Here is a 141,023-nt window from a genome sequence, read left to right as displayed (position 1 = left end):
GGCCCGTTGACGGGAACAGGTTTCCACTGGGGCCCGGGCGCGGCGGGGGCCACGCGGCGGCTGCCCTGCGCGGGAGGGGCCGGCTGCTGGGCGGCGACTGGCCAGCCGTGGAGAAGGGGCCGGCTGCCCTCCCCAGCACCCGGGACGGGCTTGTCCTCGCGGGCCACGCACTTCAGGAAAAGACGCCGGCCTCTTGCACACCGACTGCCTTCCCCTTCTTCCCCTTCCCCCCAATCTGAAAGAAGGGCAAAGACCCAGGCCCGCCGAGGCCACCAGTGTTCCGTGTCCTTTCCAGTCCTTTACACCCGGAATAGAATCGTCAACTTCATTGTTTGCCTCAGAGGCAGCCCAAGAGCTTGACTTTGAATCCTAGCTCTGCCCCTTGCTAGCGGTGTGCTCTTGTGAAAGTTATTTAACTACGCTCTCAATTTCTTCTGTAGAAGGAGGTTAGGTCAGTCAGCTTTGCACATAGTATGTACAATATACGTATTTGTTAAATGACTGGGGTTTTTGTAGAATTATTATGTATCTCAGGCACACTAACTTCTTGACAAGCTTTTTTTTTTCTTTCGTTTAACTCTCGAGACAGGTTAATTGTTCACTAACAAATATTAATCAAGCAATTTTATGTAGTAGGCACTCTTAGAGCACCATGAACAAATCAGGCAAAGGTACCTGTCCTCCAAGTGCTCATATTTTGAAAAGAAAAAGGCACTAAACCAATAAGCGAATAAAATAATTTCGGGTGTCATGATAAGTTATGAATAAAACAAAGTTGTGATAGAAAAGGGATGAGCGGGGTCATTTCAGATAAAATGGTCAGGAGAAGCCACTTTAAGGATGTGATGATGGAGCTGAGTCTTCCCCGCCCCCCATGATGAGAACCACAGGAAAACACTTTTATTGTACTTATTTTAAAAGATGAGAAGACAAAGGTGCGGGAAGTTAAAGGAGTTGCCCAAGGTACTACAATTAGTAACTAACAAATCAGCATTCAAAACTGGCTCTCTTTGATTCTGTTTGATTTTTCACCATAAACTAGAGGCAAAGAATCCCTCCTGCCTCCCTGCTACAATTAGAATGACCTTTCTCTAATAATTCTTTGACTCCTTGCTAGTTCCTTAAAGAATTTCAGACACACAAAAGGAAACCCCAACACCTACATCAACAGGGTAAAGGAAAGTACCAAAGTGTTTTTCCAGAAATTTCCAATCTGGTCCCAAACACTAACAAATCATTTGCATATGGCTTGATGCTCAGTCTGAGGCCTTTACCTTCTAAATTTTACTTGACCTTTAGAACTCTAAGGTTTCTGGGCAGGAAGTAATCACCCAGTTCCTAGACAAGTTGAAGCACAAACTGGTGAGGTATTGGTCTTGCCTAAATGGAAATGATCAAATTATTTGCACTAGTTGGTTCTCATTTTCCCAATGTTTCCATAAAGAACAGGGAAAGATACTGAAATGATTATTGTTAAAAGTTTTATTCAGGGGGCTGGGGAAGTGGCTCAAGCGATGGCGTGCTTGCCTGGCGTGCATGCGACCCGGGTTCGATCCTCAGCACCACATACAAACAAGGATGTTGTGTCCGCCGAAAACTAGAAAATAAATATTGAAGGATTCTCTCTCCCTCTCTCTCACACTCTCCCTTAAAAAAAAAAAAAAAAAAAAAAAGTTTTATTCAGGACAAAAAATTGGGGACAAGGATTTGTCATTAGGCAAAATCTTAAAATGTTTCCCTCTTAATCTAATTAAAAATAATAATAATACTGTTCAAATCAGTATACCTGGTTCATTTCAGCTCCTTCACTGCCAAACGTGGGGGCAGGTTTGCTTGAGTTTTTTTTCTTTGCAGCTTTGAGATATGACTCTGTAACAGAGAGCTCAGTTTCTCTCCTTAGAGTCTTCTGTAACAGTGGCCCCTTCGCCTTGTGAATATAGCCTTCAATGCTCTAAGGTTTACTTTTTTAAAAAAATATTTCTTTCTCTCTTCTCCCCTCTCCCCAACAAGACTAGGGAGACAGTGTTATCTTTTCTTCCCCTTGAACAAGCCCACTACAGGAAGGAGAAGCCTGCTGAAGATCTGGGAAATGAACATCTCCCAAATTAACAAATGAATTCTAACAAGCTAACTGGGTGACCTAGGACCCCCCTACTAGAATGTAACTCTTGAAAAGTTCCTTTAAAACCCCCCTGTCCCTCTTGATCAGGAGTGTCACAGCCTTTGGGACAGGATTCCCTTGTGTTTCTCCTTTGCTAGTAAAGCAATAAACCTTCTTTTACCTTTTTTCTCAAAATTGTGTCCTCATTATTAAATTGGTATTGGTTGGCATTGGGGACAGGGACCAAGCTTTTGGTTACACTTCCACCATAATTTACCAATTCAAAACACTCAACCTAACATAGGCAGGAAAGCAGTTACTGAGGAGAAACCCCTGTAACAGCAGCTTGGATAACTGAGAAGCCAAATCAAATGCAAAGTAGCCATTCAAATAACACAAAAATAAGTCTTCATCCTTGTTTCACAAATGTGGAAGTTATTATTTGGATAAGGAAAAACTTAGACTTACTAAATAGAACTAAATTAATAGAGGCTATCTGTACTTAACATATAAAGAGAAATTACTGTTTCCTTGTTTATGTTTGTTAACAAAATCTTGTTCGGAAATACTCAACTAAAGTTTAAAAGGAGGGGTGAAACCATCTAAAAGAGTAGCATATTTGTTTGATACTTTGGAAAAAAAAAATCATAGAAACACGGTGGGTTTTCATGTGTTTCAATTCCCACTCGGAAAATACTACCCAAACACAGACACAATGAAGATCTACTCAGCAATAATAAATACCTAAGCAGGAAGATGATGTTTACTTGCTGTGTGCCTTCTGGAAAATTAAATACAGGCACAAAGGGTTCTTCAGGGACATGTTGGATCTTGCCCTTCACAATACATGTCTACAGCGACGTATTAATCACCACTAAATACGAATTGCCCAATAAAACCACCTCATCCTGAAGACTTCAGTTAAAAAGAAAGAAAGAAAAAGAAAAAAAAAGTTCTCATTTAGTAATTTCTACTTACTGATTCTTTTGTAAAGTTAATTTGTTTCTGGGCAAACTTAAAAGTAGAATGTTTTGAGTAATATTCTGCTAGCACATTCTCAACTGTGCCTAGGTTCAGATAATACGTGCTTTGTTTTTCTCCTAATTTGCAACAGGAAATAGCGAGCAGCTGGCAGTTTTAGAAATCACCACGTTGGCCTGATGAGTCTTTAAAAAAAAAAAAAATCACATCAAGTGAAAAATCGTGAGGTGCCACTGAAAAAACACACCCACAGCATGTTTATCCAGCTAAAACAAAAAAGTGCTGTTAGTTTCACAAAGCTTTTGTAACTGTAGGGTCTCCTTTTTTGTCCACTGTCAATGGAAACGTTGTATTCATTTGTAACGAGCTCTGGATCAGGGCTTTTAAAAACACGATTTTTTAACTGAGGTCGCCACGGCCCTCTTTAATTGTTGGTGACAGTATCCAGCGTTAAGTCTTTGCACGCGCTTTATCTGTGCCAGCTGGGTCGAAACTGCTAGAAAGCAACCGAGGACTTCGCAGGGAGCCCGGGCGGCAGGTTTTCTCCTCCTCTCGCCACTAGGCTGCACTAGTCGTAATTAAGGACGCTGTGAAACATGCGCCATTTAATTTTTAAAAATAAGTAGGACTGTCACGTGGCCAGGCGGGCGGGGGACGGAAAGCCGAAGGGACCGAGTCTTTCAATGAAATCCCGTGCACATCGCTTGGCCCCCAAAACAGCTTAATTCTATTAAATCCCGTTCGGCAGGTTTTTCCTCGGTTCTGCCCCACAAGCTCCCCCAATTCTCCGCTTTGAGGTCCCAACCGCCTCCACAACCTCAGGGTAGGGGAGAGGCCTTCTTAAACTGGGGGTTTCTGCGGAGAAATCCCGGGCAGCCCCCCGGGAAGGTCCCTATTTAGGGGTTTATCGGGAGGGGACTGAGCCTGACGAGGCTGCAGGGCCGCGAGGCCCCGCCCCCCCCGGGGGTTCCCAGCGTGCCCCGCGCGGCGAGGACGCGGCGGCGGGGGCGGGGCGAGCGGCAGAGAAGGGCGTCGGTTTTGCGACAGGGGCGGTGCGGTGCGGAAGCGGAAGTGGAGGGTGCGCTTGGCGGCGGCGGCGGGAGCTGCGGAGTCGGGATCAAACAAGGGCCTGGGGGGCGGGGGGAAGGCGGCGGGGCCGGAATGTGAGCGGAGGTGGAGCCGGCGGCCGAGGTGAGTTTGCTGTCGGCGCTGGGACTGGACCCTGACAGGCCCACTGCTCTGGGGCCGCCGGAGCTGGACGAGAGGCAATGCCCCTCTCCTTCCCCCACCTATTGCTGGTGGGGTGAGAGGAGAGGTGGCTAGTCCGAAGGGAAGGAGTGGGACCCGCGGCACGGGCTGCTTCCAATCAGTCGGCTGGTCTCCCCTTCAAGTTCCTTCACTACTGTCACTGTTATGCAGACGTTCCCCTTTGGGGTATTTGGCTCCCCGCCCGCACCTGTCTCCCTGCTCCCTATTGGGCCCTCCAGGTGAGAGGAGCAACCTTCCCAGAGGGGTATGCAAAGTTGGAAAGTGAAAAGAAAACGTTAGGAATGGGTGTTTTGCAATCCTCCCGAGCATTTTGCATTCAGCTGGGTCTTTCAACAACCGGTAGGGTGGTCGCCTTGGGGTTTAAACCACTCCCCCTATAATTGTATGCGACCTCCTGATACCCTTTTTAGAGTTTCCCAAGCACCTTTTCTGATTTTACCAAGAGATTTTCAGCTATGTTTTTATTTTTTGCACTTCCCAGCATCTCTGAGCGATAGTCTTCTGCTTTGCATGCAAAAAAATTGAAAATTAAACGTTCTTATTTGACGTTTATTGAGCTCATCATTTGTTCAACAGTTATTTCTTGCTATATGCCAGGCACTGTGCTAGATGCCGGAGATAATAATGAATAAGAAAACATCCCTGGAATGTTGTCCTAGAGTTTACATTCTAATGGGACTAAAAGAGAATAAAATAGCAGGTAAAAAATAAGAATAAAGTAGCAAGGAGAGATGTGAAAAAGAAAAAAAATGGTGATGGAGTGGTGTGGGAGCCCAGGACAAGATAGGGTGATGAGGGAAGGCCATTTGCTAAGTGTTCCAAATGGATTAGCAACTCCTGTAATCAAACAATCCTCTGAGCAGGTTACTTTTTTTTTCCTTTGTTTTCCCCTCCCCCCCTCTTTCTTTTGTATGAAAGGTAAGAGAAGGGACTGTGAAGGTAAGAGAAGTTGTGAGTTGCTCAAAGCTGGACAGCTAGGAAGAGGTGGAATTGGGGACAAATATATAGCGTGACATCACATCCTGTACTCTCAGGCCACTATCTGAATTGTTCAAAGGCCATGAGAGAGAGAGACTGAAGGGAGATTCCAACTTAAACAGCCCTTCTTTGGCTACCTAAGTTGCTTAGTAGCATTCCTAGAAATATTGGAAAAATTTCAGGGTGCAGGCCATCAGCAAGTTTTTACTTTTATTTGCTTGTATTAAGCAGTATTAGAGGCAGCTTGGTGTGGTGGTAAGAGTTGGGCAAATCTAATTTTGCCCCTTTCTGCAGTAATTGTGTGATTTCTGACTAGCTACAGAATCTTAAATTTCAATTTCTCCCTTTATGAAATAAGACCAATCATTCCCTTTCTGCCTCACAGAATTACTGAGGGGGGAAAAAGTTTATATAAGTGGATCCATTCCTTATTTTTCATCATTATATTTCTTGTGCTTTAGTAAAATATAAGCAAATATTTGCTGAATGAGAAAATAAGGTTAAGTGAAAATGCTTTATAAATTCTAGTTCAATTTGGGGTTTTTGCTTTGAAGAGTTTTGAGAGAGCATATTAAAATTGTTTATACCAGGAACATCACAAATTGTTAGGGCACATAAGACCTGTATGTAGTGGTAAAAACCAAGTATCATTATTTGATATTAGTATTGGCATTTCCATCTCTCGCTCGCTCTCTCTGATTAACCACTTCCAACTCTAGTGGGTAAATTTTGTGATTTCTTAATTCCTTCGTTCAACAGATATTTACTTTGTATCTACTGTGTAACAGGCCTGTTTGTGCTTAGTACAAGATACAATGATGAAAATGGGTATTGAGTGATTTGCTATTTTATATGCAATGCTTTGGGGGTAGACCAGGGAAAAATTAGCCACATTTTACAGAGGAGGAAACAATGTGTGTGTGTGTGTGTGTGTGTGTGTCTTGCATGTGCCCTGGGGATTAGACTCAAGGCCTTGTTAAGCATGTACTCTAACACCACACCCAAGCCCAGAAAGAGAAACTTAATGAAAATTTGAAGCTTTGCTAAATAGGCCAAATAATTAATATTTTAGGCTTTGTGGCCCGTCCCTGTCACAACTCAACTCCGCAATTGTGCAAGCAACAGACAGCATTTAAATGAATGAGTATGGCTGTGTCTCAATAAGTTAACTTAATGGCCACTGAAATTTGAATCTCATTTAATTTTTTTTTTTTTCAGGAATTAAAAAATGTAAAATACATTCTCAGTTCACAGGCCATTTAAATTACAGGCAGTGTGCTGGCTTGGGCACACAGGCCAGACTTCTGCTTTATGTGGTCAGTTCTCATGTACCTTAGACACAGTATTTATATAATTTCTCAGCTCCTCCTACCATGTAGATGTTAATATCTCTTGGAAAGAACATCTTATTAGAGATAGAACTAAGAAGTTGTTTACTGTATGCTTAAATAGAATTTCTGATAATGAAATTAATCCCCTGAAAATGGCCAGTATAGGTAAGAAAGGTGGTTGTTGGGACATTGTGGTAAGGACTTAGAAATGAAATTTAGTCTTCCTCACCATTGGCCAGCTTCCTCCATGAATGGTGGGTATGGATTGATTTGATCTGTCTTTATTGTACTGTTTAAGACTTGTAAAAGTGTTGTTACAGTGGAGCAAATACAGCACACCTGTGACTTGTGGTTGCTTTAATTGTTAGATTTTTTTTTTTTTTTTTGTGGTGTGTCATATTGGACTTTCATCATAAGTAAACTGAGAAATTGGTTGGATTTATTCTGTGCAGAATAGAATTCAAAGTTCACAGTGCTCATATCAGAGACATAGTGGTAGAGTCTGATATCGTGTTATTTCTTTTAATACAGTTAGATTCTCTATTCCATCATCTTCTTTACTCTTCTAGGCAGAATCTTGTGAGGGGAGAGAGAAAAAGAGAGAGTTAAAAATAACTTTTAAAAAGTCCGCTTAGGGCAGAGGAAGTTGACTCTAGCCAGGTGAAGAGAAGTCTCATTCAGGAACATGAGAATGTCTAAGATTAGGCTATTTTTTCAAGCATGTCAGTGTTTAAAGAAAAAATAGGACTCAATCAAAACTCATTCCTATTTGAAGAGCTATCAAACACAAGGAATAGCAGTTTATAGATTTTATAAAAATCAGATTGATGCTTTTAGATTTTAAGCATAAGCAGTCAATCAAGTTTAACACATTTTAGTAGCTTGTAAGATGCTATGATATGCATTCTTTTGTTCTTTCAGATTTGAATCATTGACAGCCATTGCGTGGTACATGTTGCAGTCATATTTAATATAAAATTTGTTCTTATATGAAGAAATAACAAGGAAATGTCACTTGCTCTTAACAGGGTGGAAGAATGAAAGAAAAGAAAGATGAAAGAATGTTGAACCACTTTGCATGGCTGTATGATGGAAGGAAACGGAACTGAGAACCCCTGCAGTAGAACACTTGGATGGCTTCAACAAGATAATGATGCTAAGCCATGGCTTTGGAAATTCTCTAATTGCTTTTCTCGTCCTGAGCAGACGTTGCCACTTAGTCCCCAAACGGTAACTATGTGCAAGGACTTAGCAAACTCCTTGTGTGACTAGATGAGAGGTCCATTTGGTCTGGCATCAGTCTCTTTCCCTGGAGTCTGTGCCAGGTGTTCCTGTATTGCCCATTATAGAACGTTGTTATTCCTGATGCAATGAGGGTGTAGTTTTTTTTTTTTTCATTCCTGTATTCCACTCTGAGTGATAGTAGAAACTTTAAACGTTAAAGTTAAAATTTCAGGAAGATTTGTTTCTTAATATAGTCTTAAATTCCAAAGACTGTGTAGTAAAATCAGAGGAAAGTGCAAAATAAATTGTATTATACTGGAGCCTTCTGAGGTTTTGAGTCTCATGACTTAGGAAACATTGACAAGACCGTATTGGCATTCTTTTTTATTCAGGATTTCTCCTGAATGTGTCTTATGAATTTTCTGTGGTGGTGGTAGTGCTCAGCATCAAACCCAGGGACTCACATGTGTGGAGCACATAGCTTACTCTGAGCTGCGTCCCCAGCCCTGTGCTTGCTTTATTTTTTCATAGTGATTTTGACATTTTCTGATTTCATGCACTCCTGTTACCACTTATTTTCCTTTTTTCTATTGTACTTGGGATTCAAATGAGACTTTAAAAAAATCAATTTGGTTTTCTGTCTTCTCTAGGTTTTCACTATATGTTTTTGTTGTTGTTAATGATGCTTTTTACTATATAGTTGTCTTTGTTGCAAGGCATCAAGTAATTTGGGTCATTTCCAGAGTGCATCGGTTTAGGGACAGTTGACAAGGAGTGTTGGCATCTCAACAGGGATTCCTGGGTTATGATCTGGATCTGGTCCTTGTAGAGTCACCCAGTTCAGAATTGCATTCTCAGCATTACCTCAAACCCTGGGTTTTGTTGGTCCCAGGGATGCTTCACCACTGAGCCACATCTCGGCTCCTTTTTATATTTTATTTAGAGACAGAGTCTTGCTAAATTGCTTAGGGCCTCACTAAGTTGCTGAAGCTGGCTTTGAACTTGTGACCCTCCTACCTCAGCCTCCTGAGCCACTGAGATTATGGACATGCGCCAACTGTGCCTGGTTCAAAAGTTGTTTTTGATAGTGGCATGCAGAATGGAGTAGGTTTTAGGCAACCAGTTCATCATAATATTGCACATAAGAGCCTGATATATAAAAATTGAAATGCCAGTGTATTCATAATTTCTAGTCTGAACTATAATTATCAAGACACACTGCTTGTTGCCTGGTCAGCCCATTGCTGTTATCCCCCTTTAAGGAAAAGTCTAACTGAAAATTCAGATTCCTTCCGAATGAGTGTAGAATGATAGTCAAAAGGGCCTTTCCATGCTCTGATGGATCAGCATGTTTCAGTCACTACGTGAGGGCCTCCTCTTTGGGTTAGGGGTTCTGCATTCACTCCATAAAGTTGATTAATTAGTTAGATCCCCTTTCAGGGACCCAGTATTGTGCTAAGTACTTTATATGCTCAATCCCATTTCATCCTTCAGTAACTGTGGAAGGTGCTTTTTATGATTCCCAGTTTATAGATGGGGAAACCAAAGTTTAGAGAGGTTAAGTAACTAACCCAAAGTCATGCAGCTTTGGAACATCAGATTCAGCTCCAGGTCTCTTGACAGGAATGCCCTGCTTGTAACTTTTGTTATATACTGTCCTCCCCTGTATTGAAGTTAGATGACAGAACTGTCTCTTTTTCCCAGATGGTTTTCTAAGTACTAATTCTTTTGCCGGTTTGATATAATGGTTGTCATTCTGGCTTTAGGTCATGACACCCTATCATTTCTTAAGTGTCCTTGACAACAGAGCTGGACCCTTGGGAATCTTACTCCTCTTCTTTAGGGGACCCTACTAAAACCCCTGACGCACTAAATGCAGGAACTATTTGGTGAACCACTTTGCTTGCAAGCTATCTTTATTGAATACAGTTTGTGACATTATTGTTTTCATGCCACCTGTCATCTTTCGAAAGTCCTGTGAGGCAGAGGAGGTTATAAAAGGGAAGTCACTGAGGCACAGATGATTAACTTGCTTTGCCGACCACCCCCTCTTTGTTTTGGTACTGGGGATTGAACAACCCGGGAGTGCTTAACCACTGAGCTATACCCCCAGCCCTTTTTGATTTTTTTGAGACAGGGTTTTGCTAAGATCTTAGGACCTCACTAAGTTGCTGAGGCTGGCTTTGAACTTGTGATCCTTCCTCTTGCCTCAGCCTCCTGAGTCAGTGGGATTACAGGCTCATGCTGCCACACCAGCAACAGTCTTTATATTAGTTGTGTTTTTTAATCCACATCCTGGAGACCTTTCCAAAGAACACCCCTGGTCTTAGCCGATATTCCATTTTGTTGGGATATGACTGAGAGATGGAAACAGAATTAAACACTATTTCTGTTTTTTAATGGAGTAGTATATGAGTTGACAAAAGTCACTGACCTCATAAAATTGACTTATGTTCAATTTTCTTTTCTCAGAAAGAGTACATGGAGAACAAGAAAGTTGCTGTGGAATTAAAGGATGTACCATCTCCCCTTCATGCTGGCTCTAAGCTCTTTCCAGCAGTCCCACTTCCTGATATTCATTCTCTTCAGCAACCTAAAATACAGATTTCAACTGTCCCCAAAGTAAGCTGCTGTGCTCATTGCCCCAATGACTCCTCCACTTCGCCAATGCATTTTGGTGGTGGTGGTGGTGGCAGCAGTGGTGGAGGTACTGGTAGCTTGATTCACACGGGCACACTCTTAGACTCACAGAGCACCAGGACGGTCACATGTCAGGTAGGGTCAGGGTTTGCTTTCCAGTCTGCGTCTTCACTTCAGAATGCCTCAGCTAGGAGCAACTTGGCAGGCATTGCGAGTGACTTTCCCAGCACGTGTCTAGAGAGTAATTTGTCCTCCTGCAAACACCTCCCCTGTTGTGGAAAGCTCCATTTCCAGTCATGTCACAGTAGCATGCACAAGCTGCATCAGTTTCCGACTCTCCAGGGCTGCACCTCTGCTGGCTATTTTCCCTGTTCTGATTTCACAAGTGGGGCTCCAGGGCGTTTGGAAGAGCACATTTCACAGTCGGAGCTAACGCCTCATTTGTGCACCAACTCTTTACACCTAAATGTGGTACCTCCGGTTTGTTTAAAGGGCTCACTTTACTGCGAAGACTGTCTAAACAAGGTTTGTATCTTTTTATTTTCTATATTGGGTGCAGCTGAGGTTTGAAGAATGACTTTTCTGTAGTGTATTATTGTGCACAGGGTGGATCTCCCCATGAGCATGACCTCTGCTGGTCCTGAAAGATGCAAGGGTAAAATGGGAGAGCCTTTAAAAAAGTGCAGTGTTTTTTTGTTGTTGTTGTTGGGGTTTTTTTTTTTTTTTTGTAATTTATGCCTTTAGAGTCCCTAATTGAAATAAGTCTGTATCCAACTTAAGAACCTAGTTCTGCAAAAGCTCTGGGTTGTTGTATTTTTAATGGCTAGGGCACAGCTGATTTCTTGTAACTTTATCTGTAGTTGTGAGTTTCAGATAACATAAGTTACCCCATATTGTCTTTGTAATAACATGGAGGACTTTGCCTCAGTCACAGAGTTCAAGGGAAAACTACATTGCCCTTAGTCAAGTGTGTGAGGTGAGGTTTCCACTGCAGCAGACATGTGCACCAGAAAGCAGAGGCATAGATGGTTAACCTGTGCTGTCTGCCCCGATCATTTCAAGTCACTTGTTGAAATGAGGCTACGAATTAATAGTTAATCATTCTGGGAAAGATTATTTGAAAATACATTTTATCAGAGTTTAGGTGGAAAGGTGAAACACTTAGAATGTGTTTTCAGATGTGTGTAACTCTAGGTTCTGAAATGATGTATCTGAAACCTCCTCCTTTTTTAAAAAAATTTTAAAACAGCCGGCAAGAAATAGTATAATTGATGCTGCTAAAGTCTGGCCAAATATACCACCTCCAAATACTCAACCTGCACCTTTTGCTATCCCTCTGTGTAATGGCTGTGGAACCAAAGGAACAGGGAAGGAGACCACGTTGTTATTGACGACCAGTCTAGGCAAAGCTGCTTCGAAATTTGGTAAATGACAGTATGGCGTAAAATGTGCATTTTTAAGTAGTTTTCAGTAGCTGGTACTAACATTGCATCTAATCACCTTTAAAAGATCCCTTGTGGTTCTAAAACTGTGTTTGATTTTAAAGTCTATGTGAGTCTCCCCTTCCATCTCTTGGTAAAAATCTTATTATTATTACTATAAACCAGTAAAGTCATTTGCCCTTGATGTTGGGTGGAGGCTGTTTGAGATCAGAAGTTATTTATAGAAAAATGGGAAGTCATTAGGAGATGTGGGGTTAATGGGTTCATAATTGAGCCTACTGCTGTATATATCCTAAAAGTTATAAAGTCAGTATTTACAACAATTTAGTAATGGCTGATATTAAACGGAATTCGAAAATCTAAGAGTTCTCAGTTAAAATCATTTCCCTCAAAAGTAGTTTATATGATATTTTTCAAAGACATTTTTAAGTGTTAGATGGGATGTTAAGCATTAAAGGTAATTTAAATTCAACAGTAGTGACAGCTTCACCTTGGTCATCTCTTCAGTGTTCTTCCTCACTGAGTAGGTAGTGAGGCATGGGTGCCCATGGGAATCCAGGCCTGGAGCAGCAGTATCCAACCCGTTAGGTGGCTCGTGTTCAGAGAAGCATCACTGGTCAGCGTGAGAATGGCTCATACTTCAAGATAGATTTACTGTGAGCTTAAAGTCACTTGACCTATAGATTTGTTCTCTCTTGGAAAACGGGAATGATCTTGGAGAAGTACTGTGGCACCTTGGTTGCTTTTTAGGTCAGTCAGTCTAGTTGGCATTGTAAACTTAACATCCATCAGTAATTTAGCTTTTCTGCCACTAAGAATGTTAGGTAATGACCTATTAATGTATTTTAATTTGCCATTTTATTTTTCACAACATGTAATTAAAGTGTCAACATTTCTTAAGGGTCACCGGAAGTCACAGTACCCGGACAGGTGCTGGAAAACTTGCCCCCCATTGGAGTTTTTTGGGATATTGAAAACTGCTCAGTTCCTTCTGGCCGGTCAGCTACCACTGTTGTACAGAGAATCCGTGAAAGATTTTTTAAAGGTCACAGAGAAGCAGAGTTCATCTGTGTGTGTGACATCAGTAAAGAAAACAAAGAAGTTATTCAAGAACTGAATAATTGCCAGGTAAAAAAAAAATTTTTTTTTTTTTTTTAGTATTTTAATCTAGCAGCCAAGTATGGTAGTGCATGCCTATAATCCTAGTAACTCAGCTAAGGTAGCAGAATCACTAGTCCAACTTAATGAGATCCCGTCTCAAAATTAAAAATAAAAAAGGACTGGGAATGCACCACCACCACCAAACAAACATCTCATTATTCCTACTCAAGTTTTCAAATAAAATAAATTAGCAAGAGATTATTCCTAAAGTGCTAGAAATCACTTAATCATGTTTAATCTTTCAATAATGTTATTTATGGTTACATTTCGATGGTTTCTTTAGGTTTTCTTTTCTTTTTTTTTTAGTCCCAGAGGTGCTTAACAACACTGAGCAACATCCCCAGCCCATTTTATTTTATTTTTGAGACAGGGTCTCGATAAGTTGCTTAGGGCCTTGCTTAGTTGCTGAGGCTGGTCTTGAATTTGAGATCCTTCTTCCTCAGCTCTCTAAGTCACTGGGATTATAGGTCTATGCCACCGCACTTGGTTTTCTTGGTTTTTTGAAACTGCTATGGAATCAGACACATAAGATTTGTTACTTGAAAATTTACAGACAAAACTAAGGCCCTGAGTAGGAAAGCAACTTTTTAAGACTGAGATTTAATCCAGATTGTCTGATCCTGAGCTATACCCCAGTTTTCCATTCCTGGCAATAATAGTTTCTTTCCTCAAGAATTATCTACTAAAATATGGGCAGATGTGTAACAGGTTTCTTAACCTCACCTCATGCTCATCTGCCCTCATTATGGATCAATGCAGGTAACCGTTGCTCACATCAATGCTACTGCAAAGAATGCTGCAGATGATAAGCTCCGGCAGAGTCTCCGAAGGTTTGCAAATACTCACACTGCTCCGGCCACTGTGGTTCTTGTGTCAAGTAAGTGTAAAGATAACTGCGGACTTGCGTTAAATTCACTGAGGGAGTTAGAGAACCAGATACAGGAAAGTAAAGTGAGGCTGAAACACGTAGGACATGATAATGCTTATTGTTGTGAATCGTTTGAAAAAAAATTGAGCCTGAATTTTTTATTGTCTCCTTGGAACTTGAGTTCTTTTTTTCCCGGGGAGGGGGAGTGGGCGGGGAACCACTGGGGATTGAACCCGGGGCACTTAACCACTGAGCAACATCCCTGGCCCTTTTTAAATACTTTATTTTATTTAAAAATAGGGTCTCGCTAAGTTGCTTAGGGCCTTGCTAAGTTGCTGAGGCTGGCTTTGACCTTGTGATCCTCCTGCCTCAGTCTCCCAAGTGGCAGAACTTGACTTCTTTCTTTTTTTTTTTTTTTTTTAATATTTTTTTAGTTATACATGGACACAATATCTTTATTTTGTTTATTTATTTTTATGTGGTGCTGAGGATCGAACCCAGGGTCTCACATGTGTGAGGCAAGCACTCTACCACTGAGCCACAACCCTAGCACTGAGAACTTGAGTTCTTAATGGGACCAGTTTTATATAAGTGTGATTTGGTCTGTTCAGGTATTTTTAACCTGGGCCCAGGATTATTAACTTAAAAAAATCCAAAATGAATGATTTCCAAATTTGAGTCTCCCCAACATATTGATGTTTGCTTCCTATTAATGCTAAAAGAAACAAATGTCTTAGAACTGCATGTAGGTATGTGGTAAAATTGTCCTACTGTGTTAATTTTCTGGTAGGAATTGTGCTTGTGTTCTTTAAAAGGGGAAACAATTTTGAATAGAAGCCAGCCAGTCCTTTCTTCTAAATGGGTGTCACTGGAGTTGTTTTTGTCACACATTTATAACGTTTGAGGATGAGTTTGGTCTGTAACTTTTCTTTCAGCTGATGTCAACTTTGCATTGGAACTTAGTGACCTGAGACACAGGCACGGTTTCCACATAATTTTGGTTCATAAAAACCAGGCGTCAGAAGCACTGCTGCATCATGCCAATGAGCTAATCAGATTTGAAGAATTCATTTCTGACTTGCCCCCCAGGTTACCACTAAAAATGCCGGTAAGTAAGTTTGTTATTTTTACCATTTTCCAAGATTGAATTATTGAGGCTGAAAGGCAACCTTTACCAAAGCATGTTCATATCCAGGTAGGGCTGTTCTTTGCATGAGACCGATCAGATTTTGAAATAAGGCTAGGAAATCTTCCACTTATTCTTTACAAAGAATGGATATGTATGAATTTTCCTTTTATTTTTTCAACTGTCATAGGGAATTATTTGTAGATTTACCTTACCAATAGTCATTTGCACCGTCTCCAAAGTTAGCAGTGTTTTATATCAAATGGATGGAAATAATGGAGTATTATGGTAGAGAATATGGTGAGAGCTCACCCATACTTGTGGGTTTGGCATCCCATAAACATGGTTATTATACATTTTGTAGGCCTGTGATTCCCTAGGCTCCAGCAGGCTTTTAAGCCTGTGCTTTCTGTACTGTGTGCCTGTGGTGCCTGGGCAGTAGGGGTGGCGGCAACTGCTGCACCTGTGATCCAGCTAAGGTGCCTGCTGGGAGAGTGGGCGCATGTTTCTGGGAGGAGCAGCACCTCTGCAGACTTGATAGGGACAGGACTGGGTACTGCAGAGCTGAGCTGTGTTTAAGTGTTTGGAGAATGTCTGTGTAACTTTTAGAGAAATAGTAAGAATGATGGAGAAGAGCTGTATGTAGGTGACCCAGGCAAGCAGGCAATCCCATACGTAAATGTACTCGAAATGCAGCTTCCACACAATTCAATGACTGTGCCTTAGAAAAGATCTTACCCAACATCCTCACTTCAGGGAAGAAGAGTAAGCACTTAGAAAATATGATCTAGTCATTTAAATAAACTTAAAAATAATAGTTTCACATTTATAGTGTTCTAATGACTTTTTTTTAACAAAAAAAATGTTATATTGGATGTCTTCCCATGTCAATATATGTTGATATAATCACACATTCCAAAAACCAGCAGAATGTCTTTTAGCAACATACTTTAAGCATTCTACCTCTTACTGGACATTTTGTTTATACCCAGTTTTTCACCATCTCCAGCAAGTTCATCCATGTCATCTTTGAGTTCCTGGGCTGTAGTTTTATAGGGTAAATTGTAAGGTGTGACTGTTGTGAGTCAGAATTTCACTGTCAGGATCCACAGTGCCCTCCAGGAAGGTGACTGAGCTACATTCTTACCAAGAAGTGGTACAAAAATGTCTTTACCAGTCTTATAGGTGAAAGAAATCATCTGCCTGTAGTTGGCCTTTTGATAATCAACAGCAAGGTGCAATTTATTTTTCCTTTTATTTTTGTTTTCCTTTTATTATTGTTGTTGGTTCTTGTTATCTTTCCTGTAGATTGTTCACATATGCCCATTTTTAATGATTTCTTTTATGGCTTTTGGATTTAATCTCCATAATTAAGTTTCTTCTTGCATTTTTGTGGTTTTGTTTGATTCTTTTTTTATGCTTGGGATTGAACCCATGGCCTTGTGCATGAGAGGCAAGCACTCAATCAACTGAGCTAGATCCCCAGCCCAGGTTTTGTTTCTTAATATATACATTGCAGTTCTCTAGAAGGGTCATGGTCACACAGTATCTGGTAGAACTTACAGGCTAGTCACTGGCTACCTGCTATTGTGACTTGACAGGCTCTAACTTTGTACTATATCATTCAACAGTTCTGTTTAACAAATAAAACAACTTTTAAAAAGGGTTTTATTGCACTATTATTTACATAGCACAAAATTCAATATATACAGTTCAATGATTTTTTTTAAAATAAATTTCCTGAGCTATACAGCCAGTTTTAGAATATTTCCATTATTTCAGTAAGATCCCTCATGCCAGTTTGTAGTTAATCCCCATTCCCACCCGAGGCAGCTACTAATTTTTTTTTTTTCTGGACATTTTCTTTTTTGTTCTCCCTTTATTTTTTTTCTTTTTTTATTTAAAAAAATAATATATATATGACTGCAGAATACATAACAATTCATATTCACATATAGAGCACAATTTTTCAAACCTCTAGTTGTACACTTCTGAACATTTTTATAGAAATGAAATCATGCAGTAGCCTTCTACCCAGCATCTTTTTTTTCAATACTTATTTTTTAGTTGTAGTTGGACACAATACCTTTATTTTATTTGTTTATTTTTATGTGGTGCTGAGGATTAAACCCAGGGCCTCGCACATGCTAGATGAGCGCTCTTCCACTGAGCTGCAATCCCAGCCCTGTACCCAGCATCTTTTTAAAACAATATTCGGCCACCTTGTCGGCACTTGTTAGCTGAAGTTTGGAAGTTGCACATTCTTTTTTTGAAACAGAACTCGGGCCCTGGAGCTGACCTGAGGTGACACTGTTTCCTCTGTATTAGCAGTGCCACACTCTGCTCTATGTTTATAACCTGCCTGCAAACAAAGACGGCAAGAGCATCAGCAACAGGCTCAGACGCCTGTCCGACAACTGCGGTGGGAAAGTGCTGAGCATCACGGGCTGCAGTGCGATTCTGCGCTTCATAAACCAAGACAGTGCGGAGCGGGCTCAGAAGCGGATGGAAAACGAAGACGTCTTTGGTAATAGGATCATTGTGTCATTTACTCCAAAACATAGAGAACTCTGTGAAGCAAAGAGTTCAAATGCAATTGCTGATAAAGTGAAGTCTCCCAAAAAACTTAAGAATCCAAAATTGTGCCTCATCAAAGATGCAAGTGAACAATCTTCCAGTGCCAAAGCCACGCCTGGAAAAGGCTCGCAGGCGAATTCTGGATCTGCAACAAGAAGTACAAACGTTAAAAGTTTACAGGTGACTTGGATCTCTCTTGCTTTCTTAAGCTTATGGTAGTTTGGCTTCTTTATTTTCATGCTCTATGTGCCTGCTGGCTCTTGGTGTGTCCTCTTATTTTAGTTTTGATAAAACTCAAAGTCAGTTATTTTCTGTGCAAGATCTAACACATCTTGGGGACTTAAAACCCACTGTCCTTGTGTCTCTGAAGGAGCTGTGCCGCTTGGAGTCAAAGACCGGCAACAGAAGCTGTGAGCCGCAGCCCGGTCATGTGAGACTGGCAGCGACCCCGCACTGTAACCCCAGCGCCGTGGTGCCGACGCCCAAAAACTCCGGGATGGCCGAATTGCTCTACAAAGGCAATCAGAAGTGTGTGGAATTACTCTTTCTCAGAATTGCGTCTTTAATGTGAAGGGAGACATGTGACCTTTCCTTTCAATTTTTCCCTTTTATTAGAAAAGAGAACCTCAGTGCTCGAAGTGTCACCAGTTCTCCCGTAGAGAAAAAAGACAAAGAGGAGACTGTCTTCCGAGTGAGCTACCCATCCGCTTTTAGTGAGTTGATGGCGTCAAGGCGAGTTAGTCCTCTGCTCACGTCTCCGTCCTGGACTCCTAGGTGAGTCCAACTTCCTGACCAACACAGGTGGTCACGTGCAGGAGGAAGGATCAGGCACTAGTGCGTGTGTTGAAGAAGTGCCGGAAGCAAAAAGATAAGTCTTCCAGCACCCCCTGCCAGCCCCATTTCCTTAGGTCGTGGCTAACATTCTGGGGCAGTACTTCGCCTTTCCCTCTCCCGGTAGAAATCTTGGTGAGCAGAGATCGGAGAGCAGCCTGCCTGGAGACCCTGGCTAGGGAGGGGAGGCAGCGAAGATGTCCCTGCATTTGTTGTGTTGAGGAGAGAGCTCAAACGAGGCATATGTTAGGTCTTCTTATTTTTATTTTTTTGGTACTAGAGATTGAACTCAGGGCACTTTACCACTGAGCCACTTTTTACTTTGTGTCTTGGGACAGGGTCTCACTAAATTGCTAAGGCTGGTTTGAATTTGCAATCCTCCTGCCTCAACCTCCCAAGTTGCTGGGATTACAGGCTTATTACTGTGTCACTTTATAGAAAGCTGCTTGAAAAATAAGAGTCTCTGTAGACCACTGTTATTGTCTACCACCTCCCTTATCTAAGTTTACAAACCCTTACCAAGTAGTTCTTGAGACTTGAGACACAGGGAACCATGAAGTGTGTCGTATTCTCCTGGGCTCCTTGTGACAGTACATTTGCTCTCCTGAGGTGGTGAAGAATCACTGTAGAAAATGACTGTGAACTTATAAAATTACACATAAAAATTCACATGAACGTTTTCCAAAGTGCAGAAGTACTGCAACATCTGAGTCAGAGTATTTAGATTTTTCACAGCCACAGAGGAGGTTAAAGACTGAAGTTGGTAACACAGGTTAGTTTCCTAAGGGTAAATGCCCAAAGTAGGACTTTAGTTCATCAAGGTTACCTGTAATTCCTGCCTTTAGCTTTAAATAACACATGAAAGAATATTTGAAATTGAATAATTTATTGGTTGTTTAAAAGAGTTCAACAGATAGTACCTCAGACAATAGTTCTAAATCCATGTATGTTTAAGATAAAAGCACAAATGGGAAAGTTCTTTTCTATGTGTAGCTTCTTACAAAGCCTGAATTTTAAAACCCAAATACATTTTTTTTTAAACTAACCTCACTGTGTGTTTCCAGCAGGAGTATGTCTCCAAACTTCTTAAACAGAGCATCCCCACTTGCTTTCAGCGTTGCTGACTCCAGCAGCGGAGCCGACCGCCCAGACCCCTTTGCAAATGGTGCTGACATCCAGGTCAGCAATGTGGACTACAGGTTGTCCCGGAAGGAGCTGCAGCAGCTCCTCCAAGAGGCCTTTTCTAGGCACGGCAAGGTAACCTGCTCCCTCTTGCTCCTTTACCCTTTGGTAAGTCCAGAGAACTTAATTTGGCACACATAACCACAGGCAGGATGTGAATGTGACTGGATGGATTTGAACTTCTTCCTTTCTCTGAAGTCTGCTCGGGTTGTGCTGTATGCCCAGTTTCTAGGTCACGGCCCCAGAGAGCAGGAGCCCTGGCCGTGAGAAGCACTTGTCATAGACAGGCTCTCAATGGCACTCTAGAAGACAAAACATTGATGGGTCTTAGTCAGCTCTGCCTACAAAAAAACAGAGAAAGCCTTCTTAAGAAATGTTGGCTATTTTTCTTTATTTCTTATTGTCCCTGACTCAGCTTTTAGATGCAGTTTGCTAAAAATCCACCTTTTCTAGTCTGGGGTTTTTCAGAGTTCAGACTACCTGGAAGACCCCTTCTGTGCACTGGCCTCTGAGTCTGCCTCAGACAGCTGTGTGTGCCAGAGCACATGGGCAGACTAGCCTGGTGTGCACCTCTGAAGTCACCCCATCCTGCCTGTCTTCTGGCCAGCAGAAGTGCAGTGTTCACACTGGTTCCCTCATGTCTGCCCTGAAGTCCACAGATGTGTTTCTAAATGGCAGGACCTGGGTAGACGTGGTTCCATTTTCCTTTTCTCCTGGTAGGTGAAGAGTGTCGAGCTCAGCCCCCACACGGATTACCAGCTCAAGGCTGTTGTGCAGATGGAAAACCTGCAAGACGCCATTAGTGCAGTGAATAGCCTCCACAGGTGTAAAATTGGCAGCAAGAAGATCCTGGTCTCACTTGCCACAGGAGCTGCTAATAAATCACTCTCTTTACTGAGGTAAGAAACAAGGCAAACAACCGACCGTTTATTTCAGGAAGTAACATTTGACCCAGAAACTGTTTTGGAAATAATAAAAATAGATCTTATCCGTTCTCAGTTGTGTTGTGATGAATATGTATGCAGTAATGCTTATTCTTAATGTATATAGTTAGAAATAAGCCATCGTGTCTTGTTCAGTCATTAATCATAGGTGAAGTTCAACTTAAACTTGACAGGCAATTGGGAGTAAAATAGTATGCCACATATCCAGAACAGGTTCTAAAAGTAGAATTCTAAAAGCTTATAAGCCTGCAACATGTAAGATGTTTCCTTCAACTCTTGGTAGAAGGTCCATTCACTTTGCAGACTAGATCTACACAGCTCTAAATTCTCAACTTGGCATATGTCCTTAATATCACACAAGCACCCTGCCCCAGTCAGTGCACTTTACAACTGTGTCGATCTGGGGAATCCTGTGGCTTTATTTATTCTAATGTTTGATTCTCCTTTGACTGTCCGTGTTTTAAAACAGGAAGCTCTCCAGAGTGTCTGTTTGGATCTTTTAACTTGTATTTCACCATTATTTTAAGTAATTTGTTTTCCTTAGAATAAAAATAATTCTCATTTGAAGAAAATTTGGAAAGTTCAGAAACAAAAGCAACAGGAGAGAGAGTCCTATAATCCTGTGGCTCTAAGCCAGTCACACTTAACATTTGAGCATTTTCCAATCACAGTTAATGTTTGGGCATTTGGGATTTTTGTTGTTGTTTTTAACTTCCCTTTGAGTGGTTTGATCTATTTATTTTTGTACCTTTTGATTTTTAAACAATAGTTGAGATACTGTTGTATTGAGTTATGTTATATTCACATATATAGGAATTCTGATCCTGTGTATATAATGTATAAACACCATGGCAGGAGATAATTCAAGCTCTGAATCAGCAGCCAGGTGCTTGTCCTACTGTGAGCAGTCTGTCTTTCTGCTCCATAGGTGGGAAAAGCCTGATAAAAACCCTAGGGTATAATTCAATCTCTCATTGGCTTATCCCTGAAATTTTTTCTTTAGATTTTTCTAGAAAATGAACCAATATATCAAAACTGGTAAAATTACTTTGCATACACTATACATTGTGTTAATTTTATGAACTTTTTTTTAAAAATATGCTTTGTAATGTAGAAGACGTGGTATACTTTCTAATTAATTAAAATTTTGTCTTACAGTGCAGAAACCATAGCTATTCTTCAGGATGCTCCGGCCTGTTGTTTGCCTCTTTTTAAATTTACAGATATCTATGAAAAAAAGTAAGTTGGTTATTGTTTACCTACCCAGTCAGTACTGACGGGTGACTTGCATGCAGAAACCATGGTAGCAATTCAGGGAACTGCCAGCCTCTTGGAGGAAAGGAAACAGTGTTGTTCTGATTTAAATTTTGAATTTAACATTCATTTTAAAAACTTATTTTTATCAAAATTAGTCTTTAATCCCCAAACCCTATTCTTTTTTTTTTTTTTTCCCCTAATCTAGTCCTTTTAGGTTTTTTTAAAATTAGTTTTATTCTCAGCAGCAGATAAGACAGAGGTGGGGGTGTTGTTCCAAGGATGTGTGGAGAGAGCACTGCAGGGAATGCAGGGGTCTGAGGCTACATGTGGTCTGAGGGTGAAGTAGAGATTGCTGGTGGCTGCAGAGCCATCACTGTGGAGTCCTGTGGGTGACATCTGGGAGGGAAGGGGCAAGAGTCTAGAGGACGAAATAGCAGGTGCAGCTGTGGCTAACCTGGCTGTTTTCCTCATGGAGGAGCTGGGACCACATGGGGCACCTGTTCGGGGAGAGGGGCGCTGGTAGAGGGCAGTCAGTGCAGATGGGATGGTAGGGCACTGGGAAGGAAGCACTGGATAGACGGGTAGCGTGGTTAGTGTGGTTGAACTCACCTCCAGCCAAGCCCCGCCGTGCTTAATCACCTAGTGCTCACATCAGCCCTGGGGGGTACACATTGGCATCACTCCACAGGTGAGAACACCAAGGCCTGGGTTGGGTTTATGTCTTGCAAGGGTCACGTGATGTCAGCTTAGCTCTGTCTGCCTCCAGAGCCTGGACCCAAGTATGCAAGTTGCAAGTTAGAGGGTGACTGAGTTGTCCAGTCTCAGAGAATGTAGGCATGTAGTTGGGGCACAGGAGAGTGACAGTCTCTGGAAAGGAGCATGCTTGTGACGGCAGAGAGCAGGTGGTGGCAAGAGGTAACAGGGATTTGGAAGTGAGGAGGGCCACGTTGAGAGAGGTCATGTTCGATAACTTTCCTTCTGACAGATAAGGCAAGGGTGTTTACACAAACTAGGCAGGCATAGTGGAGAGGCTACCAAATGATATGGTCCTTGTGCTGGGCACTGAGCCAGAGAGGAATGACTCCAAGGATACCAGGCATCACTCGGTTGGTAGTAAATAAATTCACAGTGATAATATAGGTAGACTTTTTTTTTTTTCGTACCAGGGATTGAACCCTGGTACAAAAGGTTAAGTGTGGCTCTTAAACTCCAAGCCACATCCCCAGCATCCCCAACCTTTTTTATTTTTTATTTTGAGACAGGGTCTCTAAGTTGTTCAGGGCCTCACTAAGCTGCCTAAACTAACCTTGAACTTGGGATCCTCCTGCCTCAGCCTCACAAACCACTGGGATTATAGGCTTGTGCCTCCATACCCAGCTAAGTTGATCTTTGATGAGAGGAAGAAGCAAATTATTTTTAACCCCTGCTGTCCTGGAGATTGAACCCAGGGGCAGTCTACCACTGAGCTGCATCCTTAGCCCCTTCTCTTCTTTATTTTGGATGGTGTCTCACTGAATTGCCAACGTGAGCCTGGAACCTGGCAGTCCTCTTGCCTTGGCCTCCCAGTAGCTGGCATTGCAGGCGTGCCACTGCCTGGCCAGGAAACACTCTTGGTTATAGTCCTTTGTTTAAATGGGACAGGTGTTTCTGTACAAAGAGCAACATTCTAAGTTAGCATCTCTCTCGTTTTTTTTAGGTTTGGACACAAGCTGAATGTGTCAGATTTATATAAGTTAACGGACATAGTCGCAATCCGTGAACAAGGAAACGGGCGGCTGGTGTGTCTCTTACCCAGCAGTCAGGCCCGCCAGAGCCCCCTGGGGTCTTCCCAGTCACATGATGGCTCCTCCACGAATTGCAGCCCAATTATATTTGAAGAATTAGAGTACCATGAGCCTGTCTGCCGACAGCATTGTTCAAATAAAGACTTCAGGTATGCACATGTTTCCCTTAAATAATCCTTTTATATGAGACTGTGGAACTTCTCAAGTTAATTACCCTGTGAATGTTTTAGAACTACAAGGATTCTTAACCGTTTTGTTTTCTCTTCTGCAGTGAACATGAATTTGATCCAGACTCCTATAGGATTCCTTTTGTGATTCTCTCTCTGAAGACGTTTGCACCCCAGGTCCACAGTCTTCTCCAGACCCATGAGGGCACCGTGCCTTTATTAAGGTGAACTGCGTCATCCCGCTGTGGGTGTGATGCCTGAGCTCTCTGTGTCAAAGAAAGTCTGGCCTTTCTGACCACACCACACACTGTGGAGTGCTTTGCCCTAATGTTTTTAGCCTTTCAGTTGAATTGTATCTGAAGTGGGATCTACTCACTCAGTATTTCAGCAACAAAATTTGTGGTTGTGCTGACGTTTACAAACAAACAGGACAGTTTATTCTCTGGAGGAAAGAGATGTATGTAAGTGCAGTAATAGAAATCTGCACAGTGGCTAGGAAAGTGCACACATCCTCAACTACTTGGAAATTTTAAGACCTGAAAGAGAAAGGTGATCTTCAGGAGTCCATTCAACCACTGCATAGAGGGCTTACTACAAAAGCTAGTGCAGGACCCAGCAGCCCTGATGCCCCTGCTGCTGAAGCAGAGTAACTGACCAGGAACTCTGGAGCCTTAGAGCTAAGACCTGCTCCTGGAAAACTGCCCAGGAACTTCCAGTACCATCAGAATGCATCATGAGGCCAGTGTCACCGCAGTTGCCTCCTTGGGACCTAACTTTAGCATTCAAATCCAGACGTGGGCTTTTAAACAGAAGTTACTTAGTGACCAACAACTTAACCTGAAGCCTCCTATTTAGAGGGTGCTTTGCTTTTCTGTTATTTTATTTCACCCTCTTCCCCTCCCACTTCAGCTTTCCAGATTGCTATGCTGCAGAGTTTGGTGACCTAGAAGTAGTGCAGGAGAACGAAGGGGGCGTCCCCTTGGAGCACTTCATCACCTGCATCCCAGGTGTGAACATCGCCACCGCGCAGAACGGCGTCAAGGTGGTGAAGTGGATCCACAACAAGCCCCCACCTCCGAACACCGGTAGGTGTCCACGACCCCAACTCATAGACCCTAGCCTTTTAAAAACAGGCTCAGGTGTTTGAGGAAAATATCTCTTGATGTGGGTTTATCTTTGAAACTCATTTTGGTTGACGTTTCTTTCTTTGATAAAGGTGAAAATGACTTTGAACAACAAGGACTTAGGACCTCGATTTGGGCAAGTTTTTGAATTATGGGCATGCCCTGTGTTGCTACTGTCAAATGCCACTACCTGTGGGTGGCACTTTAAATTGTCCCTTCATGTGTATGTGCACTTCCTTCTTTAGGGCCACCAACATGTCCTCCCTTCTCCTCCCACTTCCCCCAGCCAACAGGGGACAAGGCAGGTCAGTCAGGGAATTCTGCCCAGGCGGGCAGCTCTTGGAGGAGAAGGTGTGTGCCGCAGTCCCTTACTGAGTCCCTTCTCTTCCCCCTAGTCTGAAGCTTGCTCAGGGCTGTGGACTATCTGCCTCTCCTTTCTCTTTCCTATGCTGTGAGTCCACAGCTTCTTCCACCTTCCTGTAAAGATTTCCATAGAATTATTATTATTTTTATAATGTTTTTAGTTTTCAATGGACTTTTACTTTACTTATTTAGCAGTGCTGAGAATCGAACCTAGTGCCTTACACATGCTAGACAAATGCTCTACCACTGAGCTACAACCCCAGCCCTGTGGTTTTTTTTTTTTTTTTTTTTTAATTAAAAACTTTTTCACTCAAGGTAGTATGACCTGTTCCTTACTCAGTTTTATGTCTTGATAGTTTTGTAACATTACTGCTTTCCATGGTTCTTTGGTTAACATTTTCAGCTCCACTCTGGGTTAGTTACCACCCTCTTTGGGGGCTCCTTACCGAGTGTTATGACATTGTGGGAAAGTGTGTTCCACATGACCAAGGTACAAATGGGTCTTTGAAATGCACCCTGTGTGTGAACTGGAAAATCTCTCTGCTTTCACTTCTACTGTAAATAACCTTAGTGAACTGTGCTTTACTCCGGCTACTAAACTTTATGAGAATTAGTAGAAAAGGTTTGCCAGCCTTAAATCAGCTGGACTCGCCAGATGGCTGTGTGGGACTGCGGACAGAAGCAGGCGTGAAGTGGTTCTTCGGGTTCCTCCGCCTGCTCATGGTTGAACTTATGCTGGAAACTGGAAAGTTCATTACCTTCTTTTCAACTGATGAAATGCATCCTGCCTCAGGCATGTCATTTCTTTCTCTAGACCCGTGGCTTCTGCGTTCAAAAAGTCCCGTGGGGAACCCGCAGCTGATCCAGTTCAGTAGAGAAGTGATCGACCTGCTGAAGAGCCAGCCGTCCTGCGTCATCCCCATGAGTAGCTTCATCCCGTCCTACCACCATCACTTTGCAAAGCAGTGCCGGGTGTCCGACTACGGCTACGCCAAGCTGATCGAGCTGTTGGAGGCCGTGCCTCATGTGCTGCAGGTAAAAGTGCTCAGGGGTCGTTTGCAGACAGGAATGTTCCCTCATGGATTTGGCTACTCCAGGCAAAGAAACAATATAGATAGTAAGCTGATGTCTAAAAAAATCAATTCTGATCAAAATAGCCTGTAAAAGTGTTGTCCAAAGTGCAGGAAGCATACACCAGCTGGCTCCTCAGGTGTTGAGGACCGTGGACACCTTCCCTCTAGTCTCTGTAGACTGACGCCATCCCTACAGAGTTCTCTCCACAGTTGTTCACTGCTGCAAGGGAGCTGCTGTGGACATCCCAGTACTTATCTGTGGGTGCCTCTGTGAAAGTCGAGGGCTTAGCCTTTCTTGTGAGTGAGTTGGAGACTGGTTATGGGGCGGGAGCGAGGCATTGCACCCTGTGAAGACTTTGCCCATTAACTTACAGCGTCAGAGTAGTTTCCCATTTTTAAAAATGACTTGAAAAGCTTTTGCTGTCTTTTAAAGTCAAAATTAGCTGTTCAGATTGACAATATACTTTTCATTCTGTGCTCCTGACTTTGGGATGTGCAGAACCAACACAGTCCAAGGCAGGCGGTTTTCTTGTGACTGTTGATGCTTTGTTGATTACTTGAGTGTTTCACATGGTGGACATTATATATGAAGGGAGTTACTCTCTGAGGGTAGCGGCAGGAATGTGCAGCAATGAAGCCAGTATCTCCTGTGATGTAAGTAATCGAAATATTTGATTTGCAGATTCTTGGAATGGGCTCCAAACGTTTGCTGACCCTCACCCACAGGGCTCAAGTGAAGCGCTTTACTCAGGATTTACTAAAACTCCTCAAATCCCAGGCCAGCAAGCAGGTCATTGTGAGAGAATTCTCGCAGGCTTATCATTGGTGAGTTGAGGAGAAGTAAAAATTGAAGGCAAACATTTCAAATTACTTTTTCTTCCCCCAGAGTCTAAGTGGTTATCTAGCTTTCCTATTAATCACTCTTGGAAAACTTGTAGTTACTGTCATGATGATTTTACTCATTCTTTACCATTTCTGGTGTTGTACCTAGGTGTTTCTCAAAGAACTGGGATGTTACTGAATACGGTGTTTGTGAGTTGATTGATATCGTATCAGAGATTCCAGACACAACCATCTGCTTGTCCCAACAAGATCAAGATATGGTGATTTGTATCCCCAAAAGAGGTACATGGCTCACATTCCCTGAACACACTATCCTTCTCAGTAGGGATTTTAAAGTGGAATCGTTTAGGTTTCCCCTCTCTTTCATGGTTTCTGAGGATTCCATGGAAAGTGCAGTTTGAAAATTGCCATGTACCTGGCTGTCCCCGTGTTCCTCAAAGTAGGTTCTTGTCACAAGGGAAAGCACACTGGTTTGTTGTTTTTTTTTTTTGGAATTCACTCCAAGGGGAAAAAGAGTGTAGCTGACACTTTCTTAAAATGCAACCCTCTCCCAGCTGTGGCTGTGTAAGCTGCAGTGACCCAGCTCAGGGTCTGTCACGCAGCTGTTGCTTGTGTCTTCTTAACTCTGAGCACTTTACCATGCATAGCTGAGCAGAGAAGAAAACTTGAGTGTTATGTTTTGTCTCCTCAATTTGGATGATTCCAGTTGAGGTCTGGGAGGTGGGATAGTTAAATCTACATATCATCACGCTCTCCCACTGTTACGGATCCGTGATGCTTAAACTGGGCTTCTGCAGAACACTGATGTCCATGAATTCTAGAGCTGAGTAATGTCAGTCTTTCTCCAATTCTAATTTAAAAATTAGTAGAAATAGCCAGGCACAGTGGCATATGCCTATAGTCCCAGCCATTTGGAAGGCTCTAGATTACCTTTTTATGCAGAGATCTTTTGGAGTATCATGTTCACACAGGGTGGAGGAGGCAGTGACATGCCCAGAGGCAACGCTGTTTCTACTGTCAGGTGCATACGCGTGTATTCATGGCAGACCATAATAGTGTCATGCCTTCCCAGTGTTCTGCCCTTGAACTCATGTGAGAACCACTGGCAAAGAGGAAAGAGTCCATGTATTTAAGTTGTGTGTGTTTGGAAGGCAAAGATGTCTGTCTTGTAGACTCAAAATAGGACTTACTGCAGCGTGGGTGTTAAACCCAAATGGATACAAAAAGACTGTGACCTACATTTTGTTTTGTTTTTAAAGAACGTACTCAGGATGAAATAGAAAGGACAAAACAGTTCTCCAAGGATGTTGTTGATTTGCTGCGTCACCAGCCCCACTTTCGGATGCCCTTCAATAAGTTTATTCCTTCCTACCACCACCACTTTGGCCGGCAGTGCAAGCTCGCATACTATGGGTTTACCAAACTACTTGAACTTTTTGAAGCCATACCTGATATTTTGCAAGTGAGTGAAGACATTCTATTTTCCTGAACAGTGTATAGGGAATTGTTTTTTTATTTTCAGGATCCATTTTCCTGGGAAGTGAGGATTTATGAAACAGTATGACAATCTGAAATATTCCCATCAGATAAGCTGTATTGTCAGCTCATTGGTATTTTTGGTTAATGTGGTTTTCTTCTTAATAAAGAATTATGTTTCAAACTCTCTAGGATAATTATTGAGAAAAGGATCAGGTAATTTGGTTTCTTAGGCTGGATATTCTCTCATGAGCTCCATCCAAAACCCCGTGATGGGGGCTGGGGATATGGCTCAGTTGACAGAGTGCTTTCCTTGCATGCACAAGGCCCTGGGTTCAGTCCCCAGCACTGTGTGTGTGCACGCGCGCACACACACACACACCAAAAAAAAAAAAAAAAAAACTGTGCTGGAGGTGGGGTAAGCGTAGGAAATGACAGCGATGCTAAGCTGCGGAGTTGATTTCTGTGGTTGATTTCATTAATACTGTTGGACTCCTAAAGTGCTTTTAAAAATTTTATTTTCATAAAATGTACATGACAGAATCCACTTTCATAACCTTGTTTTGGTATACATTTTAGTACTAAGTACATTCCTCTTGTGAACCAACTTCCGGAATTTTTTCATATTGCAAAACCGAGCCTCTGTCCCCCTTAAACAACACTAACATTCTTTTTAATTCCTAATTGTATATATTTTTTGTGCCGTTTAGTTTCAGAATTTTACTTTGTTCAGTCTTCTTCCTCTTCTCTTCCCTATTTGTTTCCCAAGGTATTAGAATGTGGAGAAGAAAAAATCCTTACTTTGACAGAAGTAGAACGATTCAAAGCTCTAGCTGCCCAGTTTGTAAAACTTCTGCGGTCCCAGAAAGATAACTGCCTAATGATGACAGATCTGCTTACAGAATATGCCAAGACTTTTGGTTACACGTTTCGTCTCCAAGACTATGACGTCAGTTCAATTTCAGCTCTGACGCAGAAACTGTGCCATGTTGTAAAGGTAAAGAGGGGATTCTTCATGGAATAGCCCTTGTGGCATAGTCCTCATTGGCATGTTTAGCGTTTGCGTTTTTACCTTGTACCACTTGCTGTTGCTACACAGTTGTTTTGTGTGTTATTAGTACCTTATTAGGCTTGCCACTGTAGGTTTCTGGTCTTCCTTTTATGTGTTTATTAATGGCCTTGTCAAGGTAGTTCCTCTTTGAGTTGATGGGGTCACTTTTTATCCCATGGTGTGCATTCTCAGCAAGGCAGACCTAAAGTTGAATCCTTCCAGACAGATTTTTGTCTCCAAGGTTTATGGGAAGCTATAATCATGTATCTCTTCTCTCCTCTAAATCCCCACTCATTTGGGAGTAGATCTGGGCAAGCCGAGGCTCAGAATTGCCTTCATTGCTGCTGCAATTATATCCCAGGGCAACTTCCTCCCCTTGCCTGCCCTGAACTGCCCCTCCCAGGTCGAGGCGGAGCAGCTGTGCAGTTTCCAGGCCACCTCCAGCACAGGACCAGGAAAGTCACCACCAGGGGGAAGAACTAGGAAGGAACCAGGAAGTAGGGGCACCCCAGGCACAGGTCCAGGAGGGGTCTGGTTGCATTCAGTGAGTTGGAGGAGGTAGACCAGCACAGGAGTGGGAAGGAGTGACCAGAGGGCAGGACACAGTGGGAGAGCGGATGTGGCAGAGCCAAGGAAGAGGAATAGTCAGCAGTGTCCCGTGCTTCTGGTGTTGCTGGGGAAGGCAGTGACAGTGTCGCTGAGATGTGGGGACAGAAGCCACATTGAGCAGGTTGAGGAATGAGGAGGGGAGGCCATGGCGGTGGTCTCCACACTTCCTGGTGGTGGCTTGTGAAGGAGGAGGCAGGGAGGAGCAGCTGGGACTGTGGAATGGTGAGGCCAGCTGAGGGCGGGCTGGCTTTTGATTGGGGGTTTTGAGTCTTGAGCATGTTTGAGAGCCGCTCAGCAGGATTCACTTGAGAGGAGAAGATGAATACCAGGGCAAGAGAGAAAGGTCCACCGGGTGGCATCCTCAGCAGGAAGGATGGCTCTGACCTTCATAATTGACGAGACGGAGGAGTGACGGGGGTGCTGATGTAAGTGCATGTTTGTTGTCAGGGAAAGGATGGCATTTTCCCATCCCATGGCTACTGTCTAATCAAGTGGAAGGTACGATGAGTGCTTAGCAGCGGAGGAGAGACCAGCTCGTGATGGAAAGGTGTGCAAAAGGCCTGAGTCGTGGAGAGGGAGGGCGGCATGACCCTGAGGTCAGGTGGGGCCTGGGAGTGCTGCGAGTTCCCTGGAGTTGGACTCTAGACTGACTGCGGAGACGAGCATGGGGTGCAGTCGCCTGGGTGTAGGCCCAGGGGTGCTCAGCAGACCATTGACAGGAATGTGGATGAAGGAATGGGCTGCAGTGCCAAGGTGGCTGGGAGAGGAAGGTGAGGAAAGGACAAGGACATGACACAGGAGGTTCCGGGAGTCGGTGGGGAGGTTGAGGAGAGGTGCTGAAGGCAGAACAGTAGGACCTGCTGGGGCCCGCCCATCGTTGGTGCCCTGGAGGGCTCTGGAGGGCTGAATGGCCTTGGGGATGGGTCTGCAGTAGAATTGGGTACCGAAGGTGGCCCTGGAGATGAGAAAGTTAAGGGCTGGAAGGCCCTGGTGTGGGCCCAGGGTGCTCAATGGCCTGCACAGTGGGAGGTGTAGGCTCAGCTGGCTAGGGAGACTCCAAGCCGTGGCTGCAGACTCATGAACGAGGTCAGCTGGTGGGAAGGGTGCAGCCCTGCTGCCCACCGTCACCTGTAGACAGCTGCTGGGGGTACTGCATCACAGACTCCCCAAGTGGCCTGAGATCTTCAGATGAGCCTGTGAGTGTGTTCTGAACCTTGGTGCTTTCCAAAGCTCCTGTGCTGATTCTCATGCATACACGAGAATCAAGACAGAATCTTGGGCTGGGGATGTGGCTCAAGCGGTAGCGCGCTCGCCTGGCATGCGTGCGGCCCGGGTTCGATCCTCAGCACCACATACAAACAAAGATGTTGTGTCCGCCTAAAACTAAAATAAATAAATATTTAAAAAAAAAAAAAAAAGACAGAATCTAAATAGCTTCAAAGGAGCAGGGTTGGGTGTGGTTTGGTTTCTTAAAAGGAAGCAGTGATATAATGGTGCAGGCACCCAAGAAGATGACTCCCAGGCCCTTGAATTTGTATCTGCAGATTGATTCTGTCCTGTCTCTGAGCAGACAGTCTGTTTGGTTCCATACTGTGGAATGGGAGTCTCCTGTTCAGCTCTGAGTGCACCCAGAACCAGACTGAGATGCACGGTTGTGAGGCTGGTTCCTCACTGCCACCCACCTCTCTCTGCCCTTCAGACTCCAAAGTCCCAGAGTGGACTATCTTCTTATTACTTGTCCCTCATTGTGGGCATGGAGTTCTTTGACACTTACAGGGAAGCCAAGTACATGGAGACCAGCTGTAAGAGTAAATGCTGCTCAGCCTTAAGGGTGCCTAAGCAGCGGGACCTTCACGTGAACACTGACTGCTCTGCTTACAGTAAAGGCCTGTGGGCAGACTCACCCCCACCCAGGGCCTGCTCATCTCAGACTCCAGGTGCCTGTTTCTGTACATGGCGTTTTGTTTTGTTTAAGTATTTTTTTAGTTGTTGATGGACCTTTATTTACTTATTTATTTATTTATATGTGGTGCTGAGAATCTAACCCAGTGCCTCACACATGCTGGGCAAGCGCTGTGCCACTGAGCCACCACCCCAGCCCTCTGTACTCGTTTTGGTCTCCAAATGATAATGGGTATCTTTTCCACAAAGTTTTCCTCCCAATGCACTTCATCACTTTAACCTTTCTTTTTCTTGAAAATCTAAAATAATTGAGTAATAGACACGTGAGATGAAAATGCCAGCTTTTCAATTAGAACTGACTAGAAAAACAGCTTGCCTTCTGGTCAGAGGGGCCCTCTGCCACTCCTCGGTCTAACTTACTCCTCCCATCTCTCCTGTGAGCATAGCAACCCTTTACCCACAAGCCTGAGCCAAGGCTGTTAGCTGCAGTCTTGCCATGGGGACAGGGGAGTGGGAGGAAAGGCGGGAGGGAGTAGGGTGGATGGACACCAGCTTCTCTGTTATCACTCTGAGAGAAGTGGTGGTGTATGTGCAAGGTTTTGGTTAGGGTCCAGCAGAGAGGAAGAGAGTAACTTCTGCTGTGCTCTCATCCACAGAGTTGGACTGATATCCCAAAGAGGCTCAAGCAAACCTACTCACTTTATTTTAGTTTGAGAGAAAAAAAAAAAAAGTTTGTTCCTCTGTTGCTTTCATTAACCAAAATGGAATCAGCTGAACTGGGTAATTCAGCTAGGTCATGTCTCCTAAGTTCAAGTCTGGTTCTTGGTTTTTCCCCAGGTTGCTGATATGGAATCTGGCAAACAGATTCAGCTGATCAACCGAAAGTCTCTGCGGTCCCTCACTGCCCAGTTGCTGGTGTTGTTGATGTCTTGGGAAGGAACCACCTCTCTTTCTGTCGATGAGCTCAAGAGACATTATGAAACTACCCACAGTACTCCTCTCAACCCCTGTGAATATGGATTCATGACCTTGACCGAACTTCTGAAGAGTTTGCCTTACTTAGTTGAGGTATGTGTGTGAGTGGTTTTGAGAGCTAATGATCTGCATCTTTCTGGATGATCTGTTGGTCTAGATTAATGCAGTGCATAGAGTAGAAAGGGACTCCAGAGATCTTCGAGACTGATGCTCATTTTATACATGAACACACTGAGGCCTGGGGGGGGCAAGGAACCCTGCTGGGGGGGAGGGGTAAAGTCAGTGCAAAGGCCCTGCACTCCCGGTGTTTTCCCCAGTTGGATCTTGCTGGTGCTGCCTTCCTGAATCAGGTGGCATGTGTCAGAGTGTCAGGGGCTTAGCAGTGGAGGTAAGGGTTAGAAAGAAGGTTGGCTGGGCAGCCTTCCAGCAGTGGCACTTCAGGGTTGGAAGAATTTTAAGATAATATTTTATTTAGTCAATTTTATTCTCTGTAGAATTTTAAGACAGTATTTTATCTAGTTGGGCAACAAATACAAAAACCTAGATGTGGTCAGAGGGGCCCTCTGCCACTCCTCGAGCAAGTAGGTGAGATCCTAGGAAAAAAAATCATCCAGTTCAACTCTAAAGGAAGTTAAAAATCAGGCTAATCGCTATAAAAGAGACTATAAAGATCCTTCAACTTTCACCACTGAATAAGGTGCCAAGCTCTGTTAATTGTGTATTCTACCAACATTGGTTCTGGATAACACTAATGATGCTTCAGGACACAGACTTTGATGACCAGTTAAGTTTGGGAAGTATCCCTTCTCTTGGAGATTCCAGTGCATATTGAAGATTCTGAAAAGGTTTATGATTTTTTTTAAAAAATCTGCAACTCAATAGGAGAGAAATGGTTTTGTGTGTATGCGCACGCTGCTTCTTGTCTTTGTTACGTTTTTAAAGAACGCTGACACCCTCCTGCATCCCCATTTCTTGTAAAGCCAACATGGAAGGTGAGGCTTAGTGCTTCCGCCCCGCAGCCTGTGCAGCGCCCTCCGAGGCTGCGCCCCTCCTCGTGGCCTCTTGGTTGGAGACTGCAGTTCCTGGGCTTCCCTCCCCACTCGCTCGCTTGCTCTTCTGGGCCTGTCCTGTTGGACGTGCAGAAAGCTGAGTTCAGGCTCCAGCCTCCTCCTAGAGGAGCTCCTGGAATGACTCCCCACGGCCACCTCCTGCTCCTTTGCAGATTATTGCCCATCTTTCAAATTGACTTTTTTTTTTTATTCTCACTTGGAGTCTTCACCCCCAGGGGACAGAGCCAGTCGCTCATGAAGTTTCTAATCCTGTCTTTTCTTTTGGACCAGGTTTTTACTAATGATAAGACAGAAGAGTGTGTGAAGCTCACAAGTCTCTATTTGTTTGCAAAGAATGTGCGGTCTTTACTTCACACTTACCACTACCAGCAGATTTTCCTTCACGAATTCTCCATGGCCTATACCAAGTATGTTGGAGAAACACTGCAGCCCAAGGCATATGGCTACAATAGTGTGGAGGAGCTCTTGGGAGCGATCCCACAGGTAGGTGTCTTCTTGGTTTCTTGGAGAGCCTCTTCCTGAGGAGCCACAGGTGTAACTGAACCCAGGGCCCTGGGTTCAGTCCTCAGCATCTTGAAACGGTTGTCTCAAAACATCCTGTTAGTGTGAGATTAGTGATGCAGTGTTTTTCATTGATTCTTCAAACCTTAAAGCTCCTGTGTGCCAGGTACGTAGCCCCAGATCCTCCCCTTGGAAAGTGCTGGTAATGGGTGTAGATGCCTGGCAGGAAAGGAGTTGGTGTAGGCACTGCAGCGACAGCCTTGAGCAGAGGGCCTGTGCCCCAGGTGCCCAAGGAGGGACATGGCGGCACCCACTTGCTGGATGTGGGGGTCCCAGGGCAGCAATACCAAGGATATGAGCCAGTTACTATGTGAGGAGGAGGGGAGAGGGCAGTCCAGACGGGTAGCACCAGCTGATGGAGCAACAAGCAGCAGCACAAGATGCCAGGACACTAACACCACGTTGGAGGGCTGGGAGCAGCCCAGTGGTAGTGCTCATTGGCCTAGCATGGGCAGGGCCCTGGGTTCAGTCCTCAGCTCTGCAACAAATAGAAATGGAACAAACCTGTGCCGGAGTCTGCCCGTGAAGTAAAGCTCAGCTTGGAGGGTTTTGCTCCTCTAGGTAAGGAGCTGGATTGCATGGGGGCTAGGAGGAGCCAGGCTGTGTTCAGAAAGCAGCTCAGTGGCTACTGTCAGTGGTGGGATTGAGTGGAACAGTACCGTAGGAGGGAGTTGGCCATCACAGAGGTCCTGGGAACTGCTAGACAAAGGTGAGTCAGGGTGAAAATGCAGGTTGAGCATCCCTAATCGGAAAACCTAAAATCCAAAATACTCCAAAATTCCAAGCAAAATTGAGTGCCAACATGAGGCTGCAAGTGGAAAATCCCACACCTGACCTCACGTGACAGGTGACACATTAAAAATATTATATAAAATAATTTCTGGAGCCAGGCATAGCGGCACATGCCTGTGATCCCAGCAAATCAGGAGGCTAAGGCAAGAGGATATCAAGTCAAGCCAGGGCAATTTAGACTCTCAAAGTAAAACAAAAAGGGCTGGGGCTGTAGCTCAGTGATAGAGTGCTTGCCTAGCATGCTGAGGGCCCTGGATTCAATCCTCAGTGATGCAGAGAAACAAAAACAGAAAAATCCTTTAGGCTATGGGTATAAAGCATATAGAAACATAAATAAATTTGTTTTACTTAAAATTTTTTATTGGTGCACTATAATTTTACATAATAGTGGAACTCCTTATGCCATATTCATGTGTGCACATAGTTTATTAGTACCATTCTTCAGTAGCACCCTCTCCCTCTTCTCCCCTCCTCCTCCTCCTCCTTGATCTGCTTACTCTACCGATCTCTCTTCTGTTATTATTTCAGTTAATACACTATAATTAAATATGTAAATAGAATCCACTGTGGTATATTTATACAAGGACATGGCATAATTGGGATTTTGTTCCCAGTCCTTCCCATACCCTCCCTCCCTCGCCATCCCCTTTCTCTACTCTGTTGGTCTCCCTTCTACATAAGCAAACTGTATGCTTAGCTTCGAGTCCCATCCCCAAGATGCCTCGTTACGTACACACAGATATTCCAAAATCCAAAGCCCTTCTGGTCTCAGACATTTCAGATAAGGGACACTCAGCCTGTAAGGAAGCAGAGGAAGTAGTAAAGACAGATGAAGACTGCTTAGGAGTCGAGACCAGGGACTTGGTGCAATCACACATGGGCCTGCAGCCAAGGGTCCCACCCCCACCCTGAGCTGACCAAGGAGGTGAACAGCACCATTAGGTGGGGTACTTTGCTTTAGGATTAGGATCAGAAACTTAGCTTAAAGGTTCTGGGAAAATCTTTATTTATTTATTTTTTATTGTGTTTAGTTTTTTGAAAAAATGGTAAGAGCTCTCATGTGAGACCTTTCTTAATCTCTGTGCCCAAACTGGTGTTTGAAAGGCATTCTTTTCAAGAGTCATAAAGAATATTTTTAAAGCTGACTTGATTTTCTGACTGCTCCACTTTTTCTCAAGGGGCATGTCTGTTTCTTTCTGTTGCTTTAGAAGCTAAAGAAAGTTTATAAAAATAGTTCTGGGCATTAATTTGGTTTCTCAGTTCTAGAATGTTAAAAGCAGGCACAAGAGGCCCACCCTTCCTGAATGCTAGGGCGTGTTCCCTCCTTTTCCACTGCTTAACCAGGAGTATGTCTTGTGTGCAGGTGGTCTGGATAAAAGGACATGGTCATAAGAGAATTGTAGTGTTAAAAAATGACATGAAAAGTAAGTAAGCACCCGTCCCCTGCCCTACGCAATCGTGGTTCTCTCACTGACCTTTCTCTGACGGGTGCTCCTTGTCCTCTAGGCCGGCTCAGTTCACTCAGTCTCTCCCCTGCCAATCCTGAACATCAGCCTGCAGACAGTGAGCGAATCCTGGAGGTGCCTGAACTGTGCGCAGCCTCGGAAACCCGGCTTGGAGCAAGTAGCACTGGTATGAGAGGAAAGGTGGATAAAACAGAGCTGTGGGGTCTAGGAGAAGGTGCAGGTGGGCGGAGTGGAGGAGGGGCAGCAGCTGCCATCCCATTAAGTAGCCACTCGTTCTCCAGAGCAGTCTTGGTGTTGCTGACAGACAGCCTGCATTCCATAGCTTTGGCACCCCCATGATAATTGTCCCCGTTCAGGTGTTTAAGTTATACTGATGTTTGCTAAAATGAAAAGTCGAGACTATCGGGATAGAGGGAAAGAGCTCCACTGGGATACAGCAGGGACAGTAAGGGGTCAGAGCTGAGGAGCAAAGTGGGGGTCAGCACATTTACTAAGAGGAGACATCGAGGCTGGGACCCTTGCTGAGCTGCCTAGCGGGATTCCTTCCCTGGGGCTTGGGCCTGTTTTGACAGTGACGGAGTGTCACTGAACTCTGCTCACAGGGAAGCTGGGTTGCACAGCTCCTCACAGGGCCAGACACCTGGCTGCAAGTCATCTGCTAACGTCCCCGCCTCTCTTCAGCAAGGAGTCACCTCCCTTCTCCAGAGAAGAGCTGAAATTGCAGGTGGAATTAGCCAGGAAGTGACGGGAGCAGGCCCAGGTCTTCTGAGTCTGAGCTTGTGCTCATGTCCCTCCTCAGAAGCTACTTCAAAGCTCTTTTTCCCAGTGGGGCCTCTTGAGGGGCCAGTGTTCCTAAGAGTACAACTCTCCAGGAGGTGACTGGCTGTGGCATTTCATTTACCAAGGGTCTTACTGCTGATGGCTTTTTAAAAAAAAGTTGATTGAGTACTTGAGCGCTTCCTAACTTGCTTCATCTTAAGGCTCAGCAACCCTCACGCACAGACTGGGCATTGGCCTGTGGTACACCACCACCTGCTCTCTCTGTACAGGGCCTGGTCAGACGGAGCAAGAGCTTCTCCGCCTGGCCAGCAGCTCCCCTGTCGACCTCCTGTGTGCACCTGTCCCGTCTTGCCTGCCGTCCCCTCAGCTGAGACCAGATCCTGTCATCCTGCAGTCTGCTGACCTCATTCAGTTTGAGGAACACCCTCAAGAGCCTTCTGGTAGGTCATAGTGTGTCTGGGCTGCGTTTCAGAAGCAGAGCCACGATGCCCGTGTGTGAAATGGCTGATGAAGACGGGGAGAGGCTACCACTTCAGGTGTAACAGTACCTGGCTACTTGGAACTTGCTTTCTTTGTTGGGGTTTCCCCAGAATAGGCCTCATACCCCAAAGCTGCTCAGGGAACATGAAGCTAGGGAACAGAGGTGGGCTGGAGGGGTGATGTCTCTGGCTGTGGAAGCCCCCGTGGAGGAGGATGGCAGGTCCCATCAGGGAACCTCCAGGCTTTTCAGAGGTTCAGCTGCTTGAGCACACCTTGCACCAGCTGCCTACGTTGCCTGTGGCTGGGACCCAGGGGGTGCTGGGGCCTTTTTTTTTGGTACCAGGGCCTGAACTCACTCGACCACTGAGCCACATCCCCAGCCCTCTTTTGTATTTTATTTAGAGACAGAGTCTCAGTGAGTTGCTTAGCACCTCGGAGTTGCTGAGGATGGCTTTCAACTAGAGATCCTCCTGTCTCAGCCTCCAGAGACACTGGGATTACAGGAGGGCACCACTGCCCAGCCAGTGCTGGGGCTTTTTGAGGTGTGAAGAAGCGAGGCATCTGCTTGCTTCAGCCCTGGAGTCTGTCCAGCAACCTGAGGATAGAGGGGAAGCTGACCTGGTCGGGTCCTGACTGACAGCCGGCCTCACGATGTGCAGTGGGGTTCTGCCTTGTGCCAGCCTGTGCTGGGAGCTGACGGTCACTGCTGACCCTTAACAGACACTCAGGGAGCCACTGCTCCCACTTCACAGCTTAGGTGACCTGTGGCCCAACTAGAAATGCAGCTAGACAATGGCCAGGACACTGTAGAGCCAGGATTGAACCAAGGCCTCCTCAGTGTCACCAGGCTCAGAGTTCCCGTGTGGCTGATGGGTCCTTACTCCCCTGACAGAGAGAATGGATAGGCAGGGGCATCCTAGCAGGAAAACGTGGCCCATCAAGGTGCAGCCAAAACCGACGTCTCTAACACTTGGTGGTCCACGAGGAGGGGAGGGCAGTTAGACACGTTTGAGTGTGTGACATGTAGCTAATATGTAAATTATGGCCTAGGTGTGACATTTGGTGGATTAGTTTTTAAATACCTTTTGAGAAAATACAAGCCAGAAACTGAAAACCAATACTTCTGTATGTCCTAGAATTAAAAGTGTTTTTTTTGTGTGTTTATAGAAATTATGAATTTAAGCCAAGAAGAAAGCATTGCAATTCCAGTACCAGGAAGGAAGGAAATGAAGGAAATGCTGCCCTGTTACTCCAGCCCCTCCTGCGTCCCAGTCGCTGCCCCAGAGCCGCCTCGCCCCTCAGGAGCCCCGGAGCCACCACTCAGCAAGGACCCTGTGGAAAGCCCCGCCAAAAAGCAACCCAAAAACAGAGTGAAATTGGCAGCCAACTTCTCCTTCGCACCTGTAACCAAGCTTTAATTCCCACTGTGAACATAGAGTTAGGATGGGGAAAAACTGTCTGATTCTGCACACAAAAATGGGCTCAAAAAACAGCCTTTTATGTTTTAATGAAACCCCCCAGAAGCCACTTAACTGCTTCTTTAGAAGTATTCCATGATATTTTTGTCCTTTTAAATTGAACACAGCTTTCAGCTGAAGTTTCTCTCTTTTTTTTTTCCCCTCAATTATTTGAAAGAACTTCTGGCATTTGTTAAAGAATCTTTAATATATTTTCCCAAATTTTTCTCAACTATTAGGCAACACAGTGTGTTGCGGAAGAAGTAAGCAGTGGAAACCCAACTAGCAGGAAGTGGTCTTGCTTCCATTGAGCCGCTTCAGGGGTGTGACCCCACAGTAGCATACAGAGCCGCCGTCCTCGCTCCCCGAGGTCCCTGACAGTGTCAGCCCAGTGTGTGTTGTGTCTGTGAAGCAAATTCTGTGCGGAGCCTGCACATGCACACGCGGAAGGAGGGTGGGCAGGGCGTTGAGCTGCGTTCTCAGGTTAGACTCTGAAGGTTCCTGGCTTCCATGTGACTTGTAAGCATGCCCAGTTTTTATTTAACTATGTCTGTAGTTGACAAATATGGCTTCATCACAAATTTTTTAAAATGTTTCCAATGTAGGATTCCCTTTAGGAGCTTTCTAGAAAGTTGAGGTGCTTTAAGCTTCCCTTCTATTTTAAGTTCCAGTTTGGCGTGGATCAGGTGAAGGGTAAGGAGATGGTCTTGGCGTCATGAGTTGAGGTCAGCGTTTGAATTACAGCACACATTACTGTGTGTCGAGAGGCAGTGTTGGAAAGAGTCTGATTTTCTAAAATATGCATCAGATGCATAAATTATAAATCAGAGCTGAGTGGTGAGGTACTTTAACAGGAAAGGGATCAATACTATTTCCACTAGGAAGAGACAGTAATTCGATCTGTACATGTGAAGGCCAAGGTTGATCAACTTAACCTTGTTTTTGTAATTTTAAAGCTGGTGTTGGTAGCTGGGAAGCTGTACATGTGGAGAGGTGTGTGTCTACGTGTTAACTCAGCCTCTTTTAAGTGTCTGTTTTTACTCTTGTCACTTCTCGCCGTTGGAAGCATGTTTGGGTTTTTTTGTGGTGTCTGATGTTGGCATTTGAGAAAAGCCAGCCTTCGGGGGCACTGCCTGTGGAATGGCCTTCCTCTCCAGTGCCTGAGGTCTCTGCTCATGGGTGACCTCTCACCCCTGCTGGAGAAACCTGACATTTACAATGGATTGTATTTGTTGGGCAAAAAGGGCGGATTCATTCATAGAGCAGAAAGAACCTGTTTGGCAAGTGGCAAGGTCTTCCACTAGTTAGTTGGTTTCTTTTGGGGAAATGTTTATATTTTGTAATTTCTAGAAAGCCAGAAAAATGGGCTCTGATGTCATAGCCAGCATTTGATAAAATGCCACAAAATAAGGGCTATCGAGAGATTTTTACAAGTTGGATTTTTGTTCCCCAAATCTTTTAAATGAAGCCACTGGTGCCTGGTTCTCGGCACAGGGCCCCAGTCGAGATGGAACAACGCTGGGAAACCTTCTGCGTGCTGTGGCAGTCTGCACGTTCTCCTGAAGGCCTTTCCTCTGCAGGCATAGTGTTACAGGAAGTACAGGGCAAAACGCAGCTTTTTATAAAACGCTGTAAACCATGTAATAAAGCGGGTGTCTAGAACATCAGCGCCTTACTCTGAGACTTCATAAGGCTGAGTTTGCACACTTGGGCTTCAGTTTTGCTAGCATGTAAAGAACTGTGGACTTCAGAAACGTAAGAGGTATCATTACAAGTCACGTGGAAATGTCTCAAGGAGCAGGTTCTTTGGGCAGCAGAGAAAGAAGGTCTGCGCTGTCGTGTGAATGTGTCTTTGCGCCATTTGCTGGGATTGCCGGTTAGTCTGGGACACTCTTGTGACTAACAATTGCTGTTTAAAGATGTGCGCTACAGGGGCACGGGCCCTGTCCTGACGTGCTCCACAGCGGACAGTTCAACTGCTGTCTATTTTTTTATCCAGAGGCTTAATTAAGTGAATGACAAAATGATGTATGCACATTGAGACGAAGTTCTTTATTTCTAGGTGGCAAGATGTACCGGCTTAGAGTTATCTGTTTTTAAAAAAAAAAAAAAAAAAAAAAAAAGACAAAAGTTATCACCAAGACCCCCTTCCCCATCTTGCACTGTTGGTTTTGGATCGGGCGTGGGGGAGGAAATGTTTTTCTTAACTGTCTACTTTGTTTGAACACTTTTTTTTTGTGGTTCAAGTGCTATTTTGTGTGTTGGGACCAAACAGTTGTCAATAAACTTTACAAGCAAGCATCCAGCCTGGGGTTTCCGAGTGAGTGCTTCGTCTCTCTGTGGGAGGGATGATGATCCTAAGTCTGACTTCTTCATCTCGACTTCCCTGACTTCTCACCCCTCCTGAGCATCAGGTCAGTGTGGGATGGAGAGCCCCCGAGGCTGGTGTGACATTTGAACTTTTCCAGTTTTGGTTCCAGTTTTATATCAGGATGGAGAAACCCGATAGCCACACAGACCTTCCAGCTAGAACACTGGGGCAGTTCCTAGGCTCTCGCTCCCAGAAGGAAGTCCGCCTTCTGACTGCCTCAGCTTTTGGTCACTGCTGAACCTGCCGTGGGAATCAGCCAGTTGGGAAGAGGCTTCTTCCTCAGATTCAGCAGGACAGCCTGCGTCCCCCTGCCACCCCCACCCCTGGTGACACTATGGAAGGACCTGGGGGAGGCTTGAGTAAATTACTTCTTGATAAGGTGCGATTTCTTTTTAAGTTCAATACTGAAATCTCCTGAAGACCGTAGGCAGTCTTTCCCACTACCACCCCTGAGACCGTCCCTTCCCTCCACCCGAGGCAGTTCATGTAAGGCCTCTTCCCCTTGCACCTCTAGATGCTGGATTTGAGCACAGAGGGACCCCCCACCCCTGCCACCCACCTCTCCTGCCCTCTCAAGAGTTTCTAGAGCTGCAGCTGTGTAGATGGGGACTGCAGGGCCCTTGCCTTTTGTGGGTTAGAGCCCCTGCATCTGCGTGTCAGCCAGACGTGGACTCGGGAAGGAAACGTCGGGGAGGAAGCTCCTGTTCTGCTTCCGTGCAGGGGGTGCTGGTGAGGTATCGCTCGTGGGCTCCGAGGCCTGAGCCCTGCAGCGCACCCCGCTCTCCTCTCTGACCTGGCCTCCTCTCAGCCTCCTGGCTGTGCATTGCCTTCCTGCTGGGGAGCCTCCTGCTGCTGCCCCTGGGCCCAAGTCCAGGCAGTGGCTAAGAGTTGGCCTGTTTTGAATCTCCACTTACCTCTTCCACGCCTCCCTCCCCACCTTCAAATGAGGCCAACAGGAACACTTCAGAGAGTCCTTTCCCGTCGTGAATGAGCTACTAGAAGTGAAGCACCCGAAGGACCACAGGACCTGTGACCCGTGCCCATCTGTACCCCTGGTGCTCCCCGGGCACTCGGGTCTGAGCACACACCTGGTTTTCTCAGGGAGATTCCTCTGAGCTGCTGTTCTCTCCGCGGACCAGGCAAGTTCGCCCGCTTCTCAGCGCCAGCCCTGTCGAGCGCCACTCTCTGGAGTCTCCGAGACTGCCCTTGTCTTTAATAGCACATGAGAAGCAGTAACGCTCACAGTGTGCCACGGAATATGTCTTCTTGTTCCCCTTGACCAGGCCAGGAGGTTGGCGAGGGTCGGAACGGTCTGGTTTTTATTCACTTGCCTCTCCCCAGGACCTGGGGTCTGGCTCACAGTACTAACAGGCCATGTTAGTTTTCTGCAGCTACGTGACAAATCACCACCAGTGTGTGGCTACTGTCTCGTGGTTGGTGTGGGTCCAGGGGCAGGCACAGCTTAACTGCCGTCAGGATGCCGCGAGCTGGTTTCTCATCTGGAGGCTTGACTGGGACAGAACGCTCCGTACTCCTTGAGGATTCGACCAGATTCACTTTCTTGAGGCTCTGTGTGGCTCTGGGCTCCAGCTCGTTGCTGGCCTCTGCCGGAGGCCATCCACAGTTCCCGCAGCATGGACATCCTCAGAATGGCCGCTTGATTCACCAGGCCAGTGAGGAGAGCCTCCCCGCGGCGGCATAAAGCAACCTCGTCAGGGTGGTGACTTCTTCTGTCTTTGCCATGTCCCACTGGCTAGAAGAAAATCCCACATCCTGCCTCACAGACAGTCCTTAAGCATTTGAGGAATGAGCAACTGGCTGAATTTACAGGCCCAAGACATCCAATCCAGGTCCAGGAATGGGGCAGAAGGGTCCTGGCTACACCCAGGCTGACAGCCAAGATGCAAAGCTGCAGGGCTCTGGATCAGCCGCTTTCCGCCCCACACAGGTTTACAGAGGGAGAAGGAGACAAGGAGGTTAAGCCTTGGCCCAAGTCCAGGTTCAGTTGAGCTCCCTCTGGGTGCCAGGCATGAGCCAGATGTGGGGCCCGGATGAGCAAGGTGGGCCCAGCTGTACGGTTCTGGTTCCCTGATGGCAGCTGCACACCAGGGCCCTTTGCAGACGGGAAGACGCCTCCAGGTGATGGTGGTGGCGAAGTTGAAGAGGGGCCACCAGCATCACCAGGGCACTGTGATTAACACAGAGGTTCTGTGGGCAAGGCCACAGGGCAGAGGTCTTCAAAACCGCCAGGGTCATGAGAGACAGGACCGCCTGGGGGGTGGGGGGTCCGTCAGACTGAAGGAGACTTTGGAAAAAGACTTAGCAACTCCACACTAGATCACATCCTGGACTTGGGAGGGCAGAATTGTCATGATGGAAAATCCAGGGGCGACTGACCAAGTCTGAGTCCTGGGCAATTCTACCAATGAAATTTGATGATTATGAAAGAGAACAAGAACACCTGCGTTCTTTGGCACACACTGAAGGATCTAAAGGTACGGTGACATTATGTTTGCAATTAAGTCAGGTCATTCTGGAAAAGCAAAAGCAAGTGGGTATACAGAGAGGGAGGGAGGTGATCAAATATGAAACACCAAAACCAGCGCTCAGTGAGTCAGGCGGCCACGTGAGAAGTCCTGTACTCTTTAAACACAGTCACACGTCACTAAAGGATGAGCCACATTCCGAGAAGTGTGTCATCAGTGGATTTTGTCATCGTGCAAACATAAAAGTATTGACACCAAATACAGTGGCTACAGCATAGGCATCCTGTGTGTGTGGTCCCCAAGGGAAGCCAGGAGGAGTGGTCAAGAGACACAGGGTCCAGATGATAGCTCCTGAACCCAGTGCTATCCCTAATTTGGGGACATCCCAGGCCAGGAGCTAGAAAACACCCTTCTTTATTTTTTCCTGTTAGACATTTTTTTCTTTTTGACTGTTCTTATTTGTGTGTGTGTGTGTGTGTGTGTGTGTGCGCGCGCGCGCGCGCGCTGGGAAAGGAACCCAGGACCGTGCATGCGAGGCAAGCTCTCTTCCAACTGAGCTGTGTCTCCAGCCCGACTGTTCTTATTTTTTATTTTAATTTTTTAAATCATTTGTTTCATTTTTAATTAATTTTATTTCAGACTGTTTTTAGTCTTTGCCTGTTCGGCAGTTCTCTGCATGAAGGTCCAGAAGGGATCCCACCGCCCCCATGCTGAGGCTCAGGTGGGCAGCCCTGCCTCCATGGAGGCCCTGGTGGCCTTCCTGCCTCCTCACAGCCCCCAGCTTCCCCTTCCCACGTCCCAATCCTGCAGGGTCTCATTCCCCAGAGGAGGAAGGGGGATGAGCCCCGTCGTCTTCCCTGCAGAGCCTGCGAGCCCTGGAGCTGGCAGCAGAAGAGCTGGGGCCTCTCCCCACCCTGTGTGGAGGCTGGGGTGGAGGTCTGGAGGGGTGCTGGGGTGGAGGTCTGGAGGGGTGCTGGGGTGGAGGTCTGGAGGGCGCTGGGGTGGAGGTCTGGAGGGCGCTGGAGTTCCCAACAAAGCAGAAGGAAATGGGTTCCTCGTCACCTGGGTGGGTGGCCATGCTGGAAGTCCTCGCCACCCTCACAGACATCCTGGGAGAGTGGCCTCGTTGTGGGCGTGGTGCAGCTTGGTTTCTGGGGTGCACGGAGCAGAGGGGCCTAAGCACCATGTCAGGCTTTGCAAGAGTAGAGGAAGGGACGTGTGGGGACAGAACAGTGAGGGATATGGGAGTCTCACGGGGCAGGTGTCGAGAGTCACATGTGACAGTGGGACCAGAAAGAGTAGAAATCTTGGGGAAGCTCGGGGACTGGGGCCTCAGCTGGCTTTGGGGTTCACCCGGTCCCTGAGCGTCTGCCCCGTGGGGACAGCCGTGCGCCTCACCTTTTCCCACCCAGCCCCAGGCCCTCCAGGAAGCACAGCGAGGCCCGGCCCCTGCCCATCTCGCGTCTCCTGTTTCTGACTTGACCAGGAGTGACTCTCCTGCGCCCTCTCTCCGAGGCCCCTCTGGTTCTCTGTCTTACAGGCCTGGACACTGAGGCCTCCGGGAGGGGAGTCGACGGCGCGTCCACACCCAGAGGACGGCGTTGGGCTGTCGGCCTGAGCCGTCCAGCTCCAGCTGAAGCCCTCGGTCCCTTTCTAGATGGCGGCCCCTATTGCCACTGCTGCTGCTCAGGGCTGCAGTGGTTCAGATTTGACACCCTGTGACCTCCATGTCCCTCGCTGGAAGGCAGGTAGTGCCTAGGCCAGAGTCTCCACGCGCCCCAGCGCCTGCCACCCCTGCGTTAACCAGGGACTTAGCCGCTCAAGAAAGGGAAGGTGACCTGAGCCTCGCTCCTCAAGGCAGCTGTCCTGAGTGCTCTGCCTTCCCATGATGCCCGTCCTGTGACCCTGTTGGTGGCAGGCCTCCAAGTCCTGGCCGGCAGCCTCCTTGTGGGAGGTGACACTGCGGCTTCTCAAGCTGCAGATGGCCAGCCACGTCCCCACAGCTCAGGGCTCAGGGCCATCCAGCCACCACCATGGAGCTGAGGTTCCTGTGGCTTCCACACCAATCACAGCACAGTCCTGAGGTCACCTGGCTCCTGGGTGATGGTGGCCTCAAGGACACGCCCCCCCACACACACACACTTCACTCTGCGTGAATTTCCTTCTTCCCCGGCTGCTCCTGCTCAGTTTGTTTGTCCCCTTGAGTGCTGGCCCGAGCCAAGGGCGGTGGGAGAGGCAGACGGGCGCCTGGGGCTGACGCCAGGCCCTGGGCCCCCAACCTGGCCGCTGGCCCCGTGGGAAACAGCGGATGGCTTCAAACGGGGAAGCAACACACCTGTCACACGAACCGTTCAGAAGGATCATCTGGCTCCCGAGGGCAGCACGTGGGTGGTTCAGGGCGAGCCCCGTGGAAAGAAGGGCCGGTGGGAAGCTGAGTAGTTCTCGGCCGCGAGAACGATGTGGGGAAATCTGGGAGAGGTGCCGTCGGGGAGCATGGCAGGAAGAGCCAGAGAACCCAGAAGAGAGTGGGTGTCCCAGCATCAAGAGGGGTGGAGGGGAGGGGGACAGAGGAGACTGACGTGTGGAAGAGCAGACCGGAGGGGACTTTTAACCACACAAAAGAGGCTGTGAGAATGACTTGGAGGAGGGACCAGAGGTTGGCATCATTCAGAGAATCCCGGGCAGCTGCAGAGAGCATGAACCCGGGAGACCAGCGCTGGGGGCCACTCAGGACACTGCTGCTGCCGCTGACCGAGAAAAGCTGAGAGTGGCCACCCCAGAGCAGCCAGGTCCTAGGGAAACGTAGGAGGTGGGCACTTCAGACCTGCAAATTGAAGGGGCACCACGTGGAACAGAAGGGCCAAGGACTCGTCTTAGGACAACCTTGGGGCTGGGTGGTGCCCTTTCCTGAAATGGAAAAAAATAAATAAAACGTGGCAGCTGAGGGCAGTTTAGGAGAGGAGTTGACTAACTTCATCTTCAAGCTCCAGAGAGGAAATATTCTAGAATCCACGGGCCACATATTCTCTACACTCCACTCTGCTGTCCTAGCACCAAATACGCCACAGACAATAGGTAAGAGAATGCGCGTGACTTTTCCAATGAACCTTTATTTACAAAAGCAGAAGGCAGGTGGGATTTGGCCCCTGTTGCTGGTCCTTGAGTTAAGACAGGTTACATTGCAGGTGCCTGTTCTAGATTCAAGTGGAGAGCCTCCAGAAGCAGTCAGAGAAATGCATCTGAGCTTCAGAGAGAGGTTTAGGCTGCAGAAACTGTCCTGGGTGCATCCGCATATTGATGGCTCTCCAAGGTGTGCAGGAGATCCCGGGAGAGGAGAGAGCAGGAGGCCAAGGGTCAGGCTTTGAGGACAAGGAAGCCTTAAAGGGGTCTGGAGAGGGATCTTCCTGAGCAGGAGGAAGCACACCTAGAGAGTGGAGCCCCCGGGGGTCAAGTCGAGCACCCGTCTGGGTCACCCGCCACAGAGAGCCCCCATGGTGCAAGGGCCAATGTGCACCAGCTGCACCTAAACAAATGGCTGCTTCCTGGCACGAGGGGTCCGGTGCAGGAGAGGGACAAAATCCAGGTTAACATAGATCCTGGAGGGCTCTGGGCATTGGGGAGGTGCAGATCGCAAATCTGTGGTCAACTCTAAGAGGACTGTGAAGGAAAATGGAATGAAGGGTGTTTTTGTTTTTGTTTTTTAAGTGAGAGGTTTGTTTAAACACTAGTAAGGAGAGAGAAACCTGTCAGGGCCCCAGGAAAGAGAGGCATGGGTGATAGATGTCTCGACCACTAACTGCCACATTCCCTGGGCCTTGGATTTACTGCCACATCCTAATCCATACAGTGGAAATAATATTAGGAGCCACCACATCAGGCCGGCATGAGACAAACGAGCTGACGTGTGTACATTGCTCAGTGCACAGCGATAAACTGCAATAAATATCAGCATCCTTCCCCATGGCTCCCCACGGGAGCACGTCTGAAGGGGTGGGAACCCCAGCTGAAGGATTCCCAGCTTCTCAGGCAGCCCTGGTGACCCAGGAGCATCATAAACTTTACTTTATCCTGCTCTTCTGTGAAGATCTAAATAAATGTTTGTTTGTTTTAAATCAGTGGAAAAGCAGGAAAATAAGGTCAGTCTACCCAGGGCTTAGTGGAAGCTCGAGAGGCAGGATTTTTATGAGAGTTCAACCCCCCTGGGTCTCTCCATCAGTGAGTGACTGTCCTATGAGTGGCCTAAGGTCTCCCTGACCCACATTTTCCACAGGGGAGAGGAACAAACCCTTTGTAGCCTAATTAATTTTTTAGGGGGTACTAGGATGGAACTTAGGGTTGTTTAAACCCTGACCAACATCCTCATCCTCCCACTTTTTAAAAAATTTAAGATAGGGTCTCACTGAGTTGCTTAGAGCCTTGCTAATTTGCTGAGGCTGGCTTCAAACTTGTAATCCTCCTGCCTCAGCCTCCTGAGCCACTGGGATTACAGGCATGCGTCACTGTGCCTGGCTGCACCCTGAATTTTCATTGGGGGTTAGAGTGGGAAGGATCTACGGTGGTTTAATAGTATCCCCCACACCACTCCACCATATTCATGTCTCCCCGGGATCTTTAGAATGTGACCTTACTTGGAAATAAGGGTTAACAGAAGTGAGGATCAAGGAAAGGTCATATTGCATCAGAACAGGTCCTAAATATGATGAATGTGTGTTCATAAGACCAGGAGAGGACCCACAGAGAGAGACATCCAGTAGAGGAAGCCATGTGAAGACAAGAGGTAGAGATTGGAGCAAAGTAGCCAAGGAAAGCCAAGGATTGCCAGGAGCTCTAGGGAGCCAGAGAAAGGAAGGAAGGACTCTTCCCCACAGCCTTGGGAGGGAACACGGCAGACACCTCAGTTACAGACTTCTGGCCTCCAGAAATGGGAGAGGATGGGTTTATCGTATAAGCCACCCAGTTAGAGGTAATTTTGTTACAGCAGCTGGAGAATACTCATACGTTCTATCTCCATGCTTAGTATAGGGCACCAAAGAAGGACATGGCGTCCTCTGATTCTGGTGACATTGGTTGGAGCCTCTTCAGCATCAGAATGTCAGGAAGAAGTGTGTGAGCAAAGCCTGGACTGAGGTAGAAACACATCTGAGACAGATTGGGAGGCCCAAGGTGGGAGGCCTGCAGGAGGGTCCATCAAACCAAAGACTGGAGGTCACCTCCAACGCTGCTGTGACTAGAAACCCGCAGATTTATTGTGAGTCCCAAATACTTTGAAAATGGTACCCATTCGTGGTCCAAGAATGTTACTTCTAAGTGTCCCCTTAAGGAAAAACCCCAAATTCAGATGATTTGTCTCCTCAGGATATTTATCGTTACATCATTTTACAACATCGAAAAAGCTGGAAACAGTCTAAATGCCCAAGGGTGAGGAAATGGTGAGATAAATGACGGTATATCCACGAGATGGATTACTAAGCGGCCAGTATAAATATGTATGAAGAGCATTTAATGTTTACAAAGAGCTTTCAATGAAGCGGGGGATCCGTCGCCACATAATGACCTGTGGCAAAAACACTGGTTCTAAAATGGTAGAATACGGTGCCGAGCATGAGAAAAAAAGAAATATATAAAAAAGACAAGGAAACATGCCAAAATACTAGATGTCTCCATGGAGGGATCATGGATGCTTAAAACAAACAAACAAACAAACAAAAAAAGTCTTTATATTTTCTGTACTTTTAAAATGATTTACTACGTACATCAATCACTTCCATAATCAAGGGGAAAAAATTAAAGCATTTAAAAAGCGGTGTACGTGGTTTCCATTTTATTTTCTCTGATGGATGACGGAACATCAGCGAACCTTGAGTTACACTAACTACTAAGGCCGGTCACGACACACATACACGGACAGAGAGGTCACACGGGCTGTGCCGGGCTGGCTATAGCAAATGTACATCAAGTTGGACAGGTGGAATTGTTAGGCTGGTTCAAATACGCCACCAGAGGATGGGACACGGCTGGGTCACGCTGTCTCTCCCGCCTGTCAGCGTTCTTGATGGAGGTCTGGGTGTTGGGCTGGTGTGGTGACATCCCACTGGCACTCCTGCAGTGGCCCCCCCGGTGGGTAACGAGCGTCTGGGTCAACGTCTGTTCTGGGTCCCCTTCCGTCTGTCCTGGCCTTGGCCTTGGATTCCCCTCTTTCTTCCAAGCACTGGATCAGCTGCTGCCCAGACCTGTCCCCACTCAGCTCCATGCCCCTGGGCCACACATGGCAAGTAAAAGAAGAGCCAAGAGCACGGTGGACACCCTCCCGATGTGAACTGGGCCCGGACACAGGATGGGAGGAAGCAGGAGATGTGACCACAGCGTGGCACACAAGCTCAAGTCTTTAACAGACAGGCCATCGGCCTCCAAGAACGTGACACTGATGGTGCCTGAGAGATGCATGGGCTACGTGTAGGGCCCTCCAGTGGGGGGCACGGTCCCTGGGAGAGGACAGACGGGGGATGGGACCTGTGCCTATTTGGGGCAGGCCTGACAGCAGAGCTAGGAGGGTGGAAGGGGAGGTGTCCAATACGGTGCTAGATTGTTGAGAAGTCACAACTATACACACCTGGGGACCGATGCCCCTCTCCCAGATGATTTGCACAGTGGGTTAGATACAGCTAAATAGAAGTGGAGATAAACTTTTCTGAGGGAGGACCTTCCTGGTGGTTGGATAATTGGTGAGGCAGACTCCTGGGTTCGGCATGCTCTGGGGAGGGCCATGCGACGGTGAGGGACTCCCTATTGCTACACTCTGTACAGGGCGGCCGGCCCGCCTGCCGCGCCCATGGCCCCTGGCGGCAGTCACAGGCTTGCCTTCAACCCCTTCCGGAAGCCTTGGAGAGCTCTTAGGCCCCGGTGAAATGGGGGCTATGACGACAAGAGGGTGGGAGGGGGGTCCCCGTGGCCCCGGGGCACCCTGTGTGGGGGCTACATGATGTTGCACTGGGTGGCCCCGCAGCAATCCTTGATGAGTGCCAGCCCAGTCTTGGCCACCGTGGGCTTGCTAGGTGGGGGCTCTGCTTTCTTCTCTGCCCGGGAGCCTGCAGCAAAGTAGAAGCACAGAGGGAGAGAGGGAGAGGTGAGGCAAGGAGAGCCCTGAGCACCGGCAGCCCCAGCCCACCCCAAGCCCAGGCCAGGCCTTGCTCAGGTGATATGGAGAGCTGCTGTGCATTATATATGGGCCAGTGTCTGGTCCCACTTCCCTCTGGGCCCACTGGCTTCCAGCTCTCAGCTTCCAACCACAGCCCTCTCCTAGCCACCATTGTAAATGCCAAGCCTCACCCATGACCTGGCATTCAATCTGAGGGGTCACATCTTTCAAATCTGGAAAATGATCCTGTATTTTCAGATACCCACCCCCACGTTGGCTGCTTCCTCTCCATCTGGATTGCCTACTAGATAGAATCGGACCTTCTCATTCTATCCTCTCTGATTCATGGCCTCTCATATTTTACAACTTTTTCTGTTTATGCTGGGTAATTTCCTCAGGTCTGCTTTCCAGTTTATGAGCTGTACCTTCAACTGTGTCTCTATATTTAGTCCATTGAGTTTTTACTTTGACAATTTTTTTTAAAGGGTAATTTTTTGAAAATCAATCAATTCTTTTTTCATAGCATCCTGCTTTTTAGCTTTGGTTTCATTCCTTATCTCTAATCATTTAAATGTATGTATTGTCTCTTTAAAATAGTTGCTATATCTGGTTCTTGGGAGAGCATTCTCTTTGTTGCATCCACTGATTTTCCTCACAGTGGTAGAGTTTTATTTTATTTTGTGTGTGTATTTGTGTGTGTGTGTGTGTGTTTTGTACTGGAGATTGACCCCAGAGCAGTTAGCCATTGACTCATATCTCACCTTTCTTTATTTTTTCATTTTGAGACCAGATCTTTCTAAGTTACATAGGGCCTCACTAAATTGCTGAGGCTGACTTTGAACTTGTGATCCTCCAGCCTCAGCCTCCCAAACCCCTGGGATTACAGGCGTGCACCACCACACCCAGCTTCACGGTGGTACAATTCATGTTGGGTTTTGATATTTACTGAGAGCTCCTCTTGGTGGGAGTCGTTTTTCTCCAGGGTAGTGCTGTGTGTCAGGGGATGCAGAAGACTCACTGATCAGTTCTGCATTTGCTCTTGCTAGGGCCCCAGAGATTTCACTGGTTTTCAATTCGCTTTTATTTTTCAATCTGGGATTTCAGCACCAGATGAGTATTGTGGGCCCACACTTCACCCCTTGCTTATGGTGTGGGCTGGGTGTTTTGATTTCTTACTGAGACCATTTCTTTGTTCTATCCCTAACCTCACACAGAAGGAAGGTTTTCTTGCTCCTTCTCCATATTGTTGAGTGGAATTTTTCTATTTTGCCTTTTTTAGAAGAGTCCGTCCCTCGAGGATGCCGGCTTCAGGCAGGGATCACGTACCTTGTGGTCTTAGGAATCAATAGAAGAGAAGACAGATTCCCTCCCTTCCTCTGCCTTTTTTTCTTATGTGCTTGGAATTGAACCCACTGAGCTCTTTTCATTTTTATTTTTTTGAGACGGGGTCTTGCTAAGTCACCCAAGCTGGCCTCCAACTTGTGATCCTCCTGCCTCAGCTTCCCAAGTAGCTGAGATTATAGGTGTGAGCCACCACAGCCAGGAGGTAACAGATGTTCTCCCAGGAGGTAACAGATGGCAAAGTAAACTGGGTTTGTGTCTCTAAACATGGTGCAGCTTTTGGTTTTTGTATTCCCAACATGATTCCAGCCCTGACCCTGGTAACAGCTCCTGTCTCTGTGGCTGCTGGAGGGGGAGGGCACGTGACACAGACCTGGCCAATCAGGGTACCCCAACCTCTCCATAACAGTCACGGGTCTCAGAGATGGGAACCGAATCTAAGGGAGACCAGAGTCTTCCCCTGAGATTTGTGTATTAAAATACCAGGAGAACAGACCTGGCATCGCCTTGGAGCTGCCAACCCATGGTTCTGGGATTCTGACCCATGGAGAAGGGGTGTGTACTAGGGGGACATGAAGTTAGCATGCCAAGAAGGGCAGAGATGAGAAATGGAAGGAGAGTGGGGGAATGCTGACAGTGTCCTCTCTCTGACACCCTGTTTCTTGTCACTCTTCCTCCAACAAGTCCTCTTTTTTGCTTAGACCAGATCGAGCTGAGCATCGTTTCTTATAACTGAAGGAGGCCCTTGAATTCAGCAGTGGGACGCCTCTGAGAAACACAGAGCCAACAAAGAAAGAGAAGACAGCTCCTCGACAGGAGGAGCCAGCATCACTTTAATTTCCTGGTGGACACTGGTTCCCCCAAATCGAGGGTCCACCTTGCGGCATTTCCCAGACTTATTTCACAAAAACCCTTTTGCTCTAGGTCTTTCGTTAAGGCTCGTATTCTGAGAAGTGCTTCTGGCCCTCCTGAGATCCCAGCCCTGACAGGGGCCAGAGTTCCCGGGGCCTCACCAAACCATGTGACCAGGGAAGGACCACTGCTGGGGTAGAACGTGGGCCTGGGGAATTGGATTGCAAGAAAGCTTTTTTGCTGTGCCCTCTGGTCCCAGATCTCTCTGAAATATCCTTCCCTCTCTCTGGTGGGGGAAGAGGAGGAATGGTGAATGCACTCACTGGCTGGAGATTTGGCTACTTTGTCTAGAGGTTTTAACTTGATTCTCAGGAAATCGGCCATTTCCTTGTCTTCTTCTTGCTCCCTGGGAAGGCAGATGTGCAAAAGAGAGAACAGAGTGAGCGAGGAAACATCTAGGCGCCAAGGGAAGGGGGCGCGAGGTGCTAAACGCGTGGGGCCGGGGGTAGGGCTTTGCGGACGGTACCCACGGGTTGTGTGCTCTGTGTGTGGCGCGTGGGGATCGTGCGCGTTGAACTGCTCTGAACCAGAGACGTGTGGACAGTGGGTGAATACAGATGCAGAGCTAGGGGTGAGAGCCCAGAGCAGAGATGGACATGACCGGACCCAGCTACCCGGCTGGGGGTTCAGTGAGCTGGGCAACATCTCTCCTGACCCTGTACCTTCAAGCCACCCCTGTCACCTGTGCTCCCACAGGTGTGTGGCAGGTCTTAGAGAAAGTCGCCTCAGCTCATCAAGGTCACCAGGAATAAAGTCGATGGTCCCAGCCCAGCTGAGCAAGGCAAGGCCTATCCTAGGGGCCTTATAGAGAGACCTCAGGGGACACAGAATAAAGAGTTGCCCTCCTCAAAGAGAGAGACTCCAAAGGCTTTGTTTGGAGACAAAAAATTTTTAAGAATCAACATTCTCAGCGTTTTCTATGCCCAGACTCCTCAGGAACCTTCCAGACCCCTGGGCCTGTGGTCGTCCGGGTCAAACTGGCCAGGAGGAATGGGTATAAAAGGGCCTTGGAGCCACTGAGGAGAAGGGACGGAAACAAGGCAATATAGGGGCAGAGTTTCTGTGGATACTGACAGGAGAAGTTTCTAGAAGTTGCCTTGATGAGTTGGGAAACTATGTAGGGAGCTCTGTCATTTGTTATGTGATGTCATCTCCCCGCCCCAGGGCACCTCCTGAAATGACGTTCACCTAAGACACACAGGACTTTGCAAGACTTTGGGGGGCTGGCTTGGAGTTCTATTAAGTGGGAAGCGGGTCCTCAGGCCCGAAGGCTGGGATTCATTTGGGGTCAGTGACTGGGGAGCCTGGTGGAGGCCGTGTGGGTGTTGGGCCAGGCAGGGCCTCTCGGGAGCAGAGCATGGGTTTTGAGGGGAAGGAGGAGGCTGGGGTCTGGTGGCCGCAGGCTTGAGGATGTGTCCCCACTCACCTTAGCCGCTCCACCTCCGCGTCGTCCACGAGGAAGTCTCTCTTCTGCACGAGTCTGTGGATCTTCTGGATTAGCTCATCCTCTCTCTGCTTCTGCAGCTTGGTTTTTTCTTCTTCTGGGAAGAACAAAGCATCAGTAAAGAAACAGCTGAGGACAACCCCTCGAAGCACTTGAGTCCGAGGGGCTGGGTCAGGGTCCTGGCTCTGCCAGTTCACTCGCTGTGTGAACCTGAAGAAGCAACGTGGCCTCTTCAAGTCTCGGTTTCCTCATCTGTAAAATACACACAGAATCAGGCTCAAAAAGGCAGCAGATATCAGTGTGTGACTTGGAGAGCACTCAGAACATGGTGGTGACACCGCAAGGGGGATCTGTAGAAGACAGAGGGGGACAAAGCGCTGGCCGGGGTTTGGGTGGGGGGCTGTTCAGGAGGGACCTGCTGTGTGGTGTGGGTGAACCAGTTTCTCAGGGAAAAAAAAAAAAAAGATTGTCCATGCTGATAACATTAGCCTGTCCCAAATACCCAGGGCCAGGAGGACAAGGAAAGACGGGCTGAAGGTCAAAACAGAAGGAAGCTCAGAGGCAAAAATCCTAAACCCACTTCCAGCTCTTTCTGCTCAAATCCATTCAGAATGAAAAAAAAAAAAAATGCAGGCAGCTTGTCCATCTGCCCACTTAGGGGCACTAACGGCCTTCAGATCTGGAAGCAGAACTGGAGGTGAGAATAGAGTCATCCTTTGGAATCTATGCAGGGTTGGTATCAGTTACCCCCCTGCAGATACCAAAACCCAAGGATGCACAGGTCCTTTGTATGCAATGGCACCCTCTGCACACCCTCCCGTAGACTTTAAGCCATCTCTAGGTCACTTATAATGCCTGATCCAATGTCAGTGCTATGGAAATAGTTTTGTTACACTATTGTTTAGGAAATAACACCAAGAAAGAAGGTCTGTACAATGTTCAGTACAGAGACAATGTTTCCCCCCCGCCCCCGCCCCCTGCAGTTTTAAAAATCTATGGTTGGTTGAATCCATGGATCTGGAACCCACAGATCCATACGTCTGAATGGTTGGTTTGTCTCATTAACCAAAAGGCCACCAGCTCATGAAGAAGCACAGTGGAATTTTGAGCAGTCCCCAGTTCCTGATGACCAGGGCATTGCTCTGACCAAGGTGGGGCTTGTGAGTCTGATTCCCCAAATCACTTCTTAGCACCACAACGTCCTCCCTGCTACCTCTAAGCCAGGGCCAGTGGCTGCCCTCTCCCAGAAGTCATAGCATCTAAAAATGTCTCCAGACCTTGCCAAACATCCATTGGGGAGCAAACCCTCCCCCCAGTTGAGAACCACTTCCAACAACCCTGTGAAGGTGACACTATTTTCACGTCCACTGCCACACCTCAGCATGCCCCGCTCTCAGGACGCAGGGGTGGCAGCGGAGGTGGTGTGAGACTTTGGACCTGGGCTGTTGTCCAATCAGACTTCCTCGACTATCAACACACTGGCAAATTATTTTCTGACCTTGGCTCAAAAAAAGCATGATTTTATTGGCTGTTTACTCTCCACTGAATACTTTATGGTCACTGTGTTGCTAGGAACATTCATTTTTCTTCTCCTAAATGCAGCTACATCCATCTAGCAACCTGTCAGTGGCCCAGGGAATCAGAGAAAGACACCCAGCAAGGAGGATGGAGGGGAAGGGGGTGGGGGGATGGAGGCCTGGGAAAGCAGGAGAGGAGGAGGCTCCGGATTTCTGCACAGAAGTCACAGGAAGAAGCAGTTTGCAGGGGAAATCAGTGGGGCTGGGGTAGGGCCCGGGGCTCTGTGGCTCTTGAGCCCTGGACCTGGTTTGAGTTGTGTTCTCAGCGGGGACATGGGTGGCGTGTCACTCCAGCAGGATGCATTTTCCAGTGGGCCTATGGCATCCAGGTCCCGGGCTGCAGCCTCCCTGGCCTCTGCCCGTGGGATGTCACCACCAATCCTGTCTATACTTTTGATATTTGGCTCATCATGAATTTTCCTTGGCATGCATTTAAAATATTTATCATGCCTGCTGAGTTTGGGGAGCTCCTTTGAAGTATCTTGTTCTCCTTGCCCTCCATCTGGCCCTGGTCACCAACTGCCCCAGTCACTGTCAACCAAAAAGTGCCAGATCCATGCCTGCTCTGGAGGCCACCACAGCCCCCGGTAGCCTTGGTGGACTCCATGATCACACACTCATGCCTCCTTGGCCTTGGTGGGATCCCATGTGTCCTGCTGAGCTAACAATGGGCCCTGTGAGGACACGGTCACCCAAATGCATCTCCAAGGAGGTGGAAATTGGAACCCAGAAGCCCCGAGAGTAGGGTGGTTACATAGGGAGGTCAGGAAAGGGAGGTGGAGGGGCCTTGCCTGGCTCGGGTGCTACAGGGGGAAAACAGGATTTGTACCCAAAATTGAATTTTGTACCCAAAATGGGAGTTGGTGGCCAAGAACGTTCCACTGGCTTCCGGGTTTCAGGCCCTTGTGAGGCTGGAGTTAGTAGAATATGCCCCCACCCCTATGGATAAGTTCATGTCTACTCTAATGGGAAATAGGTCCTCTCAAATATTCATATCCACCTTATGCAGAAATAGCCTATTTCCAAAGTAATTTGAAAATCACTTGGCAGATGGGATTAGTGAAGCTAAAATTAAGTTATACTCATTAGAGTGGACTCTGTCGTCTAGTGACCAGTGTCCTCGGGAAGAGCAGACATCAGAGGCAGGCTGGGATGATGCAGCTGTGAGCCAAGGACTGAGAGGGACCATCAGATGGTGGAAGAGACGGAGACTCTCCTCTAAGCCTCTGGAGAGAGCGCGGCCTGTCGGCACCTCTGGCCTCCAGAAGTCTAAGAAAATTCACCTCTGGTTGTTGTAAGTCACCAGAGTAGTGGGGATTTGTTCTGGGAACCACACAAAATTAATTCAGCGTGTGAGGGCTCTAGGAGACGTCCTCGTCCTCATAGTGACTGAGGGCTTTGTGTTCACATAACCCCGGATGGGTCTCTGCACCTTTCCACCAAATTCCACCTGGAAGAGCTAGAAGAGTGGTTGTCACCCCTGGCTGGCCATCACGATCATGTGGAAGGTAACCCCACTACCCCCTAGTCCTTGGGGTTGAACCCAGGGGTGCTCTGCCACTGAGCCACATCCCCAGCCCTTTTCATTTTATTTCAAGACGGGGTCTCACGAGGTTACTCAGGCTGGCTTAGAAACTTGTGACCCTCCTGCCTCAGCCTCCCCAGCCACCAGGATTACTGGCATGTGCCCCCTTGCCTGACTAGAAAGCTTTTCAAAATTACCAGGTCCCGCACCTGACCAAATGAGTCAGAATTTCTAGTGGTGACTGGACTATAGTATTTTTTTCCCATTTATTTATGGTTTAATTTTAATGCTTAACTGGTTTTGGTGATTTTTATTGGGATATAATTCACACACCATGGAGTTGGCCCCTTTCAATTAGGACAGTGGGCTCAGTGGTTTATCCCCAGAGCCCCACACATGCTAGGCAAGTGCTCTACCCCTGAGCCACAACCCCATCCCATAACCACTATCTTCTACTTGTTCCCAAGCAGAATAATGATGATAGTAATTGCTAATATTTATTGGACGGTTTGGGCCACATATCAAGCTAAGCGTTTGGTCTGCAACGTACCTTTGTCACGGTGACATTTACAGTTAGTGAATCAGGTACTATTACTGTTGTTATATTCTATTTTCAGAGAGACACTGAGTCTCAGAGAGGTGACTTTCCCAGGGTCCAAACGTGGCCAGGCCTGGCCGACTTGAACTTGTACTTGGACCCCGTGTTCAGGGTGCTTCACTGCAAGAGTGAAGCCAAGGCTCGGAGGAGAGATGAACTTGTCTCCCAGACCTCGGGGTGCAGATGGAGCCGCCCGGGGGGCCCCCAAGCAGCTGCTAGCAGGGAGTGAGGCCGCGCGTGGTTACCTGGGATGGCGACCAAGTTCTGCAGCTCCTGCTTGAGGTCCATGATGTCCTTGCAGAGCTGAATGTCATCCATCCTGGGGAAACAAGGCCACATCAACAGAACATGCCCCCAGCGTCACCCCGCTTGAGCAAAGAGGGCCTGTGGGAGGGGGCCCTCCCGCACAGCCCGTGGGTGCTTGGTGGTCACTTTGGGTGTCGACTTGACTGGATTGAGGATGCCTCAGGGGCTGGTGAAGCGCAGTTTCTGGATGAGTCCAGGAGGGCTCTCCAGAGGAGCCTGGCCTGTCCGTCCCTGGACTGTGTGGGAGGAACCAGCCTCAGTGTGGCCGGGAGCCCGGATGGAGAAGGCAAGGAGAAGGTCCTGGGGGGGGGGGTGTTCTCCCTGCTTTTCTGTCGCCCTCCCTCCCTCCTTCCCAGCCCCCCTCTTGGAGCAGGGAGCCCTTCTCCTCTTGCCCTCGGACATCAGTCTCCACCTTTGGATTCTGGGACTTGTACTAACATCGTCAGGCCTGCACTGAGCCACACCACCAGGGTCTCTGGTTCCCCAGCTGGCCGACAGCCCACAGGGGACTCTGCAGCCTCTGCCGTCCTGTGAGCCAACTCCCCCAACAAGTCCTCTGTCCTGTGTCCTCTTGGTTCTGTCTCTCTGGAGAACCCAGACTGATACACACGGCCATGGTAGAAGTTGGCCCTCACGAGGAGCCTTCCAACCACTGCCCGTTATCCCACCGCTCAGCAACGATCTGTCCCTGTGAATGACGCCGGGATCCTGTGCTTTTGGTCTCCTTGTGCCTGTTATGCTGTTGGGCAGGAGCTCCTCTGTTGCAGGCTCAGGTGGTTTTACACTTTTATTTTTTTTTTCTGTTGATTTACGTTCAGCAATTCTAAGCAGGCCAGGTGTGGTGGTGCAGGCCTGTAATCCCAGCAACTCGGGAGGCTGAGGCAGGAGGATCACAAGTTCAAGGCCAGTGAGAGCAACTTATCAAGAAACCTATCTCAAAATAATAATAATAATAATAATAATAATAATAATAATAATAATAATGGGCTGGGGGTATAGCTCAGTGATAAAGGGCCCCTAGATTCAATCCCTCATACCAAAGGGGAAAAAAAAAAACTTGAGCATTACAAAAATTCACAGCACAGAGAAAATCTCGCTAATCCTTTAGCGAAAGTATTGCTAACAGTTTGATGTATATCTCTTGTGATTTTTTTTTCTCTTTTTTTTTTTGGCAGGGGGGCGGACCATGGATTGAACTCAGGGGCACTCTACCACTGAGCCACATCCGGGTCTCCCTGAGTTGCTTAGCGCCTCGCTTTTGCTGAGGCTGGCTTTGAACCCGCGATCCTCCTACCTCAGCCTCCCAAGCCACTGCGATTACAGGCATGCGCCACTGCACCCAGCTCTCCTAATTTTTAAAATGCTTATGCTGCCATATGTGACACCATTATTATTATACAAAAATATTTTGGCAATCTGCTTTTTTGGCTTTTTCTTTCTTTCTTTCTTTTTTACTTAATAATATATCTGGGCATTTTTCCCTGTCAGTTCATGCAAATATATTCATTTTTAATGAATGCAGTATATTCTATTTTGTTGATATACAGTGATTTATTTAACTAGTTTTGTATGCATAGACTTCTGGGTATTTATCTGATACATCTCAATGATAAACTCTCAGAAATGCAATTGCTTAGTCAAGTGACATGAACACTTATATTTTAATAGAATATTCCAAATTGTGCCCCAGGGACATTGTACATATTCCCACCGAAGGTGTGTTGGGGAAGGGTGCTCACTCCTATAATCTCAGTAATTGGGTTACAGTCACAGTTTTTCCTTATGCATGATAGTTTGTTGTGTATGCTATAAAAGTCAGCTTGTCTTACTATAAATAATATTGTAATGGCTGCCTGGAACTTCACCATGTCGATTCACAAGGGCTGTGTTCACTACATCCATATCTGATTACAGGGTGGGTTTTCAGGTGGCTTGTGCTATTTCAGGATAAATGTTAGTTAGTGTGAAGATTTTTCTTCTCATTGGCTTATTTGGGGAGGGGATGCTTAGAGTCTCAGAAGTGGAACCATTAAGTACAAATGGCTTGATTAGGTCTGTGGCAGTTGAGATCTATTTTCTAACCGCTTCCCTAAGGGTGTATATGTGAACATCCCCTCTGCACATCTTTAATGAGCATCTTCTGACATTGTCCTAGGCTTGGGGATACATCAGCAAGCACAAACAAGACCCTCATAAAGCTGCCCCTTAGGCAGCTGAGATAGAAGGGACACCCAGATAGTCAATCCCTCAGTCTCCATGGGGGATTCCCTCTAGGGTCCCCGAAATCCCGGGACGCTCAAATCCTGTACATAAAATGGCTTAGTATTTGTCTAGACCCTTCACACATTCTCCTCTAGACTTTAAATCATCTCTTGATTACTTTTAATACCTAAAGCAACAAATGCTATGCACCCAGTTAGAGATGGACACAATGTTTTTATTTGACTTTATGTGGTGCTGAGGATCGAACCCAGGGCCTCACGCATGCCCGACGAGTGCTCTACCACTGAGCCACAGCCCCAGCCCGAGAGGGATTGTTAAGACTGTTATTTTAGTGGTGTGGAAACAGGTCAAGAGACTCAGCTGGTCCCTCCTGTTAGTGGGAACGGGGCCAGGACTAGAGATGGACTTCAGAGTCCAGCCTGAGTTGGCTGATCTGTCTGCAGCGTCTTCAAAAGAGCTCCACCTGCTGGCTCTTTTCCATAGTGCAGTCCACCGCCAGCATCCAGGGCCCTGCCCTTTGAGGGTCAGGAAGTGCCCATGGTCTTCCAATCCGTCTTTCAGGACCAGAGCCAGGGTGTCCTGCTGCAGCTCACATCTCGGCTGCCATCGGCACCCCAGACATTTTTCCAGCCCCGCCCCAGAATGTCTCACAGGTGGCAGGCGCCCCAGGTGAGTGAGCTCGGGCTTGCCAGAGGCACGGGCTGTTCCTGCTGGTGATCATTCACCTGGAGGGATTCCGAATCCTTCTCCACACCCACATAGGGATCAGGCTGCTGGGTGGTTCTCAGCGAGGGCGATTTTGGTCCCCGAGGACAAATGTCATGTCTGAAGACGTTTTTGGTTATTCCAACTGGGTGTGTGCATGGGTGGGGGCTGCTCCTGGCATCCAGTGGGAAGAGTCCAAAGATGGCGCTAAACACCCTACAGTGCACAGGACAACCCCTGGTCGACAATGATCCCTTTCAATATGTCAATCATGCTGAACTTGAGAACCCTTGGGTTACAACCCAGAATTGACAGAGATAGCTTTATCAAAAATTCTTGAAACATGAGAGGGGAGAAGATGGAGAGAGAGAGAGAGAGAGAGAGAGAGAGAGAGAGAGAGAGAGAGAGAGAGGGAGAGGGAGAGAGAGAATATCTCCAACAACCAAATGAGTTCAGGGAGGGAAGGAGTGTGACCTGTGAGCTGTCCATTCTTCTTTATGGCCTTTCATGCTGGGACAATGGTGGAAAATTGGCCATTTGACCAGCTTTGGAGAGGTGGCAGGCCCTGTCGGAATAGAAGTGCTGCTGATTTACAAAATTTCTTTGAAAGTGACCAGGTCTGCAGCTAGAGTTAGTTGTAGTCTAATGGAAGCCCCCAGGGACGGCGATGGGAAGGCCAAAGCAGACTGTCAGAGGAAAGGGTTGACTTTTTAAAACACTCAACTTATTTGGCCCCTTTTCTGTAAGTCGCAGAGGCTGCAGACTTCTCTGGAGGGTAAGAAGCAGAGAAAGTAACGTTGACTTTGGAGATGGTTATGTTTGGATGTGAGGTGTCCCCAGAGCTCCTGTGTGAGACAATGCAAGGAGGTTCAGGGGTGAAATGAGAGCCTTGACCTAATCAGTGGATCAGTCCCCTGACAGGGATTAACTGGGTGGTGACTCTAGGCAGGGGGTGTGTGGCTGGAGGAGGTGGGTCCCTGGAGCTGTGCCTTGGGGTATGTATTTTGTCCGTGTTGAGCAGTGCTCTCTGTTTCCCGAGGGTCCCGTCCTGAGCCTTTCCTCCAATACTCCTCCACCATGATGTTCTGCCTCACCCAGAGCCCAAAGAGTGGAGTCAGCCATCTATGGACTACGACCTCTGAAAACATGAGCCCCCAAATCAACTTTTGCTCCTCTAATTGTTCTTGTCAGTTCTTTTGGTCACAGCAGGAGAAAAAAAAATAAGATGGATCACTGATCTGGGATTTGGAGCTCAGGTCCAAGTGCAAACGCTCCATGATTCTGGGAAAGTCTCTGGACCTCTGTTTCTTCATGAGTAAAGTGAGGGGTTTCGGTGATCCCTAGAGCCCTGTTCTTCCAGTACAGAGAGGACTTGCTTTGCATCCCCCTGGATCTGAGGGTAGGTCTCAGTTCCACCATGGACTGTGAACGATCTCAGCGTCAGAGCCGTCACAGGTGAAAAGGAAAAACACCTTCACCTGGGGTCCTGTGAGCATTGACCAGGAAGCCGGGATTGGCCCACGTGGAGCGGGTGTGTAGGAAAGGCCACTTCCGTCCACCCCTCTGCCCTGGGTGGGAGGGAGCAGCTAGGCTGAGTCACTCCTGTCGCCCAGCAGCAGAGGACGTGGCTCACCTTCACCCAGGGCCAGATAATGAACGTGTTCCTTGGCTCCACTGGGTTCCTGAGCTTAAGTGCGGTCCCCAGGGCAGCCTAAGTGTCGAGAAGTCCCCAGGGAGCCCCGGAGCTGGGCTATCTCTCAACATCACACTGGAGACCGAGGGACCAGAGAGGTGGCTGCCAGTGGGCTCAGGGGACACACCTAAGAAAGAAAAGCCCTGGGGATGCGTCTTGGAAGGCCACGCTACCGGTCGCCTCTCAGTGGCTCATTGAATGACCAGAGTGTCAACCTCCATCCATAGTGTCCCTCAGCTGTCATCAGACCCTCATTCTTGGATGTGAAGCTCAGTCCCCAAAAGTATGTCACCTCCCTCCAGCACAGTGTACTCTTCTCCTCCAAGAGTGTTCTAGACTGTCTTAGTTTTTCCATCCTTTCTCTTTCAGCTGTGCTGATGGTGGGACCCTGGGTCTTGTGCCAGGCAAGTGGCAGCTCAGAGGAGGGCTGACCATCCAAGGAGGACTGAGTCCCTCCACTTCCAGCCTCTGCGTATCCTATTTTGTGGAATGAAACGCTGTGCCCTTCCAGGATCAATAGTAAAGCCACTGAGAGCTTTTAACAAAATGGCAATGCTGTCCTTTCGCCGTTGAACAGTCATGTCCACTCATTCGTGGGTGACGTGGCTGTTGTCACACTACAATGGCAGAGGTGAGTCACCGTGACAGGGACTCAACGGCCTTCCAGGCCTGAGATACTGACAAGCTGGCCCCTGACCTTCAGAAAGAGCTATGGAAAGTACTGAGGGCCAAATTGCAAAGCTGAAGAAATAAATAACCTTCACCTCACATGAGTGAAGAACCCCGTGTCCAGAGAGGGGACTACTGTCCATGGATCCACAGACTCTTCCAGAAAACAGCCCTTGAGGGCCCACTGAGGGCCAGGCTTCCAGACTCAATTTTCACTTCCTGGAGACACTGAGAATCAGGTCAGCGACCAAGACCCCGTGGAGTGGCGGCAGGGCTCTCACACACCCCACTGTCCTGATCGACGGCCCAGGGACCATTTTCTTCTCCAGGTAGCAGCAGGGAATTGGGCTGTGCCCGGTGCACATAAGGTTGGCCAACAGACCTCCTGCAGGTGCCCGCCCATGCGATCCGGAGGGTTCTGCCACACATCCGACCTTCTACCCGCCCTTCACTCCACTGATGTGTGGAGGAGATATTGAGTTTGGGTAATTTCTTTTTCTTTTTTTAAATTTTCTACTATCCCCCTCCCCCGCCCAGACTCTTCCCAAGATCCTGCCTAGGCTGAGACACTTAAGTCCTCCCCTTCAAACCACAGGTAGACTAGACTAGCCCCAGCCCTAAGGCCGTTGGCTTAGCTGGTTCAGAAGTAATCAGAGATGGGAAGGAAGAGTAAGAAGTGAGGGAGGAAGGAAGGAAGAAGAAGCAAGAAGAGGGAATGACATACATGTCTTAAAAGAACTGGTTGCGGGCTGGGGATGTGGCTCAAGCGGTGGCGCGCTCGCCTGGCGTGCGTGCGGCCCGGGTTCGATCCTCAGCACCACATACAAACAAAGATGTTGTCCGCCGAATACTAAAAAATAGATATTAAAAAAAAAATTCTCTCTCTCTCTACCTCTCTCACTCTCTCTTAAAAAAAAAAAAACTGGTTAGGAAATGTTATGTTCTGATTTCACAAAGTGCATATGCATTGAAAAAAGAAAAGAATCCATGCTTTGATACATGCTTTGATAGCCGGGCGCCGTAGCGCATGCCTGTAATCCCAGCGGCNAGATAATTTAAAAAAAATTCATCTCTCTCTCTACCAATCTCTCCTCTCTCTTCAAAAAAAAAAGAAAAAAAAAAAAAAAAGAACTGGTTGCACATGCAGTTTTCCAACTCCAGGAAGGATTTCACCGACACAAGAGCTGCCGCTGGCAGCCTGCAGGGGGCGCCCGAGAACACACAGCTGATGTACAATGGGTACCGTGAGCCACCAAGGGGACAGGGGTGCCAGATTTAGCAAATGGAAATACAGAGCTCACAGCTGGGTGTGGTGGCACAGGCCTGTAATCCCAGCTACTCAGGAGTCCGAGGCAGGAGGATGGCCAGTTTGAGGCCAGCCTGGGCAACACAGCAAGACCCTGTCTCAAAATAAATTTTAAAATAGGGGCTGAGGGGTGTCACTCAGCGGGAGAGAACCCCTGGATTCAATCCCCAGTACCACAAAAAAATAAAAGTGAATCTTTAAAAATGCAGAGCTTAGGGGCTGGGGTTGTGGCTCAGCGGTAGAGCGCTCACCCAGCACGTGCGGGGCCCTGGGTTCGATCCTCAGCACCACATTAAAAAATAAATGAATAAATAAAATAAAGATATTGTGTTAAAAAAAGTAGAGCTTACAATTACATTTGCATTTCAGACACACAACAAATTTTAGTATAAGTCTGTCTCAACAGGGAACATACTTGTACTCAAGAGAGTGTTCACTGCTTATCTGAAATTCATATGGATTCAGATTAAGCTGGATCTCCTGTTTTATCTGGTCATCCTTCAAGAGGACCGCTAGGCTTTTAAACTCATGTTGAAATGTAATTTTAATAGGAGTTCAATTTCGTTGTAACAGTACTGAGGAGTGGGGCCTTGGGAGGCCATGGGTCATGGTTAAGGCTAAAGGCCCTTGTGTAGCGATGGCTCCTGACACCAGGGTGGGTTCTGCTGGTGGGTGCCCTCCGCCTCGTACATGTGTTCTCGCCCTCTGCCCCCTGCCACGCTGTGCTGAGCCCTCCCAGCTCTGTGTCCTGGGACTTTCCGGGCTCCAGCACTGTGGGAGATACATAGCTTTGTGAATTACCCAGTCTGTGGTCTCCTGTTGTGGCTGAAGAAAATGGGTTAGGACAAGGAGGGAGGTCACTGTTTCAGTATCAGCCTCATTTTCTAAGCAGTCCCTGGCCCAGGGGCTGCTCCCTCGGAGGGGGAGGAAGTCTCCAAAAGGCCCGATGGTTGGAATAATAGCAGAATATCCTAGCCTCGGTTCTCCCCACTCCGGCTGAAGAGCCCTCTGTGGACGAATTTCCACTTATGTGAGAGTTTGAAAAGACAGCAAGCAAGACTCCAAGGGGAACCTGACAGTGATGTCCAATGGACGGACAGTTGACATTAAGGACGATAGGACAGATCCATGCTAAGGACTCAGCAACACTGAGACCCTCTAGTCTGTCGACTCTGTTTAGGGTTTTATCCTAAGGAGATAATTATGGGCACATAAAGATTGAACGATGATTATGTGTAGTACAAGTATCGCCTTGTTGACAATAACAGAAAATTGGGAACAACCTAATGTCCAATGATGGGGCTGCCAAAACCAATTATGGTACATGTGCACGAGGGAGTTCCACAAGCATTAAGCATGAGGCTTGGAAGAGATGTTATCCCTGTGAGAGAATGAACCATTAAAAAAAAAAAAACTGGTTAGGAAATGTTATGTTCTGATTTCACAAAGTGCATATGCATTGAAAAAAGAAAAGAATCCATGCTTTGATACATGCTTTGATAGCCGGGCGCCGTAGCGCATGCCTGTAATCCCAGCGGCTTGGGAGGCTGAGGCAGGAGGATCCCGAGTTCAAAGCCAGCCTCAGCAAAAGTGAGGCACTAAGCAACTCAGTGAGACCCTGTCTCTAAATAAAATACAAAATAGGGCTCAGTGGTCAAGTGCCCCTGAGTTCAACCCCAGGAACCCCCCCAAAAATGATTTGTTAATTTTGAAGGAATGGTTATTTAATTTGCTTCTCTGTATCTTTGATCTTCATTTTGGCCATAAGCATATTTAATTTTTTTCTTGGTTTGCTTTTTGTTTTGGGGGGTGCTAGGGATTGAACACAGGGCCTTATATGTGCTAAGCACACGCTGTACCACGTAACTACCTTCCCAGCTCCTGATTTTTTTAAAGGTCCGTGTTGGGTTTTGTTGTTGTTTTTTTAAACTGCCCAGCCGCTTCGAGAAATGGAAACTCCAGTGGTCCATTTTCAGATTACAGTATTTAGCCTCAAATGTGAAATGACTGAGGAATATAAGAACATCGGCCAGAGAGGACATAGAACAAGTGGTTGCCAGCAGTGAACACCAGCGTGTGACAGATTCACAGCCCCGGGACACACAGGAGGTGAGGGCAAGGACCAGCCTGGCCAACAAAGATAGAATTCCTCTGTGCTCACCTGCGCTCTGTCCCTCCACCAGACAACCCAGGGAGGGGGGTCACTAAAGGCATGTTTCTCTAAGGAATCCAATAGGTGACCGTGAAACCTAAGCAACGCACCCCGTGGTGCTCAGCCAGGGGGGAACCCGGGAGGGACCCGGGATAAACTGCTGACGGCTCCCCAGACCCGGGACCTTGCAACGCTGCTTTCTCTGTGCTCTTTGCCTCCAGTCCTTTCTCTGGATCTGGACAGTGTGTTTCTCAGCCACTCCTTTCCTCCCAGACTAACACGGTCAGCCGTGGGTCACCTCAGCAGAGCCCCTCTGTGCCCGGGCCTGCAGCTCATTCCAGTGGGAATCCCACTCTGCGTCCTTCAGTCTGTCCAGCTCCTCCTCCCGCCCGGGCCACGTGGTCCAGGACCCATTCCCCCCCAAGCCGCCCCGGCATCTCCTGGACCTTCTGGAAGCTCCGGGGCTGGACCAGGTCCTCTTCCTTCCTGCTGCCACAGGCCCCTCTCACCCCCTGGCCCCAGTGATACCACCTCAGTGTTTGTGTTCCCCCCTAACTAGACTGTGCCCCTGAGGGGACCTCCTCCCCTCCTCGGTGACTCTAGCACATCACCTTGTTCCTGGCACATTGAGAAGCTCCGTGACAGAGGACAGAGCCACACCGGCAGGAGGGCACCGGGACGTACGCACCGTCCTGGATTTCATTGGAACGAGGCCTAGAGATTGCAAGCGCAGGTGGAAAATTTTTGAGCCCCATGATAGAGACTCCATGAGGGAACAGCATCTATCAAAGGCGGTGACTCACCCCTGGAGGAATCCAATTAAACACCCGTAATTCGAGCGGTGCTGCTCGGCGCTCTGCTGTCAATACCGCTGCTATTCTGAGCTCTCTTGCACTTGCAGGGGGGCCCCCGCACCCCACCCTACGTCTTCCATTTGCCATCACCTGCCAAGACTCCCCGCCGATGCCCTCTCTCCTCTCTTCCCTCCCCTCTCCCAAGTCCACCCCTCCTCATGCTGATACCCATAAAAACTAATATTCAGTTGACAACTTCCTGTCCATTTGGAACCGGTCCCTGCAATATCTCACAGAATCCTCACAGCCCGTGGGGCGAGTGTTCTCATTCTCAGAGTCTCAGAGAGGTAGAGTAAATCACCCCAGATCACACAGCAGGCAAGATCTGAATGAAGAGAATCTGACTCCAGAGGCGCTACAGCTTCCAGTCTCACGGTCTGTCTACATGTGCCACCAAGCTATACCTGCTGTCACCCTCTGCCCCAGGAACCCTTTACTTTGTCCCATCCTGGCAGTTAGGAGCCTTTAAAAAATGCTCTCAACTTGGGGCAGTTCCAAGGGAGGGCTTTGTTGGGGTGGGGGATGACTTTAGCTCAACCCAGAATTTCCATCAAAACCACCTCCGCATTTACAGTCTCTTGGTGAGAGAGGCAATGGATATTTCCCCAGTTTTGCGTGAAGCACACATACGAGACTTGGTGGAGAACCGTGCTATTTTTACTGATTCGTATCACAGCAGTCTCAGTTAACACTGTGGACTGCTACTCAAAAAGCAGCTTTAAGATAAGTCCCCCAATCCCTCCTGGAGCCCACGTTGCTGAAGCCAACCCCCTCCCACATAGGGATTCTAAAACGGTCACTCCTTTCAACCGAGAATCCAAGGAATGAAGAGGGAGAAAATCTTAGCAACATAATCAGCGGTCCCAGAAGACCCCCCCCCCACCCCGGCGGCCTTTGGGCACAGAGATCACCCTCTCAGCTGAGCTCTGCCCCTGCCAGAGCACAGAGTATCCTTCTCTGAGTCCCTCACCCACAATTTCCATTAGATTGACTGCACAAGCAGCATCGGATCAGCTTTTGATGATAATTAATGTTTAAACCAACGTCATGTTTATTCAGCACTAGAGACGAGCGGGTTTTTGCAGAGAAGCGGGATTCCCAGGGCTTAGTGAACCACAGGGGGCAGCCAGTGTCCTCTGCCAGGTCTTCCAACAAAGAAGGGCAGCCCAGGGCGAGAGTCAGCTAGGTGACAGCCGGCTGGGAGTGGCTGGGAGGTGGAGGCTTGGCGGTGTCCTCTGCCAATTTCCATGGTATAACTACTCGCCACGGCTGCAGATTCTAAGCTACCCACAGCTTAACTACGAGTTCACAAGATTCCTGAAAACTGAACATCGCCGGCTGATCTCAACCAGAGGACAAACCTGGGGATGTCTCTCTCCAACCCACTTTGATCTTTATTCAACATTAATTCAGAAGAGAATCGGAGCACTCTGTGGGGACCCTGATGATTTCGGTTACCATTTATCCAGAATTCTCTGTGTGCGCTCTGGTTTAAAGATGAGAAGTGCTTTTTACAGATGATCTCCATCCTTAGAACCATCCATCGAGATAGGTGTGATCATCTCCTTACAGATGAAGAGCTTGCAGCTCAGAGGGGTTAAGTAGCTCGTGCAGAACCACACAGCTAGTTAAATGGCGGAACGGGATGCTAACCTGAAGTGTCTGACTCGGAAGCTGGCATTAAGGCCGCGAGAAATCTCTATTGTTCCAAGCAATCTGGCCTAGGAAACTTCAGCATAGTCCCACGTCCCCCTACCCCTCCACCCCAAAATCCTGCAGATGGCAGGACTCATTTCACTTAGAAGGCTCTTTAGAGACCACCTATGGTTCTTCACTCGTGGTCTTTGCCGGGTGGTGGGGGCCTCCCCATTCTTAATGGCCAAAGTTGGGATTTCCATTGCTCACCATCCAAACCCTGCTTTTGGGGAAATGGTTCATTGCACCAATTGTTGTTAGAAAAGCCCCCTTTCCCCAGGCTCAGCTCAACCAGAAACTCGTGGCCAACATGTTGACCACTGGACAAAGGACACAGAGATCAAAGGACAGTGGGGTTAGATGGGTGGCGTCCAACAGCAGTGGCAGTGGCCTCCTGCCCAGACAAGTCCTAAAGTTGGTCTTGGAGGGCCTCTCTCTCCTACCCATGTTCCAAGCCTTTCTCTGTAGATTCCTTTCATCTCCTCGGGCCCCCACCACACTAAGAATCAGACTGACCCATACTGTCGGGCAGTGTCGGTTCCCATGGAGGGCAGCCAAGACCCCTGCCTGACACACACTCACTCTCCCCCAGATGCTCCTGTCAATCAGCCCACAGCCTCACACGGGAAGCCTGCTGGGGACAGCTGTCTCTGTTTCACATCCCCTTCTATGGATCAGCACCTCGATAGTGTGTCCCTTATCAGTTCTGGTCAAAAGACACCAGTAGGAGGGGGTGTTAGGATGGACTTGTGAGATTGGGCCTGGGTCAGGTGCTCGGCGGGGACAGTTCCGAGGAAGTGGGCATTCGCTCTGTGCTGGACGTTGTCAAGAAGTGGGGGTTGACACCTGGGGGGGGGGACAATCATTCTTCCCTCCAAACGGGACCAAGAGAGTGAGGCTGACACTGGTGGGTAAAGAAGTCGCTGTCACTCATGGGGGACAGGATGCGAGCACTGCTGTGATTTGAATGAAGTTCATCCCCCCAAAGCCCAGGTGCTGAAGCTTAGTCACCAATGGTGAAAGTGTTGAATGGTGGTGGGACCCTCCCGAGGTGGGGCCTATGAGCCCAGCCCTCCCCAGGCTCCTCCTTTCTTGCCACTCGACCTCTCTCTTTTTGTGATGCCATCCGCCATGTTGTGACGCAGCCCAGGGCCCTCTCCACCATGGCACTGTTTTGCGCCCAACACATCTCTTTTCTTATATATTATTGAGCATCCAGTATTTTGTTATAAGCCTCACGAAACGACCGAGACGGGGGTGCCTTGGGGTATGGCCAGTGCTCTAGTCTCTATCTGCTTCCCAGCATGCTTATGCAATTGTCATATTTTTGCCTTAATCTCGTTTTTTTTGTTGTTGTTGTTGTTCCAGAATGGCCTTCTCTGATGTTGGCAATCTGCACAGTGATTGTGTCCAACAAAGGATGCCAGGGCCAAGCCCCAAGGACCACGCCAGCACCTGGCTGCCGGGGCAGCTTCTCCTTCTTGCAGGATAAGTAATGATTTTTCTACTTCCTGCCTTCCCATAAATCATCCTGAAACCATCCACTATAGAGACCAGTCTGCTGTCTTCCCTGCAGTAACTGACGTGATGTCCTGCACACCAAGGTGCCCTGTGGGCGCTCAGTGGACTGGGATTATGGGTACAGAGAGCTCCCTGAGACCTGGCGTTATTACAATCAGGCCTCCGTATTCTGTATTTTCACATTCTAAAAATGTGACTCATAGAAAATTTATTTAACTCATTAACGAGGGAACCAGTAAGATGGGAAAGCTCCTTCCAAGAGCATTTAAGGATTTGTAGGCAGATTTTTAAAGAATCTTAGAATATGATTACCAGGCTATGTGCAAAGCTGCTTAACACCCCTCAAAGAGGGAAAAAAAAATCCTATTCCTTTAAGGTGATCTTTTCCACAGGACAGAAGTTTACAAGTGGGTGTGTGATTCATCACGTTGATATTCTAATAAAACAGTTAATAACCAAGTTAGAAACCGGGTGCAGTGGTGCACACCTACAATCCCCGTGACTTAGGAGGCTGAGGCAGGAGGATCCCAGCAAGTTCAAGGCCCGTCTTCACAACTTACCAAGACCCTGTCTCAAAAAAAAAAAGAAGAAGAAGGACTGGAGATGTGGCTCATGGAGAGACCACCCTTGAGTTCAATCCCTAGTACCAAAAAATAAATATAGAAATAGATAACAAAGTTAGATATGTGCACCCTCTCCCTGATAATCACATCATCCTGGGGCAGCCTCCAAGCAGAACAACATGGAGAGTTTATTTCCAGTTTTTAGTTAATGTTGATTTTTAAGGCACGGCACAGGGACAGTGTGGCTTTAAGAACATCGCCAACTGCCATTTCTTCATGCACCTACTTCATATCCTGCAGCTTCAATAGCAGCAGCACCTGGCTCATGTTTACTGAGCCGTTACACGGTTAGATACTGTGATACCTATTTAGAAACCTTATCTCGTCTACTACTCACACAAAATCCCTGTGAGGTCATTAATCCTGAGGAAAACAGGCACGGCATGATAAAATATATATCTCGACTTTGTCCCAACTTCTCGGCGTGGAGTTCCCGAAACCCCTGGAAGTTTCTAAACAGTAGCAGCGTCTTGTTAGGGATGGAATCCCTTTTGCCCTCACCTGAGTGGGTGCTAAGGAGGTGACTAGGTGGGGGGTAGAGAGCTTCAGGATGGGGACTGGTCACAGAGGAGGCTGCAGGTTGAGCTACAAACCCCTCCACTGTGAGGGACAAGGAGCCAGGGGTGTGCCGAGGTGGCGGCTGGCCCACTGAGGGGTGGCAGCGCTACCCAGATGCCTGTGTTTCTCTTCCATTTGGCTGTTCAGAATAAACCCCCCAAAAAAGTAAAGATTTTCTTGAGTTCTGAGTCATTCTGCAACACGTTGAACCTGAAGGGGGGCATTATAGGAACCTCCAAATTGAGAGTCACCTAGGCAGAAGCAAGGGTGGCCCCGGACTTGTGACTGGCATCTAAATTAGGGGCAGTTTTGTGGGACAGAGGCCTTCAACTTGTGGGATGTGACACTAACTCCAGGTACCTGGGGTCAGAACTGAACCGGATCACTGGACCCCCAGCTGACATCGGTGTTGAAAAGGGTCGCATGTTTGGGGTCAGAAGTGGTATCAGAAGCTGCCGTACAAACAAGTTACGGAGAAGTGAATAAGTGGCCTAAGATCACGCAGCTGGGGAGCATCTCCCCCAGGGACATGCTTGAAGCTAAGTCAGTCTCATATGGCCATGAGGAGGACGTCAGCCGTGTCTCCTGCCCGCTCTGTTATTATTTATTCCATATTTTCTTTATGTTGATTCACTTGTTAAAAATAGCACCATAAATGGAAAACTAGTATTTTCCCTAAAAGACGTGAAAATCAATGTTTTCCCAAAACTACCCTCAAACCATGCCAGAGCATAACTCATCTGGGGTAAACGGGACCAAAGTCACTTGGCCAAGATCTCAGCACAGGGTCCTGTCTCCGTCTGGGGTCTGTCCCGAGCCTCCTCCCCCCCGTGGGGGTGTTTCTGGACAACTCTGTCAGGGCAGCCAAGTGCAGAGAACTCGAAAGTTCTCAACTTGGCTCAAAATGGGACCGAGGGGAAAACCAGAGTGACGGCAGACAGCAGATGGCCACAGGACTGCCTCCTCAGAGCAGGTGACCGTGTGCTGGGCAAGCTGCCCTGAGTTTAACCAGCAGGGCCCAGGCTGAGCTGCAGCAGACCTACTTGGATCATTCTAGGATCAGATGGCGTTTGCCTGGGGAAAAGCCCAAGGTCAACTCCAAGGAGCAACCTCAGGAGAGTGGGAGAACTTGCAGACGTGGGATAGTGGTGCATGATCACCATCTTCAAGGGGAGGGGAGGGGAGGGCGCAGAGCTCCGAGACCACAGCCTTGTAAAGGGCCTGGCATTGCTCATCCAACTCCACCTGGGAAACCTCACATCAAGTCAACATGTCAGCTTACTCTAAGCCAAGGTACTGAGGCTGGCCTCGAACTTGCGATCCTCCTGCCTCAGCCTCCCAAATTGCTGGGATTATAAGCAGACACTACTATGCCTGGCTATTTGGGGGCATGTTCTAGAGTGTTGCTTTTAAAGTGAAATTTAGACCTCGTGATATAAGTGGGCAGTTATTGTCTTAGAGGGAACAACAGCTCCAAGCTTCTTCTATAGGTTGCAGAAAGACCTCCTAAGAATTCTCATGGCTAATACCCAGGAAGTTACTTATGGGAAGTTTGGCTTTACACTAAGTTCTATCATGCATTACTTCATTTAATCTCCTCTCTGACTCTACAAAATAAGAACTGTTCTACAGATGAGGAATCTGAGGTTTGAGGTTCATACAGTTAGTCAGCGGTGAAGCTAGAATTAGATTTTGGCACCATCTGGCTCGGAATCCACCTTTATCCTCATTACATTCTAATCCTAAAACCCTGCCACAGTTTGCTGAAGAAACTCAGAAATCCCATTTTGCTCACTTGATTTCTTTACAAATATAAAAAAGAAAAAGAAAAAGGAGCCCATGTGTTGATTCTTGGAGGTCACAACCAGACGGAGCAAATAGAAAAACAATCACTGTTGAACGGTGACAAGTTCTGCTTCGAGTTAGACGCCATCAGAAACCTGTAATTGGCGTTTGCTTGATAAATACAGCACTCGGTTCAGTCAAAGGTGGGATTTGATAACCGATGTGACAGTGACGGTGACGGTGACAGGTGGCATCAGAATTCTCGAACACACATTTCACTCTGGTTCCCATCACGATCCTAAACTCCTGGAGAGAGAGGTCCCCACAGCCACGCTGAGAAGTCCAACTAACAGAGAGGAGATTGGATGCGTTCTGTCTGAGGCCAGTTTTCATCCAGAGAAATCGTGGAAGGAAACGGGAAGATGAGTCATCTGTGAGCAGCTGACGGACTCCGGGATTCTTCGACTTCGTCCATGGGGGAGGTGAGGGGACGACCCTCTAACGCCTTTTAAAGCTGCCGGTGCCTGGACCGCATCTTGGACCAGTCGATAAGACTCTGGGAGGGAGGCCCAGGCCTGGCATTTCCCAAGATCCAGGAGGTGCCCGTGCTAAGAAGCAGAGGATCTGCCTTCCTGGTGCCAAATGGACAGCCCCAGCGTCCCGGCCCCGTCCTGGCTGCTGTGAGGTTCTCAGCGGGGTAAGAGCAGGACCCGCTCAGGGAGGCGGAACCACCGTGAGCTGTGGGATGGGGGACGCACCTTGGGAGTTAGACCTTCCACAGCTGTGGGGGGGAGCTGGGCAGGTGAGGGCCTGGGAGTGGGTGGAGGAGCAGAGGGGTCACCAACCAGCCGATCTGAGGGTCAGACACGAGCCCCTGGTGTTGAGGGCCACAGCCGAGCAGGGATGACATATGGCATTTTGGCCAGAAGTAGTGGTTGAGAGGTGACACCAGCGAGCCAATCAGATGATGACTTTTGAATTCTCCAGGAGTTCCCGTTGAGTTCCCAACGAGCTCTCGCGGGGATTCCCGGAGATTTCCCATTGGTTGGGGAAGTGCCGGAGGAGGGATTTTCCGGTTGGTGGTTCCTGGAGGAGCCGCGTGGTGTTTGGGAGAGTTCCTGGGGAGCTTGTGTGGGGTGTGCTGGTCGAGTTCAGAAATACAGTTTGTTCCTCTTGAGCGGCTCATGATTTGTGCCCAGCCAGACTGCGGCACCCTGGCAAGATGGCTTCAGAGGGGCAGCGGGTGGTCAGCGGGGGTCTATTGCTTTGTCCGCCAAACATCCAGAGGAGGCGGGGCTGCTGCTGGTCAGCGGGGCGTGGGTCACGAAGTCAAGATGGGGGGAAGGAGATGAGGTAAGGTCCAGCCAGAACCTCTGGGGCCGCCTGTCTGATCACCTCCTCCTCTCGTCACGGCGGCCTTCAGGGAGTAAATGCTGATGCTTCCCTTTCATCTTGGTTTGTTTTGCGCTAAACCCCACAGATTGGGGGATTTATAATAAGCAGAAATGCTCTGGCTCCCAGCTCCGGAGGCCGGGAGTTCTGGAATAGCAAGGTCCTGGTGGTTGGCGAGGGTCCTCTGGCTGCATCACCACATGGTGGAAGGGCAGAGAGAGGGTCAAGGACAGTGAGGGGCAGACCCATGATGCTCATGGTGACAGCATTACTCCACTGGCCGCGACCTAATCCCCTCTTGGAGTCCCCCCTCCTACACTGTTACAGTGGTACAAGAGGTCAGCATGAGTTTTGGGGGGACATTCAAACCAGGGTATCTTCTGCCTCCTGAATCTCCTACATGGTCCTCTTTTGGACACTTTTTTCCTGGAACCACCCAGGGGAAGGGACTTGGGAAAACAGACTTCTCAGTGCAGCTCAGTTTGCAATAGAATATTCCAGCAGTAATGGAAGGAAGAGAAATATACTCGAGCTCATTCAGTAAAAAGATAGTTTAGCAAAGGCTCAAAAAAAATGAAGGGGTTGAGCCAAACAGGACCCACCAAGTCTGGCCTCCAGGAGGGGAGCAGGGAGAGACCCAAACCCTGCCCCTGGCTGCCTTGCCTGAGCTGAGGTGGGTCTCCAAAGAGGGCAGCGTTCAGGGAGGCAGCAAGGAGCAGTGGTTGAAGCCGTGGTAAGGCTGGGTCCTGGGGCCAGAATGCACAGCTAGAATCTCCACCTGCTCCCTCCTCACTGGTCATCTTGGGTAAGTGTAAGTCCCCCCACTTATCCGCTGTGGCTCACAATAGTTCCTGCTTCCTCCAGATGAGAACAGGAGAGCCCATAGGCAGGTGGGCATCACACCTAGCACAGCTGCTAGAGTTCAGAGAGGTCAGAGTCACAAACAATAACAACAACCCTAAGCACCGGCCATGGCATCTCGACGTCCCCTACCCCATCCCGTCACCATCTGGAGTGTCCCTCCGTCACCTGGGAATCATCTGCTTTCTTCCTTTCCTCTACACTTCACGAGGGCAGAGCCCCCACTGTTCCCCCCATCGCTCCAGTCCCAGCACCTGACACTTTGTGATTATGCAGACGGTCCCTGACTTGGGAGTTGAGGTTCCCCAGCTTCACTGTGGTGTGGGAGCAACATGCTGCGGAAGAAACTGGACTTGGAATTTTGAATGAAGATCTCTCCCTGGGCCTGGGATCTCTGGCATGATCCTCTCTCGAGGTCCCTGGCAGCTGCTGCAGGGTCACACCCTGATCAGGAGGAGAAGCATCCTCCAGTGTGCTGTGTGGCTGAGCCGCAAGGTCCAGGGCACGAGGCGGGCTGAGTGCAGTTTTGACAGAGGACACTTTGAGGGTTTTTCAGGATGTAACCCTGAGGTTGAGGAACAGCTGTGTACACTTGTTGAGTGAATGAATGAACGAACAAGTGAACACACGGTTGAATACCCCCAGGTACGGGAACTCCTTGACTCCCAAGAGCCCAGCTCTGAATACCTGGCAAGGCCTCTCATACTGAGAGTGCAAGCCAGTTAACTCACCATGGCCTCTGATACTGGTTCCTGTTCCATGTAAAAGAAACTCCCTATCTTCCTGCAATTCCTAAGTTTTGGGGTTTGTTTGTTCTGTTCTTGGTACGGGGATTGAACCCAGCGTGCCTCCCACTGAGCTCATCCCCAGCCCTTTTCTATTTTTTATTCTGAGGCAACGTCTTACTAAGTTGCCCAGGCTGACCTCAAATTGCAATCCTCCTGCCTCAGCCTTCCGGGTCTCTGGGTGTTATGGTTTGGATATGTGGTGTCCCCCAAAAGCTCATGTGTGAGACGATACAAGAATGTTCAGGGGTGAAATGATCGGGTTATGAGAGCCTCAACCTAATCAGTGCATAAATCCACTTAAACGGATTAGATATTTGTGCAAGATGCCACAGCCCTGCAAAGGATAGAGCTGGAATTCAAACCCTGATTTAATCTGGAGCCAGGGCGGGTCTCTCAGAAAAGAGATGGCTTCCTGATCAGAAAGGAGCCCCCATCAAAGACCAGGCCATGTAGGTATGAAAACATAGGCATCTCCTCACTTTTGGCAGAACCCAACCAGGAGAGTCTTGATCCAGTTGAACTTGAACCCCTGAGGAGTGAAGGGAACTGAGGTATCCTGGAATTCCGGGAGAAAACCAGGCCCGAGTAACTGATGGCTCAATGAATAGCAGTCGGCTATTTCCTAAGGGGGTGGCTGGCTGGGGCTGGCTGTGCACGTGTAGGACCCCCCCACACCAGCCGAGCTGTGCATAGATAGACGCCCTCCTGTTCCCCTCCGAGAGCCCGTCCCAGAACTCTCCAGAGAGGGACACTCTTAACTGAAGAGCGATGTGGCCAGGAGCTCCAGCGGGCCCCCTGACTCCGCTCCAGCCGTCCAGAGGCACAGGCCAGCCCTGGTCCTCCTCGGTGGCCCCTCCAGTCAGCAATTGGCCAGAGACAAGCAGAGAACAGAAGAACCCTGGACTTCAGAGATTTCAAAAAATGACGAGAAGCCCCAAGCCAAAGCAGCGAGGGTGCGCCGTGCCCACGGGGTCTCCGCCACCGGCTTTGGGCTTAGCCCGACATGGATTGCTGTGGTCATTTAAGGTGAGGGACTGAATGATGGCCCCACTTCGCTGGTAATGGGTGTTTCTCCTGGACGCTGCAGCTGGTCTTAGTACAACCACAAGTGGCCTTTTAAGAGGGAGGCAGAGGGAGAGTGGGCACCGAAGAGGGAAGGTAACAGGGCCACCTCACACTGCTGGCTTCAGAGACGGAGGGAGAAGCCCAGCAGAGCATGGAATGGATGGAAGCTTCTAGCTCCAACCTCACGTGGCAGAAGGAAATCAAACTCCAGTGGATCTCTGTTTTTTTTGGTACCAGGGACTGAACCCAGGGGCACTGAACCCCTGAGCCACATCATCCCCAGTCCTTTTTATTTTTTATTTTGAGATAGAGTCTCACTAAGTTGCACTGGGTATCCCTAAGTTGCTGAGGCTGACTCTGAACTTGAGATCCTCCTGCCTCAGCCTCCTGAGTTGCAGGAAATTCCCTTTAATCAATTGCTAAGCAGATAAAGCATCCAGATGAAAATTTATGCGGATGAACAGGGCTCTTCAGGGTTCTCCAGAGAAACATGACCAATAGGACTTGGCTCATAAGATGATGGAAGCTGACAACCCCTAGGTCTGCCGTCAACAAGCTGGAGACCCCGGAGAGCCAATGGTGTATGTCTCAGTCCAAAGGCCAGCGGCTCGGGACCCAAGGAGAACCGATGTTCCAGTTTGAGTCTAAAGGCTGGAGACTATCAACGCCCCAGCTCAGGCACGAGGAATTCCCTCTTCTCAGTCCTGATAGTCTATTCAGGCCTTCTACTGATGAGAAGAGGCTCACCCCCCATAGGAGGCCCATTTACTTCATTCAATCTATCATGAAAACATCACCCTCACCCCAGAAACACCCTCGCACACACCCAGAGACATGTTGGACCACATGTCTAGGCCACCTGTGGTCCAGGCAAGTTGACTCACAGTGGGTCATAGATGACACGCTCCTTCCCAATGTACCAGACCCCGCAGGTGCAGAGGAGACCTGAACTTCATCCAAAGTTAACAGAATGAGATACATTCATGATAAGACAGAGCCTTCAAGGAGAGGTATTTCCTTTCTAAAATTTGTTCTGGACTGCAAGTCGCAAGAGCTTGTCAATCCACCCAGTCCCCAGCAGCGTCCCCACCTCCCTGGACATACAGAAACCCAGCAGGAGGCTCCTTCCCCTCGGAGGTCTAGCCTGGCCCCTTCCCATCCATTCTCTAGCCTCTCCATCCCTTCCCATTCCTTCCAAGCCCCCGCTCCCTCCCAACTTCTCAAATTCTTGCATATTTTGTCCAAGACAAGTTTCTCTTTTCAGGTGTTCTGCAATTCAGGGCGTCTCCTCCCACCTGATGCGTACAGTGGCTCTGGCAACGGTGACCTGTTCTTAGAGATGCTATTTAAAACCCAGAGTGCATCCGGAGTGACACAGAACTCCCGAGTGGGGCTAAGACGCGTCAAGTTACATAAACGAACACGCTTTGTCTCGCCCTTGGCTTGAAGCTCTGCCGAAGAGGCTTCAGAAATGCCAGTTCACACCAGGGACAGAAAAATGCAGGTTTCAAGGGGAAGAAACCATAACAATACCATCCAGGCGCACAGTGGCGCTGGATTTGGTGATGGACAGGCACACCCAGAAACCCCCAGCGCGAGGGACCGTCAGCACCACCACCCCAGCCAGCTTCTCTCTCTCTCTCTCTCTCTCTCTCTCTCTCTCTCTCTCTCGGGCTTGTTTCCTGAGTGTTCTCTGCAGTTCCAGAAGTAACCCTGAGATGCCCGCTCTCCCCCACTGAGCACAGCGCTAACAACGAGAAAGGAGGGGAGGGAATTAGATCTGCCTTCTCCCTAGGAAAAGCCGGTCACCTCTCAGCTGTGTGGTCTCTGACCCTTGCTACAGGGCAGCCAGAGAGACATCAGCGCTCCAGTGTAGAGATGGGGAAACTGAGGCTCTAACAGGGCAAAATATTTCCTCTAGGCCACAGAGTTGGTCAGAAGCAGAACCAGTTTCAATATCAGTTGCAAGACCCCATAGCTTGATGGTGGAGGCCATGGACTTGCCCCAGAGAGCCTGGCTTATAGCATTGTCTGCTATTTAATGGAGCCTGTGTAACCCCAGACAAGTGACTTGACCTCTCTGGGCCTCCACTTCTTTCATCTGTAAAAAGAGAGAGAGAGAGAGAGAGAGAGAGAAAGTGTGAGTGTGTGTGTGTGTGTGTGTGTGTGTGCGCGTGTGTGTTATTATCTGCCTACTAGGTTGTTGAGGGGATTAAATGAATCAACACATCAATACACTGAGAATCCTACCCTGCAGAGCAAGTATTCAAAAGTCTGTCATCTGTAACTCATGCACTCCTTGAATCTCTGCCAGGTTCCAAGGGCCTGACCTCCTCATCACACTGGGTACTTCTTAATTAAATGAAGGTACGGGAGTTCAAGGCTGGGCACACTAGAAATATTGGAACTCCGGGGCTGTGCTCCTGAAATATGCCCTTGGCACGCCCAGCTCCCTGCCACTGCGTGCTGATTAGAAGCCACTGCCTATAGAGCAAGCAAAGAGACGGGCACATGTCCCTTTTATGAAAATCCAGCAAGCTGGTGTGAAGTGGAGATAACCAGCCCCCGCCGCACTCTGAGGCTGAAGATACTTAATTATCTGAAACCCAGACAAACAGCAGGAGCAGGATGGTAGGTGGAGGCAGAGGAGCTGAGCCCGGCAACCAGAGGCTGCAGGAGACATTCAGAGCTAATGGTGTGAGCCCGGGCCCGAGTGAAGGGCAGGAAGAGGAGGGCAAAGTGGTTGGCAGCCCCAGGAGCCTCACCTGCAGAAGAACAGGAGGAGGAGGACCTGGACCAGAGAGGCCAGGAGGGAGAAGCAGCCAGGGGCACTGTCTCCCAGACAGCTCAGGGGACCGAGGTGTTTATTGACTTGGTCTAGTGAAGTTCATAAGATTGCTAAGCCTCAGGAGAGGGATCTCAAAATGCCATTTTGCAAGTTGGAAACCCGAGGACAAGCTAGGGAAGACAGTGAGAGGAGAAGTGGTGGACATTCAGGGCGGAGAACACGCACCCGCTGGGGTTCACTCATAGCAGCCTGTCAATCTAAGCAGGGTCTGTGAACTTGACCTTGAAGGCCTGACGCAGGGCCAGCGGGCAGCTGTCCCTCAGCACTTGAGGGACGTGGTGACAATAGGCACAAAGGACTCGGAGTGAGCCTGGGCCCATGATAAGGGCTCACTCAGTGCCACCACTGTGGTCCTTGGGAATCCTTCCAGGAATGGGGCTCTGCAGACAGTTCCCAGCAGGTCACGTTACAGACCTTGACTAAGATGGTGCTCGTCATTCTGGGCTCCAAAATCGTTCCTTATGTCCAAGGAGCCAAAGTGGGACCCAGTCCATTTCCAAGGCCCTCAACTCAAGATGATGAAGCAGGACAAGCCCTGCCGTGGGACGCTGGGCGTGCGTCCAGGGTCCACCTGCGCGTTCTAGAAGCTGGGCGGAGAGCACGGGGTCCCTGCACCGGGAATAAAGGCTTAGGGTTGAGGGCTCAGCCTCCAAAACAAACATCTTGGGTTCAACTGCTGGTTCTGCCTCGTTCCAGCTACTGACCTTGAGCAAGCCACTTCAGTCCCTCACCACGGCAGGGAGAGACCCCATCAGGATTCCTGTGAGAACTCCGGAACTGCTAAAGCAAGTCAGCCAATGCATGCAGTGCCCAGGGCGATCTGTGTGGCACAGCAGGGGCCCCAGTGAACAGCAGCTCCTGTGCTCTGCCCTGAACCCAAGGTCAAGTCCAAGGATGTGAGGAGCCAGTTGACTCCTGAGCTCCCTGGGAATGGCTAAACCCCCCTCTCCTGGTTCCTCAACGTCCTGGCAAGAGGGGAGGGAGAAGGGGCAAAGGCTGTGGATCCAAAGGAAAAGGGCAAGACAGTGACCAAAGCAGAAAGAGAGCCACCAAAGAACAGCCCTAAACCTTGGGGCAAGGAAGGAAGGCAGCAGCCACCACCCGGCCCATTCCTAGAAGGCCCAGAACCCGGCAGGGGCCTTGGAAGCAGAGGACATTCTCTGCTGTGGAATGTGGGCGCGCTCCCAGGCTCCGCGGGAGTTGACGGGTATTAACACGATCACGTGGTCCCTCCAGAGCAGGTGTGACCACACGGATCCCACTGTGGTTGTTATGACCACCGGGCGTCTCCGCCAAGCGCTGTCACATGCCTGCCATTTGAGCTACCCGCTCCCAGCTTGAGAAGGCTGAACGGGGTCTGAGATGGCACTCATCTATCTCCCTCTCACTCTGTGCCAAGGGGGGCCCCGTGCAAGTCTGTGTGCATGCAGCAGGTGACTGGGGACAGTGACGAGTGTGAAAGGGTCACTCACGGCCACCTGACAGACATCAGATGCTGGCAGGTGTCAGGCACTGCTCAAGATGCTGGGAAGACCCAACAGCGAGGGGCACGTCCCTCGTGGAGTTCCACGGTCCCTCCCTCCCTGCCCGTCTCCCTGCCGGCTTCTTCAATTTCTTCCCTTTCCTTCCACTCCCTTCCCTTCTTCCCTCCTTGATGCACTCATTACTAAACACCCTGGGACCAGAGTGCATTCCAGCTCGGCTGCCCATCACCTTGGGCTCCCCTTTCTTCCTCTCCAAGATGGACATAAGGACAGGACTCACCTGCAGGGCAAGCCCCTGCACCTACGGAAGGACCCGTCCCGAGCCATAGCTGCAAGACTCAATTCCTGCATGAACTTGGCTCCCAGCCTGTTGGTGGGAAGGCTGAGGGAGATGGATGAGGAGTTTGTCCAGCTTTGAGTGTGCTGCGTCCTCTATCTTGGCCAACTTAGAGTCCTGGGCGCATCTCTGAGATAGATGAGGTGGGTGCATGTCCAGGCAGGCTACGCACCGCACGAGGCTGGGCCTGGAGGAGCATCTAGCAAGACCTCTGGGGGGGGGGGACTGGAAACTGGCCCTTCCCCTGCACAATGTCACTGGATCCTGCTGTGTCCTGGGAGCCTTTAGATGACTTGATTTATTCTAGTGTTTACTATCGACATTTGTCCCTCAGTGGTGATTCATGGGCTCGATGGGGAAATTCAGTGGGAGCAAAGGTCAGGAGCTTGGTACCGTTCCCAGCCCAGAGCTAGCGCTTAATAAATGTTAGCTATGCTTGTCCTGAAGCACCGCTCTATGCCAAGCTCCTGCCACGTGCCGGGAAGGACTTCCGTGTGTGTGCATGTAAACACTCACAGCAAAGGTCAGTCAGGGCAACGTGGCCACCTTGTCCCCACAGCTGGAAAGCAGCTGTGAGCTCCTTCTGCACCTCCAGGGACCCTCAGTCCTGCAGAGCTGTGATCGTGTTCTCCGTCTTCCCTTCTAAACACGGGGAGGAAGGAAGAGCTTCCGAATGCTCGCATGTTGGTTTAGCTTATTTCCAGACAAAAGGGATGATGTTTCGTCTTCATAAAGCAGGAAGGTTCCAGAACCTTCCTCGGAGGGCTCCCCCCCCCCCAGAAGGGATCACATGCATCCGGCACAGGCTGAATGAACGGCAGCTACGAATATCGCAGTCCCTCTTAGGGGGCAGGAGAGAGGGTCAAACACTGTCATACTGAGAATATAGATTCTGAGGGCAGGAAGAGCTGGGCGCTGAGGCCCGACGCCCCCGATTGCCTCCTGGGAGGCCTGGAGTGGGTGGTTGACTTTCTTTGAGCCCCAGTCTCCCCATCTGCAAAGCGGGTTAGTCACACGCCCAGCCTTACCGCCTGTGAGACATCGGTGCACAGGCGAGATGTGATGCTCCTGCCGCTTCCAGCGAGGTTGGGTCAGGAGCTGTCAGGGGGCTGGGAGAATTTTCCAGCAAGGTCACCTCTTTATTGTTTCATTTATTTATTTATTATGGAAGCACAAATCCAGTTCGACTTATTGACTTTTCATTGGTTAAAATTCTGGGGGGGGGGTGCTACAGCATCGCCCTGATTCTGTGTCCAGCGGCCTTAGCAGGAAGGTGGCTTTGGAATTTGGCACAGACCGACCTGCTGTTTCCTGGATCATGGGGTCTTGTTCCGTGTTCCATGGCTCTTTGCTTCCTATGCACACCTCGTGTCTTGCCTGTAGAGAACTCAGGCCACCTCAGGCACAAGCGCCTTCAGGGGTTTTGTTTGTTTGTTTGTTTGTTTTTGTTTTGGGTACCAGGGATTGAACTCAGGGGCACTCGACCACTGAGCCACATCCCCAGCCCTAGTTTGTATTTTAGGGACAGAGTCTCACTGGGTTGCTTAGCGCCTCGCCTTTGCTGAGGCTGTCTTTGAACTCGCAATCCTCCTGCCTCAGCCTCCAGAACTGCTGGGATGACAGGTGCCTGATCACCTTCAGTTTTAAGAAGACCCGTGCATCCCCTTTGGTGCCAGAGACCCTGCCCATAGCCAGCAAAAGTGTCATTGGCTGCAGTCTTCCAGACTTTTTAAAAAAAATGTTTATTTATTCTAATTAATTATATATGACAGCAGAATGCATTTCAATTCATAGTACACAAACAGAGCACAATTTTTCATGTCCCTCTTTTCATTCACAAAGAAGAGTCACACCATTCATGTCTTCATACATGTACTTAGGGTCATGACGTCCATCTCATTCCACCGTCTTTCCTACCCCCATGCCCCCTCCCTTCCCCTCCGTCCCCTTTGCCCTATCTAAAGTCCGTCTACTCCTCCCGTGTCCCCCCATCCTCATTATGAATCAGCATCCTTATATCAGAGAAGTCTTCCAGACTTTTACCCTTAGAAGTCTGTCCCCAGTCACCTCTTCTGGCTCCAAGATGGCAGGAGGAGCCCAGATTACCTCTTAGCCCTCTGTTGTTTGTTTGCCTTTTAAACACTATCCGCCAGAGCCCAATTTTCTCTTGGAAGATCCTTTATAACGCACCTGGGTTGCCAGGGACCCCACAAGAGGGGTATTATTTTCTTCCCTTTTACACATGAGGGCACTGAAACTCAGAGAGGCTAAGCAACCTGCCTAAGCTCACCCAGCAATTTTTGATCTCGGGCCTATCTGAGCCCAGATGGTGTGATCTGTACAGCCCCAGCTCAGGATACAACCTGTGGGCCCCCTACCCCCTTCCCCAGTGGGGAACATAGAAAGAACTTGGGCCTGAACTCAACCCCAGGGTCTTGTTTGAATGGGGATAGCACCCACTTCTCTAAGAGATACTGAGAACGAAATGAGATTCTTTTATTTTTTAATGGATGCAATGCCTTCGTCCAAGTGCCTCGCAGGCAGTAGGCCACCCACAGCCACCAGGGCCCTGGGCTCCTCCTCCACAGCCCTCCGTCCCTCCCCTGGGCACTCACATGAACCTGAGCTCAGACTCCCGGCGGACGAGCACTTCCCGGAGACGCTGGATCTTTGCCATCTCCAGCTCGATCTCCTCGGGCATCATGGTCGTCTCTGCCATGGAGATGATGTCCAGCTGGGCTGTGCAGGACGGAAACACAGGCATCAGGCCCGAGTCCGCATGGGCTTCCAAGAACTCCCAGGGACAGACCCTGCCGCAGCCCCCAGGACCATCATGCACGTCTGGGTCACACAGACCTCGGCCACCTGCAGACCTCGGCCACCTGCAAACCTCGATCACCTGCAAACCTCGATCTGGGCTGCAAACACTCAGGAGTGGACCCTTCGGGAACAGGGAACCATGTTTTCTGTGATGCTAGGGTTTGGATGTGTTTTGTTCCCATCAAAACTCATGCTGGGTCTTGGTCCCCAGGGTAAGGCTATTGAGCTTTTAAGAGGCGATTTGGTCTTTGTGAAGGAGGGACTAACGGCTGGGTTCTTGGTTAATGGGCATGAATTAGTGGCCTACAGGGCGGCTCATTAGAAATCAAGTTCCGTTTCCTGGGCTTGCCCCTCTCTTCTGCACGCACCTGCTTGACCTTCTGCTTATTTCCCCCTTGCCCTGACACAGCACAAGGCACTCCCATCAGGGGTGGCCACCCAGTCTTGAACTTTCTGGCCTTCATATCCATGATTTAAAATAAACCTCTTTTCTTTATAAACTACCCACTCCCTGGTATTCTGTCACAGCAACAGAAAATGGACCAAGACACAGGGGAACATTTGTTAGGATGCCAGCAGAGGCTCACAAAAGTCCTGCTTAAGGTGTGGTCAGTCCCTGCCTGGCCCCAACCTCTGAGGTGCAGGCACACTTGACTATGGCCACTTTGCCCTGCCCCAGCCTCAAGACCGAGGACAACTTGAGGAAGAAGAAAATTTCATACTAATTATCTTATGGTAATACTAAGTATCATAAGTAATAATAACATAAAGTAATAACATGTTTGTTGTAGAAAATTCAGGTAATACAGGCAGACAAGAAAGAACACAAAGAAGTCATCCATAACCCCACTGCCCAGAGAGAACCACTGCTGAAGTTTTGATGGACACTCTTCCAATCTTATATAGTCAGAGTTACATGTTTCCATATAGAAGAACTATATGTAAGAAACTGTATGGAAAGACACCACGCCCTGCTGTAACAAAACACTAGAGGCCCGATGGCTTAAATGATAGCAGTTTACTTTGGCACAGTTCTGGAAGAGGACACTCTTCTTGGCTTGTGTCCCCACCCCCCCGCCCCGGCCGGGCCTCTTCTTGGTATGTGCATAGGGTAGGGGTGAGGAATGGAGAGCAATTCTCTGATGTCTCTTCTTCTTTTTTTTTCTCTCTCTCTCTCTTTTTAAAATTTTGTTGTTGTTGTTGATGGACCTTTATTTTATTTATCTATCTGTGGTGCTGAGACTTGAACCCAGAGCCGCACACATGCTAGGCAAGCGCTCTACCACTGAGCCCCAGCCCCAGCTACCTCGTGTCTCTTCTTTTAAGGACACCAGAACTATATGATCAGGGCTGCACCCTCTTGACCTCATTTAACCTTAATTACTTCCTTCAAGGACCCATCTCCAAATACAGCCCATTAGGGGTTAGGGTTTCAACACATGAAATTTTCAACCCATGACTGTATGCATGTGTGGGTGTATGTTTGCACATGTGTGTATGTATGTATCACCACATATGCTACCATTAAAATCTTGTCCTGTGTCCTCCAGTATGTTTGTCTAACCTTTATCTATAGACACAGTTATACAGTCATCTACATGACTTATACACGTAGCATGGCCATACAGGGCAACACAGACGGAAGATTCGTAACCTGAAGATCAGAAATCTGAAATATTCCAAAGTTCAAAACATTCTGAGTGCCAACAAGATGCCACATCCACACCTGACCTCATGTCAAAATGCCCGCACACTATAAATACTGCATAAAACTCAGGAGGCTGAGGCAGGAGGATTGCAAGTTCAAGGCCAGCCTCAGCAACTTAAGGAGGCCCTGAACAATTTAGGGAGACCCTGCTTAACCCTGTTAAAAAATAAAAAGGGGGGGCTGGGGTTGTGGTTCAGCAGTAGCACACTTGCCTGGCATGTGTGAGGCACTGGGTTTGATTCTCAGCACTGCATATAATAAATAAAAATAAAGGTCTATCAATAACTAAAAAATTTTTAAAAAATATATATATATACAAAAATAATATACATATTGCATAAACAGCACTACATATATATATATGCATATTGCATATACATACATTTTGCATAAAATTACCTTTAGACTCTATGTATAAAATATAGATGGGACATAAATAAATTTTGTTTAGACTTGAGTCCTCTTTCTCCAAGATACCTCATTATGTATGTGAGAATGTTCCAAAATCTGAAAGCGGAAACACTTCTGGTCCCAAGCATTTGGGAAAAAGTGATACTCAACCTGCATGTATAGTTTTATATAGGCAACATGTATAATTATATATATGTACACGCCTATTTTTTAAATACTGAAAAAAATGTATACTAAAATGTTAGTGACTGAAAATGTTAACATATGCATGTGTCTATGTATATGCACACACATATATCTCCATATATCTGCCATCCCACCTCTTATTTTGGTCGTACGGAGTCTTGCGGGTTTCTTGCCCTCTTCTCACTAGCACACATTACAATCGCTCTCTCTCTCTCTGTCTCTCGCCTGTCCTCGGATGCTCTTGCTCAGCGGTCGTGGGCAAGGCCGGGTGGCTTTCTGCGTGGGGCTCCATCACGAATCACAGGACCAGTCTGCAGGCCTTTGGGTGGTTCCCCCTCCCCTCCCTGTGTGCATTCTCAAAGCGAAATCTTTGCCCACATCCAGGTTCCTTCAGGCTGCATTTCTGGAGTGGATGGCTGGGTTCTCGAGGAGGTGACAGTCTCAGGGCTTTCACAGGGGGAGGGCTGCAGTAGGAGAAGGAGATGTTCTTGCTTTACTGAGACCAGCACCACACACACCCCTCATCTCTGACTCTCCAGCACCCCCCTGAGGCTCAGCGCCCCACCCCACACTCAGTCCTGCTGCCTGGGGCTGGTCTTTGTCCTCAGGTCCAAGCCTGTATCTGGAAAGCTGCCCTGCCTGGTTCTACCTGTGTGTCTCCCTCCAGCCACCTCGAGCCCTGGCCTGGCACCCCTGCATGGGGACGGGGACACTGTGACTTGCAAACTTCCCTGAAGACAGCTCCTGCCTTCTTTGACCTCAGGAATAGTGACAATTCCCAGGAGCCCCTGTGACAAGCTTTGTCCGTCCGTTGGGCTCTCCTGGCCCTGAGTTCTCCAGCAAATGGAATTTGGAAAGTCACATACCCTTCCATCACCTGGGCCCTGGGGGAACTGTCCACGGCCAAAATCTGTTCCCCCTCCAGCAATCAAACCCCCATGGAGGAAGGCAATTCCCTGTAGTGGATTCTCACGTTGAAGGAGTGGCCGGGGAGCCCAGCGTGGTGGAGCACACCTGTAATCCCAACGTCCTGGGGCAGCGGTGGGGCATTTTGGAGTCTGATGGCCTGAGCAGGAGTCCCAGCTCTGCGCCCCCAGTAGCTGTATGACCTTGGGGGAGGGGATCTTTAACTCTTGATGGCTCACGAGCAGAGAGCCCACCACCCACGCAGCTGCGCAGGGGGCTCCGCATCTGGTTATGAGGACCACTGCGCATGCTCTGACCCGCCTTCTCCGCACCAGTCAGCAGGATCCGACGCTCTGTCTTTTACAAAGGAAGCAAAGAGGCAGAGCTGACAAGGGAGTGGCGGAGCCCGTGCCCATGTCGGCTCTGGTGCATCCGGGCTGCCTCTTGTCCACAGGTGCTCCAGGTCGATACCCCAGGTCATTCCCATCTCAGGGTCCGGGTGATGCCATCACCACAAACCAGATGCTTAAAACAACAAGAGTTTATTCCCTCACAGTCCTGGATATCCAAAACCCAGGTGTTGGCAGAGCCCTGCTCCCTGAGAAGGCTCCAGGGGAGGGTCCCTCCTGCCTCTCCCACCTCATGGTGGCTCCTGGCAACCCTTGGCTTGTGGCTGCATCACTTCAACCTCTGTTTTCACGTGACAGCCCTCCTGGTGACTCTGTGTGTCCCTCTCTGTCCTGTTAGATTTAGGACCTACCCTGACATCGCACATAAGGTCCCTGTCTGAGGTTCTGGGTGGATATGAATTTTAGGACACTAACTGCTACAGACAGTCTCTGACGTGTGAGTTTTTGACTTTACGATGGTGGTGAAGTCCTAGGCGTTCGGTAGAAACCCCTATTTTGCATTTCAAATTTGGATCTCTTCCTGGTCTAGCAACAGGCGGTCACATCCTTTCTTGCAGTGCTGGGCAGCAGCAGCAAGCTGCAGCTCCATTGGCCACGGGATCCCAAGGGCAAAGAGCTGAGATTCTTCAGCGTACAGTCCTGCTAAGCTGGGTGCTAGGTAGGCTAGGTGTATTAAATGCATTTTGACTTATGATATCTTCCATCTACGATGGATTCATCAGGACACACCCCCACTGGAAACAGAGGACATCTGACATAGGTTAGTAACCATGGGCTTGAAAGCTCCCAGACAGACACTGCTCTCTCCAAAAGCTTTATGTCACCCAGTGCCACAATCTTGGCTGGAAACAGCAGGGATCCAGGAAGTGGGGAGTGGGAAGAGGCAGTGGGGTCTGGCAAGAGCCTGCTGGGGACCAGAGCTGAGATCCTTGTACAAGTCCTTCATCAGCTGAAGAGTCTCTTGGCATCATTTCCTTCTCTGCAAAATGGGGCTCCACAGTGACCACGTGCCGGGGCTTTCCAGGTCTTTTTGCAGTGAATCCCAATTTTGCAGACAACAAACAACTCTGAGGCTGGGAGAAGGAAAGCGACAGGACCACACGACCAGACTTAGAACCCAGCTCGCTCTTTCTCCCCACCCCCCTCCATATGCCTTCACCCCACCCTGCAGCTCCCGGGCCAGGGTCAAACGCGGTGTGGGTGTGAGCCTGCGTAGTTAAGCCCACCAAGGAAGGGCCCTGCTCGTGTTTCCCATCACGGCTCAGATGGGCCACCTGCTTTCCAGGGGACAGATGCTGAAAATGGCAACACACCCCAGGGCCAGGCGTGGGACGGAGAGAGCTCATCACATCCCCCACACTGGCATTTTACCTCCGTCCCTGGGGGAGGGCGGGGGTGGTGCTGCCAGGCTCCAGGTGTTGCCATAAACATTCAGCTCGGATGCGCTGGGAGCTCGGATGCGGGGCAGAGAACGGGCTGAGACCAACCTTGGAGAGTCTCCCTCAAGGCTATTCTCCTTCCCCTAGAGAAGGAGAGTCCAAACCTTGAGGCAGACACGAAATAGCATCTTTTCTAGTAGTGAGCACTCTGCCCGGTGTGGCCCGGGCTCCTGCAAGCCTCACCCCATTCCATCTTCACCACGCCCCAGGCCAGGGGTTGACGACCTCAGCCAGCCCTGGCTGCCACCCAGCCCCGTGCCTGAGGTCCTAAGTGCACAGGAACGTCCTGGTGCCCAAGTCGTGCTCACTGGTTTATGTATTATCCATGGCCAGTTCTGCACTACCACAGCAGAACTGAGCACTGTAGCAGAGTCTCAGAAATTAACTACCCGGCTCTTTGCAGAAAAAGTTTGCCAGCCCTGCTGTCATTGGTAGATCCTAGGATACCCTAATTTGGACATTGAGAAACCCAAGCCGACCCAGGAACCATAACTGCTAACACCACGGAGCATCCACCGCATGACAGATCTGCCTGCTACCTTGTTTGATTCTCGGAACAGCCCCCACCGTGGTCAGTACCCTCGATCCATTTCCAAGATGAGAAAGTTAAGGCGCAGCAGAAAATGTGATGAGGCTGAGATCTGAAATGAGATCCAGCCTCTGCAGAGTCCTTGCTGTCAATCACAGTCAAGGACTACTGTCCTTTTGGACAGTCGTCCATCATTGGATAACCCCCATGGTAGAGGGTAGGGACCAGGGTCCTTCTGGTCTTCAGACTCTGAGAAATGTTGCTATGGGACATAAATAAATAAATGTCACACCTAGTTAGCTTCTTATCGGTCTGAATTCGTGTAATAGAAACTAGCATGGCATGATGGTCCCTTCCCAGGGCTGACCACCCAGAGGTCAGGCATCCAGAGATGCGGATCCACAGGAGGAGTCGGGAGGAACATTCCAGACCGGCCAGAGAAGATGGTCTCTAAGGGGCGTACTGCACATTGGCCAGCAGAGCCACTGGCCGTGTGGTGAGAGGGAAGCATCACGGCCCACAAGTCCCCAGGGCTCCAACTGCCATCATTGTCACCAATGCCATCATTGTCACCGAGCTTCCAGGAGCTGAGTCACTTCTGGGGGAAGAGGCAGCTAAATCCATCTTTCTATCCCCAAATGCCACCCCAGGAAGAGGCTTGCCTCTTGGGCAGCAGCCGAGCAAACCGGAGCTGAGCACCGGGCAGGGCCGGGATGTGCAGCACGGTTGGTCATTTGTCTTGAAAATGGAAAGCTACCCAGGGACGGGAGGGGTGGAGGTGATGGTGGAAGAGGGCTGGCAGGCTCCTAGAAACTTCTAATTTAAATACAGACTGGGATGGTAAAACTGCTGGGGACACCAAAGAGGAGTCTCCCTTAGTCTCTGTCTCAGCCATGGGTCCCAGGATCCCTGGATGCTTCCGGCCTTTTCTTTTGCTCCAAAACGGGATGTGCCTGGTGCACATCCAAAGCTCTCTGTGGGAAGTATCTATGTGAGCACGTACCAGCTCCTCGCCCCTCAATATCCTGGGAGGCAGGCACTTGCATTATCACCCTCTCCTTCTAGGTTCATCTTATGAGGCTCAGGGAGGTCATAAGTGATGGGTCAATGTCACGCAATCAGTGAGTGGCAGAGCAGGGGTGCCAGGGCGGACCAACCTGACTTCCAACCTGTTGTGCTAAGCCAAAGAGCTACCAAATGGCATTTCTAGAATTCGAAACAGTGCATGGGATCCGTCACAGCCGTGTACTTTCTACATGACCACATACTCAGGATTTCTTTACATTGACTTTTTTTGGGGGGCAGGGAGGGCAGTGCCGGGGATGGAACCCAGGGCCTCTCACATGCTAGGCAAGTGCTCTACCACAGAGCTGCACCCCCGCCCTGTCATCTTCTCTAAGCAGAAACGTGGCAGCCCAGTTAAGATGCTCACCACCTGAGCATCCACGGGCACTTCCTCCTGGTGTCAATCCAAGAGAGTCTTAAATACCAGGCAGATGCACCTGAGCCCTGTTACTGGCCAGCCACTTTCCTGAGGCATTTCAAAGGCTCCTGGTGGCATCCCAGCCCCTGATGTCCTCGGTCATCCACGTAGGGAAGAAGCTCACTTCAGCCCCAAACATTCCATCACGGGAGGTGCTACGCACCTCTCCTCTCCCTGCGGTGTGATGGTGACGAGAAGCAGCCGGTTGCTCTTAATGAGTCACCATTTCCCAAGGAGATGAAGTAACTGCTTTTGCAGAAGCTCCTGGATGCTGTACCCGGCCCCACCCCCAGCCTGCCTTGCGAAGGAGGATGCCACTGGGCCCAGACAGGAATGGGACCTTCTGTTGCCCAGCGCTGTCCCATACGTAATGTCTCTTTACATTCACAATCACCCCAGAGAAGATGTGCAGTGGAGAAAACCGCCTTGCTCCAAATCCTGGCAAAGACTGTTATTCTCTAATACAACCTTAAGTGCATGCTTAAATTTCTCCACGTTCTTTTCTCTCAGCCTCATTTGGTTTGTCTAAGGAGACAAAAGGTGCTATGATTTGAATAAGTGCTCCTTCCCCCCCCCCCCCCCCGCCCAAAAAGGCCCAGTGTTAAAGGCTGAGTCCCCAACTGAGCGCTATTGGGTGGTGAGGAACCTTTAAGAGGCGGAGCCTAGTGAGAGGTCTTTAGGTAAAGGGAGGCTTGGTCTCAAAAGAGGAGGCTTTGATCCTCTTCTACTAATTTTTTTTTTTTTTTTTTGCTTCCCAGTCGTTCAGTGAGAGATTTTCTCTTTATAAATTTACTCATCTCAGGCATTTGTTACAGTAACAGAAAGCATTTAATGCTAAGGTGCAGGCCTTGGAGAGAAGCAAGCTCAGGTTCATCCTGGCTTTGCTTCTTTCTAACAGCTGATGTCGGGCAAACTCTGTAACTAGCAAAATCTCAGTTACCTTATTATGCACTGAACAGAGCTGGTTCTATCCGCCTCTTACCTTTGGTCTCAGGGCACCTTGGGCCTGGTTCCATACACTGGGGCTGGCTTGTTCTGGGACCACCATGTGAAGATGTTCCTAAGACTTTGCCTCGGACGGAGATTGCTGTTCCCAAGTGGGATTCCCAGAAAGATTTTCTCTGAATAATGTATAATGTACGTGTTACCTCCAGTATGGGGCTTTGAAGGGGATGACACACAAGTCCTGGCAGATTATGCAGCAACCTGTAATGTCATGGTACATTACTCATTGTCCTGTCCCCAACACTTCTAAGTGACCTTCAATGAGTCACCATGCCACTACGGCACCTTCCTCCCAACCCCAAGCTGAAAGGGTTCCAAGTGGTTTCTGAGGCCTTCTGGGACCATACGAGCAAATAGAGCGTTTCTTCTACTTCAAAGGGAACTGTTGGGGCTGTAGGATCAAAACTGCTGGGGTTGAAGGAAATGGATAACCCTGTCATAAGCGTAAGATAATTTCCCAATTATAACTGCATAAACAACTCATATTCCCCAGCCCCTGCCTGGCTCGTCCTATTATTCAGGGACCTTTTACATTTTTTAAAAATTCTCCTCCAGTCCTGCAATTTCAGAAGGACTTTGTGAATACTGACGATTATAAATCCATCCTGAGTGGTGATTCACAAGTCTTCTCCAAACTCCCCCAAGATGTGCAGTTTGCAAACCAATTCAGAAGAGAGCAGAGGGCCCCGGTCACGCGAGGATGGTTCAAGAACCAGATGGTGCTGCTCGAAGCCACGCTCGCTTGGGGCTGAGATGATGGGAATCGGGGGGATAATAAATTGGGGCTGTCTGAAGTAATATTTCAGTTTTTAAAAATTGCTTAGCCTGGAAATCATGTGGCTCATTGCATTCCTCACAGCCCAGAAACTCGGCGGGGAGATAAACGGTACGGGGATCATTATTTTTGTTGGGAAAGTTCAGGACCCCGTCATAGTGCAGGATATGTTCTTTTCTGAATGAGGGTGGCCTGCTGGAGGGTCGGGGACAATCGGCTGGGAAGCCGTGAAACCTCATGGGGACTGCAGAATTGAAAACCAGAAGGAAGTCAGGTTGTGGCAAAAGAGGGAGGAAGCAGGGGGACACGGTGGCTCATTCCTGCAATCCCCGCAACTCGGGAGGCTGAGGCAGGAGGATTGCAAGTTGGAGGCCAGCCTCAGCAACTTAGCAAGGCCCTGTCTTAAAAATTAAAAAAGTAAAAAGGGCTGGGGATGTGGCTCAGTAGTTCAATCCCCAGTACCCACCCCCACAAAAATGCAAAAGCATCAGGCCTAGAAATCCGCACACACACCCCCACACACACACACACACCCGCCTTTTTTTTTTTTTTTAACTAAAATCCCTACTTTGTTCAATCTCCTTGGTTTTACCTGACCAAGGTTTTTATCCTTATTCCGTGCCAGGATCCCATCTAGGAGAGCAGATGACATTTAGTCATGTCCTGGCTGTCTCTCAGACTTTCCTGGTGGTTGATGACCTTGACCATGTTGAAGGGTACTCCTCGCGTGATTTGTACAGCGACCCGTAACTGCAGTTTTTCTAACGCTCCCCTGATGATCGGGGCTGCGGTGTGAATGCTCGTCTCCCCACTAGATCCACAGACTGAAACTTCACTCCCAGTGGGACACAGTCAGATGTCGGCTCTCTGGGGAGGTGACCAGGGGATCCCAGTTCCCCCTTCACGATCGGGATCGGTGCCCTTAGAAAAGAGGTTGACGGGAGCGTGCCCACCCTTTCCATCACACGAGGACACAGAGAAGTTGCCATTCATGAGACAAGAAGTGGCCGACCAGACCCTGAATCGACGGGGGCCTGCGTCTCTGACTCCCCAACCTCCAGAACTGTGAGCAGCAAGTTCTGTCCTTCACAGATGGCCCAGCCGACTGGGCAGTCTTGTTCCAGCAGCCCCAGTGGATGTCCGTTTTGAATACTCAGGACTCTGCCCCTCCCCATGCACTGTCCCTCCTCTGTGGGGCTCCGGGCAGAGGACATGTTTCCCTGTGTCATTGATGGGCTCCTGCTGTATTCAACGTCATCTCCCTACACCCAGCAACGATCTCAGAGCAGGAAACGGGACCCGTCCTGGTAAGGGAGACGGACAGAAGGCAAAAAGATGAACACCATTTAAGTTGACGGGGCTGCGAAGACAGTAAGATACAATTAAGGGCCATAAAGGGACAGACAAGAGACTCGTTCAGGTGGCATGGGCCACAGACACCCCTCTGAGAAGGGGGGCACTTGAGCCCCCTTTGAAAAACCAGCCAGAGCTGTCCTGGGGAGACGGATGGTAAGGATGTCACAGGCAGGCGGAGGAGCAAGTGCCCCAGCCCAGAGGTGGGACGGAGCTTCCCCATGTGGGTGGAGCAGAAGGAGAAACGGGAGGAGGGGCACAGGATGCAGAGACGGGGAGACAGAGAGGAGGCGATGGTGGGGAGACCGGGCCCGCGGACCCTGGAGGAAGGGCTGCGCTTCAGGCCCAGAGGATGCCCTGCAGATTCCAACCCGATCGAGTTTCTAAAAGTCATTGCAATGCATTGCTAAAGGGACACGCACAGAGACAGGAAGAGCACCCAGGGACACCGCAGAGTGCAAAACAGCAATGAGCGCCGTCGGGCAACACACACACACGGCTGCAATCCTGTAGGTTCCTGGCTCCTTCCAACTAACCAAGCTGCCCTCCAGCTCCTACTTGGCTCTTTGTGGGGGGACAGGCTGGAGGGAGCTGTCCCCGCCCACAGCCCACTGGATGGGCACAGCGGGGATGAGTTCCAGGGAGCCGGAGCCTCTGCAGGCACAAATGCCCAGGATCGCCCTTGGCTGGAAGGCGGGGTCTGAAACACAGGTCCATCCATGCTGAACCTAGGCCTGGGGTGTGGGGGGGGGGTGGTCTGTCCTGCTCGGCAGCTTGTGAAGTGGGCGCTGGTAGCTGAGCGTCCATCTTGGTTTGGTAGAGGATGGAGGGGAAAATATTGGATCTGGATGGGATTTCTAAGAAGAAGAGAAAAATCAGAATCGGGGTGACAGGCAAACTTGGGAAGAACTGCAGGTGATCAGTCGTGTTTCAGGGAACGTAGAGAACGCTAGACTCTGGTGTGGGGAGAAGCAGAATCAACAATACCACCAAGTATGGAAAACTCCAGCATGAATCACCGAGAGCCCACGTCAGACGCAGCTATTTTGAGCCCAGCTCGAAAGTTCAGCTCTGGGTGCCTTTGCTGAGAGTGGCGAGTGGCAGACCAGGCTGCGAGCTACTCAAGTACCACAAGCCTCCGCCACCTGACGGCCCAGAACATGAGAAGGAGACCTTTAGGAACCTCTGGGCTGGCAGACCCATAGAAGTCTGTTCCAAGAGAACAGACTTTTCCTTTCCTTCCCTTTCCCACAAAAGGAATTTTACCAAAGGAAGGACAAGCAATTCCTTCTAGAAGAGGGGATATGAACAGCGACTTCCTCTTCCTGGCAAGCCCCCAACACACTTGTTCAAGGCCTTGAGATTCTAAATATCATTGTGCGATGCCCCTAGGTGGTCTGGACCTCCGTTGATTTTGCCCCTGTCTTTGACTGTTCTCTGTTGCTGTAACAGAATACCTGAGGCTGGACAATTTATTAAGGATAGAGGTTTATTTAGTTTACAGTTCTGAAGGCTGGAAAGTCCAAGAACGTGGCACGAGCCTTCAAGGAGGGCTCCCTGCTGCATTATAACTTGGCCGAGGGTATTGCATGTCAAGACAAAGCAAGCCTTCTAGTTTGGCTCTCTCTTCCTCTTCTGATAAAGTCACTGATGCCATCATGGAGGGGCCCGTCCTCATGACTTCATCTAATCCTAGTTACTTCCCCAAAGCCCCACCTCCAAATGTCACTAACATATGAGTTTGGGGACCGAGTTTCCAAAACATGAGTTCTAAGGGACAATATTCAAATCATGGTGGCCCTGAGCATCCACTCATCCCTCTTTGGTAGCAGGGCTCCTATTTCCTTCAGGAAACCAACATGCACGTCACTTCCCGGCCTGGAGATTTAGTGGGTCGGCCCCACCTAGGGGTGGCCGAAGCCTCTCGCCGTGGTCCATTTCCCCAGTTTCCGGGCCTGGTTTGCACGGGCGTGGGGCCTCAGACACATCATCAGTCAGGCCCCAGCTTGTACATGGACTCTTGGGGGAAAAGAACCCCTGAGATCACATGAATTCTAAGTGCAAAGTCCCCACGGTGGGGAGAACTGAGATGGAGAGAGACAGGGTTATTCTTTGAATCCCTGGACCCACCACCTCTCAAGCAAATACATTCCTTTTTAGTGGAAGCACTTCAGGTAGAGTTTTTATTGTTGTTGTTGCATAACCAAAAAGAGTCGTGCCAACGCTGTGTGTCTTCTATGAGACAAGCCTAAGAAGGAGCAGCAGAGGGTGAAAACGCCTCTGGGGTCAGAGAGTCCCTAGGAGCAGTGGGCGGTCATGTCTGTCCCCTGCCTTCAGTCCGAATGCTGACACAGCGGTGGCCATCCTGTGCACCTGTGGACCTAGTCACTGTGGAGGCTGAAGTGGGAGGAGGATCACTCGACTCTAGGAATTCAGGACTAAGCCTGGGCAGCACAGCCAGACCCCATCTCAAAAAAGAAAAAAGGAAGGAAGGAAAAATAAAAGAATAACAACCCACATCTCCAAAAGCAGGGTCTGCAAATCACAGCCCAAGGGCCAAACCCACCCACCACCTCTTTTTCTGTGAACAGAGAATGGTTTTTACATTCTCAATGGTGGAGGAGGGGAATAAACTAATGTGAAAAATCACATAAAATCCGAGTTTCAGTGCCCTTCAGTAAAGCTTTCTTGGAAGCTGGCCACGCCGGCGTGTGCGAGTGCTGTCCCTGGCTACTTCTGTCCTGCGACGGAGCTGCCTCCAAGGACAGAGACCAGATGGCCCTCGAAGACAGAAATATTTACTATCAGCCCCTGGAGGAAAGCCTCCCGTCCTGAGGGACCCTGTGACTACAAGCTGTGTTTGACAATACCCAGCAACCCCCTGTCCCTCGTCTGTGTGGAGGAAGGTACTCGGGGCTGTAGACTCCGATTTTATGATGTTGGCAAACTCATTAAAACAATTGCACTTTTGCCAGGTAACATAGACAGAATTGCTAATGTTTCATCCGAGATCGTCTACTTAAACCTTTAAGGTTCTAAACCAAAAGAACCTTCTGGGTTAATTTTATTCAAATAGTAGTCCCCAGGGCAACCACGATATGTTTTAATTTTTAGTAATGGTCATTTTGACCTATTTTCACACATTTAAAATAATCTAAGCCATCATTGGAACAAACTTTATAGTAATCATAATAATGACAGCTATGATTTATGTGCCACCAAGAATTCTGAGCATTATGCTCGTGTTAGGTCCTTTAAGAGTCCCAGCCACCCTCTCAGGTAGGTCCTGTGATTGTACGCACTCATAGATGGCAAAACTGAGGCACAGAGGCAGAGCAAGTTCCTTGCTAAGGTCACACAGTCAGCAGATACTGGGATGAGGATTCAAAACCCAGTATCTGGCCCTAGAAGCTGGACCACGCCATGGTGCAGACTTCTCAACTGGGCAAGAAGATTTCGCTGTAGTTGGAAATTTAATTTGTAGTACAAAGCAACATAGGCTTTTTTAAAAATTTATTTCTGGGAAACATTGCTGTTGCCCTGGAGATTTCTCTGCACCATGAATAGGATCAGGTTCAAACAACGTAAGTCCCACCCCCCTCTCTATAGTTGATTGGACCAAGTGAGGACATCTTATCCAAGCTAGACCAATAGGATCCTTCCCTGAGCGCTTGGTACTCAGATTGACAATTCCAGCCTCAACCTAACTGCTGTCATTGTGTGTGTGTGTGTGTGTGTGTTACTAAAGATTAAACCAGGGGTGCTCTACCACTGAGCGGCACTCTCAGCCCTTTTTATTTTTTGAGACAGGGTCTCTCTAAGTTGCTGAGGTTGGTCTCAACTTGCAATCCTCCTGCCTCGGCCTCCCATGCTGCCACGATTGTAGGAAAATGCCGTTATGCCCGGTCTACCTACCTGCCATCTTACAGTATAAACCTGAGAGCTGTTTGCTACAAGTTCTGTAAAACCAGAGAAATCTGTCCCTATGATGGAGAAGAATGGAGCAAACATGAAGAGAACACAGACGAGAGGTGGCAGTGGTAGAAGGAATCTCCTTGCTTCCCAACAGGCCCAGCTCCTTCCTGATCTCCAGTGAAACACCACTCCTGAGCTCTGTGAGCAACCCCACCATCTTCCAATATAGCCCCTTTGGGTTGGATCAAAAGCATCTCAGTTACCTACAAGCAGAAGAACCCTCAAATACAGCCCAGTGAGGAACACAATAACCTGCTACTTTTCATACTCCCAGAAGCATCCGCCTGGGCCTCTCATGGTTTTGCCGGATTTCTGATTATTTCCTGAGCTGGGCACCAACTAGGCCAGCTCCCGAGACGACTGGTGGGCAGACAGAGGGACTAGTTAAATGTACCCCAAATGGCACAAGGACAATCTGGGAGCCCACGAGCTGGTTTTAGCCTTCATTTTTTGTTTGTTTGTTTGTTTGTCTTGTTCTACTTGCTTCTTTTCTTTTTTTTTTCCCCTGGAAAGAAGAAAACAAATATCTTTCCCCATTTTCCTCCAATGAAACAGCAGGGAAATAGCCCTTCATACTTGGGATGGGGCTTGGGGAGACGGATGGTGTCTCACAACCAATTACTAAAATGACCAGAGTGGTTATAAGATGCTGTTGCAGAATTTCCTAGGCCCCTGTTTCTCAAGGCGGAAATGGATCAGAGACAGAGCAAATGCTTCTCTGAAGAAATTAAGCAAGGCGGAGGGAAAAGAAAGTTGGCTGCCCAGGTCTGGTAATAACGGGATGTGAACGAGCGCAACAAGCCCATTTATATATAGATGGGAAATGTGGGGGGCCTCGGTGCCTAGGAGACTTGTTCACCGACGGCAAGGTCCATACCATACCTCTGGCCTCTGAGTCCAGCTCCCCAGCCCAGTGACCTTTGAAGGACATCTGTTCTCTTCCAACACCTAGCATCCATTTCCTGATTGTCCCTTGGGGGAATGAGATGACCAGTCGGAATATTCCACCAGCACCTCTCCTCCTCCCCTTAACCTAGCAGTTGGTTCAGGTCTGGGCAGACGACCCAAATGGGGACAGCAATACTCAGTGCCAGGACTTCTAAGTAAGCCCGTCCAATGAAGCTACTCTGTTGGGAGGACTTTTCTCTCTCTCTCTCTCTCTGCCTCTCCAAGATTCAGAGGCTGTGCCCTGCTGGGGTGGAAACCCAGTTTAGCTGGGCTCACGTGCTTCCCAACAGAAGGAAGAGCCGGGAGCTCAGAACGCTCCTTCCGAGGTTCCCATCCTTCTGTGTTCTCCAGAACATTCAGGCTTCAGCCCACTGAGAGGTGTTCTCATGACAGCACTCTTTAGAACAGCGAAAAAGTTGGAAAACGTCTGACGAATGGCCCTAGGACCCCCCAAATGCCTTAGAGACAATAAAATGCTATTTTGAAACGCTGGGCCATCTTTTCCTTTTATTTTCCTTTTTTTAAACCTGAGAGAATCCTGCAAAGCAGCCCTTGGAAGTCACCTCCCTGAGCTCCCTTCCAGTGACCTCCTCCTCCAGGTGTGAAGCTGGGGGTGGCAGTGAGTCACGGCTGCCTCCCAGGTGCCCTCGAATCAGGGCTCGATTAAGCTCCCCGCTCTGTGTGTGAAAGTACCAGCTGCTTCCTTTTCTTCTGTTTTTTTAAAATTCTTTATTTAAGACAATTTTTTTTGTCTTTTTAAAGCCTATTTTTGTTTTGTTTTGTCTTGATTTTTTTTTCTTTTTCATTCCAGTGGCTTCTTTTAACCCACAGGGCTCAGGGCTCCCCACTGGGGTCCTCCTCCAGAGGCCACCAACAAACAGGTACAGGGGGCAGGGTTCCAAGCCCCCGTGCACTGGATGATTCTGGTGGCCACCAGGATGTGGCCCGACTCTCGGCCCGGGTGACAGGCAGAGGGTCTCTGCTCCTGTGGGTTCCTGTTTGGAGCATCAACATCAATATATGCAATTCGGCCCAAATGTAGGCAGTCTTCCTCTCATAGAGACAGGATGTAGCCTCAGCATCGTCCCCACCTCGATGTCCCCATGTTCAGGGCCTGGCCCTGCCACTTTTCCCCTTCTCCCAAGGCAGGCTCTTAATCAACTCCGCCACTTGGGATGGGCTGGGGAGCACCAGGCTCCCTGCTAGTATCAATGGTGATGGAATCAATCCTGCCAAGAAACATCTCTGTCTTTCACTGAAGGTCTGATTCAGGGTCCCAGCCAGGTTTTAATGATTATGCAAGCCATGCACAAATTAGTTATCATTGCAGGAAATTCAAACAATCTAGCAGCATGCTTCAAAAAGGAAAGAAAAGGGATTCCCTCAAAACTCTCTTCCAGTCTCACTCCTCTTCCAATTTTTCAGTACCAGGCCTGGCATGATGGCGTATGCCTGCAATCCCCACGGCTCTGGAGGCTGAGGCAGGAGGATCAAAGCCAGCCTCAGCCAATTAGCAAGGCCCTAAGCAACTTAGCAAGACCCTGTCTCAAAACAAAACATAAAAAGGGCTGGGGATGTTGCTCAGTGGTTAAGCTCTCCTGGGTTCAATCCCCAAAACCAAAAAAAAAAAAAAAAGATCAATTTTTCATTACATCACTAGACAAAAGGCTCTAATGAAATTCTTTTATAGATGGCTTGCAAGTTCTTGCAAATAATTCTCATAATGCGGAGTCCTAAAAGTGTAATTCTTGGCTCAAAAATTCGGCTCACTTGAAATATTGTTAAATATTGCCTAAGTGCCTTTGCAAAAGGCCAAATCAATTTCCAGGTCCGGTCTTTCCAGTTGAAGCTGACTTCTCAAAGTTTGACCAACAAGTGTAGTAAGGGTTTTGGAGGAAAGTACTTCAGTTTGCTTTCTCCCAATATTTTTCTTCCTTCCAAGGGGCCTCTGCAAAGCAACACACATTTATAGAGCAGGCTACCCACTATCTTAACTCTCGCACAAGATGGAAAACGTAAATGCAGGGTTGGCTGGAGGGAAAATGCAGTCGAAACACTCCAGGTTGTCGGATGAATTCCACCCCTCCCCAGGGAAGAGGTCGGTGATGGTCCAATTACTCTATGGCAGAGAACGTCAAGTAAAAAGCTCATCTTTACTTCACATAATTCTTATAACAACCCTGTAAGCTGCTGACTATTTTATATATATGCACCTAGGTTGGTTCCATAGCTTAGTGATCACCAAGATCACAGAGTTAGAGCAAGACAGAACTTCCCCGGGAACCCAGATTGTCTCCTCCACAGCCTTGGCTCAGCAAAACCCAAGTTTTCAATTCTGTGACCAGTTCAACAAAATTGACAAGTGCATTAAAATAGATTGACCTACAGCTTTTTAAAAATTTGTTCTTTTCAGTTATACGTGACAGTAGAATATATTTCGACATACCACACATACATGGAATTTAACTTCCCATTCTCATGATTGTACATGATGTGGAGGGACACTGGTCATGTATTCATATATGAAAATAGGAAAGTTATGTCTGATTCATTCTACTGTCTTTCCCATTCCCACTTCCAGTCCCTTCCCCCACCCCACACTGTTCAATCTGGTGAACCTCCACTCCTCCCTACCCGGCCTTGTTTATTGTGAGTCACCATCCGCTTACCAGAGAGAACATTCAGCCTTTGGTTTTTTGAGACTGGCTTATTTCACTTAGCATGGTAGTCTCCATAATTTAAAATTTAGTAGCAAATGCCATAATTTCATTTTTTTATTTATGGCTAAGTAATATTCCATTATGTATATGTATCACATTTTTCTTTATCCATTCATCTGTTGAAGGGCACCTAGGTTGGTTCCATAGCTTAGCTACTGTGAATTGAGCTGCTATAAACATTGATGTGGCCACATCATTACAGTATGCTGATTTTCAGTCCTTTGGGGATAGCAGAGGAATGGGATAACTGGGTCAAATGGTGATAACCTAGAACTTAGATGTGATTATAGTATATAATCATTATAATTATATTCTTCCTATTCTATAATTACTTATATATCATAGATATGATTATAACATTATAATTATATTCTGACTATTATAGAATTATTTTTATATCATATAATTACATATTATTTACTGCTTTTAAGTTTTATCGATGTTCCACATTTGGGATGGTGGGACAAAAGGGTTAACTACCTAGGCTCTTTACCCGCCATACTAGACAATCTTTTTTGTTGTTGTTGCTAGTTGTACATGGACACAAGACCTTTATTTTACTTATTTATTTATATGCAGTGTTGAGGATCAAACTCAGTGCCTCACATGTACCAAGCAAGCGCTCTACCACTGAGCTACAGCCCCAGCCCCATACTAGACAATCTTAACCCTGATCTGAATGCCCTTCACCACCAGAAACTCTGACACAGCGGGTCCTGGCCTTAGATGAAATGTAACATCACCAACTATTAATAAATTATGCTTGAGAGCTAAGCCATGGCAATAGATGAGGAGGGAGAAAGAACACAAGAAATAGAATGAGACAAAATAGGGTTAGTTTGCAGATTATGTGAGCATCCATATAAAAATTCAAGAGCATCTATAAACTATTAAAATCGACTACAAGTTCAACAAAGTTGCTGTTTATAAGATTAACAGTGCAAAAATAATCAAGAGGATTCCTATATTGCAGTAAGCATGAATTCAAATATCTAATTTAAAAAAATTATCAACATAGCAAATAAAACTACAAAGTTCTTATAAATGAACTCAATGAAATATATGAAATCTTTACAGAGAAAAGCACCAAATTTGGTTCAAAGACATAAAAAGGAGACCTACGTAATGGAAATGTATACCATGATCATAGAGAGGAAGATATATCCAAAAAATGTCAACATATCCCCAGATACCAAGAAAATATCAAGTAATCGTAATTAAGACAGTGTGGAATTGTCACATGGATGGACCAATAGGGGAATGTAATAGGAAAGGAGAGCACAGGCACAGATTCATGTGCACACGGAAACATTCTAAAGGCCGGAGATTACATTATGAATCAGTAGGGACAGAGTAGACCATTCTCCAGTAATGGGAATCTTGTTCATGTGAGAAAAATGAAATAAAATCAGATCTCTTATTTCATGCCATACACCAATACTTCTTGACCATCTAAAAATTTTTGTTGAGGACCCCAAAATCTTTTTGTCTTTAACAAGTTGAGTATTCCTTATCCAGAAGTGGATAAGGATCAGAAGTGTGGCTGACTTCAGATTTTTCCACATTCTGGAATATTTGCATATAAACTATGAGACCTCTCGGGGACGAGACCCAGGTCTAAACATGAAATTCATTTATGCTCCGTACACACCTCATGCACATAACCTGAAGTTAATTTTATACAATGTCGTTTGTGTGCCTGCATTTGACTGCAACCTGTCACATGAGTTCAGATGTGGAATTGTGGCCAGCCGTTCTAATTAGACCGTGGCCGCCATTAGAAGATGGCGCCGGCTTCCACTGTGGCCTGGGATAAACAACTCCTAATATGGAGAATTGGCACGCAATCCCTTACCACCCTATGAGAAAGGTCCACGTGGCAGCTTAAGATTGGTATGCTGGAGGCTTTATTAGGCTGTGCTTGGGCGCTCAGCGGGGGGTCACTGGAAGATGATACATGAATCAAGGCCTGAATAAACTGCTGAAAGAAGAATCCTGTGTCGTGTTTTCCCTTGCCGGCAAGGGGTCGCGGCATGGAATGTGGAGTGGTTTCAGTGATCAAGAAGTTCTGGATTTTGGAGCATTTCAAATTTTAGATTTTCAGTTTGGGATGTTCACCCTGGATTTTTATCAATGTTTATTGCATCATAAATTAATACGATATTACTAATTTGCTTTTTAAATTGCTCTAATCATTACATGTTAACAGAGATTACTTTTTTTGGCACTAGGGATTGAACCCAGGCCTCATGCATGTTAGACAAGCACTCTACAACTGAGCTGCACCCCCAATCCTTTTTACTTTATTTTGAGGCAGGTTCTCACTAAGTTGCCCAGGCTGACCTCAAAAACTTGAAATTCTCCTGCCTCTGCCTCCTGAGGAGCTAGAATTACAGACATTTGCCCGGCAACATATTTTTTAACTTTAAAAATATCTCTATTTGGAGAGGGGGAAGGGTTGGGAGCAATATCAGCCAAATTGTATTGCGTGCATGTACAAATATGTAACAGCAAATCCCATCATTATGTACAATTATGATGCACCAATAAAAAGTGTGGGGAAAAAAGTAGCTTAAAAATATGTTTTCCAAGACAAAAAAAAACTCAGTTACTAACCTTATCATTATTTTTTTTTTTTTTTGCATTTTTGCAAATCTCTTCATTGTCTGTCCAGATTCTCATAACTGCTCCTACGTTCAGTCTATTGTGGGATTGTTTGACAGACGATAGAAAGAAAATCTAGCCTGATAAAGCTATGTGGTTGCAAAAGCAGGCATGTTTTAATAGCCTTTTCAGATTATTATGAGTACCCTTATTTGGTACTACACCCAAGAAGAAGTACTTGAGGTTAAGTTGCAATGTAGAATCAGAAACTACGTCAATGATCTTTTCTTATTCTCTTACATGAAAATCCAATGGGTCTATCTTATTCTTTGAAAGACCTTTTGCCCAAGCATGATTTTGTCACTTTCTTTATTGGTCATTTAGAAAACACTGGATCATGGAGTTGTACAGATCTTCCAAATGTTGACACATGCTATGCTTTGGCTCTGGGATGTGCCCCAAGGGCTCATGTGTTCAAAGCTTGTTCCCCAGAAGTTGTGGACCTTTTAAAAGGCGGAGCCTAGTGGGAGGTCTTCGGGTCATTGAGGGGTGTGACCTGGAAGGGGATAGAGGGCCCACAGCCCACTTTTGCTTCCCAGGCATGAGATGAGTGTTTTCTTTTTTTTTCCCTCATTTTTTTAATTGGTGCATTTAGTTGTACTTATTGATGGGATTCGTGCATGCACACAATATAACAATACAATTGGGCCAACATCCCTCCCTAGCAGTTCCCTCCTCCCTCCCCTCCTCTTACCCCTGGGTCCCTTTCCTCTATTGGTCTCCCTCTGATATTCATGAGATTTGATTTTTCACTCCACCTTTCCTTTCCACTTTATCCACTCTAGTGTCTCCATATGAGAGAAAACATAGACCCTTGGCCTTCTGACTTATTTCACTTAACCGGATGGTCTCTGGTTCCAACCATTTTCTGCAAATGACGTGATTTCGTTTTTCTTTACGGCTGAAGAGGGGTTTGTGGTTTTCATCTTTTCCTCCACCATGTCCTCCCCTCGTGTGCTAAACTTGACAGAAGGCAAGATTCCCCAAAATTCTAATCGTCTATTAGAAACTCAAATTGGGTCACTGGCAACAAACACTGTCAGCCGTCTCCTTGACGTGACAGCCTTGCCTCATTGATTTTTGAGGAATTGGCTGACAACCACCCAGGCCTAAAAACCAGTTTTGCCGCCATTCCTTTTCAATGGTGTTGTTCGCAGAGGGAAAGTGTTTTTAGGGGGAAGCTCAGATCATTACACAGGTGCTTTTCCTTGAGACAATTTGATGCTTCAAATGACACCAGGGCTTGAGTGAACCTCCCTGCATGTCACCACACGTCACTGCCCATCACTCCACGGATAGAGGAGAACCCCAAGTCCTGTGTTTGAAACTTTTCTGGACTTTGCTGCACATACTTCTTCCCTGGATGGTTTTTATCTGTACCCTATCCCTGTAATAAACCGTAGCGGTGCGTTTAACAGCTTTCAGTGGGTTCTCCGGAACTTTCTAGCACAGCATCAAATCTGAGAATGTTTGAGGGGACCCCCAAACTTGCAGCTGGTGTCAGAAGTAAAGGTGGCCTGGGGACTGTTCTCTTCTTTCTATATGTTGGTCTGCACTCCGGTCTCACCCTCCAGCCCCTGGTATCCGTGCAACCCACAGGGAGCCGGGGTCTGCTCTCCACCCTGTAGCCACAAAGCCTCACGAGTCAGCCCTCCACTCCCGGGATCCCTGGTAGCAGAACCCACCCAGTAAGGAACTGAGCTCTGCCCCCACCTGGAGGCAGGGTGGAAGTGCAAGCTGGTACCCCTGATAATTACAGCTCAGCAAGGGGCTGCCGGCCGGAAAAGAAACAACCAAAGTCTCATGACGGAACACCCCAAATATCCATCACTCATGGCAAGAAGCAGAAAAATCACAACTTAGATGAGAAAAGACAAGTAACAGATGTCCACACCAAGATGAATGGCATATTGGCATTCTCAGGCAAAGATCTTAAAGTCGCCTTCATAAAAATACTTCAAAGGCAGCCCCAGGGGCAGGGTGAACACCTGTAATTCCAGCTACTGGGGAGGCTGAGGCAGAAGGATCTTAGTTCACCACCAGTCTGGACAACTTAGCAAGGCCTTGTCTCCAAATAAAAATTCAGAAAGGGCTAAGGGTGCATGCAGTTCAGTGGTAGAGCACTTGCCAAGCATGCACAAGGTCCCAGGTTCAAATCCCCAGCAACGTGTTTTAAAAAAATGCTTCAAAGGCAATTACAAATTTTCTTGAAACAAAGCAAAACCCAGAAAATCCCAACAAAGAAATCTCGGCGGGCGGGGGGGATTGTAAAAAAAAATAATAATTAAATGAAATTATAGGACTGAAAAATACACTGATGGAAATGAAAAGATCACTAGATGGGCTCCATACTGGAGCAGAAATGAGACGATAGAATGAGGATGAATGACTAGTCTTACCCAATCTGAACTACAGAGAAAATAGATGGGAAAAAAAGTAAATATAGTTACTGTTCCTGTCATCAGAGTTCCAGAGGAAGAGAAAGACAATGACACTGAAAGGGTTTTTGAAGAAATAATGGCTGAAAACTTCTCAAAGTTTGACAAAAGACAAAACTATGGTTTCAAGAAGCTGAGAAAATTCCCACTAAAGTAGATCCAAAGAAATCCATACTAAGACACATCAGGAAAATTCTTCCAAAAGAAAACAAACAAAAAATCTCAAAAGCAATCTAGGGAGAAAGGAAACGTTACTTCCAAGGAAACACCAGTTTGAACGATGGTGGATTTCTCCTCAGAAACCATGGCAACTAGCAGGAAGAGCCTTAACAATTGTCAAGTACTAAAAGGAAAGAATTCTGCATTGTGTCTTCTATATCTGGCAAAAAATAAAATAGCTTTCAGGAGTCAAGGGCAAAAATAAAGAGATTCTCAGGTGAAGAAAACCTCTGAAAGTCTGTTGCTCTCAGACCTGCCCTTAAAGAAGGGCTAAGGAAGTCCTCTGAAGGGAGAGGATGGTAACAGAGGGCTTGAGACTTTGAAAAGAAAAAACCTGGAGTGGGTAAAAATAGGAGTATGTAGAATAGACCATCTTTCTTTCATGTTTCTTAAGTCCTATTTGATGCAAAGACAATTTCTGCAGCAAAATAACTGTACCACATTAATGTGGTGCTTGAGATATTTGGAAAACATTGTTAAGACAATTGTAATTAAAAAATGGAATAGGTGAGCCAGGCCTGGTGGCACCCCTGGACTCCCAGCTACTCCAGAAGCTGAGGTGGGAAGACGGCTTGAGCCCAGGACGGTGAGACCAGCCTAGGCCACACAGTGAGACCCCCTTTCAGGAAAAGGGGGACAGTGGGTAAAGGAACCGAAATGGAAGTAATTGGAGGTGATAAAATATCATTACCAGTGGACTGTGCTGTGAATATACAGAAATACCTACAGCAACCACGGAGAACACTGTGCCAAGGATAAGTAAATCAAGATGGAACCCTAAGAAACGATCACATGCTTGTAATCCCAGCAGCTCAGGAGGCTGAGGCAAGAGGATCGCAAGTTCCAAGCCAGCCTCAGCAACTGAGGCCCTAAGCAACTTAGTGAGACCCTGTCTCTAAATAAAAAATGAAAAGGGCTGGGGATGAGGCTCAGGGGTTGAGCACCCCTGGGTTCAATCCATGGTACAAGAAAAGAGAAAAAAAAAGACGTCAACAGCCCACAGAAAGGTAAGAGAAGCAGAGTCAGATGCACCCGTTATTCACGCATCTGTTTGTGTGTGAGTGTGCATGTGTGTACTTAGTTCTATGTGATTTTATTCCACGTGCAGCTTCATGTCACCGCCACCCCCATCAAAACGCACAAGGGCGCCAGCACACAGCATCTTGGGAGTCCAAGGCTGTTAGGTTTTCCTTGATGCTAGATTTTTTTTTTTTGCTTGAAATTTAAAAATACGAAAGTACATGCCCCAAGAACCCCAGCCTTGCTCCAGGATGCTGGGGCACACTCACATCTGGAAGTCCCTGTGCTGGGGTGGCAGAACCTCACCCATGAGGCAGTGCTGCAGCAGCAGGTATTGGGGCAGGGGCAAGAGTGTGGGGGGGGTGGCTCTCGGCAGGTGAAGTCCCCAGGCGGCTCTCTCAGGGGAATATTGAGAGGTCACTGTGATTGTCATTGAGGCTGTGGTAAAGATACACTAGGGCAGGAGGGCGAAAGCCAAGGTCAGGCTAGTCAGTGGTGAATAGGACCTCCAAGGTCAAATGATGGGACCAGGGAAGGTGGCTAAAGGGGGCCCTGTAATCCCAGCACCCCTCCCCCACCTGGCACACCCTCAGCCAGGCTTCTGGGCTCATCCATGCCCGTGTGAGGCGCACCTCTGTTGAAACAGAGGCACAAAGGACACCTTTAAGGGCCTCTCCAAGGCGCTGCTGCCTATGCTAACAACGGAAGCCCCGGACCTCGTTTCTGACTTTAGATTCAGGAAGATATTCCTTGTCCTCCTCATGTGACGCCTCCATGCCAGGGTCTCTCACCCTCAGCCCTGTTGGCATCTGGGGCTGGATTCGGCTTTGCTGGGGAAGAGGCTTGTGCACCATCCCTGGCCTCTACCCAGTGGGTGCCAGCAGCATCCGTCGCTCCCATGGTGACAGTTAAGATTGTCTCTAGACATTGCCAAAGGTCCCCTGGAGTAGGGGGTCCCGCCCCTGGCTGGGAACCAGGGGTGCCGGTAAGTGGCCCCATGCACCAGGACTGGGGTCTCAGTCGGGCTTGCCAGACACACACCTGAGTTCCAGCAGCAGGCCGTGCACAGGTCACCTGGCGACCTTGTCACCCAGCACTTTCCCTCTGGGCAGCAATTTCCCTCTGACGGACGAGGGACGCTGCATTTTCTATCTGATCTGAAACAGCCGACCTCCTGAGTAATTCGTCCAGGTTGTGAAACCCTGTGATTGCATCTTTACAGGCACAATCAGATTCGTCTGGGGATGACTTTGCCTGGTTGGAGGTCTAGGGCCGGCCGCGTCCCGGCCCACGCGTCAGAATTGCCTGGCACCTGGCAACAGGACCAAGTGGTCCAGATCTCCCCTGATTCATCTTCTAGAATCAATAGCCTGAGTCACTGCACCTGACATTTACTTCACAGCATTCCTACTGATGAGCGCAGTCGATTGATTCACTTCCCGATGGCTTCTCCTGTCTCCTGGCAAATTAAATACCCCTGCTAGAGCCCCAGGGACCTTCCCTCAGACTCCCCAATGTTCCATCAGGGATGCTTCCTGCTACTGTTCATGTGCTATTTCCTCCTCTGAGGGCGCCCCTCTGTCCCCACCTCCTCTCCCCAGGGACGCCTCCTGTTCCGCACACCTCATCCTCTCCCCCAGGGCCCCCTCCACCGAGCCCCAGAGCACGTACCATAAATTGGTGTGTGTGTGTGTGTGTGTGTGTGTGTGGTGCCAGGGATTGAACCCAGGGCCTGGTGCATGCGAGGCAAGCACTCTACCCACTGAGCTAGATCCCTAGCCCCCGTGAGGACAATGGCTAAGTTGGTTTTCCTCTCCCTGTTTTCTTCCTGGTTCTTAGCACTGTGCTTTGGGCACAAATGGCATGGAGTAAACTCAGTGAGTGGAGTGGATGAGTGTGAGAAGGAGGAGAAAGGAAAGAAAGCCAGGGAGGAGTGGAAGCCGGGTTGAAGGTGAATCACTCTTAGTCCCAGGAAGCACCACGCGGCCTCCTACTTCCGTGACATTGCTCTCGCCCTCTTCACCTGGCTCACTGGATGCCTTCCCGGGGTTCCTAGGCTGAGTCAGAAGCCTCAGCGCGCTCGGTGCCCCCAACCTCCCCTCTCGTGAAGCACTTAGTACGTTACCTAATTACCCGCTAATGTGTCTGTGTCTCACCGGATCGTAAATTCCTTCAGGGTGGGCACGGTGTCTCATCCACCTTGGAAATCCATTGGCAGAACTGGCTGATGTTCACCCAGGGTTCACTGGTGTGTTGGGATGTCACGCTGACTGCCTCGTCCCAATGAAGCCCACAGACAGCAACCTTGGCTTATGAGGAATGTCTTATTGTTTATGGAAGCTTTGTTGAGAGATGGGAGAGGGTTATTTTGCTCATCCCAGAGCAAAATGTCTAAAGGTCCCCTTGAAAGGTACATTCTTTCTCTATATATATCCTAATGCTCTTTTCCTTGAATCTCCTCATTATTTATCCCACCCCCCCTTATTTATTTATTTATTTTTTGGCCAAGATGGCTCCAAAGTCTCCTCCCTCCTACCCCATGCCGATACCTTTCCTTTGAAGACTTTCTCAGGTAGAACCATTCAGTTCTCATTGGACTTTCCCAATATAAATCCTACCCATCCAGGATCCTCAGCCCACACAGAGAATCCTTCTTGGGGGTCAACTTCCTAACAAGTTGAAGATGAGTAGCGGGATTTTTAACTCAACAACTAAGTCTCCCTCTCTTATCAGAAGAGGATGCTTTCTGTCGACGAGCAGGACTGGTGCCGGCATGGGAAGCCATGCTAGATCAATGAGAAGAGCGAAAACCTTCTGGTATCAAGACCAAAACTACTGAGGAAAGAGAGGTGGCAAGAGGGAGACCAAGCAAAGGAAAGGAAACTTGAGAAGGGAAAGAAATAGATCGTGGGGCAGCAAGACTCTGAAAACCAGAAGTTTGGATGTTTACAATGAGCCCTTAACTGTCCCCCTACCCCTGAAAACGACGGTGACTCTCCCTCAGGTTGTTTCCTGGTTCTGCTGTTCTGATTTGCCTTCTCCATCAAGGCTGCCACTTTGGTGCATTTGAGATGATGACACCTTAGGTTGGAGGGAAGGTAGATGGATAGAGGTTCTTTACCACCAGGGAAGGAACCAGGGGGGGTTCCAAGGGATGTTCCTGAAAACACACATAACTCATCCTACAGTTCATATAGATGTGGCTTTTTGTCTTACAAGCTCTTTTGTCTGATAGCGGGAGAGCCACTCCTGCTCTCTTAAGTTAACATGACATACATTTTTTTTCCTTTCTTTTCTTTTAAACCTATTTGTGTCTTCAGATCTGAAGTATTTCCCTTGTAGAAAACATATAATTAGAGACTGTTTTTTTTTAAATCCTTTCTGACAATCTCTGCCTTTTGACTGGAGCATTTTAATCCATTTACATTTAATATAATTCTTGAATGTGGTTGGAATTACACCTGCCACTTTGTTATTCTTTTTCTATATATCCTCATGTCTTTTTTGTTTGTTTTTCTGTCCCCCCCTTACTACCTTCTTTTATAGTAAATTGATATTTTCTAGTGTACCCTCTTAATCCTTTTGTGGTGTTTTTTTTTTACTACATTATTTTGAATTGCTTCCATAGTGGTTGCTCTGGGGCTCCCTGCAACTTTTAGTTCTCATAAAGTCCTACAATTTTGTATTACAGATCGTCTGCTCCATTGCATGAAGATTTAGTGTTTGACATCTAGGTGTGTCAAACACTGGGTAGACATTGGGGATTCAAAGGCAAATAGGCCTTGGCTTTTTTCCCCTCAAAAGAGAGAAGTGACCCAGACAGGAAAGTTAGCAGGTACCCTACAGTGTGGTTGGTGCTACATTACATAGGATGTGTGGGACAATATGTTGTGTTCCCAAGAGCCAAAGGAACACACATCAGTTCATCCCATAGGGATCAAGAAATGCTCCCCAGAAGGCAAGAAGTCCAGGTTGTTTATCGAAGAATGAGTAGGAGTTGGTTGGTCAGAGAAGTCGGACCAGGTGTTCCAAAAGGAATCAACCATGTGAGCATCAAGTGTGGGTCAAGGAGGCACAGACACCAGGACCCAAGGTCCTAGCTGGGTGTGTGATTGGAGAGGAAACTAAAAGTAGAGCCTGCCGCATATCAGCGAGGCCTTTAGCTTCCTCCTGAAGACAACGGTGAACGGCTGGGGAAATCCTGGGAGTCCCATCTGCATCGTGGACAATGACTCTGCCCATTATTTGGAAGACCCAGGGGACAAGACTCAACGGGAGACAAGAGTCCGATGCCCAGAAAGGCGAAGAGGCTTGTCATACATCATCCATTTAGTCGGGAGGTGAACAAGAACAGGAACCTAGGTGACCTAACTCCTTGTTTTCTGCTTTCTTCGTGGGTCATTCAAATTGTGATATTTTATTTCTTCCTCAAAGTAGGAAATTTTACCTTCGTCTCAAAGTGGACCCCCATAAAATGAAGTCAGACCAACATATCTCTCACATTTTGAACCTTGCCGAGAAGCTTTTACTTAACAATTCCATTTCTAAGAATTTGTAAAGAGGAAATAATTGGACAGATACGCGAAAATGGAAAATGTGTTTATTGCAGCATTTTTATAATTTTAAATGGCCTAAATGCTATTTAGAGAATTTGTTAGGAAAAAGTATACATATATATACATATATATACATATATATATATATATATATACATATATATATGTATATATATATTCAAAAATCAGGCAGTCATCAAAAAGAACAAAATGGTTCTACATGATGTGCTGTTTGAAGGGAAAAAATAGACAATATTTAGTGCATACAATGTCATCCAATCTGTTTGCTCTCTTTTGGATCTGAATGTCCCTGTCCCCAGCTGGGCACTATTGGGAAGTGATGGGACCTTACAGAGGAGGGATCTAGTGGGAGGTCTTCTGTCATGGGGGGTCTGTCCTTGAAGGGGGATGTGGGACCCCCATATCCTTTCTTTTCATGGCTGTCTTGAGATGAATGGCTTTGCTCTGTCATGCATTCCCCACTTTGACATGCTACCTTGTCACAGCCCCCAGAGCAATGGCACCAACCAACGTTGAGGTGAAACTTCCAAAACTGTGAGCCAAAACAAACCTTTTTTTCTGTGTAAATAGCTTATTTCAGGTATTTGTTATAGTTCCAGAAAGCGCTACTCTTAAAAATACAAGTGTTAATATATGCCCATTGTATTAATATGTTAATAAATGTTAATATATGCTAATATATGTTAATATATGAACACATGGGACTATAAAAGACCTGAAGGATGGACACAAAACCTGTGACAGGGTAGCAGGTTGGGGGTGGGAGACAGCTCTTCCTGCACTTCTGTATTGTTTGAGTTTGTATAATAAGCATCTATGACTTCAAAAAGATTTTTTTTAAAGCTTACTGACAGTATCTATGCGGCGCCTACAATGAACGCCACTAAATTAATTGAATCCCTTAAGTCTCAGCCACCAAAGAGAAAGGAAAATGTCAACTTGATAAGCCAGAAATTGCTATTAAAAATAGACCTTAACTACAGCCCTTTCAGAGAACATGGTGGGAAAGTCGGGCCTGTGCAGATGCCATCTTGAAGTAGCACCCCATAAAACAAAGCCAGTTCCTGCCTAGGGCATGGTTACCATTAGCCATGATCTATTGGTGCAGCTGCCTTGCACCCAAACTCACCAGCTCACTCTCAGACTCAGGTCAAGTGCTTGCATTGCATTACCTGGCTTTGAATGCTATGGGTAAGGCGTGGGGAGCCCAGGACCACTGTTCTCCATTGGGCATCAAACGCCTTCTCAACCCCTGCAACCTTCATAAAGTGGGACAGTTGGTCAGGTGGCAAACTGCTCCAGTGTGCCCAGGACTGATGTTTTCCAGGGCAGTGGGACTCCTCAGCACTATAACCAGGACAGTATCAGGCCAACCCAGGTGGTCAAACACCTGGGAGTAGCCATTATTAGGCATTTTTCAGATGACATTTTCTACTCTCCCCCATTCATTGTAGCCTTCTTTGTTGCAAGAGTGATTTTTGGCAAAATACTCGCTAGAGCCAAATTCCACCAACTGAACTGTCACTGTGTTCAAAGGGGGCCTAGCAGATGGAATTTTCTGAGCGTTGATCTCCATCTTTCCTGCTGGGTTGTTCATCGGGCTCACAGCATAATAGGGTAGTGATCTGGATCTTGTAGCTTAAAATAATAAAAGTTATTTATGGTCAAAAACCTAATGCATTTCCCCAGAGGTTAGAATCTTGAATTGGCTTTTGGTGGCGTCAAGTCAGGAGTTATTTTAGTTTTTCGTTTTTTTTCGGGGGGAGGAGTACCAGGGAATGAACTCAGGGGCACTCAACCACTGAGCCCCATCCCCAGCCCTATTTTGTATTTTATTTAGAGACAGGGTCTCCCTGAGTTGCTCAAGGCCTGGCTTTTGCTGAGGCTGGCTTTGAACTTAAGATCCTCCTGCCTCAGCCTCCTGAGCCACTGGGATTATAAGCGTGTGCCAACCGTGCCCAGCTGGCATGTGTGATTTTAGTCTGTGATTTTAGTATGTCATTCAAGTATCACCCAATGAAAGAGAGGTGGGACTGGACCCTTAACAATTCTTCTAAGTCCCTTCCAACAGATGGTTTGAGAAGGGCTTGTAAATATGTGTTTCATATTCAGCTGCACCTGAATGGGTAGGATTTAATCATAGGCTGTGGCTCATCTTATAATGATTACACGTTAGAAAATAGAGAGAAAAACATCAGTTAGGTATTAGCAGAGTGAGTCATGAGTTTTGATACCGTGGTCTGATTTCAGTATAACTTGACTTTGCAAAACACACTTAGATATTAAAAACTACATGCATGTATTATTTCAATTTAAAGGGGAATTCGTTTTTCAAGTTCAATTTTAGGGGAGACTTTTAAAATACTCTTGAGATCACAAAGCGTCCTCTGCTAAGAAACAGAAAAGCTGCCAGGAGCGTTGGTTCATGCCTACAGTCCCAGCTACTCAGGAGGCTGAGGCAGGAGGATCACAAGTTCAAGGCCAGCTTCAGCAATTTAGCAACGCCCTAAGCAACTTAGCGAGACCCTGTCTCAACATTTAAAAAATGGAAGGGTTGGGGATGTATCTCAGTGGTTAAGCACCCCTGGGTTCAATTCCCAATACCAAAAAAAGAAAAAGAAAGAAACTGAAAACCTTTGGCTGCAGATGTGAGATTTCCTTTCTCTTTGGTTACTCCCACGGTAGTTGGAACAGTACCTTATACTCACTCGATCCCTAATAAGTGCCCTAGACTGGATTGAGAGGCCTTGAGATGTTACAAGAACAGTTTGTCATTATTCAATTAACATCAAGTCAGGCTTTCAGAATGAGACGATTTTTGTATTTCTTTTTTGAAACTGTGAGAAAAACTGGGGGTGGTGGGGCCTGCTATTTCTCCTTAAAAAAAAAATACAAAACACACTTGAGTTTAATCAAGTAATAGAAGTTGGCATAGGAGAAGAAACAAATCTTTTCATATTTTCGCCTCTCCTCCAGGAACACGATTAACTTTGTTGTCTGTTCATTTGAAAAGAAAAAGCCACGAATTCTAACAGCCTTCATTCACGGTTTCCATCCAAGGGCTTCTGCACCCACCGAAGCCCTTGGCTGAATTCTGCGCCTCTTCCTTTTTGAAATGAAGTTTTTATTTGGGAGTAAGATGCTCACAGAAGTCACAGTGATAGTTCAGGGGGTTCTCGTGTACCTCTTCCACCCGAGTCGACACCTTACAGAACATTTGTCAAAACTAAGAGGACAACGTCCGAGTATCACTATTCACTGAACCTTGCGCTTGGTTCCAAGTCACCAGCTTTTCCACCTTGTGACTGTCGGTGTTTCAAGATCCCAGCCAGAATCCTAAGTGTTCTTAGCCTCTCTCTCTGTTCAGGGGACACAGCCTGCCCCACGTGGACTGGAATGACCAGATCCCGTTCCCTTTTCTCATTAGAGTGGACTCTCTCATTGACACGGTCATCGATTTTTTCATTCACTCAACAGATACCAACTGAATACAGCCGAGCGCTTGGGGGTGGGAGACAGCTCTTCCTGCACTTCTGTATTGTTTGAGTTTGTATAATAAGCATNGGGGTGGGGGGAAGCAAGTGTGATTTGAATCCTTCCAGAATCAGGGGAAACAGGCAGTAACCTGTTATCGCCAACAGTGAGGGGGAAGGCGAGGATGGGAAAGAAGAAGGGTGCTCCCCGAGGGGGGTCGAGCCTGGAGGAGAAGTCAGAGAAGAGGGGAAATCTAAGCCAAATGGCCCACAGAATGGGTTCCCCAACTAGGACCCGAAAGGGAAGCAGGCACCTAGGAGAGGCCCCGGGTGGGCTGGGCAGAGGGGATGCCTTGATATTGAAGATGGATCTGAGAACAGGCTGCATTAATGCAATGCAGTACCTTGGGGGAGAGCTGTCAGGACACCCTAACCACCTTCTCCTCTGTGTCTCCTTGGCACTTAGCTCACGCAAGTTTCCACGGGCTGATTTGTGCTCCCATCTCTGCAGCATCCCCTGCCCCACACCCCCAGACAGGTGGGTCCTGAGAGGAAGCGAGTCTGCCTCAGCATTTTGGCTTCCTCCCCTTCCTCTGCCCCAGCAGCCCTCTGCACTAAAGGACCAACAGGTGTGTTGTTGAATCAGCTTAGACTTCCTGTCACAACCCCTCTTGTTCCCGTAGCCCCAGTTATTCACGTTACATCTAATGGGCCACCCATTATTCTCTCTGAAGCCTCTGGCTGATTCGGATCTTTCTACAGTTCCACCCCAAGTCTCCATTCAAACTCTCTCTGATACCCGCAGCGGGGACAGATTCCAAAGTGCATTTTGGTGGAGACGCAGGATTTGGAGGAGGAGGTGGTTCTCAGTGGTTTTCTGAGGCTGGCAGGACCCTTTTAGATTTGCTCTCTCATCACATGCAATCCTTTTTTAGTTTATAAAATCGTGAGCATTAATCTACTTTTATTCTCAGAATAAAAACAACAGTTATTTTTATTGGAGAGGGGAGAGCCATTTCACTCCTTGGTGGGCTCCTGTGGGTTTGGCCAGGTAAGCATCTATTGTCCTTGCCGTCATAAGCCACCTCCATTGTCCTTGCCTATGCAATGCAGTACCCTGGGGGGACCAACTGTCAGGGTGCCCTGCTCTTCCTAGCTGAGGGTTGGTACTGATCCCAGCTGGGCCAGTTCTGGCTTTAACCAAAGCTGGGCTCCTCCAACCAGGCTCGGCCTCCTTAGGCTCACAGAGAGCTTATGCAGCGACTGGGGAGGTCCCACAGCCTGTGAGCAGCAGATGTAAAGCTGGCAGGAGGCACTGAGACCCAGGGAAAGTTTGGAGGGTTTAGCGTTTCTCTTATGAGTGGTTATTTTGGGAACTTTCACACACAGGAGATAAGACTATTCACAAGCTAGAGAAATTGACTCTGGTTATTGCAGAGATTTCCCTCTCTGTTCTATCCTGGGAATTCAAATCCTGACGGTGTGTCAGAGACACAAAGTGCAGAACCGATTCAGTCTGATGACAGTGCCTTGAATTTTCTGCCACCTGATGTTTGGGGGTTTGGGTTTTTATCCAGGACTAGGGATTAAACTCAGAGGTGGTCTATCACTGAGTACATCCCCACTTTTTTTTTTTTTTTTTAATTTTGAGGCAGTTTTGTGAAGTTGCCGAGGCTGGTCTCCAACCTGTGATCCTCCTGCCTCAGTCTCCCAAGTAGCTGGGGTTACAGATGTGTGCCCCTGCACCCAGCCAACTGGAACTTTATAATTGCCCGAGTTCTTCTTTCTAAGGACTGGGCTATCCGGCATTTTCTTTAACTCTGGAGGCGTTCCCACATATTTCCAGTGCATTCCCTTTTCTCCTTAAGTTCCTGGGCTGTTCAAACTTACTTAAATAAATTTACTTCCTGTGGCCCACAGTAAGAAATAGAGTGCACCAGCACCTATGGTACATATGGAAACATAAGTGAAACAAAAGTTGCACAAAATAATACCCTTAGTATCTGAGGTACAGCCCCCAGATTTGTTATTCTTTTCAATTTCATCTTCAAAGTACTATTTGCAGCCCATTAAATTGATTTGGAGTCTCTTCAGTGGGTTGTGCCGCAGTCTGGCTGCCCCTGCGTTTGGAAACCACTGAGTTACCCAAGGTTCATTCCTGTTTCTTGTTTATGAAAAACGTCCCAAAATAAGCACCTGCAAACAGAACTGAACCAGGAAGCTTTCGCTCTGGGGTAATGCACTTTCTCCAGCTGTAGGACTATCTCTATGAGCCAAATGGCCACAGATCGGGGGTGGGGGGTGGGGGGGCAAAAGCCAATCACAAGATCAAAGAGAGCCAGAGCTCTGTGTTCCCACAGCAATCCAAAGGTCAGCCATGATGTGACCGCAAGTCTTTTATTCATCCTGTCCAGGGGCCAATGTACCTTCAGGCCAAACCCAACCCAACGCCTGTTTTTGCCTAACCCTTGAACTAAGAATGACCTCTATGTTTTTAAATGATTGAGGGAAGATTTTTTTTTTTTTTTTAAGAAAACTGGCCCACAGCAGATGGGGCAGCACTGAGGGCAGGTGGCTGCTAAAGAGGATCACAGTGTCCATCAACCTCCTCCTCAGGATTCTGGCTGCTGGGCTGGAGCTGCAGCTCAGTGGTAGAGCACTTGCTAGCAGGTGGGAGGCCCTGGGTGTCATCCCCAGGACAGCAAGGAAAAAAATAGAAAAGATTCCTACAGCCCAGAAACCTGTGCCATTAAGTTTTATCCAGTGAATCCCAAACTTATTGACCACAGTCCCCATCTCTTTTTCTTAGAAAACCTATTAACAGCTGGTATTCCTCGGAGCACAGTTTAGAAAATGCTGGTTCTAAGAAAGGCAGTTTGCTACCGGGGGATTTCTATCTTTAAACCCTGCCTCTGACTCGCTCCTCTGTGGCACCGGCAGATCTTTCTGCGCTGAGCAACGGGTGCCAAGCTAGTAAGGAATGGCACACCCAGGGCTTTATTCTCACGAGCTGCCTCTGAGCGGCTCTGCTGTATTTTTAGATAACAGAAGAGGCAGCTGAGCAAGCGCTGTAAATCTACATACCTGATCCCAACCCCACAGAGGCCAAAGCAATTTTTACAAGTTTGGAAGTTGCTTGCCCAGTGTCCCTGCCTCCCTAGGAAGGGACACCGCATTCCTCCATCGCTTAGGAATTGAATGCCTCCATGCAATTCAGAAAACACGTACTGAGTTCCTACTGTGCGCCTGAGTTCCTACTGTGCGCCTGTCTTCCGGTTAACAGCCTCTTCTTTGAAAGGATCATCAGTCCACCAGACAGGTTGGTTGTTGCCAGCCACAGAATGACACGGCAATGACCCTAAGCTTAAAATATATAGATGTAGGTGGGTATTTTTAGTTCACAGAGCAGCTGAGTGGGTAAACAGCAAGTGCAGGTTGATGAACTCCTCAGTCGGAATCAAGCTGATTGAAGCTTTTAAGAAGTTGATAAAACCTCAGGCATTTGGAATCCAGAGCGAACCTCTGCATGAGTCATTGAGCCAATTGTCAATCATCTGTCGGCAGAGGCTCTAGATTCCAGGTGTTCAAGCCTCAACGTTCACAGCACCGGTGTCATCTGAAATCATTTTAATACCTGAAAGGATCACTTTTCTCCTGAAAACCTGTGGCTTTCTTGGGACTCGAAAAACGGAGTGAATGGAGAACCCGAATTCTCAATGCCTCCTCTTCAGGAGAGCGCGGAGGCCACACAGGGAATACAGGGCCTCCGGGGACAGGCACGACGGGGAGGCCACCTGTTCGGGGTATCCGAGTTGGTTGCACATCGTCTTTGAGCTATTTCACAGCTCTGGACCTAGCAGGGAACTGATAACAACACAAAACCAGCCCTACCCACACGTGAATTCCGCCCTGTCTCCTGGAAGTCCCATCAAATTCCCTCTCCCTCATGGAAAAATCCATGCGTCCTTGTCAATATCCCTGGTCTATCTATTAGTCTGTGCCTGTTAAAACACCTGCGTGATTCTCCTGATTGAACAGAATGCAATCTTTAACATGTGGGCTTTTGGGGTGTTTTTTATTTTTTTAATCTTTGTAACAGACTTTTACCTTTTTCTGAAAATCGTCTTTTTTCTAATAATGTAGGAAGATTTGAGTATTTTCCCATATGCTATAGTTTGGAGATGGAAAATGTCCCTCAAAGGCTCGTGGGTCAAAGGCTCTGTTGCCAGTGAGGCCCTATTGAGAGGTGGTAGAACCTTTAAGAGGTGGAGCCCAAGGGAAGGAAGTTACACCTTGGCACTGTGACCTTGAACGAGGCATTGAGACCCCACCCTTTCCTCTTTCTTCTTCCTCTCGCTGATTCCTGGCCACCAGGAGGTAAAGCTTTGGCTTCTGCCATTATATTCTGCCTCACCATAATCCCAAAAGCACTGGATCTAACCAACCATGGGCTAAAACCTCTGAAACCTTGTGTCTAAATAAGACTTTATTCCTTTAAGTTTCTTACCTCAGGTACTTTGTCACAGTGACAGAAAGCTGATACGCCATATATCCTCAAATATGCCTTTGTCTCCCGTCCCCTGGCCCATTACTACTATAGGTGAATTCCTACGGCAACTAACAGTGGTCATATAGCAGACTGTTTCTTTTGGAAATGCATTAGCTAGTGGATAATTGCCTTTTCTAAATACAGTTTATTGTATTTATTTATTTTTTCAGAAAAGGAGCTAAATCAAAGGAGGTTAGCCCACCAAATACAAGTTACACGTCTTTCTGTGATAACACTTTGAACAATCATTGCAAATCAAATAATAATAGCATCAGTATCTTTTGCATTCAGAAAAGCATATCTGACTAGGACAACAAGATACCTGGGTTCAACTGGTTTTTTCCAGGCACAATGACAGGTTTGTAATCTTAGATTTAATTATCTACTTTACTGAGAGCTTCAGGTGTTGGCCATCATGGTTGGGTATGAAAAACCCTTTATTAGGACAGAATTTTTTTTTCAACTTAACTTTTTTTTTTTTTTTGACTCTGTAGGACAAATGGGTTCAAGTTCATTTCTGCCTCTGCCTAGCCCTGGTGGGGGGCGGGGGCGGGGGAACTGCCCAGCCCTGGGGAAAATCATGTACCCTGGGACTGGGAGTTTCTAATCCATTAAAAAGGGAGGTGGAGAAATGGATTAATTGTTTTAAAAGTGACTCAGGGGATTCTCTATGCAGCCAGACCCAGGAATCACCTGTCTATCCCAGTGGGAGCCCTAGAGAAGTGACTGAGGTAAATGCAGACAGATGTGTGAACAGGGTCCTCCGTCCTCCGTAAGGGAGATGAGAGACTCCTGGCTCTTTAAGCACGCCTGCACCTCCTCAGCACACCTCTGCAATGAAGAATTTATCCAAGAACATTAAAGAACAATGCGTTCTTTCTCTTCCCGCACTTCATCAGAAGAAATGCCCATTTCCGGGGCAGGGATGCTGCTCAGTGGTAGGACACTTGCCTAGCATACCCAAGTCCCATCCCCAGCACCGCAGACCAAAAGAAAAAGGAAAGAAATAACCCCGGGGTGCTTGGCTCTGCTGGCCCCTGTGCACTCCTAGAAGTGGAGATTAAAAAAGAGGAGCCAGTCAGTCCCTAGAAATGGATAATGTTCCAGAGAAACCCTGAAGCCGGTGTTCTCTGGATGACTCAGGGACCCTCCTTGGGGGAGCAGAGCGCAGGGCTGTCGTGGGGAGGGTGTTTCTAGTCATCTACCTGGAGCACTTCCTGTGTTCTAAGTGAAAGTGACAATTTCTCCTTCACTTCAGCTTGTCATAAGCAGGGGACTTCCTGGGCAGGAATGCCTGGAGGAGAATGGAATCCATTTTTTTGCATGGGGAGTTTTCTTCATGCTCCAGGAAACTCAGAACTGTGTTTCTCTGGGCTTCATCCTGAGCACATCCAACAGTTTTGATTGGCAGGGCTTTGTGTGTGTGAACAGAAAACTGCAAGACCTCAGCAGGACCGGGGAGCAGAGACCTGGGAGCAGAGATGCAGAGAGTGGGCGGGAACCTTCTTTGGGATTAGAAAGTACCCACATCCAAAACCGGAGGACTAAGGGCTGGGGGTGCAGCTCACAGTGGTAGGGGTTGCTCAGCACACACTCTAGGTTTGAGCCCCAGCACTGGAGAATAAAACAAAATAAAACCCTCAAGTATGTGCATCAAAAAGGAAATTAGGAGTTGTTCAACGACTCTTGACAGGGGCAGTTTTGCCCTTCTAGGGAATATATGGCAATGGCTGGAGGTATTTTTGGTTGTCACACGTGGGCGGGGGTGGGGTGCTATTGACATCTAGTGGGCAGAGGACAGAGATGCTGCTAAGCATCCTAAGGAGCACAAGACACCCGCCCACAACAGACCTGTCTAGCCCCAAATGTCAATGCCGATGATGCAGAACTTGAGAAAGATGAACTTGGACTAGATGAACTCCAAATTTCCTTCCAACCCCAAGACATCATGATGTTAAATGCAACTTCCGGTCCCAAATAAGAAGCCTGCTGCTGGGCTGAGGTTGCAGGTAGGTGGCACAGCACTTGCCCGGCATTCCCGAGGCCCTGGGTTCCATCCCCAGCACCAAAGATTAGAGCTAAAAGAAAAGGCTATTGCTATGGACCGATCTGGGTCCCCCATCTGGATTCATATGTTGAAGCACTAATTCCCCAATGTGAGCACATTCAGAGACAGGGCATCTAGGGAGGAAATTAAGGTTGAATGAGCTCATAAATCCATCTAATAAGACTGATGTTTTTTGGTTTTTTTTTTTTCGGTACCGGGGATTGAACTCAGAGGCACTTGACCACTGAGCCACACCCCCAGCCTTGTTTTGTATTTTATTTAGAGACAGGGTCTCACTGAGTTGCTTAGTGCCTCGTTTTTGCTGAGGCTGGCTTTGAACTCACGATTCTCCTGTCTCAGCCTCCAGAGCCCCTGGGATTACTGGCCTGCACCACCCATCGGCAGATTGGTGTTCTTAGAAGAGACACCACAGTTTGTTTTCTCTCACCCTCTGCCTTCCCTGCAACTCCTCTCCTGCCCCTCTCTCCTCAACATATGCACCAGACACCACACAAGCACACAATGAGAACACAGCCTTCTCCAAGCCAAAGAAGCCTCAGAATGAAATCTCCTGGGCCAGCACCTTGGACTTTCCAGCCTCCAGAACCGTGAGAAATAAATGCCTATTGCTTACACCTCCCAGTCTAGGGCCCTTCCTTATGCAGCCTGAGCTGACTAATGCACCTCTTTGCTGCCCATTGTTGGTAATTGCCATGGCTGACATCTTCTCGTGGTTTACTATGTGCTAGGCACTGTGCTAAGCATCAGCTACACCTCACCACACTCCTCAACACACCCCTAAGAAATGGGAATTTCGGTGATCAAGGCAGAGGGATAAATGAAAGACCAGAGAGGTTACACAACTTACCTAAGATCAACCAGTCAGTAAGTGGGAGAAGCAGGCTTTGAACCAAGGCAGGCTGATCCCTACTGAAGAATTCATGTATTTATTTAATGACTACAAGAGACCATCTTCCCACACTGTCTCTCCATATACTAAAAATCATAAACTTCCAGGGAAGACAGGAAAGTGGGAAAATTGCCAGAAAATGTGGAAGTCAAAAATCACTGTGTCTTCCTCAAAAAGCTAAATATAGACTTACCATATGACCAGAATTTGCACTTCCAGGTATAAGCCCAAAATACTTAAAAACAAGCACTCGGGAGCTGGGGGTGCAGCTCTGTGGTAAAATGTGTGCTTAGCATTTGGGAGATCTGGACCCCATCCCCAGCACTGCAAAACAATGACAAAGACTCAAACCAGTACGTACCCATCAGTATTTATAGCAGCATTTCTCACAATGGCCAAAAGGTAGGGAAAACCCAACTGTCCATCCACAGAAAAATGGATAAACAGAGGGTGGTCTACTCATAAAAGGAATATCACTTAGTCAGAAGAAGGAATGAGGTACTGACACGTTCAACTACCCCGAGGCACCTTGAAAACATCTTGCTAAGTGAAACAAGACAGACCCGAAAGGTCACATGACTGTGAGTGTCATATATAAAATATCCTGGGCAGGTAGATCCCGAGATGGAAAGTAGTGATTTCCTAAGACTTGGGGAAGGAACATGATGGGGTCCAGGACACGCTACCCCAAAAGCTGGCATCTTAGCATTTGAGAAAATAGCAGAAATAGGATTCCCACCCCAAGACCCTCATGGGACAATTGTCCTGCTCTATGCCCAAAAGGAAGAAATGTCGCACATACATGCCCAAAAGAATCAGAACTAAAGGTCTTGCTAAGTTCCTTCCAGTTTATTCCCATTATATCATCCCCTTTAGTCCCTCGTACTGGAGGTATCTGCACAGCTGTCCATACAAATATGCACATTGCCCTTTTCTTTGGGTTTCCACTTCCAAAGGTTCTCGTGTCATCCAAAACCCCAAATGCTCCCAAATCTGAAATCTTCTGGCACTGACCTGACGCGACAAGTGGAAAATTCTACATCTGACCTCACATGATGGGTCACATTCAAAACACAGGTGCACCAAAAATATTATAATCAGTTGCCTTCAGGCTGGGTGTATAAGGCACATATCAAAAAAAAAAATGAATTTGGCATTCAGTCTTGGGTCCCCTTCCCAAGGCATCTCATTATGTAAAGGCAAATATTCCAAAATCTGAAAAAAAAAAAAATCCCAAATCTGAGATATTTCTGGTCCCAAATATATTGAACAAGGAATATTCAACCTGTATTAAATAAATCTGTCTTGCCTTTCTTTTGTTAATCTGTGTTTTTTGTCAGAGGGATCTCAACCATGAACCCAGCAGCTGATGAAGAAAAGGAGCCTGTTTCCTACAGGGACTGCTTAGCAGGTGCGGGGTTTCCTTTGGGCTGAAGAAATGTCTTGGAACTAGGCAGAGGTAAGGGCTGTACAGCATTGTAAATGTACTCAACACTAGTAAATCGTCCACCTTAAAACAGTTGGCGGTTAATTTTGTGTATTGAATATGGTACTTCATTCTTCTGGTTATTATTATTTTATCTCAGTAGAGAAGCCAAATGAAGCTAACCTCAGCCCACCTCTGGGTAAGCCTTTGAGAAGTAACAAAGGACTGATCCCTAGGAAAATGGGCCTCTCTGCTCCTGGAATCCAGCCCAGACACCCGGGACCCCAGCTGGCTGCTCTTGAGGATGTCCTGCGCACGGGTTGTAACCACCAGGATGTGCTCCGGGGCCACTTTGCTGTCTATTTAAAGAGGATAAAGATGGATGGATCCTGCAGCCGTGGACAGCTGGTCGCCGGCACTCCCAGACAGGGAGACAGAGATCAAGACAGAAAGCAAGGATTTGGTCCTGAAAAAAATGAGATCCTATTATATACATTTCCTGGGTCTCATTTGTCTCCCTCAGTGATCCTCCAAGACAACTATTGCTCTCATTTTTTTGTTTTTAAGGTGGTGCTGGGAATTGAATCCACCACAGCCTTGTACATGCCGGTCAAGGGCTCTACCGCTGAGCTACGTCCCCAGATCTAATTTGTTCCTTTTTAACAATGGCATATCCTCTCACAGCGGAGGAACAATGACTTTCTTGAGCATTCTTCTAATAGGTCTGTACTTAGGGCCCAGCTTATTTTGCACGTAGATCTTTGTGTACAAGTGCTTTTCAACACATAGAGGCCTATACTCTGTATATTCTGTTTTGTTTTTTGTTTTTTCCTTCAGATCAGATGAATCTTTCACCTTTTCATAAGGGCTAAAATCCCAGGGGTGAGACTGCTGACTCAAAGCAAACAAGCATTTTAAATTTTAAGAGATGCTGCCTGAGCCAGGTGCAGTGGCACACGCCTGTAATCCCAGCAACTGGGGAGGCTGAAGCAGGAGGATCACGAGTTCAAAGCCAGCCTCAGCAATTTAGCAAGTCCCTAAGCAACTCAGCGAGACCCTGTCTCTAATAATAATATATATGTATGTATGTGTGTGGAGGGGGTATATATATATATATATATATCGTGCATATGAGGGGGTGTGGCTGGGGATGACAACATTTAGCTAAGAGGGCAAAATGTCCTGGATCCTGTTCAATCCCCAGTATGAAATAAATAAATAAGAGATGCTATGTGATTGCTTTCCAATAAAGATCACTCCATTTGCCCACTGATACTGTCTCAAATGAGCTTCTCTGCCTGAAATTAGAATGTCTTTTAAATGGACCAGTCTATTAACTGTGGCTTGTCGGGTTCTTTGTTTGTTTGTTTGTTTGTTTGTTTAATGGTTCCAAAACACCGCTGACTATGAACAGTGCCCCTCACCTGTGCTGGTATCTGAGAATCAAGGAGATGGGCCCATGCAATACACCTGGCCCAGCCCTCTCACCTCCTAGGGTTCTGACCGTGGTATCTGTTCCTGTTACTTTGTACCTGATCTGAAAGTCTTGCATCTTTCCTTCAAAGGAAGCGGGTTCCTCTAACTGCAGCATCAGGAGCAAAGCATGCAAACCAGACAAGGGGGTGATTCAGACCAACCGAGATGCTCCCTAACTTTATTTTTTTTCTACAATTTTGAAGGTTTACAAAACAAAATGAAAGCATTTGGCACCTCAACTCTGAATTATCAAGTCAGCAACTGTCCATTGAATGAGAAGCTTCTAAGTGCTTCTTGTGTGATACACACTGGGCGTCCAGCTTCCAGCAATGAATGGGATGCCGGGGCTCAATGCATCCACAGCAAGACTGAAGTAAATAGCCCATAAAACTTGGTTTGACCCTATGAAGATTCATTGTCTCTGAGACAATGGCCTTTGAGGCCAGCAAAAACTCGTCTGTCAGCAAAACAACTGAATTAATCTCTTGACAACATTTAGCTAAGAGGGCAAAATGTCCTGGATCCAGTTTCACAAGGACTGGAAGAGATAACAGAACCTTTGGGGGCCTTGGATTTGCAGCACTGCAAACAGGAACTATTCTCAATAGACCTTAAGTCACCTGAAGTGCCAGGCATGGTGGGGCACAGCAGTAATCCCAGCGGCTTGGAAGGCTGAGGCAGGAGGATCCCAAGTTCAAAGCCAGCCTCAGCAACTAAGTGAGGCCCTAAGCAACTTAGTGAGACCCTGTCTCAAAATAAAAAGGGGTGGGGATGTGGCTTGGTGTTAAGCACCCTTGTGTTCAATCCCTAGTATCAAAAAAAAAAAAAAATCAGCTAAAGCCAGAGATCATACACACCCTGCTCAAAGAGCTACTGTACTCTTGAGAGGGCGGCACAACACCTGGCCTAGAAGGGCCGTCAGTAAATACGTATGGGGCAGATAAATGGATGGAAGGATTAATAGAAGAATGAATGACTTACCTGTTTGGGAATTTTTTATGAACAGAATAATTCCTGCTGTCCACTATAGTCATTTTCCACCTTGGATTTAGCGAACCTAAGGTGACACTGCTCTTCAATGACAGGGCCGCCTCTCACTCAGACTTTGATCACCTGTTCCTTCCACCCAGTCCAGGAGGCCTTTCTTAACAAACGTTAACAGCTAAACTGAGCTGAACCTTAACACCGTCAGCATCAATGCTATTCAGGGCCCCATAAGTCATGCTTTGCCATCCTCATTTTACTCATTTTACAGATGAGGTCACTGAGGTTTATGGATGTTAGGCCAGTCGCCCAAGATCACAGTGCTGGGCAGCAGCAGAGGGTGGGCTGGAACACAATCAAAGACTCCTGAGGGTGGGGTCTGGGCCTTCTCTGGCTCTGGACCCCTGAAGCTAGCACATAGCAATGCTCGAAGGCTGTTCAGCAAGCGAGCAGCGAAGGAATGAATGGATCGGATGCTGGGCCTCTTCGGGGGACCTCTTGAGAGGTGCTCTGAGAGGCTACACCAAAGGAGAGCCTCTATCTGTACTGGCCTCCAACCCTCGTGCTCATCCAGGGAGCCAGCCGGTGGTTCACCAGACACTCCTGCAAAAGCCAACAGACCCAGATCTCTCTATGCCGAGAGGAAAAGAAACAGCAAAGCAAAACAAACAAACAACAACAAAAAAAAAACCCAGTACGTGGACTCTGGCCTTTGGAACCTCCACCCGCCTGCCCAATGCTGGCAGCTCACCTGAGATGCCCTTCTCTTCCCTCTCCGCCCTCTGAGACTCTGTTTAGTCCTCAGGCCCAACACCAGCACATTCCTCTGAGCTGCTGGCCTGGAGCCTCCAGTGTCCCCAGCCCCTGGAACACCACCTGGCATTTTGAAGACACTCAACACCTATCTGCTCCAGGCATACATGGGAGTGGTGATGAGTGTCATCTTTCACCATGTGTTTTTATATTTCAGATGAACCTGAATCTTTTATAGTAGTTTTTGTTTGTTTGAATATTTTATAGTAATTTTTTGGTTTTGTTTTTTTTTTTTTTCTGTGCTAGGATTAAACCTGGGGCTTCATGCATGCTAGGTAAGTGTTCAACCACTGAGCTACACTCCCAGCCCACATATGTTACTTTTATAATAAGAAAAAAGGAAGGATGCTAAAACAAAATAATAAAATGAGTCTATTTAATCCAACAGATGAAAATAATACAAAACCTTCCCCAAGAATCTTTTCTGTAGATCGCCAGTCGTTGACATTACTTCTGTCATCACACTGTTTATTAAGTCTGAAACATGGACCAGCTTAATAATCTACTTGCTAGTCAGCACACGTCCTTGGACTTTTAAATACCAGGCATCTCCCCCTGGGCTTACGGAAAGATTGACACCTGGGTTTTCCACTCTATTTCAATCTCCTTCTCACAGTGCATTTATTTCTACCTCAATACTGATAAGGATGGTATTTCCCCCTGTGGTATCCTCTCTCCACTGGGCCACCCTCTCCCCTACTTCTCCTGCCCCAGAATCTTGATCATGCTTTAAGGTGCATTCAATCGATGAAGAAATGACCGCAACCATAGATAACTGTATCGTTTAAAAGCCCTGAGTTGTTATTGCTGTTGTTGTTTTCAAAAGACACCTTGTCTTTTCGTCTCCCTCAATTAATTACACTTGGATGAAAGCTTTCTTTTTATATATCTCAACACTCTGAATTGTCACTATACATTTTCCAACTCTGTTTAAAAAAAAAAAAAAACTCACTGCTAATCAGAAAGTGCTGTCAAAGGTGGATGAGAGCAATGTCTCAGAATCTGTCTCAAACAAGAAAATACTAGATGGCTCCCCAGGGTTCAAAAACCTTTCCCCACATAGTCCCACGAGGAAGGCAGTGTATAGACAATCAATACCCAGAATTTGCAAATAAATGGCAGCAATGAAAAGCTGTGCCTGTTAACCTCAGAATAATCTCTGCAAAATGCTGTTGGGTGCTGTCCAATCGTGTCCTGCCTGGCATTTTGAAGCACTCGATACCTGTCCACTGATACCTGTTCACCGAATGAATAAACGGAAGTGGTGATGATGGTTCTCTTTCTCCTTTCACTTGTATATTTCAGATGAACTTGAATCTTTTATCATGACCTTCATTTATTGTTCACTGAGCATGGCACATGGGTGCCATGCACAGTGCTAAATGTCCTAGTGCATTGTCTCATTCAATCTTCCAAGTGCCCGTTACTATTATTATCCCATCTTACAGATGAAACAACTGGTGGAGACCCTCATAGTCTTCCCACGGTGATAAAGCTACCAAGGGACAGAGCTGGTTTGAACTCAGTTCGCCTGACTTCAAAGCTCCCATTCTCTGTTACTATCCTATAGAACATCGCGTATCTCTTATTTTAAAAACTAGAGTTGACATGAAAGGCAGCAGTTAATAAAACGTTAACTAAAAACAACCAGTTCTGCAATCTTTCTTCTCTTTTCAATCCTTTTTAATTTATGTGTATTCAATGTTCAGCATAAAATATTTAAACGTGAGGAAGTCAGACAAAGCATGACTTCTTTTTAAGAGGGCTTTTCTATTCTCTGGCATCACATTGGCTGAGCAATTGCTATGCCACAGAATCAATAGTACTAGTTTTCACACATCATTAATAAATAAATGGAGGTTCCCAGATGTGATGGAAGGGATTCATCATCCCCTGGGAATTGAGACTTCCAAAGATGCCACTTGAATCGAATTTATGTCTGGTTGCAGACAAGAGTCCAGAGACCCACACTTTAACAGATTCAAGATTCCAAAGTGGGACCCTGGATTAGTGCTTTAAGAAGATTTCAAACTTGAATAGGGGAAAGTGGGGGGAAAAACAGATTTGGGGATCCATGCAAAAGTAGATCAGAAACTCGGGTCTCATATTGGGCCAAGAAACAAGTATCAGAGTCCTTGATGATTTGAAAGCCTTTTGGCCAGACTTTTAATAGTTTGCAGCTTAGGACTGAGAAGCACAAAAATTTCAGGGGCTAAAATGACATAAATTGATGCTTGTGGCAATTTTCCTGTGTGCTTGAAATTTTCCCAAATAAAATGGTCAGAAAATAAAAGGCAGTAAGAGAGAGAGATTAGGAAAATGACCCACACTTTTGTTGTAGCCCAGGGTCTTGCTTTATGTAATTCCTTGGTAAGAATAAAGGCAAGTTCCTTGAATAGATTTAGTAGTAAAGGAAGCAACCGGTATGTAGCGAGCACTTCCCTTGAGCTCTACGTACGCGATCTCATTTAACATTCACATGAAGCCATAAGGTAGGTCTAAGTATGATCTCCATTTTCGGAAAACAGAGGCAAGGTGAGGCTTAGAATTGTGCCTAAAGTCACACTGTCAGCAAGAGGTAGCACGAGGATTCAGACCAGGGCTTCTACTCTGCATGGACCCAGCATTCTTTCCAGGCCCCTGTAAGCTGCAGAGACGTACAGGGCTGCTACACATAAAATCACTGACCATATCCTGGGACTCTCTCGACAGATTTAAGAAGGTTCCTGAAAATGCAAAAACAATAAACCTTCATGCTGAGAGTCTGGGGTCCAACAAGCATGAGTCCAAACCCTGGCTTTGCTACTCAACAATCATGTCATCTAACAAGCTCCAGGGTTTTCATCCATGCCAGGGGGAATTCATGATGCCAGAAGAGGTTGTTGTGGAGATTAAATGAGATGATGCTTTAAAGTTCTTAGGGCATGATAATCTGGGAGGGGAGCAGCCATTGTTGACATCATTTTGAGCTTGTAGGAAACAGACACTCTCACCCCTGAGGTTGCACCAAAGCACCAAAACCAAAGGGTTTGGAAAGGATGAAACAGGAGAAGGAAGGAGTGGGCATAAAACCAAGAAGAAAAGGAAAGAGATTCAAAGCACTGTGTATCCCTCATAGCAGGTGAGGAACTAATACATGTGATTGTGATTTCAACTTGAACCCATCAAAATACAGCTGAGCCATCCTAGGAAGATTTCCTTACATTGTAATTACAGAAAAACACACATACACACACAATTTTTCACCCAGGTAAAGACGGGAGAAGAGCTTATACACAATACTTCAGTCCAACATAACTCGGATTGGTGCTAGGGCAGAGCGCTGAACACAGTTACCCAGAGCAGGGTCCCAGAGGAGGCAAGAGGGCCTTTCTCAGCCTGGCAGGAGGCACCCGGGCTAGGGCAAGTCTCTATCCACAACTGGGGACACTGGGAAGTCCCTGCCCTCCCTGGGGCTTGCAGGGAGGGCTGGTAACCCTGGAAGCCCTGAGGCTGCTCCTGCACTTTGAGAGCAGGAGTTTCAACTATTGTGTACTATTAATTAGAAACAAATATCCTTCGTTAATTTGGAAATGTTGCTGACACCAAACACCCCAGAAGAGAGAACCAGTAAACTCAGCCCTTTGATTTCAGAACCGCCTTCTAGGGCTGTACCCAAACCAGACTGTAATTGAATCCAGGGAGAAAGGAGGAGGTGTGATCAGTTAGCCTCCCCCTAACCTTTGCCCCTCCCCTCCGACACAGGAGTAGTCTGAAGAAGAAATGCTGGGGATTTCAGGTGTGCCGGGAACCTCGCGCCGGTGAAAGCAAGCAGAAACCCAGCGGACACTCCCCCCCTCTCCAGGGACGTGGGCGCTTTCCAGGATGGCCCTCCGGCTCCTGCGCCCTAGTGCATCCCAGCGCCCTAACGCAACCCGGGCGGAGGAAGCACCCTCCTCCTCCGACTGCAGGAAAGACCTTCCTTCCCAGGAGGAGATGCCAGCTGAGGGATCTGGGACTCCCAAGTCCACCCCAGGCTCCTGGCTTAGGGGCCAGGCGATTGCCCAAGCCTCCCGGTGAAGCCCAGTCTGAAGGATCCCCCCTTTTGTTCACCCGGAGAGCGCGGCGCGGCGCTGCGCATCCCTCTGCGCTGAAAGCCGGGCTGCGGGGGGGTGCCTCCCGGGGGGCGCGTCCCTGGGTCAGCTGCTGGCACGCCACCCGCTCCTGCGACCCCGGGCTCCAGCTCTCGGATCCCCAGCACCCGTGCCCTATTACTCACTTCTCCCCAGTCCCTCCGCTTTCCATGCTGTCTCCTCCACCGCCCCATAGCGCCTCAGAGGCTTTTCAGCTTCCAGATGGATGGATAAAGATTGCTTTAACTCCATCGCTGATCCCCGCGGGCAGGTCGACGGGTCCCCCTTTACTCCATCCCCGCCGCGGGTTGCAGGGAGGGAGGCGGCTCCAGCCAGCAGCGTTTTAAGGGGCCGGGCGCTCGTGACGCGGCTCCATCTCTTCCGCCGCCAGCGCCCGGGAGCGCCGACTGGTACCCAGGAGGGGGGAGGGATGCAGAGCACATGCGCAATGGAGGTTTAGGGGGAAAGCTTGGGGGCAGGGTAGGGAGAAAGAGGGACAGATGATAAACTCTAAGAAGAACAACAAAAAAATAAAACCAACCCCAAAGAAGTAAGAACGAGGCTCCTGATCATTCTGGAGAGGGTGGTGTTGCGCTGCATGGGTCTGGCACTGTGGGTGGTATGCGATCTGTCAGTGGGATGCTAGGTTTTGAGTGGGATTGGTGAGCCCGTCTCTATCTGTGGGCGATGGATCCATCTTTGTAGGGAGTATGGACAAGCGTGAGTGTGGACCCAGATCTGTGGGTTCTGTGGGTCTTCGGGGAAATCTCTGGGTTTTTGCATCCGTGTGCATACTTTGAATATGAGATGGGACATGGATGCTTGTGTTGACTCCTCATTCCTGTGTCTGTATTTGCATGGACTTGAAAGAGAAATAGATGGGAACATTTTGGTCACAGGACAAGGAAGCTGTTTGGAATCAGGGTCTTTACTTGCCAGACACCCGCAGGTGGGTTTACTGACAAAACATGGCAGCGTCGAAAATAAAAAGTAAGGGGCTGGGGCTGTGGTTCAGTGGCAGAGCGCTTGCCTAGTGTGTGTGAGGCACTGGGTTCCATTCTCAGTACCACATATAAATAATAAATGAATATAAAAAATATAATGAATAAAATATAAATGAATAAAATAAAGGTCCATTAACATCTAAAATAAATTTAAAAGAAAATATAAAGTCAAAGCTGGATTGATAAAAATCAGTACTGTTTGCTGAATGGCACCTGGGTGCAAAGTACTTCCCAATAACTCTGTGAAAGAGACAGCATTCTGCCAGCCTTGTTTTGCATAGGGGGGAACTTGAGATGCACAGAGATTATTTGACCAAATTCCCACACTTACTGAGTGGCATCGTCAGTCCATGAATCTGGATTATTTGAATCCAGATTTAACCTCTTCATCATTAAACTGACTTCCTAGACTGCAGTTAGGATGTTTTGTATCAGGACATGGGTAGGACATGGGTTGCTGGTCTATGTTGTCATTTAGACATGTCATCTGGGACAAATTCTGGTATCCATATGGCTTGTGGAAGTGTGAAATGGCCCAGTCCTTTAAGAAAATGACTTAGCTACTTAAAATGTTATTATCGATAATGAACTTCTAAATCGCTCAAGGGAGAAAAAAGAAAATAACATAGAAAATCATAAAATATTTAGATCTGAATAACAATGAGAGTATCATATGCCAAAATTTATAAGTTTTTTTTTCTAGGAATGGGGTCTTGCTATTTTGCCCCGGCTGGCTTGGGACTTCTGGGCTCCTGTCTTGGCCTCCTGAGTAGCTGGGACTACAGGTACAAGGAGATCATGGTGTCTAATTTCAAAACTTATAAATGTTGATGTAAATAAATAGACAGCTTTAAATGCTGCTATAGCTTGGATCTGGAATGTTCCACAAAGGCCCTTGTGTTAAAGGCGTGGAGTGCCCAGCTTGGTGCTATTAGAAGGTGCTGGAAACTAAGAGGCTGGCCTAGTGGGAACATGCTCTTGAAGGGGACAGTAGGACCCCAACTCCTTCCTCTTCCTCTATTTTTGAGTCCCAGGCATGAAATGAGAAGCTTTGCTCTAACACATACCTCTCGCCATGAGGCGCTGCCTGGTCACAGGCCCCAAGCAATGAGGTCAACCAATCAAAGATTGGAACCTCTGAAACCCTGACCCAGAAATAAACCTTTTCTCTTGATACACTTCTTGTCTCGGATATTTTGTTACAGTCAGAGGCATATGACTAACCAACGCATTCCTTAAAAAGAGGTGAGACTAAAATGGTTTTAAACATGGAAAACTAAAATGGGTTAAGTTTTCGACTCAAAAGACCGCATTTAAACAGAACAGATGAAACCTAAGTAAGAAAAAGTAAGTGATGAGAAGAGAATAAATTAAGGGAATAGAAAACCAAGAAGCAATGAAGAAAATCGACAAGATCAAAAGCTGATTTCTTCCGTTGAAAACCCTCCCAAGACTGACTTTAAAATAGATACTTGTAGCCAGGTGCCATGGTGCACGCCTGTAATCCCAGCAGCTCAGGAGACAGAGGCAAGAGGATCCCAAGTTCAAAGCCAGCCCCATGAGTCATTAAGCAACTCAGTGAGATCCTGCCTCTAAATAAAATTCAAAATAGGGCTGGGGGTGTGGTTCAGTGGTTGAGTGCCCCTGGGTTCAATCCCTGGTACCAAAAAAAAAAAAAAAATAGATACTCATGAGTAGTATTGAGAATGGAAGCTGAGTGCAGTGGCCCACTCCTATCTTCCCAGCTACTTGGGGGCTGAGGCTGGAGGATCATGAGTTCAAGTCCAACCTAGGCAACATGGAGAGACCCTGTGTCAAATATAAATTAACAAAATGAGACAAAATACAGCACACAGCAAGATGTTTAAAACTCAATTGACATGAGTAACATTCTCTTTTTTCAAAAAAAAAAACTATCAAAATATATTTAAGAAATAAAAAGAAAATCAATAACCATTACCAAAACTGAATTACCATACAAGTTTATTTCCCTCCCTAGTCCTACAAAAGCAACAGACCCAAATAGACCCAGATCCTTATTTTATAAAAATCACTTTAGAGCTCATTTCATGAGGATAATATGATCTTAATACCAAACTAGATAAAAATAAAAACACATCAGGACTGGGAATATAGCTCAATGGTAGAGTGCTTGCTTCACCTGTGTAAGGCAATGGGTGCAATTTCCAGTGCTGAAACACACACACACACACACACACACACACACAAATGGGATTGGTTCTCAAACTGGAATATGGCCCAATGTCAGAAAATCTATAGATATTTCATTTTAATAAATATGATAAAGTTATTTGGTTATTTCAATGAATACAGAAAAGGCTTTTTAAGAAATTAGCAGTCATATATGTCTGTATTTTAAGAATAGGAGTACATTTCCTCAACTTTCCAGAGAAAAACTATAAAATACAGCAAATATTACCTTTACAGCTGAACTTCCAGTCGCATCCCCATTAAAGTTGGGAACGAAAATATATGCCTGCTATTCCCATTTCTGGGCCTCATTAGAAAAGAAAAAATAAATGAGGAATAAGAATTGAAATGTGAAACAAAACTTTCTTTTCCAGACAGTGTATTTTCCTACATAAAAATGCAAGCAAATCCACAGAGAGGCTGATAAAAATGAATAAGAGCAAGGTTTTGGAAACAAGATAAACATTAAAAATAGTAGTATTTCCTTACAACATTATTTTTTAAAAAATATTTATTTTTTTAGTTGTAGTTGGACACAATACCCTTATTTATTTATTTTTATGTGGTGCTGAGGATTGAACCCAGAGACTCACACATGCTAGGTGAGCACTCTACTGCTAAGCCCCAGCCCCAGCCCTCTACAACGTTATTAATTAAACTAAAAATATAATCATGATAGCAAAATAAAACATTGAGAAGAAAATCGTTATTTTGTGTCACTGGGACAATTGATTAAGTCGTTTTATGTTGCACTGTTAAGTAACATTAAAAAAAAAAGAACTGAAACAAGAAATGGGGGCTGGGGGTGCAGCTCAGTGGTAGAACCTGTACTTCCCATACCCAGGATCCTGGGTTCAATCCCTAGCACTGGAAAAAAAAAAAAAACCCTTAAGAAAGGGAAGGATTTATTTGTCGTGTGCAAGGGTAAAAAGAATCAATATGGTAAAGATGAAGATTCTCTTGGATGCAATTCAATTAAAATAGGAAAGAATAGGAGTTGAAATATGATAAACTGATCCTAAAATTACATGAACGAACCAAAGACCAGGCACAGGAAAGTCGACCTGGAAGAAACGGACAAGGTAGAGTGTGGGAATCACATTTTCATTGCTGTGACCCAAATATCTGACAAGAACAACCTGAAGGAGGAGAAGTTTATTTGGGGCTCACAGTTTCAGAGGCTCTGTCCACGTGGGCAGAGTTCATTGCTCTGGGCCCAAAGTGGGGCAGATCATCATGGCGGAAGTGTTGGTGGAGGAGCCTGGCTCCATTCAGAGCAGCCAGGAAGCAGAGGGCAAAGGGAAGGGGCTGCAGGAAAGATGGACCCTTCCAGGGCCGCCCTCAGGCACCCACCTCTTCCAGCCACACCCTACCTGCCAAAGTCACCACCTTTTGTGTTCATTCCAACGTGGATGGACTGATTAGGTTACAGCTATCACAACCCAATCCATTCACTCTGAATAGTTCTGCGTTAACAGGAACTTTGCGGGGACACCTTGTCTCCAAACCATAATATAAGGTGAACTTAACGCCCAGACATCAAGACCTACTAGAAAGCCATAAGACATAGGTTGAGGCTGGGGTGTAGCTCAGTTGGTAGAGTGCTTGCCTTGCACGCACAAGGCCCTGGGTTCAATCCCCAGCATCATCAAAAAAAAAGGACATAAGATGAAAATTGATAAGCCTCAAAATAGACCCACGCATATTAGAAAAGTTGTTATGTGACAGAGGAGAATACTCCAAAAATGAGCCTGAGATATTTGCCAAACCAGTAGAAAACTAAAATAAAAATGACCACCCGTATCTTTTCCCTCTCTCACTTTCTCTCCCCTCCTCCCCCCCCACACACACAAACACGCACTCATACACACATAAATTCCAGGTGGATTAAAGGCCTAAGTGAGAAAAGCACTACTGAAAAATGTTTGCAAGATAATATGGAAAAATGCCTTCATCGTTCTGCGGTGAAGGATATGTTAAAAACACAAAAAACACCTATCCTGGGGCTGGGGGTGCGGCTCAAACCCAGCACTGAAAAAAATAATTAAATAAACAAAGAGAAAAATCCACAAGCCTTAAAGAAAAATATTATATTAATGTTACACTACATTATTTTTTATTGAAATTCATGTAACATTAAAATCAACTACTTTAGCTGGGTGTGCTGGCACACACCTGTAATCCCAGTAGCTCAGGAGGCTGAGGCAGGAGAATCGTGAGTTCAAAGCCAGCCTCAGCAAAAGCAAGGAGCTAAGCAGCTCAGTGAGATCCTGTGTCTAAATAAAATGCAAAA

The 141,023-nt window shown here is 47.5% G+C and overlaps 2 protein-coding genes, 1 long non-coding RNA gene and 1 other non-coding gene across 15 annotated transcripts; 2 read left to right on the top strand and 2 right to left on the bottom strand.

Annotated features, from left to right (window-relative positions):
- Positions 1-1,599: 1,599 nt before the first annotated feature.
- Positions 1,600-4,037, bottom strand: LOC125612326. The gene is made up of 3 exons (XR_007342660.1): positions 3,080-4,037; positions 1,787-1,869; positions 1,600-1,647 (listed from the first exon to the last, which is right to left on the bottom strand). It is a non-coding gene; the product is annotated as an uncharacterized LOC125612326 (long non-coding RNA).
- A 94-nt stretch (positions 4,038-4,131) lies between these two features.
- Positions 4,132-42,190, top strand: Marf1 (meiosis regulator and mRNA stability factor 1). Of its 11 annotated transcripts, none has more exons than XM_048789550.1 (27): positions 4,133-4,273; positions 7,689-7,890; positions 10,357-10,506; positions 11,774-11,948; positions 12,868-13,094; positions 13,887-14,004; positions 14,931-15,103; positions 17,450-17,878; positions 18,069-18,226; positions 18,314-18,472; positions 19,594-19,786; positions 20,432-20,610; positions 21,814-21,894; positions 23,609-23,845; positions 23,968-24,087; positions 24,773-24,948; positions 26,144-26,385; positions 27,106-27,248; positions 27,415-27,548; positions 28,526-28,728; positions 29,512-29,739; positions 33,142-33,372; positions 34,620-34,832; positions 37,066-37,126; positions 37,209-37,334; positions 38,218-38,388; positions 39,596-42,190. In XM_048789550.1, the coding sequence occupies exons 2-27, from the start codon at positions 7,747-7,749 to the stop codon at positions 39,844-39,846; spliced, it is 4,722 nt and encodes a 1,573-aa protein (XP_048645507.1). In that variant the 5' UTR covers positions 4,133-4,273; positions 7,689-7,746; the 3' UTR covers positions 39,847-42,190. The 11 variants fall into 11 exon arrangements, 10 of the variants coding, with proteins under 10 accessions (XP_048645507.1, XP_015346581.1, XP_015346580.1 ...); XM_015491095.2 differs by having other exon boundaries at positions 10,357-11,049; positions 17,453-17,878; positions 19,597-19,786; positions 26,165-26,385; XM_015491094.2 differs by having other exon boundaries at positions 10,357-11,049; positions 17,453-17,878; positions 26,165-26,385.
- Positions 42,191-50,443: 8,253 nt separating this feature from the next.
- On the bottom strand, positions 50,444-135,920 carry Bmerb1 (bMERB domain containing 1). 2 transcript variants are annotated; one of them, XM_048789543.1, is made up of 6 exons: positions 135,662-135,920; positions 86,755-86,878; positions 59,520-59,593; positions 55,557-55,668; positions 54,394-54,476; positions 50,444-51,827 (listed from the first exon to the last, which is right to left on the bottom strand). In XM_048789543.1, exons 1-6 carry the CDS (start codon positions 135,765-135,767, stop codon positions 51,715-51,717), a joined length of 612 nt encoding a protein of 203 aa, XP_048645500.1. In that variant the 5' UTR covers positions 135,768-135,920; the 3' UTR covers positions 50,444-51,714. The 2 variants fall into 2 exon arrangements, with proteins under 2 accessions (XP_048645500.1, XP_015346576.1); XM_015491090.2 differs by having other exon boundaries at positions 55,557-55,671; positions 135,662-135,919.
- A 4,389-nt stretch (positions 135,921-140,309) lies between these two features.
- Positions 140,310-140,381, top strand: Trnaa-ugc. Its single transcript has one exon. It is a non-coding gene; the product is annotated as a tRNA-Ala (tRNA).
- The last annotated feature ends 642 nt before the right edge of the window (positions 140,382-141,023 follow it).

This window comes from Marmota marmota, unplaced genomic scaffold (assembly GCF_001458135.2).
Source record: "Marmota marmota marmota unplaced genomic scaffold, marMar, whole genome shotgun sequence".
NCBI lineage: Eukaryota > Metazoa > Chordata > Mammalia > Rodentia > Sciuridae > Marmota > Marmota marmota.
This window is presented reverse-complemented; position numbering and strand designations above follow the sequence as displayed.

Coding starts and splice junctions, on each gene's coding strand:
- Marf1 (XM_048789544.1), top strand. CDS start 7,747: ATGATGGAAGGAAACGGAACTGAGAACCCCTGCAGTAGAACACTTGGA. Junction 18,473..19,593: donor TCTCCGTCCTGGACTCCTAG/GTGAGTCCAACT, acceptor GTGTGTTTCCAG/CAGGAGTATGTCTCCAAACT. Junction 34,833..37,065: donor TCTTGGGAGCGATCCCACAG/GTAGGTGTCTTC, acceptor TCTTGTGTGCAG/GTGGTCTGGATAAAAGGACA.
- Bmerb1 (XM_015491090.2), bottom strand. CDS start 135,767: ATGGAGTTAAAGCAATCTTTATCCATCCATCTGGAAGCTGAAAAGCCT. Junction 86,879..135,661: donor AGCGGAGGGACTGGGGAGAA/GTGAGTAATAGG, acceptor CGTCCTGCACAG/CCCAGCTGGACATCATCTCC. Junction 55,672..59,519: donor GAACTTGGTCGCCATCCCAG/GTAACCACGCGC, acceptor TGTTCTTCCCAG/AAGAAGAAAAAACCAAGCTG.